General features: G+C 42.5%; 2 protein-coding genes across 6 annotated transcripts in view; both read left to right on the forward strand.

Annotated features, from left to right (window-relative positions):
- Nucleotides 1-23680: 23680 nt before the first annotated feature.
- LOC120940692 (desmoplakin) lies at nt 23681-118529 on the forward strand. Of its 5 annotated transcripts, none has more exons than XM_040353681.1 (24): nt 23681-23709; nt 69062-69158; nt 73205-73353; nt 73434-73605; nt 76680-76808; nt 78086-78136; nt 79858-80019; nt 80221-80325; nt 81693-81788; nt 87922-88047; nt 90073-90225; nt 91411-91565; nt 92899-93025; nt 93164-93401; nt 94813-95051; nt 96779-96945; nt 103631-103769; nt 104131-104324; nt 104756-104918; nt 106459-106542; nt 106980-107087; nt 109599-109697; nt 111313-113607; nt 114810-118529. In XM_040353681.1, exons 1-24 carry the CDS (start codon nt 23696-23698, stop codon nt 118017-118019), a joined length of 8472 nt encoding a protein of 2823 aa, XP_040209615.1. In that variant the 5' UTR covers nt 23681-23695; the 3' UTR covers nt 118020-118529. The 5 variants fall into 5 exon arrangements, with proteins under 5 accessions (XP_040209615.1, XP_040209614.1, XP_040209617.1 ...); XM_040353680.1 differs by lacking the exon at nt 23681-23709 and adding an exon at nt 39175-39671; XM_040353683.1 differs by lacking the exon at nt 23681-23709 and adding an exon at nt 39176-39671 and having other exon boundaries at nt 111313-112278; nt 114810-118524.
- Nucleotides 118530-132628: 14099 nt separating this feature from the next.
- The window catches only part of SNRNP48 (small nuclear ribonucleoprotein U11/U12 subunit 48), a 29241-nt gene continuing 21795 nt past the window's right edge, over nt 132629-140074 (forward strand). The window contains exons 1-4 of the mRNA XM_040353685.1: nt 132629-132802; nt 136305-136412; nt 137388-137448; nt 139726-139806. Coding sequence (XP_040209619.1) covers nt 132659-132802; nt 136305-136412; nt 137388-137448; nt 139726-139806 — 394 coding nt within the window. The 5' untranslated portion in view covers nt 132629-132658. The remainder of the gene's footprint in view (nt 132803-136304; nt 136413-137387; nt 137449-139725; nt 139807-140074) is intronic.

Consider the following 140074-nt stretch of genomic DNA (forward strand, 5'->3'; position numbering starts at 1 on the left):
CAATGTGATCAAGTCTGCGATACGTATTTTAGTTTTAGTTATTGGAGCAACAGCCAGAAATTATGTCTCATAGACTCTCATGTTAAATTATCTAAAAAATGTTGCTGCAGAACTCACAAAGACGCTCTTTTCTAAATCGCAGACATGGCCACATTTTTAAGTTTATCTACATAAATTTCATATCGATGCGTTTACAAGGGCCGTGTATTTCAAACGGTGTAGTCGTTGTATCAATTGCATGTACGTTTGAGGATTTATTAAGCTTTGTTTGGAGGCTTAAATCATGTATTAGATCTGTGAATTAAAAGCGTTTGTAATGTTATTTCTTTCTATAAATCACTTTCCTGACCTCAGTGCAATATTCCTCCTCACTGACCTGGGGGGGAGGGGAAACCTATTGAGGGGGGAGGGGCGACCAGGAAGTCAGCATACGCTATACTTTGCAGATAGAGAAAGAAGCTGTGTGTCCTAAAGATAGTGTAGTGGTTATGGTGAATGTCTTTGGCAAGGGGCTCACCAATTAAGCTATTCAGCATTCCCACTCGCATTTTCCTCAGGAAATGCATTGTCTAGTTATATTATATTTTAATACTCCTGCTGCTGCCTCCATGCTGAGTAAAGCTTCATGACCTCTCTGGCACAGCGGATCCACCAACAGCCTGCGCTACAAGCTACCAGACCGGATCTAAACAGCAAGTGTAACTATAACAATGAACCTTATGTTAAACACTGTTTTGCGGCATTTATACTGCAACCATTGGGCTGTCTGCAAGAGCTCATCTGCATTCTCTCTCTTTCTTGCTCTCCCTCTCTCTCTCTTTGTATATATATATATATTGTTGCTTTTGTTATGTTCATTTTTCAACTGTTTATTTTGTGTTCGTCGTGTCTGTGTCGTGTGCTTTAGTTTGTCCTAGGTTACTGTTAAATAAAATAATAGTATAAAATGTTTTTGCTTATTATGAAGTTAAATGTGTTGATGTTGATTTGTTTGATGTTAAGTTAGATGTGTTGAAAAACCTACAAATCTATCTCAAAAAGAAATGAAACATTTCCAAAAAATAATATTTATTAATAAAAACATAATTTCAGATATAACTCTGATTGAGCTTCTGAAGGCGCTCCAGCTTCTCAATATTTTTTAATTGCTGCTGCTCCAGCAGCACATTTTGCTGAATAAGGTAGCGGATCTGGCGCTGATTTGCCTGGATCCTCTGGTGGGTTGTCTTTATCAGCGCGGTCTGCCTCCTCATCTTTCCTGATACTGTTAGGATATAATAAAAAAAAAAATTGGATTTAAAATAACGTTACCAAATAAATAAAATTTTTTTTTTGCTTATTAATCAATCATTATCATGTGTATACACTTGTTATGTGTCTAACACATCCCGGGAGTGCAGAATTATTAGGCAAATGAGTATTTGGACCACATCATCCTCTTTATGCATGTTGTCTTACTCCAAGTTGTATAGGCTCGAAAGCCTACTACAGATTAGGCATATTAGGTAATGTACAACTCTGTAATGAGAAGGTGTGTGGTCTAATGACATCAACACTCTATATCAGGTGTGCATAATTATTAGTCAATTTCCTTTTCTTTGTCAAAATGGGCCAAAAGAAGGATTTGACAGACTCTGAAAAGTCCAAAATAGAGAGATATCTAGCAGAGGGATGCAGCACTCTTAAAGTTGCAAAGCTTCTGAAGCGTGATCATCAAACAAAAGAAGCGTGTGGAAAAACAAAGGTGCAAAATAACTGCCCATGAACTGAGAAAAGTTAAGCGTGCAGCTGCCAAGATGCCACTTGCCACAAGATTGGCCATATTTCAGAGCTGCAACATCACTGGGGTGCCCAAAAGCACAAGGTGTGCAATACCCAGAGACATGGCCAAGGTAAGAAAGGCTGAAAGACGATGACCACTGAACAAGACACACAAGCTGCAACGTCAAGACTGTGCCAATAAATATCTCAAGAAAGATTTTTCTAAGGTTTTATGGACTGCTGAAATGAGAGTGAGTCTTGATGGGCCAGATGGAAGAGCCCGTGGCTGGATTGGTAAAGTGCAGGGAGCTCCAGTCCGACTCAGACGCCAGCAAGGTGGTGGTGGAGTACTGGTTTGGGGTGGTATCATCAAAGATGAGCTTGTGGGGCCTTTTCGGATTGAGGATGGAGTCAAGCTGAACTCCCAGTCCTACTGCCAGATTATGGAAGAGACCTTCTTCAAGCAGTGGTACAGGAAAAAGTCACCATCCTTCAAGAAAAACATGATTTTCATGCAGGACAATGCTCCATCACACGTGTCAAAGTACTCCACAGCGTGGCTGGCAAGAAAGGGTATTAAATAAAAAAAAGTAATGACATGGCCTCCTTGTTCACCTGATCTGAACCCCATTGAGAACCTGTGGTCCATCATCAAATGTGGGATTTACAAGGAGGGAAAACAGTACACCTCTCTGAACAGTGTCTGGGAGGCTGTGGTTGCTGCTGCACGCAATGTTGATGGTGAACAGATCAAAACACTGACAGAATCCATGGATGTCAGGCTTTCGAGTGTCCTTGCAAATAAAGGTGGCTATATTGGTCACTGATTTGTTTTTGTTTTGTTTTTAAATGTCAGAAATGTGTATTTGTGAATGTTGAGATGTTATATTGGTTTCACTGTTAAAAATAAATCATTGAAAAGGGTATCTATTTATTTTTTGGTTAAGTTGCCTAATAATTCTGCACAGTAATAGTAGTCACCTGCACACACAGATATCCCCCGAAAATAACTAACACTAAAAACAAACTAAAAACTACTTCCAAAAAAATTCAGCTTTGATATTAATGAGTTTTTGGGGTTCATTGAGAACATGGTTGTTGTTCAATAATAAAATGAATCCTCAAAAAATACAACTTGCCTAATAATTATGCACTACCTGTATACTTCTAGCATCAATACCATATTATGGTTCTACAATCTGACAGGTGCGCTTTATATGTTGTCCATTTTTATATCTACATTTTGTTGTTGAAATGTTATTAATCATTGTGCACATATTTACCTTCCTGAGCGAGGCTCACAGGACCGCTCTCTTCCTCCTGCTCTTCCGCTTGAGAAGTTGGGGTGGTGGGGGGGGGAATCTCCTCAGCTTGCTCCTCAGCAGGAGCTGGGGTTGGGGAGTGGGAGGGCCCTGGCTGCTCCTCTTCATCCATCTCCTCCTCTGCCGCATCCTCCTCTGCCGCATCCTCCTCCTCCTCCTCATCGGCCTGGCGCCTTCTGCGCTTGGCGCGGATAACTGGCATTGGAGCTCCTATAATAACACAATGTTCATATATTATAAAAATGTTTTCTAATGACGTATGCAAATTCTGTGTACTCTGCTGTATTGTATATGAATACAAATTGATTTATATAGACAGTTAACCAATGGGACAATGTTATATTAAAGGGTCTTGTGGGCACTACAGGGGACTGAGCGTGAGCTGGGATGCAACCATGTTAAAATGAGCTGTTTTTGTCTACTTTGTTTTGTTCAGACCATCTCATGTTAAAAAAAGGGCCTGATGGAGCACACGGGATTACTATAACAACCCCACTCCTAACACAGGAATTTAGTGGTAATCTATATATATAAAACTCAACGTGTGTGTGTGCATAAATGTATGTATGTATGTATGTATGTATGTATGTATGTTCCAGCATCACGTACAAACGGCTAAAGATATTTATATGAAACTTGGCACACAGGTTACTTATATGTCAGCCACAAACATAGGATAGGTGGTTTAAACCTTACCCACCCCCACTTGCCATGGTCGGGGTTTTTCTTTAAAGTCCCATGCAAAGCAATGGGAAAATTATGTTCCCACATAACTTCTGTGTTCCTGTCTGCTGCCCCATGTCTTTTTTCAACAGTACTATGAATACCTTGGCCGGTGGTGATATATGTTAGCACAACATGGCATCTTGGTTAACAACATCTGACCTTACATGAATTACATATGACCTTACATAACTGTCACCAAAGGAGCTGCGGTGGCTCCACGCGATTGCCACTGCACTGACAACTGATTCACCTCTGCAGCTAGGGGTTCGGATCCCGCTCTCGGCTACCTGTGAATTGAGTTTGGTGGTCTCAGCCCCGCCCCTGGTGGGTGTGCTATGCGAGGTTGGGTTGGGAGGACCCCCTCACACCCGCCATTGCCAACCGGGGCATGGAGAAAGGTGGCAGATTGCCTCTGGGGGAGGCCTCCCAACTCCTGCAGGCCGGCTCCTCTCTCTTTCGAGTTCACGCACAAAATACACTTTTTTTAAAAAAAACATAACTGTCAACAATAACTTACCTGGATGATATTTAGCCCGAAGACGTCTGACATGAACCATTTGGCGCCTCTTCAGGTCAGACCACTTCTTAACAATGGCCTTGTGGTCATGTTGGCCGCCAAAGTCAGCGATTAGGGCGCTGACCACAGCCCTTTTCTCTGGCTGCCTCCGCAGCTCATCGTATCCTGTTTCCAGGAACTTCTGCAAGATGAAGAACAAAGTATATTGTAATACTTCTGTTGACAGCCTTATGGATATATGACGTAAATGTATGCTATTCAACAATTGGAAGCATTCTCGCCTTATTAATCAATGACAGGGGTAACATGAAAGATTTTATATCCTGCCATTTCGGTCGCCACCTTTTTTGCATAAATATAGCAGCCATTATCATTTGCATAATTATGAATATATTATTAACAACACAGGATACACGTATAGGGGAGATATGCGTTGCTAACTCTTTTCCCTGTCAGGAGCCTAACGCCCCGGGGGGTCAGAGACGGGACCTTTTTCGGAGGACCACTGACGTATGTACCCGTCGCAGTTTTTTGTGATGTCACTCTTTAGGTGTGTGCACATTTTTCACTGCATCCGGGTGGAGTTTTTGGGTTGTGTTTTGCACGCCACAGGCTTTTCAACAGGAAAAAAACAGCTGGAGGCAGAATGGTTGCAAAACACTACGTGTTTGTTACTTAACTCTGGGTTTCAAGACCAGTCCACCTCCAGCTGTTGCAAAACTACTACTCCCATCAGCCACGGTCTGTCAGTGCATGCTAAGAATTTTACTTTTGCTGCATCTAGGGTGCCACAGTTTAGAGACCCGTGCATAAAGGCCTGAAAAATGGGGGCCTGCAGAACTTACAATACTAGAAGTGCCAGCATTCCCAGGCATGCTGGAAGTTGTAGTTCTGCAACATCTAAAGGGCAATATGTATTCGAATGTCCTTGGGCCTTGAGGACACTGAAGTCAGGACGTTCGCATACGTCCTATGTCCAAAAAATTTTTAAATTCATTATGCTAAATAACAAGGAAAAGTGCCTAAATACACATTTGCCAACCAGGGTGTCTGCAGCTGTCCAGGCATGCTGGGACTTGTAGTTTTGTAAAAGCAGGAGACACATTTTTTGTGAAATACTAATATATGATCATATATACTAACTTTTAAACTAGACTAAAATGCTGGGCTGGGCTGGGACTTGTAGTTTTGTAAAAGCAGGAGACACATTTTTGGTTAAATACTAATATCTGATCATATATACTAACTTTTAAACTAGACTTAAATGCAGTTGAAGATGATGAAATAACAGTGGTCAAAATACTTACACAAATCAGCAACTTTTCCTCAGACTTAGTGAAATTGCTTCCAACCATGTTGCTGTGTGATTGCGCTGCGATCATAAGTTGGAAACTGGCAAGGCTCCAGGAAATGGTCGCGTGTTGTTCGCGTGTTGATTGCGCTGCTTGGACCGAGATGGGTCCATATGGCTTCGGCTGTATGGACCACAGTAACTCTTTTCCCTGTCAGGAGCCTAGGAGCCTAACGCCCCGGGGGGTCAGAGACGGGACCTTTTCGGAGGACCACTGACGTATGCAACCGTCGCAGTTTTTTGTGATGTCACTCTTTAGGTGTGTGCAAATTTTTCCTTGCACCGGGTGGAGTTTTTGGGTTGTGTTTTGCACGCCACAGGCTTTTCAACAGGAAAAAAACAGCTGGAGGCAGAATGGTTGCAAAACACTACGTGTTTGTTACTTAACTCTGGGTTTCAAGACCAGTCCACCTCCAGCTGTTGCAAAACTACTACTCCCATCAGCCACGGTCTGTCAGTGCATGCTAAGAATTTTACTTTTGCTGCATCTAGGGTGCCACAGTTTAGAGACCCGTGCATAAAGGCCTGAAAAATGTGGGCCTGCAGAACTTACAATACTAGAAGTGCCAGCATTCCCAGGCATGCTGGAAGTTGTAGTTCTGCAACATCTAAAGGGCAATATGTATTCGAACGTCCTTGGGCCTTGAGGACACTGAAGTCAGGACGTTCGCATACGTCCTATGTCCAATAAAATGTTAAATTCATTATGCTAAATAACAAGGAAAAGTGCCTAAATACACATTTGCCAACCAGGGTGTCTGCAGCTGTCCAGGCATGCTGGGACTTGTAGTTTTGTAAAAGCAGGAGACACATTTTTTGTGAAATACTAATATCTGATCATATATACTAACTTTTAAACTAGACTAAAATGCAGTTGAAGATGATGAAATAACAGTGGTCAAAATACTTACACAAATCAGCAACTTTTCCTCAGACTTAGTGAAATTGCTTCCAACCATGTTGCTGTGTGATTGCGCTGCGATCATAAGTTGGAAACTGGCAAGGCTCCAGGAAATGGTCGCGTGTTGTTCGCGCAATTGCGCATGCGCGATCGAAAAATCGCAATCGCAATATGTATTTTGGTTAAAATATCATACATATTCGATTTCAGAGTGCTGCTACAGCAGTTTTCGAAATATCTGCAATAAATTTCGCATTCGCATGTTGCGATATTTCGATAAAATATCAGGAATATTCTGAGCCAATCAGAGCGCTCCTCCAGCATATCTCGAAATTGCGCAATAAATATCGCATTCGCATGTTGCGATATTTCGATAAAATATCAGGAATATTCTGAGCCAATCAGAGCGCTCCTCCAGCATATCTCGAAATTGCGCAATAAATATCGCATTCGCATGTTGCGATATTTCGATAAAATATCACGAATATTCTGAGCCAATCAGAGCGCTCCTCCAGCATATCTCGAAATTGCGCAATAAATATCGCATTCGCATGTTGCGATATTTCGATAAAATATCACGAATATTCTGAGCCAATCAGAGCGCTCCTCCAGCATATCTCGAAATTGCGCAATAAATATCGCAATAAATATCGCATTCGCATGTTGCGATATTTCGATAAAATATCACGAATATTCTAAGCCAATCAGAGCGCTCCTACCGCAGTTATTAAAAAAATCGCAATTATTTTCGCATTCGCAATAGCGAAAAATCGCATTCAATTAATTTCGATAAAATATCACGAATATTCGAATTTAGCGAATATATCTCGAATATTCGAATATATATTCGAGATATATCGCGAAATCGAATATGGCATATTCTGCTCAACACTAATGAGGAACACCTATTAGCAAAAGTATGTAGGCTTAGGTCGCATACCCTGCCACGCCCCCTTTAAAGGATGATTGTACAAAAAAATGATTAATTTAACCCACAAGTGCTTTTTTGTCACTACTATTCCTTTATACTGATTGTTGAAATTTACAAATGCAGCAATTTTTTAGAAATTGGATGAAAGGTTTAGCACTGGGAAAAACTTTTTGATAAAAAGTGCATTTTATATACAACTATATAGATCAGACCAAAATGAGGGACAAATGATGTGGAATGAGGGACTTTGGGACAGTCCCTCGAAATCGGGGATAGTTGGGAGTGTGTGTGTGTGTGTGAGAGAGAGAGAGAGACTTGTAAAGCGCAACACATGCAAACTGAATCGCCTCTGGGCGCTGTATCCATTTCATGGGTAAGGAACCCCTTTACCTCAGAAGAGATGGGTTTTAATCTTTATCCTGAAGGCCAAGTGGTCCGACTCCAGTCGGATGGTGGTTGGTAGTGCATTCCACAGGCGAGGTCCCTGGACTGCAAATCTTCGATCTCCTTTGGACTTGTATCTGGCCTTGGGTATCTGGAGGAGGTTTTGATTGGTGGATCGCAGAATGCGATTGGGGTAATGGGCTTTTATTTTTTCGCATAGATATTGAGGGGCGTTGCCTTGAATACACTTATGTATTAGGCAGAGTGCCTTGGAAGTGATTCTGTCTTGTACCGGCAACCAATGAAGGGATCTCAGTGAAGGTGAGATTGATTCCCATGGTTTTTTCCCAGTCACTAGTCGAGCGGCCGTATTTTGAACGACTTGCAGACGAGTGATTTGGTATTTGGGGAGTCCTAGATAGAGGGCATTTGCGTAGTTGAGTCTGGAATTGATGATTGTTCCCACCACGACTGCAATGTCCTCTTTCGGGATAAAGGGCGTGAGTCTGCGTAGTAGGCGCAGCAGATGGTGGGATCCGCTGACTACTGACCCTATTTGTGCATCCATTGTCATGTAGGTATCGAAAATGACTCCGAGACTTTTGACTTTGGTGCTAGGGGTGATAGTTTTACCCAGAATGGGTGGGGGAGTCCATGTTGACGCGGGGTGATTTTTCCGGTTAGCGTGAAACAGGAGAAGTTCTGTTTTCGAACCATTGAGTTTAAGATAACTGTTTGTCATCCAGTTATCTATTAGAGTGAGGCATTTCTCTAGTCCAAGAGAATGATCCTTTTTGTTGCAGATGCGGAAATACAGTTGTGTGTCGTCTGCCTAGGAGTGGTAAAGTAACTTCTGGTTACTGATGATTTCAAAGAGAGGGCGAAGATAGATATTAAACAATACGGGCGATAAGGGAGATCCCTGAGGGACTCCACATGACACCGTACGTTTTTCAGAAGTGAAAGACCCCAGTTTCACTATTTGTGATCGGTTTTCCAAGAAGGAGGAGAACCAGGGTAAAACACATTCAGCGACTCTGGCTACTTCAGCTAGCCTAGCCAGTAGTAGTCCGTGGTCTACAGTGTCAAAAGCCGCGCTTAGGTCCAGCAGTATCAGGAGACGAGATTCTCCTTCGTCTGCGGCCTCTAGAGCGTCATCCCATATTTTAAGCAGCGCCGTTTCTGTTCCGTGACCCGGACGGAAGCCTGATTAAAACGGATCGAGTAATTTATGGGTGTCTAAATGCAGTTGCAGCTGTTGTACAACTACTTTCTCCATTACCTTGGAGAAGACATTTAGAGCTGTTATGGGCCTCCGGTTGTTTGGGTCTTTGGGGTCGAGGGTATTTTTTTTTAGAATTGGTTTTATTGTACCTTGTTTTAGCAAGGTGGGCACCATGCCCTCCTTGAATGATTGGTTAATGAGCTGCGTGATAGCTGGTGCCAGTATATCGGCACTTTCTTTCAGCAGTTCAGTGGGGATGATATCATTGGGTGCTGTGCTATTACGCAGAGTCCCGATGATGTTTTTAGTGGCATCGATGGAAATGGGTTTTAGAGTGAATTTTGGTGGTTGCGACGGATTTATGTGGGTATTAGGTTTGTGATTTGGGGGGGGGAGTTGGTGACGGTTCCATTTTGCTGAATACTTTCACGGATTTTTTCAATTTTATTAATGAAATAATCCGATAATTCATTGCAAAATTCTTGTGAATCAGAATTGGGGGCCTCTAAACAAGCTGGATTCATAGTCTGAGTGACCAGCTTGAAGAGTTCTCGGGGGCGGTTAAGGGCATTTGCGATGATGTTGGAGAAATGATTTTTTTTGGCCGTGAAGATTTCTTTGTGATATTTCTTTGTTATTATCTTGTAAATGGTGTGGTTTTTATCTGAAGAGCACCTTTTCCACGCAGCTTCTGCTCTTCTACGCTCTTGCTTTAGCAACGTCAGCTGGTCATTAAACCAGCTGGAGTTGTTTTTCCGGATGCAAGTTTTGCGTTTTGGTGCTACTAAGTCAGCTGACTGTAGTAGCGCCTTGTTGATGGCGTCAAGTGTTTCTGTGTTTGTTTTTGTTGGGTTGTTTTTATTTTGTTCCCTAGTGTTGTTTTGAAGAGTTCCGAGTGGAGCTTCTTCTGAGATCTAGTCCAGTGAGTTGTCACCGGTTTTGTCGTTTGTTTGGGCTGGCATTTTTGGTGATTGTGAATTTGATGGCATGGTGATCGGTCCATGGTTGCGGCTCATTTCCCAGGACGTCAATTTCCAAATCTTGTTTGAAAATGAGATCGAGCGTATGGCCTGAGGCATGAGTGGGGCCTTGTATTAGTTGCTGCAGACCTAATCCTTCCAGATGGTCGATGCAGGCGTCGGCTACGGGGTCCAGCGAGGAGTTGGCCCAGAGGTTGAAATCCCCAAGCACCAAAAGGTGTTTGATGTTTAGGGTATATGTGGAGATTAATTCAGTCAATGACGTGAGAAGGTGCGTTTTTGGGCCTGGTGGTCTATAGCAAAGTAGCATATGGACCGTATCTTGGGGATTTGTTTGCAGCTGCAGAGTGAGGGTTTCCATGAATGGAAGCGAGTTTTGAAGGACTGGTTTGGTGATCGAGAGGTGAGTCTTGTGGATCACCGCCAGGCCCCCCCCTCTTTGCCCCACTCTGTTTTGCATTTGAATGCGATCATTTGCTGGCACCAATTCTGCTAGAATGGTGTTGCAGTCGGCTGTCAGCCAGCTTTCTGTGATGAAGAGGCAGTCTAGATCGTGTTGAAGGATGAAATCATAGATTTCTTGTCGGTGTTTTACTGCCGATCTTGTGTTGACCAAAGCGCATATTATGCGCTTGGGCTGGGGTACCTGCGCGTAGTTTTTGACGGTTGATCGTCGATTGATTCTCAACAGTCGCTCATTCCTTAGAGCTTTTTTGGTGACAACTGGGAGTATAGAGGCAAATGGTTTTAGTTCCCGGATAGTTTCTGCAGAGTATTTTATGTAACCCATGGTCGCAGAAAAAAACGCAGGGAAGTAATGTTGATTGGGGGGGTCTTATATGGTGATGGGTGGAAGACTGTCAAAGGGAGCCGTCACTCGTTGAGACTTCTCTCCCCGATTGGTCCAAAGGAAGGCGAAAAACCCCAGGCGTGCTGTGCCAATCTGCAGTGATCGGGGGAAAAAATTCCTTCCTGACCCCTTAACGGCGATCGGTGCAACCCTGGATCAATTGCCTAGGGGGGTGTGGGGGGGGGGGTGGGAGTCCTGTTTTTTTTGTGCTGTGTCTGCAACAGCCGAGAGCTGGGAGGACCCTGCCTGGCTGCACTATCCCTGGGGAGAGCCGACTCGTTTGGGAGCGTCCTGCTCTCACTATCCCTGGGGTGAGCAGACTAAGATGAGAGCGTCTGCTGCACCGCTGGATCTATATATCAAGAGTTCCAACTTTATTAGCTACAAGCTTGTTCTGGATCAGTGATTGAAAAAAAATAATGAAGACTCCTGTCTTACCTCCTGTTTCAAACTCCTGGTTTTTAACTCAGGCACTTTTGATCAAAGAATGCACTTCTGGTCAGAGAGTCCACATGTGAAGCCACCATCAACTGGGAGCTAGTGCTTAATCATGGCCATGATTAAGCACTAGCTCAGTGCGAAACACATCGGCTATCTACCTGTTCCTTTCTTGCACCTTGTGAAGTGATGTACTTGCTGTGTTTTTTTGAATAAAAGACAACCGTTTGGTCATTGGAGTACGGCTATCCATCCTCTTTCTTCGTATCTTATACAGGGTGTGAGGAGGGATAGAGAATTAAACATTGTATGTTCATACGACTTAGTCAGGTGGTGTTGAGATGTTTGAGAGTGTGACAGACTCAGATTCTCCTATGTCTAGGGTCAACTTATGTCCAATAGGGCCATAGGGTGACTAAGAAATGATATCATAAATTCTATGAGATGGGACATTACTGATACTGATAGTTCATATTCCAGGATGTCTTGAGACATAGTACAGGTGATTTCATGTGGACCAGAGTGACTCATTCCTCTGTGTAACAGACTGTTGGAATGTTAATGTCCCACCACCAGCCATCTCTCTATTCTTTGTGCTAATTGCCTCTATTGTGTGTGTGTGTGAAGATGTCCTGTGTTTAAGCTTAAGAGATTGTATATTGTACAGCAGATGAATGAAGAGTCGGGGTGTCTAGTCACCTCGTCTGGCTAAACGATTAGATAAATTAGCTCATGTTAATTATTGTTCTGGCCACCTCCTCTTTACTGTATAAAAGATTGTGTTTTTGGTTCTATTAAAGACTCCATACTTAGCACACATACAAGTCTCGTCTCGTTGTGTGTTTCAAGGCAGCTAAAATCGAGTATCTATGTCCAGACTGATGACGGAAGCATTCGGTCTGGATGCGGGGACCTTCCGTGACAGTGGTGGCTAGCAGCGGGACGCTTTCTGTAGTCGGGGACATCCATCCTCCACCTGGATCCAAGGTCCGGATAGCAGGAGAGGAGAGGTACAGATACCAGCCGCCATGGAAGAGGAATTCGGAAGGAGGTTGCGAGAGAAGCAGATACAGCACAGAGGACCAGCATCAGAGCAGGTCCTACTTGGATGGTCTGATTCGATCCGCTGCAAACTCTGGAAGGAAGCGCTAGCTCTCGAGCAGCAACACCAGAGAAAAGTTCTCCCCTCCATCCATGTAAGGTACTGGTCGCAGTATGACGTACGAATGCTGTTATTGGGGGGGAACAACCAAAACAGGAGTGGACAGCAGAGTTAAGCAGGCTGATCCGGGCAGAGATGCGTTTGGACGAAAGCTACAGAGCCCTTCGGTGGTATGTAGCCCAAGAGTGCCCGTGGTCAGCGGATGACAGCCCCACGGAAGGCTTTGACTATGATAGCCTGGGATTGTTGTATTGGAGGATGCATGAGGACCCCGACTTTGGGAGCGATCGGAAGTGGCGTTTGGAGGACATAATGGAGCACAGAGAGCGAAGCCTGAATCTCTCGGAAGTGCACTGGGCACTGGAAGATTTGGAGTTTCTGGCCGTTCAGGAATGGGAGCTGGAAATCGCCTACAGACAGCTGCTAGACTCTGCTCAGTGCCAGGGCTGGGCTCCCTTTGCCTGGGACTATCAGGAAATACCAGTGGACAATGCTGAAATCCTGGCTGAAGAATCGGCAATGTGGCAGGGTAACAGTGTGCTTTGCCAACCTGCCCCTGCAGCTATGGACCCGAAAGGTCTTATGGCAGATACAGCAAGTGCTGACTGGCCTTGATGATCCTGCTTCTGCATGGGATGATCTTGAATGGAGGAATGTGCCTGTCCAGCAGTATGCCAGTGAATCGGCAGTGGAAAATCTGGAGATTGCCATTCCCAAAGCTGAAGTACTGACCGCAGGGCCGAGCTCTGCTAACCTCTGCTCAGTACCGATAGCATCTTCTGGGTTCTATGGACAGGAGATGGTGGACCTCTATCCCCAGACACCAGTTGCAGAGACAGGGGATTTGATAGACTTTTCTGCTGAGGAAGAACAACCTGAGGAGCCTCCAGCAGAAGAGCGGGTATCGGGGCCAAACTTCACTGTGCTCTGCTCAGCACCAAGGCCAGTATCGGTGGAGTTGCAAGAAATTCCCCCAGCTGAAGCGCTGGTCACCGGACAGAGGGTTCAAGCTCTCTGCCCCACCCCTGTGGCAGTTCCGGAGGCTCAGGGTGAGAAGGTGGCGATCACTTCCCAGCAGCAGATACAGGGGGAGAAGGGAGAGGAGGTGTTCATCGTCCCTCCCCAACAGTTGGCCAGGGTGGAGAACATGGTCTTTCCTTCCCAGCAAAGATCCGTGCATCTGGGAGACAGTACCACAGACATGTTGTCCCGGCAACCAGATGAGGGAATGGAAAGGGAAGCGGCCAGCTCACCTCCCCAATGGCAGCTACACAGTTTGGGTGTGGAGGAATCCAGCCTCCTTCCCCAGCGGTTAGCCGGAGCGGATGATATGATGTACCCAGCGGAAGAGCTGGCAACAGAGCAGAGTGCAATACGCCTCTGCTCTCAACTAACGGAAGAGGGGGTTCCTGTGGTAGTGGATGGGACTTCGATCTTCACTGACACAACCCCAGAAAATGGTGCGGCACTGAGACAGGAGGATGTCGGCTTTGCTTTGCAAGCACCGAGGGATTTTCACCTACCACCAGTGGATGGGACTTTAGTCTCCACTGGTATACCCCAGGAATGGTGGGCAGTTGGCCCAGATCCCCAACAGCATGATGGACTGAGCCCAGCCAGCCTGTCTTCTCTCCAGCGGCTGAAAGGACTCCAGGGAGAAGGGCCAGTCCAAGCCTCTCCCCAGCGGCAGACATGTTCTCTGAGAGAGGCAGAGGTTGTCAGGGTGAGTAATGCTCTGTTTGGAGCAATTTATTTGGGGTACAGTATGGATACCAGCATTGGAGGACCGGAACTACTGACTAACTTCGGAGTCAACCCGTTTTGGGGTTCCCTCTACTGGTGTCAACTACTCCTTGCAGCCAAGATTGGAGGTCATGCGGACAGTCTAACGCATGTCCAAATCAGGTGGAGATCTGGGACCTTGTTAGTCGTCTTCTGATGGGGAAGAAATGTGACAGACTCAGATTCTCCTATGTCTAGGGTCACCTTATGTCCAATAGGGCCATAGGGTGACTAAGAAATGATATCATAAATTCTATGAGATGGGACATTACTGATGCTGATGCTGATGCTGATAGTTCATATTCCAGGATGTCTTGAGACATAGTACAGGTGATTTCATGTGGACCAGAGTGACTCATTCCTCTGTGTAACAGACTGTTGAAATGTTAATGTCCCACCACCAGCCATCTCTCTATTATTTGTGCTAATTGCCTCTATTGTGTGTGTGAAGATGTCCTGTGTTTACGCTTAAGAGATTGTATATTGTACAGCAGATGAATGAAGAGTCGGGGTGTCTAGTCACCTCGTCTGGCTAAGCGATTAGATAAATTATGTTAATTATTGTTCTGGCCACCTCCTCTTTACTGTATAAAAGATTGTGTTTTTGGTTCTATTAAAGACTCCATACTTGGCACACATACAAGTCTCGTGTGTTTCAAGGCAGCTAAAATCGAGTATCTATGTCCAGACTGATGAAAGCGGTACATGACGGAAGCATTCGGTCTGGATGCGGGGACCTTCCGTGACCGAGTGCATGCGGATTTGAAGTGAGCTCTATAGCAGATGGCACAGATTTGTAATAAGTGACATCGGCTGTAAGTGCAGGTGGAGTAACTGAAATGTTCGCATTTCTATGCCTTCCTGAGCAACTGAATAGGCCGACCTAACTTATCCACCTAAAGGGGGCTGTGCTGGAGCATGGAAAATCGCCTTGTGAACCCCCAGAATCTGAGCTGGGACACCAATTAACCGTGTTAATAGAAAGATTGGCAGGCGGAGCACAGTGGAGAATGTAAGCCAGCGAAATGGCGGCAAAAAAAAGCTTCAGATCTGTTGCTTCAGGTGGTTGATTATCACATGTAACGGAGTGTGCTGTGGATATAGACTGTAGACAAACTAGTTCCGAGCTAGGACCAGCTACTAATGGGGGAGGGGAAACCACAATCTAAACCGCTCTGCTTCCCCTCGACATGATCCAGCTACAAAAAATGTATGTGTTAGAAAAAATTGAGAATAGGTGTAATCGGAAAAGGAAAAAAGATATAACAGAAACAGAGTAATGCGTATGAGTAGACAAATGACGATATGGAAAAATTTGGAAGAATCACTAGGGTGAGGGGCAACTGAGATTTCCCAGGGGAGACTGGCAATGTAAACGGCATAAACCAGAGGCCCGTGGCGTTCTGGGCAGGGAATACCCAATGTCTGATAACAACCTATCGGCATGTAAAAATTTTAGCAAACTGGATGAACGTAAGATCGATGGATGCAACAGCTTGTACTGCCCCTAAGATAACTGATCGCAACCTTCCAGCTCGTAAAAGAAGGCAACCCCACATAAAAGAACAGGACAGTACCTAAACGCCAATGATCAAAACATCAATTAGTGTTTAAGTAAAGAGGTGTAAATGATGATGTGAAAGAGATGATGATGCAAAAAATAGAGAGAGAGGAAACAAAAAGCGCAAACTGTGAGAAAATGAATACTACACACCTGTAATACTTCCAGATCCTAGCTATGATTGCTCAGACAGCCACCCAAGGTCTGATCCTACCAAAAAATAAAGCAATGTGCAATCTCTGAGCCGACCACCCCCCGGTGGAACATAGACTAAAACAAAGGTGACATGATGGCCCAAGGTCAAGCTTAAAATGGAAGTATAACCCCTCAACTCGCGCCCCCCCCCCCCCTTTATAAATTGCTCCTTATTTTTTTTTGTTTAAAAGGGTGTGTGAAAAGAAAAACGGAAAAGGAAGACAGAAATTCGAACGACTGTCTGTGAAATATGTGTGAGAGTGATCGATGCAAGTTGCGAATTTTGACCATAGAGCCTCATAAAGGGAAGGCTGTCAGAACTTGAAGAATAAAAAAGGGGGGGGAGGCTGTCAGAACTTGAAGAATAAAAAAGGGGGGGGTGTGGACTGTTACACCAACCATGCAGGATGTGACGATAATGCAGGATTTGGAAACTCGGACCAAGGACAAGTGAGAGTAAGAATGTGTGTAGAAGTAAAACCGGGGCAGGGGCGGATCCAGGGGGCAATGTGGCAATTGCCCCCCTGAAAATGTGGGTGAGTGGGCGTGCGGCTCTGCGGGTGTGAGAGCGGGCGGCTCCGCGGGTGGGCCGGGCTGTTGGGCGGCTCGGTTGGTGTGTGGCCAGGTGAGAGCAGGTGAGCAGGCAGCTGGCAAATCAGGGAGCCGGCGGGCAGGGGGGCAGAGAGATGACCTCATCTCTCACCGCCCTGTATCCCTGCAGTGAAGTTCTGCCCTCACTGTGCAGGCAGCCATGGGAAGCAGAGAGATGACATCTCTCTGCTGCCTGACTCTGGGACACCATGAGAGACCACCTTAGCAGGAAAATGAAACAGTACATGACAATCCGCAACGTGTGGCAAGTGACAATCCATAACGTGTGGCAGGCAGTGGCGGCTGGTGCTCAAAATTTTTGGGGGGGCGCAAAGGAAAAAAAAATTGCAGTCTCACTGTGCCCAAACGCAGCCACTGTTACATGCCATCAAATGCAGCCACTGTGCCATCAATTCGCACCACTGTGCCATGCCATTAAACGCAGTCACTGTGCCATGCCATCAAATGCAGTCACTGTGCCATCAATTCGCACTACTGTGCCATGCCATTAAACGCAGTCACTGTGCCATCCATTGTCACCACTGTGCCATGCCATTAAACGCAGCCACTGTGCCATACATTGTCACCACTGTGCCATGCCATTAAACGCAGCCACTGTGCCATACATTGTCACCACTGTGCCATGCCATTAAACGCAGTCACTGTGCCATCCATTGTCACCACTGTGCCATGCCATTAAACGCAGCCACTGTGCCATACATTGTCACCACTGTGCCATGCTATTAAACGCAGCCCCTGTGCCATACATTGTCACCACTGTGCCATGCCATTAAACGCAGTCACTGTGCCATCCATTGTCACCACTGTGCCATGCCATTAAACGCAGCCACTGTGCCCATACATTGTCACCACTGTGCCATGCCATTAAACGCAGCCCCTGTGCCATACATTGTCACCACTGTGCCATGCCATTAAACGCAGCCACTTTGCCATCCATTGTCACCACTGTGCCATCCATTGTCACCACTGTGCCATGCCATTAAATGCAGCCACTGTGCCATCCATTGTCACCACTGTGCCATGCCATTAAACGCAGCCACTGTGCCCTTTAATGGTCGCCGCTGTGCCAATTGTCCCCACTGTGCCGTGTGCCCTGTAAATTGCGTTCTTCCTCCCCCCCCCGCCCGGCACTTACCTTTACTGGAGTCAGGCATCCACGTCCCACGATGTCTTCTCCCGCCCTCGATGACTGACAGGCGTCTCAGCCAATCAGGTTACAGGTAGCCAGAACCGGCCAACCTGATTGGCTGAGGCGCCTGTCATCTTATTCAAGGGGCGTACAGTCTGTGCGCTCCGAGAATAAGATTCCGGGACCCGGGGGCTGTATTGGGAAAGCCTATCAGAGCCGTTGGCTTTGATAGACATTTGCCTACAGCCAACCAGCTGGCGTTATTCAGATGGCTGGACATTGAGCGCCGACCATCTGAATAACAGCGGCAGCGGCGAAAATACCATAGATTCGTGCAATGCATGAATCTATGTTATTTCACTCAGTGGCGGTGAGAGCCAGAGGGGGCGGCGCTCCAGCGCCCTCTATGGACGAAACGCCACTGGTGGCAGGTGATGTGGCAAGTGACAATCTGCGTCTGGTGACAGGCGACTTGGCAAGTGACAATCCGCAATGTGTGGCAGGTGACAATCCACATCTGGTGGCAGGCGACGTGGCAAGTGACAATCCGCATCTGGTGACAGGCAAAGTGGCAAGTGACAATTTCCATCTGGTGACAAGCGACATGGCAAGTGACGATCCGCAACCTGTGGCAGGTGATAAGCTGCATCTGGTGGCAGGCAGGAACTCCCCCCTTCTGAGTCACTTCTTGTCTTTGCCCCATCCCACCTTCTAAGCACTTTTCCTTGGTTTCACTCACTACTCACTCACAACCCTGCGGGTTTAAAGTGTGCTCAAGGTAGGGTTTTGTGTGTGTTGCAGGGCTGGTTTGGTGTTGAACGGCGGGTTTTGCCTGTGTCTAAGGACAGGTTGCAACACAGCCACAACCCACCCTGCAACAGTAAGACACAATCTGACAACTACAGTCTCCCTCCGCTGTTTGCATAGTTTTACATTCTGCCCGTAAAAAAATGGTATCTCCCGTTAAAAAATGCCTCCTACGTTGTGTGCATGCGTTATGGTTACGTCACTCCAGCAGATCGGGAAATTGACTGGACTGGCCTTGTGTACTGCGCGGGCACTATTCGATAGAACACCGGCAGTGTGAATGGGCCCTGAAAGCTTTTACTGCTAGGAAAATATGTAACTACTTTACCGCTTCACACCTGTGGGTAAAACCAATGTTGATGCCCAATTTTGCAACTTTGACATGTGTTGGTAAAACCGTACATATCATCACAGCTACTTTGTGCATCCAGGTGAATCATACCTTTTTTTTTTTTTTTTTTTTTTTTTATTATCTAAGGAAAACTGGCCAAAAATAGTAAAAAAATACTTTTTTTAATATTAAAGCCGAAAAAAAAAATATTAAAAGCCAGCAGCTACAAATATTGCAGCTGCTGACTTTTAATATCAGCACACTTACCTGTCCTGGAGTCCAGCGCGATCGCTCGTCACTCTGCTGCCCCCACCGCCATCCTCTGTGAGGGAACCAGGAAGTGAAGCGCTCCGGCTTCACTGCCCGGTTCCCTATGGCACGTGAGTCGCGCTGCGCCGTGCTGACTGGTTCCAGCTGTGTTCTGGGAGCTGTGTTTCCCAGAACACAACGGGGGGGGATCTGACGTCCTGCCCGCAGTCTACCTGCAGACTGTGTGGCCGGAAGTGGGTATCTGCACCCCCTTCCCCCTGAAAGGTGTCAAATGTGACACCGGAGGGGGGAGGGTTCTGATGAGCAGAAGTTCCACTTTAGGGTGGAGCTCTGCTTTAACTGAAAATTTATGCGACTACCATAATCTAACAACACAAAATAAAATAAATTCTTTTGATGATCGCAGCAATACCACATATGTGTATGTTGGTTGTTGTTTGTACCCGTCCCGTAGTACAGCCCAGAAGCAATATTGCGCATTTTGATAAAAAAAAATTTTATCCTATCTAAAAGACACTAACTGACACTAATACCAAATGACAAAAAAAATAAAAAATCCTGTCAAAAAATATACTGACCTTGACCTTTGACCCTGACCTTGACCCAAACGCTAACCCTGGGGCTTACCTGACTCAAATCTTGATGATATAGGTATGGTGGAACCTTGGATTACAAGCATAATCCTTTCCAGGAGAATGCTTTTAATCCAAAGCACTCACATATCAAAGAAAGTTTCCACATAGAAGTCAATGGAAACTAAAATAATTTGTTCCACATTGACTTCTATTGTATGCAGTACCATATGTATATGGAGGCGCCAGAGAGACTCTGGAATACTCGGAGACCATTCGGAAACCCTTGGAAAGGCTCAGGAACTGAGTATTTCCGAGTGCATCCGAGCAGCTCCGAACGTCTCTGATTTGTCACCAGCGCCCCCGCACCTCTGGCCAAATGCGATATTGTACACCACAGAGGCTTGAATACTGCTCATTTTGCGAAACAACACTCGCAAACAAAGTCAGGATATAAAAAGAATAATCGCGAAATCGCGTTGCTTGCAATCCAAGGTATTGCTGTATTTTAGTTTTTAGTGAGGCTATCACAGCGATCAGGTCACCCAGGATCGGACATTCCGGGTCCCAATCGTTGAAGCGGGGCCCGGGGCTCTCGGTGAGACGTCGGTCTCTGTGCTGAGAGCACTCCAAGCACAAAGGGAGATGCGCAAATATGCGGCTCCAAGGCATTCTAGTGAGGACGCATATCTGCACAGGCCTGTGTGAAGGGGTTAACTGCTTGCCGACCAGCGCACGGAAATATATGTCGGCAGCATGGCACAGACAGACATGGGTGTATATATATATATATATATGTGTGTGTGTGTGTGTGTGTATATGTGTGTGTGTGTGTGTGTGTATATATATAATATATATATACATATACAATTAGTGTCCCCTTTAAAATGGCCCCGCGGATTCGAACAGCGCGGGGATACCCACAGTCGTCTCACGGTGAGGAATAACAGAGAGATGCTGATGTAAACGATCACAGCTTCCTGTAATTGGAAACGGTGATCACGGTCTTGTCACACGTAGCCCATCCCCCCCTACATTAATAATCACTCATTAGGGCACACCTTACCCCTACAGCGTCTCCTAGTGGTTAACCCCTTCACTGCCAGTGTAATTTTCACAGTTATCAGTGCATTTTTATACCACTGCTCGCTGTGAAAATGACAATAGTCCCAAAAATGTGTCTGAAGTGTCCGCCATAATGTCGCAGTCATGATAAAAATTGCCGCCATTACTAGTAAAAAAAATATAAAAATATTTAATAAAAATGTCATAAAACTATCCCCTATTTTTTTTAGACGCTATAACTTTTGCGCAAACCGATCAATAAACGCTTATTGCGATTTTTTTTTTTTGACCAAAAATATGTAGAAGAATACGCATCGGCCTAAACTGAGGAAACATATTTTTTTTTTTTATATATATTTTTTGGGGATAGTTATTATAGCATAAAGTACAAAATATTGCATTTTTTTTTTCAAAATTGTCGCTCTTTTTTTGTTTATAGCACAAAAAATAAAAACCGCAGAGGTGATCAAGTACCACCAAAGGAAAGCTCTGTTTGTGGGAAAAAACATAAATGTTGCTTGGGAGCTACGTCGTACGACCGCGCAATTGTCAGTTAAATCAACGCAGTGCCGAATCGCAAAAAGTGGCCAGGTCTTTGACCAGCAAAATGGTCCGGGGCTGAGGTGGTTAATGTCCATTGTCTGGGAACAGGGGCACTTAGTTTTTGGGAGGACTGACCCATTTGGCAGTTAGGTTTGAAAAGTAAACACAATGTAAATGGTACAATGTAAAGTAAATGTAATTTTTGTTATGCTTGCAAACATATATGATGATTTATTTTATGTTTTATATTTTTCAGATACGTAAAATGGAAGTCCCCTGAAACCGGGTAACTTTTATTCCACTTCTAAAAGAAGGGGGTCAGATTGTTTCCAGAAACGGGTGATGGCATCTCACAATTCCAAGTGACAATGAAAATAAAGGGAATGAGAGAGACACATCTCTCCCATGGTTTGGGGATTTTAATGGGAGATGCCAATACCGTTTTGAAGGTGAATACACTGAAACATATGTTTGAAAATGTATCAACATTTATTTAACGAACATAAAAACAGATATACATTTTAATATAGACCACAATAGTTGCAGAACATTGCGAGGTACAGATGGCCAACAAGTTTCGCACAATTGTGCTTCATCAGGGCCTTGCACCCATCTTTAGTGTCGTATGGTCTGTATAGGACAAAGAAAATTTCATTAATGTACAATATATCCATTATATTACATAATAACAGCAAACTTTGGCAGAAGAAAATGCTACGTGCTCACCTAATCTGTTAAAAACTGGATACATCAAGTGCAGCCCAAACATATGTTTCAGTGTGTTCACCTTCAAAACAGTATTGGCATCTCCCAATTAAAATCCCCTACCATGGGAGAGATGTGTCTCTCTCATTCTTTCTTTTTATTTTATTCCAGGGTATAGAGACATAATAGTTAACCGATTCCTTTTAAAAATGATTAAAAATAGATAAAAATCAATCATATAATGTACCTACAGTTTCATTTTTGCATGTTGTTTGCTGCTCTGTGATGTACAGAGACAAGGAGCCAATACAGGGCAGTGATGGTTTGGGAAAACGAAACTGATTGGTGTTGAGGGGTTTTAGACACACATCCATACCTCCCAACCAGCACGGATTCTGCGGGAACGTCCCGCACAGACTGCATCTTCCCGCGAAGGGGTTAATTTTCCCGCACAGGAAGCACTGAAGCAGAAGAAAAACGTGGGGAGGGGAGACATGCTGACCGGAGCGATTGTGTGGACTGCGGCAGCTGAACAACACGCGGTGCACAAGTGAGAGGCTCCCCCCCCTCAACAACTTAGATTCGACTTCCTTCAACCCCCCCCCCCTGCTCAACAACTGCAATTCGCAGATCCCCCGCTCAACAACTGTGATCCACGGGAACCCCCCGCTCAACAACTCCGACTTCCTTTGACCCCCCCTCAACAACTGGAGGGGAGACATGCTGACCGGAGCGATTGTGTGGACTGCGGCAGCTGAAGGGAAGAAGAACAACACGCTGTGCACAGGTGAGAGGCTCCCCCCGCACATCAACTTTTATACGCGACAAATCATTCCCCCCCCCGCTCAACAACTTCTATCCGCGCCCCCCCCCCCGCTCAACACGAATGTCCCGCAGAGGATTTTCTAAATGTTGGGAGGTATGGTAATCACACCTCCTTGATTAGTGACCACAGGGAGAAAGCTCCCATGACTTTTTTCATCAGGAAACAGACAACCAGGAAGTGTTCAGAACAGAGAAGGATTAGAGCAAAAACTAACAATGAGGACATGAAACCAGGACTGCAGTAAGGTAAAGGAAGCTATTTAGCTAAAAAAAAAAAAAAAAAAATCCTTTAGTGACCCTTTAATGGTTAACGTAGATTTTAGGATAATAAAAAGCCATTGTATCTGTACAACACTTCATAACAAGCCTTTTTGGCTGCACCTGTACTGAAATGCAGCAGAGCAGACCTGTGAGGTATTTGTTTAGATTTACATGGATGAGCATTTGACGTTTTTGCTAAGTTAAGCATATATGCATCAAGCACTTTAAATTTGTAACTTTTTGTGTAACTACTATACGTGCCATTTGTAGTTTGCATGTGATATTGGTGACTCAGTCATATTTTCTGTTACAAGCCGCACTGCCTACTGAATTTGAATCGTAAATTGTTAAAATACCAGATAAATAGAAGATATGTACATTGCTAAGCAGTCAGGTATTTAGAGACTTACAATGCGGAAGCTGTGTGACATTTTATGAGTGGCTGCAAGAAGGAGCGACACTGCAGGACTTTCTCCTCAGACACTGCTAATGAATAAGATAAGGTAGGTTTGACAGCCGAGCAATGCGGCCTACATTATGCAAATGTCTTTCATAATACAGAACACTAATAAGGGAGAGAAGGGAATTAGATCAGTGTGATTTGGTGTTTTTGATCACTGTCTAGCAACTTTTTTGTTTTACTTGTATTATATCCCAGACACAACATAACTACCGGTACTTAGTGACTAGCCACTGGCCTCCGCCAAGGGAGGGGCGCCACTCCTAGTCGGGAATGGAATTTGCACGGTTCATTGAAAGCTCTCTTCTTTGTTCGTGTATGGGCTATACAAATACGTCACCACGGGTATTCAAAAAATTAAATGCAAAATCTGGATGCTCAGCGATACAGTTGTGTAGTAATGTTTTTAATTTTGTGTTGCTTCTATTTTTTTTTTTTTATGACACTAGCTATTATTATTTCTGACACTGCCAATTAGCCTATCAAGTCTGCAAGGAAAAATTAACTGTTGATAAACGTTGTGCTACACAAGGGATGTGCAAGCACAAACTAAGTGGCTGCAAAAACTATGGGCTGGAATCATTTAATTGTCAAATAAACTAATCTGTATAATTTTTATTTTTTTTACATTTTTTTTAAATTAATTTCACATTATTGGATGGTGGACATCACTTCTTTGCATTTTAAAAAAATCGGGCCCATATCATCCCCTCCCCCACCCTCAATCCATAGGAAGAGCAAGGTTTACTGGTCTGGCTGAAAAAATAAAATCTACACCCTTTAACTCACACCCTTAGTTGTAAAGCTCTGAGTCAGTCCCAGGGCTGGGCTCACAGGTAGTTTTATTGTCAGCGTAAAAAATATGAAATGGCAGTCACCATGAAATAATCATGGTGTTTTTTTTCCATGCCAAATATTCCAGTTTCGCCGGGTATGACAATCACTTGCTGCTCTCTGTTAAGCCTTAATAGTAATTTTATTGAAATCGCCAGTTTAATTTTCATGCCTATTTGAAACATTTCCATGACCAATCCTAAAATCATTTGTCTGCTCACTTTATTAAACACGGAGAAAACAAAAAAAAAAAAGAAAAAAGAAAAAAAAGTCGTTCTAGGCATTACCCTAGTTTAGAAAATACGTGTCTGAAAGGTTAGGCGCTGATAAAACCATTCATGTCTCATTCAATTTTGAGTGTTTTTTTCGAGTATTTGTACGGGAGCTATTGGAACATTTTTGTGGGTGTCTTGGACTTGATTATATGAAAAAAAAAAGTGTGTGTGTATGTGTGTGTATAACGTATTTTCCGGCGTATAAGACGACCCCCTAATTTTCTAGGAAAAATTTTGGTTTTGGGATATACTCGCCATATAAGACTACCCCCTTCTTACTAGTCTTTCTGGAAGCTGAGGGGTAGCCGGGAACCACTGACAGAAACAGGCTTTTTCAAATACATTACATGCCTCACTGTGCCATTACATTACATGCCCCCACTGTGCCATCACTTGCCCTCACTGTGCCTGAACTTGCCCCTCACTGTGCCATCACTTGCCCTCACTTGCCCCCACTGTGCCATCACTTGCCCCTCACTGTGCCATCACTTGCTCTCACTGTGCCATCACTTGCCCCCCCACTGTGCCTGAACTTGCCCCCCACTGTGCCTGAACTTGCCCCTCACTGTGCGAACAGTGCAATCACTCACGTTTTTTTTTAATCGACTACCAGGCCGTGACAGTCTCCGTGCTGCGAGCGTCAATGATTTGAAAGCCGCGCCTTCTCCTCAGACTGTCCTGTAATAGGCGGAACACAAATTTTCCCAGCAGCGCCTCTGTTCTGTGTTCCGCCTATCACGGACGTCTTCTCATCTCGTCCGAGGATGAGAAGGCATCTGTGATAGGAGGAACACAGAACAGAGGCACTGCTGGGAAGATTTGTGTTCCGCCCAGGCCTTTTTTTCAGGGGGAACTTGGGGGAACTCAGTTCCACCACCTTTGGCTCAGATCCTTTGGTGCCTGCTCACCACAATCACTTGTAAACACAGAAGTCTGGTTTCTGTGTTTACAAGTGACAGTTCTGCACTCTGTGTGTACAGGGCCGGATTAACAATGGGGCTGATGGAGCTGCAGCTCCAGGCCCCTTTCTCAAGATAGGCCCATTTGCCCAAAATTTTTTTTTTTTTTTTTTTTTTTAAGATCGAATTTGGGGTGTTGTAGCTCGATGACCAGAGGTCACAGAAACCCCACATTTGGGGGTAGGCATGGGAAGAGCTACCCCACAACTGGTTAAAATATGGGATGGCTATCATTTATGGTTCCGGAGATACGGGCCTGCTTGCACAGCCTGTCAGAAGCTACATTCAGAGCGGCCAATATAAATACAAGCTGACACTCTGCAGCAGACTGATAGGATCACAGTGCTTATTATAATTATTTGTATATTACTCATGGTAATTAACCCCTTGCCACCCAGGCCAATTCTGACACTTCTCTACTACATGTAAAAATCTTCATTTGTTTTTTGCTAGAAAATGACTCTATGGTGGTCTTTGCACTTTTTATGTTGCAGGGTACAGAGCTGCACGATTCTGGCTAAAATGAGAATTGCAATTTTTTTGCTTAGAAGATAGATCACGATTCTCTCACGATTGTTGCGGCGTAACATCATCTTTCACATTAAAACAAACAAAAAAAAAAAAATGGGCTAACTTCACTGCTTTGTTTTTATGGTTTTTATTATTCATTGAAGTGGGAAAATGCAGTGTGACATAAAATATTGCAGCAATAGCCATTGTAATCCCTAGAGTCTCTGCTAAAATATATATAATGTTTGGCAGTTCCAAGTAATTTTCTAGCAAATAATATTGCTTTCTAACTTAAGAAACAAGTGTTGGACTTTAAGTGGTTAAATTTAGTTACAATGTTAGTTAGTTACAATGTTTCATTTTGTTTACAAACTTCGCAGACTGCCCAGATTTGTTCTTTACACATAGAAGTTTATCCCTTTGATCTAAGAAGGAAGCGTTAGTTACACTGTTTCCTGTTAAAAACTTGGCAGACTGCCCAGATATTTTCTTTTGACAGCTGAAAGTCTCTCCACTTGTTATATGAAAGAATCAGCAAACTCTGCATTGAAGATCGTCAGGAGGGTTGAATCGAGATCACGATTTTTTTAACGATTAATTGTGCAGCTCTAGCATGGTATTTGCGCAGCAATTTTTCAAACATGTTTTTTTGGAAGAAAATGTTTCATTCATTAAAAAAACAGTTAGTTAGTTAAGTTAGCACAATTTTTTTTGGTATCCTAAGCGATGCTTTACATTTTTTTAGGTTACATGCTTAGAGTTACAGAGAAGGTCTAGTACTAGAATTATTGTTCTCGCTCTAACGATCGTGGCGTATGTAACCTGTGTGTATCTGGCTCTACTACCAGTGCCTACCCAACCACTGACTAGTATCTCTCCCCAGCCTGTCCCCACACACCCTCTCACCTGCTGACCTGTGGATGGGGGAATCACTCCTGCAGTGTTATTGTGTTCTGCCAGTGCGTACAATGATCAGTGTTGCTAACTTTAGCTGGCAGCACTGATTGTTTTAAGAAAAAAAAACAGGCTGGTTGTACTCAAGTTGATTAATAGATTGACTTGTGTAAAACCAGCTAGCCCATACATAGATTGACTATGGCTGGTCTCTGCATAATTGGCGTAATTTCAATCCATGTATGACCCGCTTAACCACTACTCAAGTCCCTAAATATCGTTCCACTCCTGTACATAGTGCTCACTGTCATACTCTCCACACTCCTCTCCTGTACATAGTGCCCACTGTCATACTCTCCACACTCCTCTCCTGTACATAGTGCCCACTGTCATACCCTCCACACTCCTCTCCTATACATAGCGCCCACTGTCATACCCTTCACACTCCTCTCCTGTACATAGTGCCTGCTGTCATAAACTTCTCTCCTGTTCTTAGTGCCCGCTGTCGCACCCTCCACACTCCTCTCCTGTACATACTGCTCACTGTCATACCCTCCACACTCCTCTCCTATACATAGTGCCCACTGTCATACCCTCCACACTCCTCTCCTATACATAGTGTTCACTGTCATACCCTCCACACTCCTCTCCTATACATAGAGCCCACTATCATACCGTCTACATTCCTCTCCTGTACATACTGCCCACTGTCATACCCTCCACACTCCTCTCCTGTACATACTGCCCCATCATACCCTCCACACTTCTCTCTGGTACGTACTACCCTCTGTCATACCCCCTCACTCTTCCTGTACATACTGCCCATTGTCATACCCTTCACACTCCTCTCCTGTACATAGTGCTTTTTTCCGTACCCTTTGTACTCCTCTCCTGTACATAGTGCCCACTGTTAGACCCTCCACATTCCTCTCCCTCACCTGCACATACTTCCCACTTATATACCGTCCATACTCCTCCCCTATGTCGCTTACCCACAAAAACAGTTCTTTAAAATTATACTGAATATCCTCAATGTTACCAGCTCTAGAATGGACACACTTTTGTTAGTTCAACTAAAGGAAATATCAGTTCTCATATTTGTTCTGCCCCATTATTAGTACTCATTTAATTTTGTGATTACTACTATGATGTATAGAGGAACATCTGGGATCTCAGCTACTCTAAATATAGCACTTATATAAAAAAGTGGCCCTGAAAATATTTTTTAAATGTTGGCAACTGTGCACTTAGGCACTGCCCAAGGGCCACTGTCCACCAGGTCAGTAGGGGGCCCCATGAGAGGCTCCTGGGATCCTGTGATAATAAAGCGGTAGTAAACTTTCCTGACATTACTACTTTTTAGAGGCCTTGGGGTAGGTTATGCCACAACGTACAAGTATGCACAGCATATTAGCACATTAGTGTACACTTCAATTTTCAGACTGAGCCCTCCAGTGCTGCGATGAATCAGGCGGGGCCTGGACACTTCCATCTTCACCCGGTCTTCCTTCTGGGTTCTGTGCCTTTGGTCACTTGCCTTGGCTGGGCTGCGTTCATGTCATTCCCACGCATTTATTTATTATTTATTACACCCCATTCACACCTCTGCGACAAAACGCCTGACGCCGGCCGCTCGTGCCGCTGGAGGGGAGAATTCCCATTGCTGTCTATGAGATGGTTCACATCTCATAGACGCCGTACACCTGCGGCATGAAAAAAAGTCCCGGACCCTTTTTTTCAGGCGGCATTGGCGTTCTGCCATACAAAGCAATAGGAAGGATTTGTAAAAAAAACGTTACACTATTCGCGGCAAAATACGCCGCGTACGCGGCGTTGCTTGTCGCGGAGGTGTGAATGCAGCCTAAAAGGCCCCACCAAAATCCTCAGCACCAGGCCCATGATGTTCTTAATCTGGCCCTGTGTGTGTAACACCCCTAAACTCTGCACTCTGTATGTAATGCAATCCTTTAAGACCCTTCTACTGTTTGTGAAATCTGAACGGGGTCGTGGTTGAGTTCCTGCACCTATTTTCTGAGAAAAAAAGCTCTGGTTCCGCCTATCACAGGACACTCTGAGGAGAAGGAGCGTCTTTTAAATCATTGACGCTCGCAGCACGGAGACCATCCACGGCGTTTAAGACGACCCCTGACTTTGGATGCATTTTTTTGCATCCAAAAAGTCATCTTATACGCCGGAAAATACGGTATATATATATAAAAATTATTATTATTATTTAAAAGCTACTTATTAGGCCTAAAATGCTTGTAGCTCACAAGAGGCTCATGTACTTTACCTTTTCGAGCCACAAGCTTCTATTATTATTATTATAATAAAGGATTTATATAGCGCCAACAGATTACCCAGCACTTTACAATACAAGAGGGTTAGGAGGACCCTGCTCCTGAGAGCTTACAATCTAACAGCCAGGGTCAAGTGGAACAAAAGGTAATAACTGTGAGGGATGAGCTGATGGGAGAAATAATAAGATTCAGTTGTTACAGTGCCTTGAAAAAGTATTTATACCCCTTGTCATTTTCCACATTTTGTGACGTTACAACCAAAAATGTAAATGTAATTTATTGGGATTTTATGTGATAGACCAACACACAAAGTGGCACATCATTTTGAAGTGGAGGGAAAATGATAAATGGTTTTCTTAATTCTTTTACAAATAAACATTTGAAAAGTATTTGCGTGCATTTGTATTCAGCCCCCTTAACGCTGATACCCCTAACTAAAATCTAGTACAACTAATTGCCTTCAGAAGTCACCTAGTTAGTAAATGGAGCCCACCTGTGTGTAATTTAATCTCAGTATAAATGCAGCTGTTCTGTGAAGCCCTCAGAGGTTTGCATCATGAAGGCCAAGGATCACACCAGACAAGTCAGGGATAAAGTTGTGGAGACGTTTAAAGCAGGGTTAGGTTACAAACAATTATCCCAAGCTTTGAACATCTCACGGAGCACTGTTTAATCCATCATCCAAAAATGAAAAGAGTATGGCACAACTGCAAACCTACCAAGACATGGCCGTCCAGCTAAACTAAACAGTTTTTACCGTGATTTTCGGTCGCTAGCGGTGCGGTTTTAACTCCCGCTAGCGGCCGAAAAAGGGTTAATACCGCCCGCAATGCGCCTCTGTAGAGGTAGGCGGTATTCCCGCGGTTTCCCATTGATTTCAATGGGTAGGAGCGGTAAACACCCCGCTCCTATACCGCTCCAAAGATGCGGCTAGCAGGACTTTTCGAGCGGTCCTGCTAGCGCACAGCTTCAGTGTGAAAGCCTTCGATTTTTTCAGGCGGTATAGCAGCGCTATTTTTAGCGCTGAACCGCCTGAAAAACGTGTCAGTGTGAAAGGGGTCTAAGAGAAGCAGCCAAGAGGTCCATGGTAACTCCGGAGGAGATGCAGAGATCCACAGCTCAGTAGGAAGTATCTGTTCACAGGACAACTAATAGTCATGCACTCCACAAATCTGGCCTTTATGGAAAAGTGGCAAGAAGAAAGCCATTGTTGAAAGAAAGTCATAAGAAGTCCCGTTTGCAGTTTGCGAGAAGCCATGTGGGGGACACAGCAAACATGTGGAAGAAGGTGCTCCTGGTCATACGAGACCAAAATGTAACTTTTTGGTCTAAAAGCAAAATGTTGTGTGATGGAAAACTAGCACTGCACATCACCCTGAACACACCAGCCCAACCGTGAAACATGTTGGTGGTAGCATCATATTGTGGGGATGCTTTTCTTCAGCAGGGACAGGGAAGCTGGTCAGAGTTGATGGGAAGATGGAAGGAGCCAAATATAGGGCAAGAAGAAAACATTTTTAGAGTCTGCAAAAAACTTGAGACTGGGCCAGAGGCTCACCCTCCAGCAGAACAAAAATCCTAAACCTACAGCCAGAGCTACAGTGGAATTGTTTAGATCAAAGCATATTTATATGTGTTAGAATGGCCCAGTCAAAGTCTTGACCTGAATCCAATTGAGAATCTGTGGCAAGACTTCATAATTGTTGTTCCTAGATGCTCTCCATCCAATCTGACAGAGCTTGAGCTGTTTTTAAAGAAGAATGGGTTAAAATTTCACTCTAAAAGTGCAAAGCTGGTAGAGACATACCCAAAAAGACTTGCAGCTGTAATTGCAATGAAAGGTGGTTCTACAAAGTACTGACTCGGGGGGCTGAATACAAATGCTCGCCACACTTTTCAGATATTTATTTGTAAATTTAAAACTATTTATCATTTTCTTTCCACTTCACAATTATGTGTCACTTTGTGTTGGTCTATCACATAAAACCCCAATAAAGTACATTTACGTTTTTGGTTGTAACATGACAAAATGTGGAAAATGTCAAAGGGTATGAATAATTTTTCAAGGCACTGTAACTAAAGGCATGATGGGCTTCCCTGAAGAAATGCGTTTTCAGGGATCGCCTAAAAGTGGGCACAGTAGAAGCCAGACAGATTGGGGTAGAGTGTTCGAAAGGATGAAAGAGGCTCTAGAGAAGTCCTGGAGACGAACATGGGAGGAAGAGACAAGGAAGCTAGAGCGCAGGAGGTATTGGGAAGAGCAGTGGCGTCACTAGGGTTGGTGTCACCCGGTGCGGTAAAACATGGTGTCACCCCCCCTCAGTCTAGGCTGCCCAGCACCAAGCAGGCAGCGCACGGGCACGGAGCGCACCCCAAACCAGCCCCTGTAAATGATAGTATAGGGCAGTATAGTGGCAGGTTAGGGTAGTATAGAGCGGTATAGTGGCAGGTTGGTGTAGTGGGGTGGTGTAGGACAGGTTAAGGTGGTATAGGGCATGCTGGGGTGATATAGGGTAGTTTGGGGTGGTATAGGGCAAGTTAGGGCAAGTTAGGGCTGCAGAGAGCAGGTTGGGGTGGTATAGGGCAAGTTAGGGTGGCATAGGGCAAGTTGGGATGGCATGGGAAAGGTTGGGGTGGTACAGGGCAAGTTAGGGTGGCTTTGGGCAGGTTGGGGTGGTATAGGGCAAGTTATGGTGGCATAGGGCAGATTGGGGTGGTACAGGGCAAGTTTGGGTGGCATGGGAAAGTTTGGGGTGGTACAGGGCAGGCTGTGGTGGCACAGGGCAGGCTGGGTGGTACAGGGCAGGCTGGGGTGGTACAGGGCTGTTTGGGGGGTACAGGGCAGGCTGGGGTGGTATAGGGCTGTTTGGGGTGGTACAGGGCAGGCTGGGGTGGCACAGAGCAGGCTGGACATGTCAGCTAAAAAAAAGTTAGGGTGGCATAGGGCAAGTTGGGATGGCATGGGAAAGGTTGGGGTGGTATAGGGCAAGTTGGGGTGGCTTTGGGCTGTTTGGGGTGGTACAGGGCAGGCTGGGATTGCACAGGGAAGGCTGGGCATGTCGGCTAAAATATATATATATATATATATATATATATATATATATATATATATATATATATATATATATATATATATATATACGGGATGGTGTCACCCCTCTAGCGGGTGTCCCCCGGACCGCACCCCCCTAGCAACGCCTCTGGGGAAGAGTGGAGAGGATGGTTCGGGTGATTATGCTGAGAAAAGATTGGTAATGTAGCTTGGGCCAGAGTGTGATTGGGACCTAAAGCCGGCCATAGACAGCAAGAAAATTGTTCCCTCCTGAGGAGTCATTGCGTTCTCCTGGTGGGGGGGGGGGGGGGGCTTGTGTCCCTTTTTAAATGGGACCCTACTTATTCAAACTACTTTTCTTCTCTTCCACCACAAGAGATGTCTGGTCCCTTTTTTTTTTTTAAAGGCAATCCTCTTTCTGCACCAGCTGTCCTTACACCTCCAGGATATTAGGGGTTCAACACAAAGAAAAAAACTACATGATGCCTTTTACCTTTTTTTTTTTTTAACAATTTTTTCATGTCCACTTTTACATACTATTCACTCCATTCCAATGTGCATAAGCACACTACTTGTTACAGCCTTATGTTATTGCTGGGATTCAGCCGATGATGGCTACCGCACTTCGGGATTTCCTGAATGGCGCAATGATTTCATCCAAAAGCTCTACCCAACGCGTTTCATCACCAACACCCGTGATCTTACTAGTTGATGACCGTTCTCTCCTTACATCCCCAAACACTTACATAATTTTGTTGGTGACCATTTGTTCCTCTACCTGCATCAATTTATTAAAGCTCCCAACTTCTCTTTATTCACAACTTCCAGTGCCATTTTCTAGTAGATTTTTTTCATTATGGTCTCTAGCCTCATACTTAAAGGGGTTGTAAAGGTACAATTTTTTTTCTCCAAAATGGCTTCCTTTACCTTAGTGCAGTCCTACTTCACTTATCTCATCCTTAGATTTTGCTTTTAAATGTCCTTATTTCTTCTGAGAAATCCTCACTTCCTGTTCTCTGTCTGTACTCCATAAAATATAGATTGATTGAGTGATTGAGATATATATACTGTGTGTGTGTATGTATATGTATATGTGTGTGTGTGTGTGTATATATATATATATATATATATATATATATATAATACAGTGTGTGTATATGTATGTATGTATGTGTATGTGTGTATATATATATATATATATATATATATATATATATATATATATATATATATAAAATCTTGTAATTAAAACATAGCCACAACAGATATAAATCCACTTTCTGTGCACCAAATGCCTTTGCAAACCCAGATATTACCTTGTAAATGTAGCAGTGACAATATCAGGCTGTGCAGAAAGCACAGGTATGGGAGAGACCCAGCAAGTCCACCCACTATAGCAGGGGCGTTGCTAGGTGGCAAGAAGACCAGGGGCTTCAGCCCGAGGCCGGCACTGGGGGGGCGTCAGCGCGGTTTTGGATCCGGGATGGTCATGGCGCGTTTTTTTTTGGCTGGGCGGTGGGGGGTAAGCTCACTTGCTGGTTGCTTCCTGGCTTACCATTGCACATCAATTTTGAACACTAAACTCACCTACTTGACACACTGACCATTACACAGACTACCTGACATACATACACCACCTACCTGACATACATACACCTACCTGCCATACATGCACCTACCTGACCTACACTGACCTCACCTACTACCTGACCTACATACACTCACCGACCCTACCTGACATACATACACCTACCTGACTTTGCATTTTGCATTTACATTTACTTTACTGCCTGTTGGACCTAGTGGCTTTTTTACCTGTCTATCACCCGATCGGTCCTCCGCTGGCCTGATCTCTCCCGATCGATGCGTGAGCCGCCCGTCCGAGCTCCGAGTGGGGATCATCTCAGTGATGTGGCTCAGTGTGGATCATCTCAGTGATATTGTAATTCCCGCCTTCTGGAGCTTCGGGCGCCTATGATGGACGTCACACGTCCTGCGGTCCTGGCATTGGATCAGTGGGACGTCCATCATAGGCGTTGGGCTCCAGAAGGCGGGACCAGCCTGCTATCAGACTCGGCAGGACTCGGCCACAATCGGTGAGCCGCGGCACTCGGGATCAGAACGGTCCTGGTGCTCGGGGCTAACAACGGCTAGCTAAATGCCCGGTACTCGGGGCTTTACAGGGACCCATTCGGGGCTCCAGCCCCCTAAGCCCGGGCCCAACGACGCCCCTGCACTATAGGCTGCCTGCGGAAAACTAAAGAAGGGGGCAGATACAAGACAAGTCACCCTGCAAAAAAAGCAGCAAGGACCAGTTTTTATTACAGGAATCTCCTGCACATAGGTAAAGTTTCACACTAATGCCGCGTACACACGGTCGTTTTTTGGCATGAAATAAAATTACATTTTTAAAAACATAATTTAAAATGATAGTATGTGGGCTTCACATCGTTTTCCGTCTTCTGAAAAACGACAAAAAAAAAAATTCGAACATGCTTCAATTTTTTATGTCGTTTTTGAAAATTTCGTTTTTTTGTGTTGTAAAAAATGATCGTGTGTGGGCTAAAATGGCGTTTTAAACCCGCACATGCTCAGAAGCAAGTTCTGAGACGAGAACGCTCGTTCTGGTAAAACTACCGTTCAGAATGGAGTAAGCACATTCATCACGCTGTAACAGACAAAAAAGCGCGAATCCTCTTTTGCTAACAAGGAATCAGCTAAAAGCAGCCCAAAGGCGAATAGAACTTCCCCTTTCGAGTTCCGTCGTACGTGTTGTACGTCACCGCGCTTTGTTCATCATTTTTCCAAAACGATGGTGTGTGGGCAACATCGTTTTTTATGATGAAGTTGGAAAAACTTCGTTTTTTTTCATGATGAAAAACATCATTTTCTTTCATGAGAAAAAGTGATCGTGTGTATGGGGCATTAGTTATTGGACATTGTAGTAAAGGAGAAGTGTTGCCAAAACTGATTTGGCTATAGTTCTCCTGGGGATCACAGGAGTGCAGTTTATTCTGCACTCCTCAGACCCATTTTCAGCTGACATCGGGCTAGCCTGCTGTCTGCTAACGTCACAGAGCCAGTCCAGGCTCTGAAAAGATCCCGACCATATGGTTGGGATCAGTGGCGGTGCGTCTATAGTGGGCACAGGAGCGCCGCCCCCTCTCTCCTGCACCCCCACTGAAACAATACATAGATTCATGCATTGCATGAATCTGTATTGTCGACGGCGCCGCTGCCGCCCACTATTCAGATGGCCGGCCCCCTGGTGAGTGCCGGGCCATCTGAATAACAGCAGTTGATTGGCTTTGGAAGTGTCTATCGGAGCCAGTGGCTCTGATAGGCTTCCCGATTACAGCCTGAGGGCTGTAATCAGCTTCCAAATAGTTAACCAGGGGACGCAGGGGGTGTGCGTTCCCTGGTTAACACTGACATGCGTCTCAGCCAATCAGGTTCACCGGGTCTGGTTACCGGTAACCTGATTGGCTGAAGCGTCATCAAGGGCGGGAGAAGACATCAGGGGACAGTGGAGTGAGGATGGCTGACCCGAGAAAGTTAAGTGCCGAGAGGGGGCAATCTGGTAGCATTTTACAGGGCAAACTGGCGGCAATTGATGGCATGGCACAGTGGCGACAATTGATGGGCACAGTGGCGACAATTGATGGGCACATTGGCGACAATTGATGGGCACAGTGGCTGTGTTTGGCATGGCACAGTGGCAACAATTGATGGGCACAGTGGCTGCGTTTGATGGCATGGCACAGTGGTGACAATTAATGGCACAGTGGCTGCGTTTGATGGCATGGCACAGTGTCTGCGTTTGATGGCATGGCACAGTGGCTGCGTTTGATGGCATGGCACAGTGGCTGCGTTTGATGGCATGGCACAGTAACGGCACTGTCCAAATTGGTGCGACACCGACTTTGCGGCACCACATCGATTTCCAAAGGTAGTTGTCAGGTATGTACTCGCCGAGGCCGAGAGCGGCTCACCTTTGCGACTTGGCGCACTCCGCCCCCTGGAGGTGAGACAGAGGGAAGATGGCGTGAAGAGGCACTGGTTACCAGCAGGGAAGCTGAAGCTTGCAAGCAGATCAGGTGATGCTTTATAGAGGACCAAGTTGGTGGGAGGTACCAGAGACAGTTCAGTAAATCAGAGAGCAGGTTCGGGGGCTAAAACTGGAGACGGATCTGGCATACAAGCAGAAGGTTAAGGACTGGAGAAGGTAGCAGGTCCTAGGTGCAAGCCAGAGGTCAGGGACTGGAGACAGCAGCAAATCCAAAGAAGCGAGACAAGGGTCAGGTTCAGGAGAGAGAGCAGAGTCGTCAAGTCAGGTCAAAATGAGTTCAGGCACAGGTACAGGAAGTCTGGTAGGTAATAAACCAGCAACCCGTCATGGGACTTGGGCTGGTTTAAATAGGCTGGTCAAGTTTCTGATTGGTGCGCGTGTGTGCGGCCGTGCACGCGTCACGCCGCCGGACCACGCGTGTGCCGTTCGCGCACGGGCATGCAACAAAGCGCGGTTCCACCACGCATGTGCGCCATTTGGCGGCCGGTCTTGTTGATTCTCTGACAGTAGTCCCTGCACTACTTTTGGCGACTTTGGGGCGATTTTTAATAGACATCTGTGCTTATCCCGGAGTTGCACTCTAAACTAAAGGAAAACCTCTTTTGGAAAGTGTTTAGGGATTTGTATTGCTGTCTGTGCCCCAAGCAAGGGAGATTTACCTTCTTTGTCTTACTTTCACTCTCGGTTGTACTGGAAAGCAAGTGTCACAGCCATGTGGGTGCCAGTCCCTAAAAGCACACTGGGGTTGATTTACTTAACCATATATATTTTTTCAAATTAAATTCGGAGACATATATATATATATATTTTTTTGTACTAGAAATGGCGGCAATCAGCAACTCTCTACCCGTTGTCGCCACCGCCGCCTGCCTCACAGCCTGTCAAGTCTTATGCCGCATACACACCATCACTTTATGTGATGAAAAAAAACGACGTTAAAAACGTCACTTTAAATGATCGTGTGTGGGGGAAAACAATGTTTTATGTCTTCTGAAAAACAACGGAAAAAAAAAATTGAAGCATGCTTCAATCTTATGTGTCGTTTTTCAAAACGTCGTTTTTTACTTCACAGAAATTGACCGTGTGTAGCAAAAAACGTCATTTAAAACGAGCTTTTTACACCCGCGCATGCCCAGAAGCTAGTTATGAAGCGAGCTTCAATGGAAAAACGTGGTGAACGTAACCTCGCTTTGCTAGAACATTGTGATAAAAATGATGGTGTGTAGGCAACTTCGTCTTTGAAAATTGAAGTTTCAAAAACGTCGTTTTTACTTCACAGAAAATTTCGTTTTTTTTCATCACATAAAGTGATGGTGTGTATGCGCCATGACTCTCCAGGCCCCGGCTCCTACTGGGTGGGAAGCAGAGGAAGATCAGTCAGCCAGGGAAGGCAAGGAGATAGGCAGGCAGCTGGCCGGGACTTAAGCCAAGGCAGAAGAACATGCGAGCGGGAGCGTAAAGGGCATGCGCCCGAAACTGAAGAAATATTCCCTCTGCTCCGACCAGCACATGATCATCAGAAAGGGGCACAAATAATGAAAAAAAAAAATTCCCCCCCCCCAGCTAGTAGGAGCGGCAGAGCAGGGGGTGGTGGTCAGATTATTATTTTTTTTATTCTGCACTGACTGTCTTTGAAATTGCCCCTGTTCAAATCCAATCCGGGGACAAAACCAGGGACACACTTGGTCTGGGGACAGTGTCCTCAATTCAGGGACTGTCCCTGGAAACTGGGGATGTCTGCTCACCCTATACTAAAGGCAAATCCACTTTGCACTACAAGTGCACTTGAATGTGCACTTGCTGTATATCTAATGGGACGATCTGAAATGAGGGGAAGCTCTGCTGATTTTATCATCCAATCATGCGCAAACTAAAATGTTGTTTATTATTTTCCTTGCATGTCCCCCTCAGATCTACAGCGACTACACTTATAAGTGCACTTGCAGTGCAAAGTGGATTTGCCTTTAGTAAATGACCCCCACTGTGTCTACGTTCAGGGGCAAGCATCCACATGGATGCCAGATTGGGAGCAGTGACTGTGTCAATGCAGCCACTCGGACCCACTTGACATGAATGAGATTGCCTGCATGGAACACCTGTGCATCACTGTGCGGGCAAACTTGACCCTCGCATGGGCATATGCATGGAAATGTTGGTGTGCCGTCACCTATCTGAATTTTTTTGCACTAGTTGTCGGTGACGAGCTGGACAAGCACACCTTTAAAGCGGACTGACAGCGACACTTTTTATGCACAACTCTGCAATGTTCCCCTTCTTTAGCTTATTAAATAATTCTAATAATGTAAAGGGAAATCTCGTTGTTATATTATAAATAGATTATTTTAAATTAATGACTGCAGTTTGTCATATGCCAATATCTTGCTCACAATCGCAGGGAACCCTTTTGAATTTAAAAACAAGTCTGAGTGTGTGCTTGAGGGGACTGTGCCTGCATTGTGCAGAACTTGCTGTGCTCAGGTGAATAAAGCTGTCATACCAGAGGCAGGGCGAATACAACAGATATTTAGGGCGTAACCAGCAACCACAATACTTCTGGGAAAAAAAAGAGAGAGAGAGAGAGAAAGGTGTGTCTGGCATTTCACAGGAGAGTGCTGGATAAGACCTGCCACCTCCTACTCCTCCCCCAGTCTCTGGCTTCAGGCTCTCCCTGATCAGAGGCAAAGAGCTGCACAGCAAAACAGGACGAAGCTCTCTGCTTGCTTTCTATCCACCCTACACCTACAATAGATTTTTATTTTGGCTTCATGCGCTTCTGGTTTCCAATTTCTCGCCATACCTGGGAATTCTGGCCTTTTGGGTTGGGCAAGCCTACCTGTCTTAACTACGGACGCATACGCAACTTCTTCTTTTCTTAGGGCAAATGCTTTGCTAGTCGCTGTTCTCACAACAAAATGAGTATGAACGGGTCCCACACTCGGATCAACACCCTAGGCCGGCTGACCAGAGCAGAATCTGGCCAGGATATTTCCGGCAGGTATGATATGATGAACAACCACAAGATGACTGTTGGAGGAGGAGGAGGCGGAGGGGTGCAGCAGAAGATGTACTATACCCAACAAAGTTACAGCGAACAAACCGGCGATAGCTACGGGTGAGAATTTTTTTTACAAAATTTTTCTTTGCGCAATTTGTGTATGAAATTGCAATTGTTTAAAAGGAATGTATAATTCAGTTTTCTTTAAAAGTATATGCTATATACATTTAACACGATTAGTCTACTACTACTACTACTACTACTACTACTACGACTAACTACTATTAAAAATAAAAATTCTATAGCGCCGTGCTCCCAGGGTTCTCACGGGACTTGTCAGGTTGATGCTGCGATTTTTGAGAAGGATTGGCCAGGCGTTGTAAGAAGTGTAGGTGAAAAGATGGGTCTTGAGTCTTATAAAAACTTCTGTAGAGGGTGCTTCCTGAACAATGGATGACAGTGAGTTCCGTATTGAGGGTGCTGAATGCATAAGATCCAAAAGATTTTAGGGCGATGAAAGTTTCCCTTTCTCCGAGGAGTGCGCTTAATCTATAGTATTGAAAAGTGCTCATGCTTTCAATATCCTATATCTAAGCAAAGCTGTCATTGCAAAGCACATTGGAGCAGCCATGTTTGGTTGTTGCATACGCAGGCTCAGCTTACAGATATGTAGTGCAACACATTGTGGGTTGTTTACTAAAACTGCACGGTGCAAAATCAGGTGCAAGCTCTGCATATAAACCAATCGGCTTCCAGGATTTATTCTCAAAGTTTAATTGTACAAGCTGAAGTTAGAAGCTGATTGGCTACCATGCACAGCTGCACCAGATTCTGAGGGTACCGGTTTTAGTAAATCTTACCCCATTCGTCGTGTTTTGGCACTTTGATCAGGAGTAGTAAATCTATGGGTCAGACAGTCCACTGAAAACAGTGCACCTATGGGACTGATATCTTAGGTAGGGAGGCTACTGTAAGTGACTGCAGTGAAATACAGAGCTCCCTCTAGTTGCTAAATCTCCATATTTACCCCAACAGTAAGTAGCATGGTTCATGGCGCATGTAAAAAGTAAATGACGCATTAAAAAAATGACCGAAAGGAAAACTCTGCGATGATACAGTAATCCAAATATGTGCTTACTGCAAATACGCTATACATTTCCTTTTTATTGCTGATGAAAATGTAATTATTTGCATGCACTTATTGTGTGCTGTGGAATATGTGAAGGCAGCAACACAGTACCAGGGAATGCCATCTCCACAGGGGGTAAGGCATTATCATTTTAGAAGTTTCGATTTGCAACAAGGAAATGTCTTGCCACCTGTAAACCTCACAATTAACATGCCTAGAAAGATAGTGTTGTGTCTGTTTGTTTGTCTATTGTTATGCATATACTATACACATACATTTTGAAAAGAAACCCGTAGGAAGAATGAAGGCTGGCATTGTTAAATGAATCAGTTACCCGGCTGTCATGTTGATCCTCTGGCTTCAATACTTTCTAAGCAACTGACCCAGAACAAATATGCTGCTCGGTAGTTCTTAAGCTGGCCATACATTATCAAATGTTCTTGTACAATTTCTGTGCAATTTCCTTTAGGTTTACCATCAACTATGTAGTGCAAGAGCCTACCTGATTGGATACAAATTGAAAGTGTTGTTTAGGTTTGACCTCATATTTATTTGGTATTGGTAAATCTAAAGGAAAATTGTACTAGAAAATTGTATAATATATGATCAGTCTTAGGTCGGCTATACACGGTTCAAATCTCAGCCAGTTCAGCCTGAACTGGCTGAGATTCGAACAGTTAATGTGCAGGCTGAATATACCAAGTTGATCGATGGATCAACTTTGGTACAACCAGCCTGCCGGATTCTCTACTATAGCCGCTAGCAATCATCACTTTCTTGGCTTGGACGGCTTCCCCTGCCAGGAGAAGACAATTGCTGATTCCCCCGTCAGCACTGTATGTGTTGATAGGTGAACTGTGCAAATTTATTTCCTGCAACCTGTGGTTGCAGGAAAGGTTTCACACTGTGTATGGCCTGCTTTAGGTCTCATTCACACGGGATGTACAATACCGTGTAGGCAAATCCATTCATGTCTATTGGGACATAGCGGCTACATGGATGCAGCCACTGTGTTCCAATATGACATCTGTGTGGGTGCAGATGTGTATCCCAGAATGCAGATAGCGTGAGTTCTGGCACACGCTCCCGCATCCACACAGATGTCAATATTGGTCAGCCTGCACGGGGATGCACAAAACACCCGTGTATTTCCATTTGGGTAAATATGGCTCTGCACGGGCATATGGTATAATACGCCCCATGTGAAAGAGGCGTTTATTTCTGCATGCTTGTTCTGTATCGGTGACTTTGAAATTATTTAAAGCCAGGGAAAAAGCATTTCCAGAAGGATTTTAGCATCGGCAGTCTCTTTACTCTTAGTACAGGTTTACTTTAAACAAAGTGGTCCAGTGCAGTCATACCCATTTTAGGTTGTATCTTGTTACTTTTGAGCCTTATAAATGTAAATTCTGAAGGGCTTTACAATCTACTGATATTTTAAAGTGGGAGTAAACTTCCATAGATTAATTTTACCTATAGGTAAGCCTATACTAGGCTTACCTATAGGTACTGTAAATATCTCCTACACAGGCACCGTTTAGGAGATATTTACTGTACATGCAGTCGGTGACATCACCAGCGCAAATGCACTCTGAAGGAAGGCCACCCGGACCATTCCTTCAGAGTCCTGTGCCGTAAACAGTAACTCCCACTTACATGTGCATGAGTGACATCATTGCGGCTCCGGCCGCTCATACAGCCTGAGTCCGCAAACCCTGGAAGGAAGAAGCGTAAAGATGGAAGACGGGTTATCGGTGACAGCTCGCCCCTGTCGGCATCAACCAGCTTGACAAAACTGCCAATAGTAGCAGAACCTGCAGTGCTTCTCTCTGGCTTTTCACCTCACACAAAAGGCAAACCATTTGTGTGCATTGACTGTTCATCCCCTTCCTTCCTGTACACCGGTATATAAACAGGTTCTGCCAATTCAGCTAATTATTTTAGATGAGTATTTGCATGTGTATACATCAATGATCAGGAATTTACATGTATATGTTACACAAGCTGCAGTATAAATGGATTATACACTCAGTAGCTGCATACTGTACCTACCCATGTACAGGAACAGCAGGTGTACAAAAAATAAACTTGTAGTTCAGCCTTCTTTTAGACCCCTTTCACACTGAGGCGGTTCTCAGGTGTTTTAGCGCTAGAAATAGCGCCTGCAAAGCGTCTGAAAACTACCCCCTATTCATCGCAGTGTGACTTTTCACATGGGGGTGGTACCCTTTCGGGACGTTGGGAAAAGTCCTGCAAGCAGCATCTTTGAGGAGGCTTGGGAGCGCTGTATACAGTGCTCCCAAAACGCCCTGCCCATTGAAATTAATGGGCAGCGCCTCCAAAGACCCTAAAAAGTTCTCCAAAAGCACTGCAACATGGGCGCTTTTAACCCCTTCGACCGCTAACAGAGGTTAAAAGTGCCCTGCTAGTGGCCAAAAAGCACTGCTTAAACAGCGGTAAAGCCCCGCTAAAACAAACAGCGCTTTACTGCTGCCGCATGGCGGCCCCAGTGGGAAAGGGCTCTTAAAATAATTCTTCTATGTCACTTTGGAAATTGTATGTGAACTCTTAAAGCGGGGGTTCACCCTTAGAGGGCACTTTTCCCCCTTAGATTCCTGCTCGTTTTTACTAGGGGAATCGGCTATTTATTTTAAAATATGTGCAGTACTTACCCGTTTACGAGATGCATCCTCTCCGTCGCTTCCGGGTATGGGCTTCGGGAATGGGCGTTCCTTCTTGATTGACAGGCTTCCGAGAGGCTTCCGACGGTCGCATCCATCGCGTCACGATTTTCCGAAAGAAGCCGAACGTCGGTGCGCAGGCGCAGTATAGAGCCGCACCGACGTTCGGCTTCTTTCGGCTACGAGTGACGCGATGGATGCGACCGTCGGAAGCCTCTCGGAAGACTGTCAATCAAGAAGGAACGCCCGCTCCCGAAGACCCATACCCGGAAGCGACGGAAGAAGATGCAGCTCGAAAACGGGTAAGTACTGCTCATATTTTAATACAAATAGCCGATTCCCCTAGACCGAACGAGCAGGAAGCTAAGGGGAGAACATTTTTTTTTTTACAAATGGGTGAACTCCCGCTTTAAGAATATGCTTCTCTTATTTGTTTCCTTTTGGGCTTGTTAATATACCATTGGAAGTGTTCTGTTTTATTTGTTCGACCAAAAATAGCTTTTTATCCAGCCAGAAATCTTGTGAATGATACCTTTTTGTACTCGCTGCCTGTAGACTGTTGTTGTGAGCATTTTTCCTGTCATCTTCGTGGACTACAAAACACCTCTTTCTGTTATGGTGCAGAGAGGGAGGTGTTATGTAATCTTAACTCTCTATCCAAAGGTGACCAGCCATGTGTCAGCCATTGGTGCTGCAGGGGAGAGGGAGCGTCGACAACAGATAGGCCATTGAAGCCTATGGGTGACATCACTACACCCAAGCATTACTAGCCATTGTTGAGCAGTAGATCTCTCCCCTCCCCTGCAGCTGCCACTGGCTGACATAGGAGAGATCATGTGACTGGACCAGCCTGAAAATGGGTAAGTATACAGATCTTTCTTACACAGGTTATTCAGAATATGTGTTAGGAAGAGGAGGGGACTGTTTTAACATAAGTTAGGCGGTGACTGGAATTTCCACTTTAAGCGATTGTTTACATATCAGTCTTTCTATGTTCTAGCTAGAAAAACTGCCAGGACCACTTAAATTTTCAGCAGACCTGCTCATTTCATTTTACATGTATGGTTTATCACTGATACACTGAAGGTGGTGATTCTTTTGTTCCCAAGAGCCAACTTGCCCTCCCCTCCCTGTCTAGGTAAAACCTGCTGGTCAGGTGACCACTGTTTTGAGATCACAAGGCCTTTCTGAGGAGCTGCTAAGCAGACAGAGGAATTTTTTATCTTGCTCTAGGCTTCCTCACAGGGCAGATAGTGTGTTGGAGGTTTGGCAGGTTTCCTGTATCTCTCCTTTTCCCACAAGATATGAAGCACTCCCACAACTATGAGACAAATGTGCAGACTTTGTTGCATATGATTCACAGTAGACATTAGACAATGTGAAGGACAGGTCTACTTTTATTTAGAGAAACTCATGAGTCATGTTGCATTTTGTTGTTCTTTCTAAAACCTGATGCCGCGTACACACAATCATTTTTCGGCATGAAAAAAACGACGTTTTTAAAAATGTCATTTAAAATGATGGTGTGTGGGCTTCAATGTTTTTTGAACATGCTGCATTTTTTAACAACGTTTTAAATAATGTCGTTTTTCGGGTTGTAAAAAATGATCGTGCGTGGGCTAAAACGACGTTAAAAACCCGCGCATGCTCAGAAGCAAGTTATGAGACGGGAGCGCTCGTTCTGGTAAAACTACTATTCGTATTGGAGTAAGCACATTCATCACGCTGTAACAGACAGAAAAGCGCGAATCGTCTTTTACTAACAGGAAATTAGCTAAAGCAGCCCCAATGGTGGCATCATCCGAATGGAACTTCCCCTTTATAGTGCCGTTGTACGTCACCGCGCTTTGCTAGAGCATTTTTTAAAAATGATGGTGTGTGGGCAACGTCGTTTTAATGATGAAGTTGGAAAAAACGTTTTTTCTACATGCCGAAAAAAACGTTGTTTTTTTCATGCCGAAAAATGATCGTGTGTACGCGGCATGAGTCCTTGGTTTAATGCTCTACACATAGTTTAGCAGTGGCATCTTTGGTTGGTAGTTGCGCTTTTTTCAATGGAAAGCTAGGTACTAGGAGGAGCCGATTTATTAGGTACTTGTATTGAGACCAAAAAACGCACACAACTGACAGAACATGCTTGGATGTGAACATCTAAAATAAAATAACATGGAAATCTGAAGTACTTCTGCAAATGTGCTCCAAATGGCTCAGGTGTGAATGGAAGCTTTTGGTGGATTGGCCATTAAAGCTACTAAATTGCCCTCTGCTGATACCCGACCCTAGGAGGGCCTGTTTACTAAAATAAAGGAGAAGCCGATTTATTTTCTTCCAACGTGTCAAAATGATTATTCTGCACAATAAATACTGTATTTTATATGGAAAAAAAAAATATTCCTGTTTTGGGGTCCTATATCATCTGGTTAGATTCTTCTGGATATTTAGTTCTAATTGTGCCGGTGTAGGCTTGCATGGCAAGCCATGCATTTGTAGTAGGTATAGATTTTAAGTTGATCATACCCACGAGAATATAAAAATTCTGAACATGCATATCCATTGTGTTTTTTGGACAATATATTTTTTTTTTATGAGCAGAGACTTGGACAAAACTAACAATAATGCTAATAAATAAATAGCTTAATCGCTTAAACGGGTTGTAAAGGTTTGTTTTTTATTTTCTAAATAGGTTCCTTTTCAGCTAGCACATTGCACTTACCTTTTCCTTCGATTTCCCTTCTTCTAAATGTTTTTTTTTTCTTTGTTTTCTTTGTCTGAATTTCTCACTTCCTGTTCCTCCTCAGTAAGCTGTTCTGGCTGACTAACCCCCATGGATGACGGGGGCAAGCTTACTTTAGGCCCCTTTCAGACTGGGGCAGGAGCCGCGGTGGCGGTATAACGATGCTAAAAATAGCGGCGCTATACCGCCGGGATTGCCGCGGGAATCATCCGCTAGCGGTGCGGTATTAACCCCCGCTAGCGGCCGATAAAGGGTTAATACCGCCTGCAATGCACCTCTATAGGTGAGGTGCATTGCGGGCGGTATTGCTGCGGTTTCCCATTGTTTTCAATGGGAAGGAGCGGTATACATGCTGCTCCTCTCACCGCTCCAAAGATGCTGCTGACAGTTGATTTTTTTGTCTCCCGCCAGCGCATTGCCTCAGTGTGAAAGCCCTCGGGCTTTCACTTTGAGTCTGCAGTGAAGGAGTTTTTCAGACGGGATAGCAGCGCTATTTTTAGTGCTGTACCGCCTGAAAAACTCCTCAATGTGAAAGGGGTCTAAAGGAACTTATTTAGAAAATAAAAAATGAACCTTTACAACCCCTTTAAGTCACAGACCTTATCGCCCCAATAAAAAGTTTTCATGCCATTCCCAAAGAAATTGTTAGATGATAGGTTGTCTTGTGCCGCATCGTGTGTGGGTGTGTTTGTGTGGTACAATCGATAACCATATATTCAAGAATAAAAAAAACAAAACAAATATTCAAGAATAAAAAAACAAAACAAATATTCAAGAATAAAAAAACAAAACAAATATTCAAGAATAAAAAAGTGAAACAAAAACCAGCCCGCTCAGAAACGTTACTTTATTACCTACCAATAATAATTATAAAACGAGTAAACTACATGCATTTACATGTCTGCTGCAAATGTATAACCAAGCTCAGGAAAACCTTTTCTATTCCAAAACATGAACAGAGATTCTTAATTTCTTTGCAAAAGCTGCTGAAAAAATTCTTCAGCATAAAGGATTTTAGAAGTTCCTTGATGTCAGGTAGGGCAGTTTATTTCACTTGTCTTACTTACCCAACCCCCACGTGTTTGGAAGTAATTTAATCTCTGGATGTTTTGAATGATCTTTCCTTCTGAATGTGTTGCTGCTGGTAGGGCGACCTTACATTCCAGGACAGTACTCGCCCTCCCCGCCTCTAACAAAAGAATGTGTCCAAGGCAAAATGGACTGCACTAAATCTCAAGCCACTTTTCTTTGTTTTGAAAACGTTGTGACTATGGGATGCAAAGTTAAAAGATGTGCAGTTTTTTGAGTTGCGGTAACTGAATAAAGCAATGTTTCCAAGGCTTTTACCACTGCTATAGCAACCACTTTCAGTTTTACGCACAACAATCCTCTAATGTGCTTAGTTCAGCACATTGAACTTTTTAATGTATCACTAACTAGCTCTATCGTAATGAAACTGGAATGTGATCTTTGTTCACTGGCTTTTACAGATTCTGTGATGCTTGAGAAATTCCCAGCATGGACAAAACCAAAATGTTATAATCTTGAATCTCAGGTAGCTTTTAAATAAAAATGGCATCAATATAAACCCGAGTAAACAATATAAATAAAATGTCTAAGCTAGTGGTGGTTGGTGGTTACAACCATTTCAGGAAATGAGATTGTGACTACGATTTATTGATGTGGTCAGCAAAGAAATGCCATGGAAAGGGTAATGCCGCGTACACACCATCGGTCAAACCGATGAGAACGGTCTGATGGACCGTTTTCATCGGACCAAACCGATCGTGTGTGGGCCCCATCGGTTAATTATCTATAGGTTAAAAAAAAGCAATCTTGTTTTAAATTTAATCGTTGGATACCTAACCGATAGAAAAAAAACGATCGTTTGTAGGCACGTCCATCGGTTAAAAATCCACGCATGCTCAGAATCAAGTCTACGCATGCTTGGAAGCATTGAACTTCGTTTTTTTCAGCACGTCGTTGTGTTTTACGTCACCGCGTTCTGACACGATCGTTTTTTTTAACCGATGGTGTGTAGGCGCGACGGACCATCAGTCCATTTCATCGGTTAACCGATGAAAACGGTCCATCAGACCGTTTTCATCGGATGGACAGATCGTGTGTACAGGGCATTACTACAATCAAGACAAGTCACCAAATATCAGAATGAGCTGTAAAACCTGCAAGGAACCTTGAAAAATGCTATTGTGAGCAACATATGAAGATGATCATGGAGATTGAAAACTTTTGCTGATCAAGGTTTGAAGGCTACCTTTTTGGAGACCCTGCCCTTTTGAAAATGTTTTTTTTTTGTTCAACTGTCATGCTGCTGTAGCGTCAATATTTTTAGACACTGACCTAGAAAGAGCATTGTGGTTTCAAATCAGGGAGTCAGAAATTTGCAGTGGTCAAAAGATTACTTCGACTAGCCATTTTTGACCAGGTTGTGTAAAAGACAATGGTGCCTGTAACTCCACTCTACAGCCATTGTCTGTGCAAAAGGTTAATCGGCTAGGTTAGAAAAGCTGTCCTGATAACTATTCTTGCCATTAGATAAGTGGTCTTGTAGGCATCAATCATCTCCTCCCTCCCTTTCTTGTCCATTAGAAGTGTTCTGCCAGGCAGACAGCATTTGTTTATGGTTCCACCAGTCAATCTTGTTGCCTAATGGCCCGTACACACGACTTTTTTCGCTTAATAGTCGCAAGTAAAAATTGAATAGGTTACTAAAGTCACAAATTCCCGTACGACAGAAAGAAAAAAAATCGGAAGTGATGTTGTGTTGTAAAGTATTTGTATTGCATTTTCGAACGACAACTATACTGACTAAACGAAAATCGTACGATCTGGTATCGTACGAGGAAAGTTTTCACGCTGGTCAGATCGAATGATATCGGATGAACTCTCGTGATCGGCTCTCGAAAGTAGTGTACTAGTGTACACACGATCTGAAGATCGTACGGTTCTTTTTCGGACAACCATTTTCGTATGATTTTCGGATCGCGTGTACGGGCCACAAGGGTGGACAGGTCATCACACACTTTTGCAGGAAGGACATTTTTTTTTCTTTTGTCTTGAAACAGGTGAATTAGGGAAGAAAGAACCCAAGAAAGGTCAATTATCTAAGATGGAATTTCCCCTCAATTTTGTGTGGGACTAGAACTATGGGGTTGATTTACTAAAGGCAAATAGTCTGTGCACTTGCTCTAGATCTGAGGGGAACATGCAAGGGAAAATTGATTGGATTATAAAAATCAGCAGAGCTTCCCCTTATTTTAGAGCTTCCCTCAGATCTTGAGCAACTGCACTTGTGAGTGCAATTGCAGTGAACAGTATATTTGCCTTTGGTAAATCAACCCCTATGAACGTTTAAAGTGTCCCAATGGCTCCACCTCCATTTGAAAGATCTCTATTTCAGTAATCTAGAAGTCTAATGAATTTCAAAGCAATCTTACACAGGTTCCCAAACATCATGTAGATACATTTTGTCAAATTGCTACTGCAACCGGTTTACTTCACTGTGCAGCAGGACAGCCTACATCCCCCTGTGCCACAGGCCTTGTAGCAACTGCATTGCCTGTTATGTCTAATGCCTTGTACACACAATGGGAATTTCCGATGAAAAAATTCCGTCTGACTTTTTCCATCGGATATTCGGACCGTGTGTGTGCTCCATCGGAGTAATCCCATGGGAAATTCTGACGGACTTAGAGAACACATTCTCTTTTTTTCAGATGGAAAAAAATTCTATCAAAAATTACGTTCGTCTGTATGAAAAACACGCATGCTCAGAATCAAGTCGACGCATGCTCTGAAGCATTGAACTTCATTTTTCTCGGCTCGTCGTAGTGTTTGTACGTCGCCACGTTTTGGACGGTCGGAATTTGGTATGCAAGACGGAATCCCGACGGAAATTCCGATCGAGTGTACGGGGCATTAAAACAAAGTTCAGGAGTATGTACAACCCCAATTCCAAAAAAGTTTGGAGGCTGTGTAAATAAAAACAGAATGCAATGATTTGCAATCTCCTAAACCAGTGGTCTCCAAACTGCGGCCCGAGGGCCAGATGTGGCCCTTTGCTTGCCTTTATCCAGCCATTGGGGCAGTATCCCTCCCACTGATGCGAGACACTATTCTGACATCTGACACCGACAGTGGAGCACCATTTCTCCCACTGACACCTTAATGGGGCACCATTCCTCTCTATGATACCAACGATGGGGCACTATTTCTCCCCCTAATACCATATGTTTAGTTCCACTGATGCCAGGAAAATTTCCACTCCCCGCTGGCCAAAGTCTGGCCCTTCAAGAGTCTGAAGGACAATAAACCAGCCCTTTGTTTAGAATGTTTGGAGACCCCTGTCCTAAACCCATATTTTATTCACAATAGAAAACATTTTCAAATATGGGTTTAAGAGATTGCAAAACATTTTGCATTTTTGTTTTAGGTGTTCCCACTGTGTCCCAACTTTTATGGAACTGGGGTTGTAATTAGGGTTATCCAGATACCGATACCAGTATCGGTATCGGTACAGATACCGAGTATTTGCGCTAGTACTCGTACTCGCGCAAATACTCCCGATACCAAAATAGAATACTTTTTTTTTTTTTTTTTTTTGTGACATCGAACACAAATTGGATGGCACCATTGGATGGCACTGATAGGTGGCACTGGCATTGATTGAATGGCACTCATAAATGGATGGCACTGATAGGTGGCACTGGCATTGATTGGGTGGCACTGATGAGATGCACTAATAAGCTGCCTCCCTGCACTGATGCACTAATGGGCACTGATCTGCACTGATAGGTGGCACTGGCTAGCTGCACTTTTGGGCACTGGCACCGATGAGCTGCACTGACAGTGATCACTCCTTCAATGATATGTAGTTTTCCAGTACCGTATGCTAAAAAACAGCCCCACACCATGATGTACCAGTTCTTCATAATTCTAAAGAAAATATCTTTGGTCTGTATTGTGGTTTGAAAACGGTCACATGACATTAAAAAAAAGTATCGGTATTCGGTATCGGCGACTACTTGAAAAAAAGTATCGGTACTTGTACTCGGTCCTAAAAAAGTGGTATCGGGACAACCCTAGTTGTAATATAGGGCTACTCTTTCTATGCTTTTGAGAAATCTTCTTTAATTTCCTGTTGTGTATCAGGGAAAGGTATTCAAAGGGAAATATCTTTTTTTTTTTTTTTTCTTTATTGTATAAGCCGGCACTCTTTTGGCCGGTTGCTGTCCACGTTGGGTGGCTTGTTGTAATCTGTATTGTATGAAACGAAATAATAAAAAATAATTTACAAAGAAAATATAAATAAATATCTACAGGAGTTTTAACCACTCCCTGATATAAGTTTTGACATAATGCTTCAATGGTAACTAAACCATAAAGTATGCCTTTTTTTTTATAATTACAAGCTGTTTAAAACACAAAACTGTGCTCTGCATAATATATGATCAAGGTCTTAAACCAAAATCAACATGCACTGTAACCTTTTGTAGGAAAGGCTTCCATAACTCCCACATCCTGCTTATTTCCTACACCTGTCTAATACTGGCAGACGAATACACTTTACATCATTTTCACTAGAATGTTTGATAATAAAGCCCCAGAAACTTCACAGTGAACTGATATAACCTAGTGTAGCTATGCTCAAAATGTAAGATCCTATCTTAATTTTCACATTGAATTTAGGTTATTTCTAGCGTGTTTCTAATAAAAGAGAAGTGCGTAATTGCAAAAAACAATCTTCTACTCGCCTATGTGGATATAGCATTGATTCCCCCACCACCTCTAAGACCGAGAACTGAGCAATCAGGCACAGCTGATTGCTCCGTTCTCAGTTTTTAGTGAGCGTAGAGCAGTGACTCTGTAACCGACTCTCTGCTCTGCCTCTTCAGCTCTCACTGGAGTTTCGGACTGTGGAGGGGGCTGGAGCGGCTGGCTCAGGCCTTCAGTGCCACGCTGAGAGGCTGAGCCAACTGCCAGTTGGGCATCTGGGTAGATCCCACCATTGAAGTTAGGATCCCTCCAGAGTCTGGAGCAGCTGGGTGACGTTGGCTGATAGTGGACTTTAGCCCGCTCTGGGTTACAGGACTGCAGAACTAAGTGTACTCCTGTGACCCAGAGGAGAAGAGGGACCAAAAAGAGATTTGGCCTAAGGGTTTTGCACAGAGAGGCCCTAATCCTCCTTTTCAGGGGTCCCTCGGTGGCACCCATGGCTCCTCCTTTTTGAGTGCCCCCACAGAGAGCTGCATTCCATGGGGAAACTCGTGCTGGCGCGCTCCCCAGTCCTGCTGTCTGCGTCTATTGACACAGACAGCAGGACTCGGCCCCTGCTGCTATCATTCTATCCAATGAGGATCAGAGACAGTGGCTGGAGCTGCTGGGCTTGTTATTGTCGCTGGAAAGATCGGGTTCAGAGACTTTACAACTCCTTTTAAGGAGAAAATGGCTCCTCTCACATCAACACACGTGAAAATAAAACAATTCACCTAATAAAATGGCATATTTCAAAGTCTGTCAGTGACCAGATGAAAGAAGATCTCCAAAGGAGGAAGCAATGTATGTAAGTTAATTGACTCTTTAACAACATTCCACTGCAGGTACTTAAGTTAAGGCCTTATGTATGAACATGTTAAGAATTGCAGTTATTTCCCCAGCACCAGTCAGATTCAGACTTTTAGGCTAGCATTACACTTTCCCGCACCCTCTATAAAAAAATGCACTGCTGTTTAGCAGATGTGTGGGGTTGCCACGCACTGCAAATTGCAATGCGGTTTCCCGTGCTGGGCGCTGTGCGGTTCCCTACGTCTGTGTTTTTGGGAAAGGCGAAAGGACCTTTTCCCTGCATTTTCTGTAAGTACAGAAGCCGGAAAACCATCATAATGTGAACTTGCTACCCTAAACCTACGATTTTTCATCTGGTACCTTTTTAAATTGTATAGTATGTGATGTTTAGCGGATTGTTGTGTAAATACAAATGATATAGTAACCAGGACCAAATTTACACATCGAGAGCCTATAGGCAGAGAATTCTATCCCTCCAAGAAAAAGAAAAAAAAGACCGTAAAAGAAAAGACCTTTTCTATTTCTTGAGAAAATATTTTTAATCAAAAATAAAGTAAGTATTACAAGTTTCAAATGAGTTATGAAACCATTAAAAGTTAACTTTTGCAAAATCCTCATCCTTCTCCACAATGTAACTCCATCATCATCATCCCTGGATTTGTATTTCACATCTATCCTCATCCTTCTCGCCAACTTCCCTCTCCATAATCATCCCTATCCCTTTTTAGAAACACCCTCATCCCTCTCTGCTTTGTAACCCAACCATTATTGATATACGCAGCGCTTTACAATATAAAAAGGATCATCCTCATCCTTTGTATTTTCTATGTGCTCATTCATCTATTATCACCACATGATCCAACTTCATCTCTCTTTCCATCACCATCCTCATTCCTCCAGCAACCTCTATCCATAATCACTTATCCTCATCCCCAACATCCTCATCTTCATCCCTGACCCTGTACCTCCCCTCATTCTTAATGACAAAAGAGACTCTCTGGATGTTGGGGTATATGACCTGTAGTGTAATGTGGTATGATGTCTGGGAATAACAGATTAGTACAATCAGTCAGAGTCCACAGGCTACATGGCACACTCGCCTCTCTCTCTGCGTGTCTTCACTTGTAAGGCCAAACCACACCTCCTCCCTGAGTGTTGGCCAATCAAAATGTGTGCCTAGCAGTAGGCTCTGCCTCTTGGATGGAGGTGGAGGGGGAAAATCGCTATCCATAGCTTGTGTTCCTCTCTCACTGTGGCCAGCCGCCGCAGTCTGTTCTTTTTGTGTGGATGGCCCACCCGGGTGCCCTAACAGCTGCCAAAGCTACCTTATGTTACTGGCGCTGACGCTCTGCAATGTTAAAAAAAAAAAACGTACAGATTGGCACTCCTCTAGGGCGGTTGCCAGTAGACACATGCCTACAGTGCCTATTGGGAATTCCGGCTCTGATGGTAACTAATATCTGGTCTTCTGCTTTCAGCATAGCTCCATTCCAAACTTGATGACTTTCTGGGACAAAGGAGGGTGATAATGCAAACATGTGAAGCATAAAGACCGAGAGTGGGTCAATCTTAGTTCACTACTTCGATCTTCGGTTAATCTAATGGTGAATAAAGTATTGCCATGCCAAAAGCAGTGGTCCATGCTAACAATTGTTAGCATGGACTTACTTACTTGAACCAAGTAACACTCAAGTTGTCTAAGACACTGTAGTAGAAGATCTTTGTACCTTTTATGATGGTACACTTTTTATAAAGCATTACATCATCCCTCCCATACAGATAGCTTTTGTATTTATTGCTGTGAGTAATATACCTGCCTCCACCCCTGTAAACGAATCCTGTATTAGTCCACAGCGTGCATTGCTGTGAATCACCATTTCTCGGGGTAGCAACTCCCTCAGAATGCGTTTCACAGGCTCTGTTTCACATGTGTTAAATGTAGAATATCTGGCTTATTGTTAATAAAGTGTGAAGACTCTCCTGTTCACAGGACGCTATCAGTGGATCTGTTACAAAGGTAGTACTGGACAAACTGGCTTTGTGTATTTGGTCCCACCATAAGAATTTAGGCTTTACTTTTCTAGGTGTAACTATATTAACTATATACGTTTTTTTACATACATATTCCAATGTGTATTTGTTATTGTATTGACCAAGTCTCCGACTAGATTTCTTCTTCGTAGGTCAATACATGAAATGACTACAATGTAGGCTTTCTAGACTTGGATGTATCTCCTTCAAACTTGGGTTCTCTTGAGCATTATACAGTGATTGGAAAATCATAGTAATCATTTCCCTAAAGTGTCTGACTAATTTTCTTTGACAGGAGAGTCAAAGTGCTTCTGGTAAATGTTTTTCCACAGAAAACCTTTTAAACCTACTCCATGCAACTTTTTTCTTTTCCAGTTTCAGATGCTGGGGGGAAAGGTTCAAAATGCTGTCTAAGTATACTTTAACATTTGTGACCCCATTGATAATTCCTTTTACTGTCCAAGTATACTTTAGCATTGGTCTCCCCATTGAGGAGATTTCCTTTTACTGTCCAAGTATACTTTTAGCATTGGTCTCCCCATTGAGGAGATTTCCTTTTACTGTCCAAGTATACTTTAGCATTGGTCTCCCCATTGATGGATATGCTTTTACTGTCCAAGTATACTTTAGAATTGGTTTCTCCATTGAGGAGATTTCCTTTTACTATCCAAGTAATACTTTAGCATTGGTCTCCCCATTGAGATTTCCTTTTACTATCCAAGTATACCTTAGCATTGGTCTCCCCATTGATGGATCTCCTTTTACTATCCAAGTAATACTTTAGCATTGGTTTCTCCGTTGAGGAGATCTCCTTTTACTGTCCAAGTAATACTTTAGCATTGGTTTCTCCGTTGAGGAGATCTCCTTTTACTGTCCAAGTAATACTTTAGCATTTGTCTGTTCATTGAGGGCTTTCCCTGTACTATCCAAGACAGGACAATCACTAAGACAACCCCTGTTGTGGTCCACACAGAAATAAAATAGGATAAAGGTCCTGCTTTCACTTAGCTTAAAAAGGTGTTTAATGTTTATTCTTGTTGGGAAAATTTCAAATGTCAAAAAACGGACTTGACTAAAAGAAAAGTTAGTGTTGGGTTTTAATGAAAAATGCTCCTTTCAGTATAAAACGTTTATACATAAATGCTAATTTTTGCATTTTAGTGAATTTTTTAAATCTGTATTTCAACTGACAACCAGCTCTGATTTTCTATATTATTATTATTATTATTATTATTATTATTAATATATATGTGTGTGTGTATGTATGTGTATATATATATATATATATATATATATATATATATATATATATATATATATATATATATATATATATATATATTATATACAGAGCTTTTTTTCTCAGAAAATAGGTGCAGGAACTCAACCATGACCCCGTTCAGATTTCACAAACAGTAGAAGGGTATTAAAGGGGCATTAAATACCAGGATTGCATTACATACAGAGTGCAGAGTTCAGGGGGGTTACACACAGAGTGCAGAGCTATCACTTGTAAACACAGAAATCAGACTTCTGTGTTTACAAGTGATTGTGGTGAGCAGGCACCAAAGGGTCTGAGCCAGAGGTGGTGGAACTGAGTTCCTCCAAGTTCCCCCTGAAAAAAAGCTATATATATATATATATATATATATATATATATATATATATATATATATATATATATATATATATATATATATGTCAGTTATCACAGCAATGGCAACCTGGGTATTCCCTGTTGTATAATATGCATACAGAATACCCCTAGCAATGTCATTTGATTGTATCAATATATTTTGCAAGTATTTTTCCTTTTTCTTATTTTGATTATGTGATTTTAGAAGATAGTCTAATTAGTACTCAGCATAGAGATAATAGAATGTTGTGCCCATATCTATAGGCTAGAAACCATTTTCCAAAATATTTTAATGTATATCATTTTCCTACAGAAGAGTTTCCCTTTTTAAGTGATTGTCCCACCCTTTTTAAGGTACTCCTCTATGTAATCATTTACCCAGAAGTCCTATCTGCATCTTTAGATATTTGTTTGCATTTTTGCCAGAGATTACTGCCTTAAATATTTTATCTTGTACTTTGTAGCAGTAACTATAACTATCTATAACTCTATCTATAACTCTACCTACATTGCACATTTATATTATGAAGGCAATGGTGTTTACATAGTGAATGTATGATCTGAGAGATTTTATCATCCACTTTGATCTATAAGCTGCATGCAAATGTGTCAAGTCTCAGTGAAAGTTTGCTTTAGGAAAGTTTTTGATTTCACTGCAAGTGGCATCCCTGTCCTAAAATTAGTATGTGACCAATTTTTGTGGAAATTAATTACATTTGCGCACTGAGCAGGTACGTGGGATCTGATTCCCTTATGAAAAGCACTATGTATAAGTTATTCTTCTTTTCCAAAACAAACATGTTGTAAGGGATTTTTTTTTTTTACATTTTTATTTGTATGGTATCAGAATGAGCAGTGATGGCATGTGAAATGCAGTATCCCACAGCAACCAAGCTTTATATTATTGTTGTAAGATCAGACATTATCTCTGATTGGGTGCTATGGGATAATACATTTTGCAAGTAATGGTCTTTGTATTCCTTTTACTAAATAGGCCAGCTTGTGTACTTTTTACATTACATTTACAACAAGTTTTTTTTATTTTTTATTTTTTTTTAAACGGATGTTTTAACATAATTTAAATATTTTCTGTAAAAAACATCATTTTACAGATAAGCATTTAAATGAAAAACTTGTTTTCCATTTTTGTATAGCGTAAGGGAGGGTTATAACCTTTGTAAATCTAGAAAATCCTTTGGATCCTTTCCCAAGTCACTAAAACAAGTCTCCCCATTGGAAGATTTACCCTCTCCAATAATGCTTTGGAGGGGGGGACAACCCAAAATGAGAGAATCTAGGGGTGTCGCCACCAGGACTAGTGTCCCCATTAGAAGATCTTTCCTCAACAGTGGAACCTTGGATTACGAGCATAATCCGTTGCAGGAGAATGCTTGTAATCCAAAGCACTTGCATATCAAAGCGAGTTTCCCCATAGAAGTCAATGGAAATGAAAATAATTTGTTCCACGTTGACTTCTATGGCATTAAATACCGCATATGGGCAGAGGTGGGGGGGTACCGAAGAGACTATAAAATACTCGGAGACCGCTCGGCTGCTTTCGGAATCGTTTGGGAACTGAGTATTTCCAAGGATTTCCAAACTGCCCCGATTGGCTTTGGCGCCCCCGCACCTCTGGCCAAATGCGGTACTGCACACCGCAGAGGCTTGAATCCTCCTTGTATTGCGAGACAACACTCGCAAACCGAGTCCGGATTAAAAAAAAAAAAAAATTGCTCATATTGCGAAACACTCGTTAAATGCGTTACTTGCAATCCGAGGTTCCACTGTATTTCTGTTCTGGTGTCAACTGTGGGATTTACTTTCACATTAAGTGATAACGGTAACCATGGCAGAGAGGGTAAATCTCCCTAACGGGCACAGATAAATAAAAACGGACAGCTAATCATCTAATCCCTTTCCACTCTATCCAGAGAATAAAAAAAAATGTTGTCTTTAGTTACACTTTAATACAGAGTGCACTCATGACCCTGGTTTGGCAGAGCATTATGTCCTACAGCATGCAAAGCAGCAGCTTCTCCCTTGTGTAGATGGCTCCAATTGACATACAGAGCTAGGAGTATCAGGAAGGTGGGCAGGATTTCATTTTGGCCCCTTTTAGACGGACGGCAGTTTTGCCGCAATTAAAAGCATGTACATTTTCAGTGAAATTCAAGGCTCTGGGCACTGCGATTAGCTGCATTTGTACATTTCGATTATGTGCGGTTACATGCGGCCGCGTTTTAGCTGCGGTAGTCATTTCCATAGCAACCCTTTTTAATTTTTTTGATTATGATGTGCTTCCTGTTGTTTTTTTTTTTTTTCTCACGCTGCTATCCGCAGTTGACACAAAAGTGTGTTTGAACTTCATCTGTTTTCTTGTCGGGCTGGAAGATAATTTTCTCTGAAGTTTAGGAATCTTGCATTTCTATGTCATATTAAGAGACCATGCCCTCCTCCCTGTGAGAAAAGAGTTGCATCATCCTTACTAGGTGTGTCCTAAAGCATATATAGCATGGGAAACAAAGCTGTATATACCAGCCATGAGTCTCACGCACTATACAGCGATTGTCACAATTCTTAGTTTAGTAATGCTGTACATTCCATCAGTGATTCTGTACTTTATTGTTAATTTTTCATTAAAGAAAAAAAAAGTGGCATTCCAGACATGACTAAACACGCATGAAATGCACATATGAGAGCTCTTTTACCTGTCATAAGATATGTATTTCTGTCTATCCAGTTCTGAGAATTATACAGCAATGCCACACAGCCCAGCCCTGTCTGGAAGAGCAGGAGACCCCATTTATTCTTCTGCAGTAGCGAGCAAATGACCCTCTGGGATTGGGACTATGTAGGCACTATCCAAAAATTGTCAAGTAATAATTAAAGTAAACATTTATTGATGCACAAAAGATAGAAACACATCTTAAAAAGCACACATATTGAGGCAATAGGGATACAGATAAAGTGGTACTGGTACATAGAATGTTTTATATTTCTTTGTACTAGTACCACTTTATCTGTATCCCTAGTGCCGCAATATGTGTGACTTCAGACGTGTGTATCTTTTTTTTGTATCAGTAAATGTTACATTTTTAATACAGTGGAACCTTGGATTACGAGCATAATCCGTTCCAGGAACAGCGAGTTTCCCCATAGAAGTCAATGGAAACAAAGATAATTTTGTTCCGCATTGACTTCTATGGCATGCAATATCACATGTGTCCAGAGGTGAGGGAGGTGTGACAGCTCGGCTGATCTCGGAAACCCTCAGGAACTGTGTATTTCCAAGTGTTTCCGTATGGCTCCAAACCGTTCTGAGTGTCATCGGCGCACATCTGGCCAAATACGGTACTGCACACCCCATTAGCTTGAATTCTGCTTGTTTTGTGAGCTAATACTCGCAAACCGAGTCAGGATTTAAAAAAAAAAGTCGCTCGTTAACCGCGTTACTCGTAAACCAGGGTTCCACTGTACTTGATAATATTTGGATAGTGCCTACATAGTCCCAATCCCAGAGGTTCATTTGCTCGCAATTGTTTTTCAGGGAAGACGGCTCAATACAATTCAAGGCCAGATTCCTGTGTATTTTTTCTAATGCAGTACTACTACTTTCAGGTTGTGCGCCTTGCCCTTAGCCTATGACAACACCATAAAAGGAGAAGTAGTGAACTGATCTCACTTTTATTTCACTCCAGACTCTCCCCCTACCAGTCTGTCCCCTCTTGGCACATTAGAGCTGCAGCATAACTCATAAGCTCACTTGCTGCTTCTCCCTCCTCCAGTCTAAGCACTGCTGTAAGGGGATTGCAAGAGGCTCATACAAAGGCAGATTAAGAGGCTTACACTACTTGCATTATAAGAAATAGATTTTAATAATACAATGAATGAATATAAAAATGCTATGATTTGTGACTGTGTGGCATCTATCCAAATTCTAAAGCGGAACTCCAGACAGAGTGGGAAAATTACAGCAACAATCAGGAAATTTCTCCTATAAGGATAAAAATAACAAGAGGCTCTAACCTTTTCCTACTTTTACCCAACACCAGATTTAGAGGCATATGGATTAGACTCTCCTGGTGTCTGTATCTGGAAGCTGTGCAATCTTGGCATAGGGGATACCTGTGGAGGAGATGGCAATGCACAGCTTCATTGCTAATGCAGCCTCAGATTAAGATATCATTCTAAAGGGCCCCTTGTGCCAGAAGCCTGTAAGGGAGACTTGCGATTGGGAAGTTGTTGGCACCAAGTTGTATAGTCCCCGCCCCACTTCTTTTTGAATAGTGCACCCATTTGCCTGCCTTTTGTAGCCACCATATTGGACACACAACTCCTGGTCATAGGCCCACTTACAACATCCCCGTCCAGAGGCCTTAATGTTCAGAGTAACGGAATGTGAATGCACAAATGCATTTTCAGCACATTACTGCAACTTCACATCTTCATGTAACTTACATGGTAGGTGAGGTTGAAAAAAAGTCTATCAAGTCCAACCTAAAACCATCAAGTCCAACCTACTTAGCGTAACCCTTCACATTTGATATACTATTAGAATCTTTGGCTCAGATCATCATGTGCAAGGTTAAACACTCTGAAGCAGTCACTTCAGTGCAGAGCACAAGTAAACATCTCTTATGTCGTGTACACACGATCGGAAATTCCGACAGCAAAAGTCCGATGTGAGCTTTTGAACGGAAATTCCAACCGTGTGTATGCTCCATCGGACTTTTGCTGTCGGAATTTCCGGCAACAAAAGAATGAGAGCTGGTTCTCAAATTTCCCGACAGAAAAAATTCCTATTGGAAAATCTGGTCCTCTGTAGCAATTCCGACGCGCAAAATTCCGATGCATGCTCGCAAATGCTTTCATGCATGCTCGGAAGCATTGAACTTCAGTTTCTCTGCTCGTCGTAGTGTTGTACATCACCGCGTTCTTGGCGGACGAAAGTTCAGAGAACCGTTGTGTGACCGTTTGTATGCAAGCCAAGCTTGAGCAGAATTCCGTCGGAAAAACCATCCAAGATTTTTCCGACAGAAAATCCGGTGGTGTGTACGCGGCATAAGTTAAGCCAATTCTCTTTTCCACTTCAGGAACACCATAGTAGCAGGACCACCTCCCTGTGTATACTAAGTTTACAGCCTTCAGCTTCCATCACAAAGCCACAGGACCCACAGCTGAGGCTCTCAGGGGGACCAAGGTGCCATTGCTACTATAGCCATCTCTCCCTAGTGTCGTTTCTATAGCCTGTCCAGCCAGGCATGCTCCCAGATGACAATCCCATTTCCAGGCGTCCACCTTTACTCGCATATGAAAACTCTGTTCCAGGCCCCTATGGCCTTGCACACCCCATTGCAGGACTTGCAGAAGGAGGTCAGGGAGACGGGACAACTTCTTTAGCTATTCCTCCCATGATCTGTACCACCTTGGGACAGCGCCTGTCTCCAGTTACCAGCACTTGCCAAAGGAAGGTGGAACGCGTCGGCCTACTGTGTCTCTGCATCCCTCTTGCTGATGCTTGCCTCTGGCAAGTACTTGGAGCTGAAGAAAGGCACCACAAAGCAGCTATCTCCTTGCTGACATCACACCCAGTGTTACAGGGCACCTAGGGAGATAAGACCTGGCACTACATGTACTTTGTAGCAACAGGAACTCTGTTTTCTCCTACTATCAGCATGTTTCTTGGCTGCACATTTGCATGCATGACACTTGATTGGCTCCCAGTCCTGCACCTCCCTTTCCCAGTCTAAGTGCCGCTGTGTATGTAGATGATTGCAAGAAGCTAACACCAAGTTTAATTCCCGTACTTGGATGCTGCTAGCATTAAAAAATACTTTTTATTACGTGCTAATAAATCTGCCTGGAGTACAGATATAAATTAAAAACAGGGGTATGTGGGAGATAAAGTTGAGATGTTTGTTTTCCTTATTATGGTGAAGCCTGCTGTGAAGAAACCAAGTCTTGAAAATAGTAGGTTTCCATTTATTTGTTGTACAGACACTTGGCACATAGACCCGAGTAAGCAGCACACAGTTGACATTCTCAGCACAGCCTTCGGCCCCATTTTAGATTTATTCTCCATAGACACGCCTTTAATATATTCGTCAGCAAAAACAGAGTACAGCATATAAAATGTATATGACTGGAGTCAGGATATCATTGGCTTTCTAATGACTAGCTTTTACAATACTCACACAAGTGTTTAATGTGATTTTATATTCTTGATAATAAGTGGTTATGCAGCTCTGTAATTGCAGAACTAAACGCCAAACAATATGAAAATGTTATGGGACAGCAGACGGGAAATAACCCTTAGTACTTTAAATAAATAAATAAAAGACAGCAGACCACTGTTGGATGTTAAAGGCCGCGGTTGTTTAATATTGGTTTCAAAATATTGTGATAAATACTATCAACAAAATACAAGAATAAATAAGCATTAAACTAAGCATTAAAGCTAGCCTAGTCACTACGGCTCAGGCTGCCAACACAACTACCCAGCTAGAACACTTGTACCAAACTATTAAATAATCATATTTTCTCCATAAATATATAAATTAAATACATATGAGACACAAAGCTAGTCCCCCTTTGCTGTTAAATTTTTTATTTTTTTTTATAAAAAAGCAAAGGTGACACTACCACATAAGAAAACAACCGCAACAAAGATATGTAATAGAAAAGGGGGGGAAGAGCACCACAGCTCCTTAGTCTTCTGAGGCGAATGAGCCTGGGCTGACGGAACCTGCTTTAAATAGCCCAAAACAGGCTGAAAACCTGCTGGTTCTGACCAGTTTGAACTGACCTTTCCCGGGCTTTCTATCCAGACCCCAGGAAAGGTCACCCAAAGGCCAAGAAGCCCGCCAAAAAATCCCCCAGGAAAGGTCACCTGAAGGCCAAGTGAGCCAGTTTGAACTGACCCTTCCCGGGCTTTCTATCCAAACCCCAGGAAAGGTCACCAAAAGGCCAAGTGCTCCAATACCCTGAGAGGAGACCCAAGAAACCAGGGGAGACCTGAAACTGTCCCCCGTCGCTCTCCCATGAGGAAAAGGGGGGCTAGAAACTGCCCCCTCTTCCTGTCATTTTAAAACGCTGTGTAAGCAATTACAAAATGGCTATATGGATTTTACGGCTTTATCTAGCAAGGGAGATTATCCTAAATAAATGCTATGTGCTTCATCGTAAAGAGCAATTCATCTTCATCAAGGAATGCTGTATACTAAATATTTACCTTGCTGCAAAAATGCAGGAAAAATGTTTCCCTTTAAATCCTATGGGACTCTTCACACCATTGTGCTGCGGGTGCAGTGCGTTTTGAAAAATCCTACTTTCAGCATCTTTGGTGTGCTCCAAAAATGCAGGGCGATGTTAAAATGGGGCTTTAGTGTAGAGAAGGCACAGTAAGCAAAGGAAAAAGTGTGTATTTTTTTTTTTTAAGTGATTCTTTAAAATGCTGTGTTAAGGTAGCCCATGCATTTGAATGGGCTGTGAATGCACCATAGTGAAAAAAAAACGCACCTTCATTTTTTTTTTTTCCTGAAGTATGTCGATGCTGGTTTCAGAATGCATGGCACAAACCGATGCATGTAAATGGCATTACAGCAACACAGTGGAATGTAGGTGCCCTGAAAGTAGTATAATTCTCCCCCCCCCCCCCCCCCCCCCGCTGTAACTGTCTGATCGGCAGAGGAAGCAGCAGCCAGTCATGTGAGCAGAGCTAGGAAATACAGTGTAGAACAGCATTTTTTTTTATTAAAACAGATACACTGGGCAAATAACATTAAAGCGGAGGTTCGCCTATTGATTTTCTATTTTTTAAAGTCAGCAGCTACAAATACTGCAGCTGCTGACTTTTAAAATAAGGACACTTACCTGTCCAGCGTGCCTGCGATGTCGACCCGTACCTCGATCCTCGGATGCTGTCACCACCATCTTTGTTAAGGGAATCAAGAAGTGAAGCCTTGAGGCTTCACTTTCTGGTTCCCTACTGCGCATTCGCGAGTCATGCTGCACAATCCGAATGGTCCCTACTGTTGTCTGGGACCCATGTGTCTCCCAGAAGACAGCGGGGGGGGCATCGGACGTGGCCGTACACTCCCGCAGATAATGCGAGGGTCTATGCCCGGAAGTGGATGCAAATACCTGTCTTAGACAGGTATTTGCAACCCCCTCCCCCCTAAAAGGTGCCAAATGTGACACCAGAGGTGGGGCGGAAAGTGAAGGTTCCATTTTTGTGTGGACCTCCGCTTTAAGGAAGACAGGTTAGTGTCTGAAAAAGATCATGTGGGGTTACAACCACTTTAGGCTGTGAGTTGCAGCTACATGTGGCCTTTGCATTATCAAGAAGGTATATGTACCAAACTAGCCACTGTGGGGTTGATTAACCAAAGGCAAATAGGCTGTTTACTTTGCAAGGGAAGTTTCACTTTGCAGGAGAATTTTCCCCAGAGCTTAGTGAATGTGGTAATATTTCACTTTTGTAAAGGATATCCAATAAATTGAAATGAAAAAAAAAAAACGCATTTTTGCTTGGATATGATTAATGGATATCGGCAGAGCTTTACATGATTCAGTAAGCTCTGGGGGACATTCTTTTGCAAAGTGAATAGTCTATTTGCCTTTATTAAATGAACCCATGTGTGTGTTTATGGGACATGATTCGTTTTTTATTTATTGTCCACTGTCAAACTGGATAGCATAACCTATGGCTTTCAAAATTCTATCTAAGCAACTAAGATTCGATTGATGTGACTATGCAGGGAGCATGCGCTGCATGCAAATGAACACTAATCTAGAATATGGTTTATTTACATATATAAGTTTACATAGCAGAGGTCATTAGCAAAACAAGCCAGGAGTTTTCCTTTTTTTTTGCCCATTTTATTTTCAGATTTGAAGAACAAATCTTTCTTCATTGGTTTCAGCACCAGTTACTTAAATGTGGGCGTAATTAAAGCAGACTTTGCTGAATATTATAAAGCTCCTCTAATTTGCACATCTTTTAAATGAGTCAGCATACTAAATCAGGCTTTTGTTGCTTGCAAGTTGAGACATTGTTCAAATGAAACTCTGCCCACCCACTGCAAACCAGCAAAGGCTTGTTTTGGCATATGTGTTCGGCTTCTATGCAAGGTGTTTTACGTCGATGAATATTTGACAAAGTGGAAAAACTGCATAATGTTCATGTTATTGTGTGACATCATCCAAATGCAGACGGTGCAGCAAGCTCTTCTGTATTGGCATTATCCGATTTGTGTGTTTTGTATATTAGTATAGTGCAAATAACCTTGTTTTCACGTTAGAAAGTTTGATAGCAGTTTACCAATATTTAACCTCACTTGAGACAGTTGTAGCCAAAAAAATATATACTTTGTATCATTGTATCAAACAATAAAATCAAGCAACTGGAGAAATACTTTGTAACCGGTTTAAAGGCCTTATGAATGCTGCCGCTCAAAAACTCCTGTGTGTGTGTTTTTTTTGTCTTCCTCTAAGGCTGCATTCACACCTGAGCGTCGGTCGTTTTTTTGGGCGTTTTTTTCTGGCGTTTTGTCGCGCGTATTTGCATACAGCGTCGTGCGACGTTTTTGTACTTCGGCGTTTTTTATTTTAGCCAATAGGAAAAATGATCATCTTTTCATCACTTGTTGCTATGTTGGTAGATTTTTTTAATCTTCTGCATGGGCGACAAGTTCTATTTATTAAAGCGACGAAACGCCCGTTGTCGCGCGATACGCTCAATTCGCGCGTTTCCCATTACTTTCTATGGTAAAAAAAACGCTCAAATACGCTCAAATACGCCCAAACCGCACGATACGCGCGACAAAAAAAGGTCCGGGACTTGTTTGAGCTTCGCGCGACAGGCGTTTGGGCGTTTGGGCGTTTGGGCGTTCAGGCGTTCAGGTGTGAACAGTCACCATAGGGAATAATGTTAATTCTCCCCTCTGGCGTTTGTGAGCAGTGTGCTTCAGGCGTAAAAACGCCTAGGTGTGAATGGGGCCTAAGAATGCTTTCACATTTTTTCGTTGCAAGAACTCGCTTTCCTACTTTTTTTTTTTTTGCTAGTTTGTTACACGTTTCTGCTTTAAATGGGCTGTCCTACAAACGCATCAAAGAAGCTCCAGGATCTTTTCGCGAATGGCCCTTCTTTTTAGTGTGCATTTTGTAGTGCTGCAAAACAAGCATCCTCTAATTGGACGTGGGGTGCCATTAACAATTAGCAGTGCATTTCCGAAACGCAGACAAACCATGCATTTTCTCTGTGCTTTGTCACATGTTCCAGAAACACCACATGTGAATGGAGCCTAAACGTCCCTCCATGCTTGCCTATGTGTCCATGCACACACAGACATTTACAGGCGTTTAGACGCAGGGATCCTCAAACTACGGCCCTCCAACTGTTGTAGAACTACACATCCAATGAGGCATTGTAACACACTGACATTCACAGACATGACTAGGCATGATGGGAATTGTAGTTCCTGAACAACTGGAGGGCCGTAGTTTGAAGACCCATGTATAATAATTGTGCGTTCAGAGATGAGTGTTTGGGCAGAAAAAATGCACGTGTTAATGCGTTCTAATGGCCAGAGTAAATTTAATATTCTGGCCAGTATATGTATTGACATTCGCTTGTGAAATATTCATACCTCCTTTTTTGTTTTTTTACAGATGCTGTTGTAGCTATTAAAAGTTTTCAGCATGTAGTCACTTGGTCGGGATTCCCGACCAAAGCTCTCATCGGAGTTTTCCCAACGGGAAAACTTCTCGTGTGTACGAGGGAAAAGTTACCGAGCAGGTTCTCCGTTTCCCCCCGGGATTTCCGAGGGATCTTTTCCCGTCTGGAATTTCGGTTGTGTGTACGAGGCATAACGACATATGTACTATAGATGCTGAGTCAATTTGACACCAACATTTTGTCGCTGTATAGCCTATGTAAAAAACATTGTAAATAGTGTAGTTTTGAAATGCTGGTCACTTGAAAGGGTAAATAACTCTGGGTTATGTTGGAAAACCCTTTCTGGATGTACTCCTCCTAATTTATACAAGTGTAGGCATGGGTGTTGTTTTTTGGTTAAATTTTAATTTTGCACAAATTCTCTATAAAAGACTAGCTAGCTAACAAGCTTTGACTAGGTTTTTGAAGGTGCAAATACTGGGGAGGTCGTTCTGTTTTCATGCATTACTTATAAATCACAGACCTCGAAAGAGTATGTGCAGTCAAGTGGGTGACTTTCATGAAGCTAGGACCAGGTTTACAGTCCTGGAGCTTGAAGCGTCCATATTTCTACCCTGGCAAGTTTACTTTTAAGTAGACTTCCTTTTTAGATGACTTAATTTACTGATGTCTAATGACAAAGCTCTTTAGCGTTCTAAAATATAACCAACAAATTATTATTTTTCAGTTTCTGATGCTGGAATGGCTGCTAATTGGCAAATTTTAATTGGCTGAACTGGTCAACAAGAATTACTTTGTTGCCTATGCCCATTATGACTTCAACTATTCCTTTCAAGAAGCTACTATTGTTGACTTGCTTGGGAATAGGTCAATTACCTGTGTTTTGACGTATTACTTTGAATATGGAGCAAACATGCAGAAAGTAAAAGTCAGAAATCATCAATTCTGTGTTTGTTCTAGGTTATATGGCTATCGAGTGGTTTCCTTTTGCTTATTTGGAGCTAACAGGAAACATATATTCTGGATGTGAATGTTGCCGTTACTTAAAACCTAACCCATCCCTTCTTGTTCTGACCGAAACTGAGGGGCATTCCCCTCAACAGCTATGTATGTGGATAGCAATATAACGGCTTAGAGCAGGGGTGCCCAACCTTTTGAAGGCCGAGGGCCACTTAAGCAATTTGGTAACCAGTCGTGGGCCACAATGAGTGGAGTGGGCAGATGACAGGTCTGTGTCCAGTCTGCATATGCCAAGCAGAAACAGATGCAGCCCAATCTACTCTATGGGCCCTCCGATCCAATCAGATGGAAGGGGGCAGATCCACTTCAATTATTTTTTAGCAGATCGGATTGGAGGTAGGCAGGTGTAAACAGACAAAAGTCTGTTTACATCTGCTGCTCCATAGAGGTGAATGGAGGGTCCGATTGGGTTGGACCGATCATCTGAAAGGGGCCTAAGGCTGCTATTGCGGCGCAGTGTACCTGTCGTTTTCCCGCTGGTTAGCTGCACTTTGCCACATCCCAGAGCAGGAGGTCACAGGCCACATCAGAGGGCTCCGGGGGCCACTGCTTGGGCACCCCTGGCTTAAAGTCACACTACCTCCTGATGGCCCACCTTCAAGCACATGTTGCCTTCCTGCTTTGTGGCTATAATGGATCTGAGATTCTGGGTATGGAGGGGGGAGAGTATTCCACCTTTGTTATATGATAGTACTCGAGCCTGAGCAGCATTTTTCTAGGCCCAAACACTGTCCTGTGGGGGACAGGGGCAATGAAATCCATATAATATTCAATACTGGAGCTTACTCGAGATGGAATCCTACTGCATAGAGGTGGTAAGGGTGTTGAAATCGCTGAATATAGTTTGCTGGGGGAGTAAGCTATCGGGAGCCACTCTCCATCTGTCCTTATTGGGCAGACGAAAACAGTCCTTTAAAAATCTTTTGCTTAGTATATATGGTATATTTAATATAGAACTTAGTATTTAATTTTAAATCCTCTTGTGTTAATTGTGCATTTTTTTTTCTTAACAGACAAAGTGGTACAATGACCCGTCGGCCCAATACTGTTCAGGATATGATGCAGAACATATCTGCCAGCTTAGCAAGAGCAGAGATGATTGTGCAGCATGTAAGTCAATCTGATTTAAAAATACATTTTTGTTTCATTGTGTTCCATTGGAGTTTTCCTTTAAGCAATACTTATCTTTTCTATTAGAACGGTAGTACATTTTGTAAAAAGTGTAATTTTTGACAAACCAGGCATCCATTTTCTACGTATGTAAAAGAGTTGTCTTTTCAGCGATCTTAAAAAATGAAGTAAATAAAGGATGTAACTATGGAAACGTGAATATTGTGAGTGAAATTTAGCATGCTCCTGTGATAGTTTGGAAGATCAGACTATGATGACTTGCTTTAAATTAGACTTTTAGACGTTTAGTACAGTGGCATTTTTTTTTTTAATTCACATGCTGTGTGCAACACAAATGGCCACTGGTTGCTTGCAGTATGACTGCTACTCCTACTTATAATCAAATGACATCAGTTATAACTCTTGACAGCAGCTTTTAGAAATCTGTCCTAGTGTAATTAATTTCCCCATGCTAGTTGCACATAACAAATGGAGTGCAACGCTTTTCACAAAATTTGATCTAACAATATCCGATTTAACTGTAATATATAATCATCCTGACCTTTTCCCTCACAAAGGACAAATTAAATAGAAGTGCTTTTGAATTGTGTTGTGAATTATAATTCTAATATTTCAACAGCAACTGATTCGAGGGCTGCATAGTGTATCGCCTATGTGTCACATTCCTCTTACTCCCTTGGATTTTACAATATACTTCTTTCCAAGTCTAAAGCTGATTTGCAGAATTTCACAAGAAAAAGGCCAGATGAAAGAAATAATGTTGTCATTAGTTGTAATTTAGTGTGCATGAATACATTTAAGTGCAGTGCGCTAATTAAACTAATAATAAAAATAGAATCTAAAGTGGGTATCCAAATAAACATCCTATGTGAGTAACTAATAAAGTGCAAAACTCTCTAGATAATTTGCCTAAATAAATATATATAAATATCAATAATCCAAAGTGCTCAAACGTGCTTCACAGTCCCATATAATTTGTATAAGCTCCCGTGCACAAAAAATGCTGCTAATAGTTAACAATACACAGTTTTGTGCCACAAATAAACAGGGGCTAAAAAAAGCACAGGAGATTATGATGGATATCTCAGCTGTAACATATGCTTGTGCACTTTATTGATTCACCAGATTCTATTCTGTGTCTTGAAAAAGCATTCATACCCCTTGATATTTTCCGCATTTTGTCATGTTACAAACAAAAACGTAAATGTATTTTATATGATAGACCAACACAAGGTGGCACATAATTGTGAAGTTGAAGGAAAATGATAAATAGTTTTCAGGATTTTTTACAAATATCTGAAAAGTGTGGCATGCATTTGTATTTAGCCCCCTTTGTTCTGATACCCCTTACTAAAATCTAGTGGAACCAATTGCCTTGAGAAGTCACCTAATTAGTAAATAGAGTCTACCTTTGTGTAATTTAATCTTACTATAAATACAGCTTTCTGCAAAGCCCTCAGAGGTTTGTTGGAGAACCTTAATGAACAAACCGCATCATGAAGGCCAAGGAACACACCAGACAGGTCAGGGATAAAGTTGTGGAGAAGTTTAAAGCAGGATTAGGTTATAAAAAATATCCCAAGCTTTGAACATCTCTCAGAGCACTGTTCAATCCATCATCCGAAAATGGAAAGTATGATATAACTGCAAACCTACCAAGATGTGGCTGTCCACCTAAACTCACAGGCCGGCCAAGGAGAGCTTTAATCATAGAAGCAGTCATGGTAACTGTGGAGGAGCTGCAGAGATCCACAGCTCAGGTGAGAGAATCTGTCCACAGGACAACTATGCAATTTATGGAAGAGTGTCAAGAAGAAAGCCATTGTTGAAAGAAAGTCATAAGTAGTCCCGTTTGCAGTTTGCGAGAAGCCATGTGGGCAACACAGCAAACATGTGAAAGAAGGTGCTCTGGTCACATGAGACAAAAATGTAACTTTTTGGCCTAAAAGCAAAGTGCTATGTGTGACTGAAAACGAACACAGCACATTGCTCTGAACTCGCCATCCCTACGGTGAAACATGGTGGTGGCAGCATCATTTTCTAGGGATGTTTTTCTTCAGCAGGGACAGGGTAGCTGGTCAGAGTTGATAGGAAGATGAATGGAGCCAAATACAGGGCAATCTTAAAAGAAAGCCTGTTAGAGGAGGTTCACCTTCCAGCAGGACAACGACCCTAAACATACAGCCAGAGCTACAATGGAATGGTTTAGATCAAAGTATATTCATGTGTTAGAATGGCCCAGTCAAAGTCCAGACCCACTGTAAATCCAATTGAGAATCTTTTCTGACTGTTTTTCAATAGGTTTGCATTTGGCTAGGGTCCGTGTCACTACTGGTAGCATGAAGCGATACCTGGACCCTATATAGGTTGCACAGGCAGTCCAACTGCCCTGCAAAATGACCTAAATAATTGGGAAAAGACTTCATGAAGGTATGAATGAAAAAAGGACACAAGGGGATAGGGAAAGTGCTGCTCACCCCTAAAAAGATAATGAAGAAGGAAGGGCTCCCCAATGGGGTTTTTAGGCAGCTGCTGCCTAAAAACCCCATTGGGGAGCCCTTCCTTCTTCAAGACTTCATGAAGGTGGCCTGAGGGCCCAACGTCCTCTAGTGGGCCATGGGCTCACTGCCTGACACCGTGAAGCCCGATTTGGCATTTGGCATTGAACACCAGAGTTGGCAGGTCCACCACTGTCATCCTGTGCTTTTCACAGATGAGAGTTCACCCTGACCACATGTGAGAGACGTGGAAGGGTCTGGAGAAGACCTGGAGAATGTTATGCTGCCTCTTGCATCATTCAGCATTTTTTTTGAGCAGTGTAATTATTTAGACAATCAATTTATCTATAATGTTGCACTTTATTAGTTACTCACATTGGGCGTTTATTTGGACACCCACTTTGATTTTTATTATTTAGTTAGAGCACTGCACTTTAATTTATTCAGTCATATTGGATATACTAGATGTACAAATGAGAGCGGCAGCTGGGTAGTTGTAGGTTTTTGGGAAAGTTTGGATGAGCGCAGGTGTCTTCATTGTATATTAATTTTGAGCGCATGTCAAGGCAAAAAAAGTATGCACTACATATCTGAAATATATTATTTTCCAATATTGTATCTCTTTTTTAAAGACCCTACAGGTACAGAAAAATACCTGTTAATTTGCCAGATATGCACTTGACTATTAAACTCTGCTGTGGACTGAGTAGTATCACGCCTGCCCATTTTCAACCACTCCCACTCTCAGTTCTCTACAGCATAAAGGTTAACCATTCTGTAGCTCAAGATAAGAACTAGGAGAGCTCTTTGAAATAACAGAGGACAGCGCTGACTTTCTGACAAAATCTAATTTTTTTTTTGCAGTTCTTAAGCAGATCAAACAAAATGCTTCCAATGGAAATTAGTAGACCAAAAGGAAACAATTCTTCACCAAAATGAGATTTGTGTAGTTTAAATGAGACCATTTTTTTTTTTTTTTTACTCAATCTCCTTCTCTATTTAACTTAACAGTTAAAGGGAAGTTCCAGCTTTGGAATATACTATATGTGGTCCTCCTCCGAGTAGGTCGTACATAGTTCTGAGCCTTTGTAAACTCCACTGACCAACAGATATGCATGATTTTCTGGTCTCTGCAGGGTCAACTTGAATAGAACAAATTAAATTCTCCATTTCAGAAATCTGAATTATATCCAATCATTTATGCATTCCGAAAAAAAAAAAAAATCTAAACGCAACATTTACATACTGTGTACCTGCCAGTGGATATACATTTCCTTCCATTCAGTCTTGGGATTTACACAGCACAGCCAGGTGGATGACATGACTTTCTATGTTACATTTAAGGAATACAGTGGTTTGTTCTCACCCACAGCCTGGTAATTAAACAATGAAAGAACACCAGAAGACTGTTCTGTAACATCTAATGGTTAATAAATGAATACAGAGCTGGATTCGTGTATCTGCCTAAAGTTCAGCTTTTAAAAATCTTTGCTTGGGTGTGATTCCTTTCTTTTCCTTATTTTGCAGGAACTGCAGTATGGGGATGGAGGATCCTTGATTCGAAATAGGGATCTGGAAGATTGTCTTGGGGGTAGCCAGGAGCAAATGGAAATGGTGGAGGGATTGATCAAGGAAATGCGTTTGATGGGACAGCCATGCGATACATATCATAAAAGGTATCCTCAAAGTTTATGCAGCAAACTTGGAGTGATGTGAACATTTTATGGACACGCAGTAATGTATTGTGTTTTTCTAGGTTGCTTCAGCTTCACGATCAGATGCGTGCCATTGATAAAGCCATCCAGGCTCCACGCATACGCAAGGTATCAAAGGGGGGTGGTGGATATTCCTCTCAGAGTGGCTCAGGATGGGATGATTACACCAAGCGTACAACTACGGAAACCTTGAACCAAATCCGACAGCAAAGGGTAGGTACTAAAATGATTACAAAGTCAAAATATTTATGCTAATTGTTTACTAAATGAGTGCTTCACTTTGCTTTTGCATGCTGTATTCATTATAACGATTCTATATAGCACACCACAACGTTCCTGTAGTAAATCGCTCTCAAAATCTTGTAGTAAATTTGTTTCAAAATCTGCCTCACTGCTCCTGTTTAGCGTTGCCTTGCGACAGAACTGATAGATGCCCTCCTCTGTGCCGTGTTGGAAAAAAAATGCCACAGGTGCAATATTCTATTGTGTTGTGAGGTGTTGAAAGTCCATTCAAAATTGGGCTGCCTTAACAATGTGCAGATTAAAGAGGAAGTAAACCCTGATGGGTTTTACTTTTTTTTCCCCTGGAAACTAAAAGCCTAATGGTCTAGTACGCATCGCATACTAGCACATTATGTTGCACTTACCTGCAAACAAAGCCTGCGATGTCCCCACTGGTGGCTGCATCCATGTTTACCCCTCTTCCTTTCGGGGCCGTGGACTCCAGCTCTGTAACTGGCTGGAGTCGCGTGATGTCACGGCACGGGCCCTTTAGAAATGGCACGATCGTGCCCTTTCTTTAGTGCACATGCGTCAATGACGTTGGCGCAAGCGTATACGGTAAATATCTCCTAAACCATGCATGTTTAGGAGATATTTCCAGTACCTACAGGTAAGCCTTGATATAGGCCATGGATATGCAATTAGCGGACCTCCTGCTGTTTCAAGACTACAAGTCCCATGAGGCATAGCAAGACTCTGGCAGCCACAAGCATGACTCCCAGAGGCAGAGGCATGATGGGACTTAGTTTTGCAACAGCTGGAGGTCCGCTAATTGCATATCCCTGTTATAGGCTTACCTGTAGGTAAAGGTGGTGTAACTAGGTGGTGTAACTAGGTGGTGTAACTAGGTTTACAACCACTTTAAAGCGGGGGTTCCGCGGATTATCTCTATTTATTGTCTCTGGCTACCAGTTTGATTCAGCAGAAGTCAAAACTTAGGGTGAACCACCGCTTTAAGGATCGAGACAACACACGTCGGTGCATTGCGACACTGTAAATAGGACTTCAGGCATTGCTATAACAGCAACAACCTAATAATGATGTATTCCATTATCCTACTGTTTTTCACAAATCCAGTACATTGAAAAGGGACCCTTGAAGATCATACAGGACCAGTAAAATGCTTTAAGCTTTAATTATTTTTATATAGGCCATCTGTTTTTATTTCTACCGTCACGGTTCAAGTTCTCATTTAGGTTGTATAAATGCTTACTGCTTTGTGGTGGCAGCTTCCAGAGCTGTAGTCCTACAACAATGACCAGTAGTTTTAAGTGTTAATCGTGAGTGATCTCACCAATGAGTCAGAACATTGACTCCAGTCTAGTCTATCTGCATTCATGACGCTCAAAGTCCTATGTGTTTCTGTATGTACAGAATGGTTTCTCTTGTTGGAAAGGTGCCAAAACCCCTGCAGGTATGGGTGTGCCTCTGTGCAACGTGTTGCTTCAATGCAGCAATTACTGCTTTAAATTATACATTGATCACATCCCCACCCATCCTTTTAATTTCAGTGCTTCTAGAATTTATTTATTTATTGCTACAATATGTACCAGTAGAGTATTTATTTTACAAAACTCCCAGATCTTTATAATGTATCAAATGCTATGCTAGTTAAATAAAAATAAAAAAATCATATATAACTTTGTTACTTAAATGTTTTGCAGCACCGATTTGCACCTAAGGCCCATTTCACACTTTTTATGTTCCGATCAGGTCTGCCTGTCAGTTGTTCAGGGGAACTTTCCCCATTCATCCCTATGGACTTGTCTGTTTACACCTGCCTACCTCCAGGTCCAATCTTGTCTGCTAAAAAAATAAGAAAACCAAGGGGATCCAGTCTCTTCCATTTAGGCAGATCGGAGGGTAGTTTGGTGAAAACACAGTGGGGTTAGTTTACTCTTGGATGCCCATAGAGCAGAGCAGGCTCTGTCAGTGTCTGCTCTGCAGAAACTAAAGAGACACAGATGTGTAATCCGCTGACTCTGCTCCAGTCAGCAGGAGATCTGTGAGCTGATTCCCTGCTGATCTTTATGGAACCTGGCTGTGTGAAAGGGGCCTAAGAGTTGTAGGAATTTAACTTTAAGCCTCACACTATGGAATGCGGTGTGGGAAATGCACACAGATCACAACATTTCCCACACCATATTGGTGTGAAAATAGGCTAAAAGATGAAAGGCACAACTTTATTTTAATTTTTTTTCTTGTTTTTGTTTTCAATTTTTTTAAATATACAATGTATGGCATATTTGTATATAGATACAGAGTGTATTTTGTACCAATAATATTGGCAAATGGCCATTTGCAAATATGCGTCTTCTGTGTTACTTATATGCTAAATATGTTAAAGTTGTGTGTATTTTTTCACCGTAACTATCCTTTAAGCACAGATTTTGTCAGAAGGAATTATTTGAAAGATTTGCTTTGCATCTTGAGAAATGACAAGTCTTCAAATTATGCATTCATGTCTTAGTATATCCGTGCTTCCATAGAAAAAGGAATTGTCAATGCCATATAATGCGGGTGGACAGCTTAGACTATTGGAGAAACTAGGAATATGTAAGAGTCTGTTGATATTCTTGGTGACCCACACTGCATTATTTTAATGTATTGTGTGTTGAGAAGAGTTTGGCCTATGTTGGCAAGTAAATCAGTGAGTACACTTGTATCTGAAATCTATTAACCTTCTTGTATGTCCATTATATGAGGATCATATTGCCATTATCTAAAATGTCTAGAAAATGTAGCAATTCATGCACGTGTGACGTACTACCTGAACATGGTATTGTAATTGGCCTCTACTAAAGAGGTATTTTTAGAGATTTTTGAGAGATTGGCAGCCATCTCATACCACACTTGTAGCACAAAGTCTGTATTTTTTTGGGAGGAAAGCTATAGCTAGTGGGCCATGGTTATCTGGCACTTTATATCAACAATACAGCATTGGTAATCAATAATAAGTAAACAATATGATTAACATTCATTGAACTCTTGTTTTATATTTGTAGCGTCAGATGGAGACTGTTGATTGGGGGTTTGATGCCGCATCTGTGGAACAGCAAATCGGTAATCACAGGAAGCTCCACAATGCAATTGCTGAGTATCGCTGGGAACTGGACAAAATTAAAGCAGATCTGGTAAACATATATTTTTATTCTATACTTAAGCAGCTACTAAAGTCTTTTTTATTTTTTAAAGTGTCTAGGGCTACCATAAAGTGTTTAAGTTTATAGTATGTTTTTGTAATGATGATGTTGATCCTTGTATAAAACTATTCATGTGTTTAACTGTCAGTTTCATTCCTCTGTATCCCCCAAAATGAGTACCCATTGTGACCCTTCAACCTTTTCCTCTTGGCCCTGACATTATATTCCTGCCTATCTAGTCCTAAGATCTAAACAGTGCATCCCTCTGTTGTCATTTCATCAATGACCACTCATGTCTCTCCTGCAGTGATGCTAGAGCATGCAGTGAAATTAAGTAGTTAAGAACAGCGCTGTGTGTCCTTACGTGAGCACTTAGAATCAATGTTCAAGACTAATTTTACATAAACAATGACCAGGGAAATGTGCAAGGATGATAGGGGAAGGAGGCTATGGTTTGTTTTAAGAGTCATGGAGCAGGGTTTTAATGTACCACCTTTACCATAATGATAATAAACAAGGTGTTGGACCCATTTTAGGCCATAAGCCCATGGCAGCACTGACTTAGGATACGGTACTGCTTTGCACTTGTTTTTAGGGTTGTTTTTACAGTGGCTTCAGCAGCTTAATGGATTATCATCAGTAGTCCAATGAACAGGCAGAATGATACAGCTGTAAAGCTGCAATAGGAACGAGTACTTCCACATTGGAAGCTTTTGCAGGGGTGTGTGACTCTCAGGCCCCATTCACACCTGAGCGTTTTGTAGCTTGAAGCCTGAAGCTACAAAACGCTGGAGGGGAAAAAATCTATTATTCTCTATGGAGATGGTTCACATCTCCACTCCAAAATGCCTGAAGCCAGAAGCTCCAAAACGCCTGAAGCTCAAACAAGTTCTGGGACTTTTTTTTAGGCAGATTTGGGCGTTTTTCTGCTTTTTACATTGGTGACATTTGACCTGTACAAAATCGCGGCAAAAACAAGGTAAAAAACACTGCAAAATCGTGGTAAATTTGCACGGCTTTCTGCCTGAAAACGCTATGCTCGGGTGTGAATGGGGCCTTAAGAGTAGCAACACAGATTTACGAATATATCAAGACATGTATAACTTTATACTTCTATGTATTTTAAATGCGTGTACTGTGTATATTGTATATAACAGTTTTTTATTTCGGATACTTGTAGTCAAGTTTATTTAACATGCAATTCTTGATATTGCAATATATTTAACATTGCCAACTTACTAATTTTTATTTTATTTTTCCCACAACAGAGAGAAAAAGGGGCAATTTACCAGCTAGAGGAAGAGTATGATGGATTGCTGGTGAGGCTTTTAATAACACTGCCCTGATCCTGTTCTTTGTTATGGTTTAGAAATATTAGATATGACAAAATTTGATAAAACTGATTCAAATTACATCTATATTGCTTGCCTTTCTCTTATGACTCCCTTTCTTTATATAAACTAGAAAGTAGTACAGTTTTATATATACTACTGTGCAAAGTTTTTAGGCAGGTGTGAAAATATGCTGTATATTAAGAATGCTTTCAGAAATAGAAGCGTTGAATATATTTTTTTTTATCAATTAAGAAAATTGAAAGTAAATGAACAGAAGAGAAATCTAAATCAAACCAATAGTTGGTGTTCACACCCTTTTGCCTTAAAAATGCCACCAATTCTAGACAAGGTACACCTGCACACAGTTTTAGAAGGAACTTGGCAGGTAGGTTGTTCCAAACATCTTGGAGACCTAACCACAGATCTTCTGTGGATGTAGGCTGCCTCAAATCTTTCTGTCTCTTAACCCCAGACAGACTCAATGTTTATCAGTACTCTGTGGGGGCCAAACCATCACTTGTTCTTTATGCTGAAGATAATTCTTAATGACATTGGCAGCATGTTTGTCTTGTTGCAGAATACATTTGGGGCAAATCACACACCTCCCTGATGGTATGGCATGATGAAGTATCTGCCTGGATTTCTGATCCTGACCAAATCTCCAACTCTATTTGCGCAAATGCAGCCCCAAACTTGCATTTCACTATAGCTTGCAGACACTCATAATTGTACCACTGTCCAGCCCTTTGGCATACAATCTGCCTCCTGCTACAACCAAATATTTAAAATTTTTACTTCTCAGTCCACAGCACCGGCTGCCATTTTTCTGCACCCCATTTCCGATGTTTTTGTGCGCTATTGAGTTGCTTAGGCTTGTTTATACATCTGATGTATAGCTTTTTGGCTGCAATTCTTCCATAAAGACCATTATGTGGACAAACGTCTCTGGCCATTAGATGGTTGTACTTGTCCAACTGGTTTCCAATAGTTCTGTGATGATGGCACTGCTTTACATCTTCCAATGTTGAAAGAAAGTAAGCATGACTCGAATCCTACACAACCCCTGACTTTGTGCAAGTGTTCATGTGTAAGAACTGATGCCACAGGGTAGTCACACTAAATATTGATTTGGTTTAGATTTTTCTTCTGTTGGCTCAATTTGTATTTTGAAAAGTGATAAAAATAAACAATTAAAATATATTGTTTTGAAAGAATTCTTGTTTTACAGCATTGCTTCACACCTGCCTATAACTTTTGCACAGTGCTGTATGTTTCTGTAATGTGAATTATATAGACCTATTTGTTGTGGCCCTGGTCCTATGTCATTGCCAGAAACCTTCTCATAATCATCTGTGTCCAAATGCTAATCTCTTACCACCAGTAATAAGCCTTCACACATGTCTGTTTTCCCACAGTAAAATGTAAGTCCTTTACTGCCTTTTAAAAGGAAATGCCATTCAGTACTATATCTAGTTCACATCTATATACTGCAGTTTAAAATGTTTTTTTTAATGTATTTTTGATATCCTGATGTGTATGTCCTACATGACTTATTAACAAAAACTGCAAAAATATGATCAGTGTGTCCTTTTTAGGCCCATGTTAAAGATTTAAAACTGACCACCATTATCAGTGAAGATATAATTCCTTCCCAAGTATAGGTAGCTTAAAATTTTATGTATTTTTTTTTTTTTTTCATCATATAGAAAGCTTCTTTTGAAAGAATGGACCAATTGCGGCAGCTGCAGGGCATCATTCAAGCCACATCCAAAGAGATCATGTGGATCAATGACCGAGAGGAAGAAGAACTGGTCTATGATTGGAGTGACAAGAATAGAGACATCTCAAAGAAACAAGAAGCCTTTTCTGTAAGTTACCTGTGTTGCAATGCTTAGGAAACATGGTGTCCATAACATTTTATGGACCACCTTTTGTGTTATGTTACCAAATTTACCATAGTCAACAAGAATAGGATTTAAATTTGCAAACAAAAATTTAGAAGCATGTCATTTAAAAACATTTTAAAAGCATGTCATATAAGAAATTAAATTGTTATTATTGCTTTCCAGAAACTGATGAGCCAGTTGGAAGTAAAAGAAAAAGACCTTAATAAGGTGAAGCTAGACAGTGACCAACTGATTCTCAACCAGCACCCAGCAGCAGACAAGATTGAGGTAATTCTAAATGTTTTCATACACAAGATTGTGTATGGCTTGCTAAATATTTTTCCTGGGACAATGTTTAATGATTAGGATCAGCTATATTAGACTTGCAATGGCAGACCAGTTTCTAATCAAGAAAATGATGAACATCAATTGCCCAATACATTTTGGTATCTGCCATGCATAATTATAACCCATGTAACTAAAAATCAGGGTGGGAATAGAACAGACTAATTTCACCATGCTCCCAACACACTGTATACCTTCTGTTGATACCAGTGTATGATACCCTTTGATTGGACCTGGATCCCACTTTGTTCTGAGTTAAATCATACATGACATTTACATAAACAAACTGTATACATGACAAAATAGTTTGCAACCTATCATTGTGCACATGAATAAATATTTTCCACATTTTTAGTTTATTCACGTCAAATCAAATAATAAACAAATGTGTTTTCTTAGTTGGCAAAGAACTTGATCTCTAAATTTAGAACATAAAGGTCCCCAGTACTATGGTGTACTTGAAAACGTGATGCAATTGGTAAACACCAAAAGGAAAACAGAAGCTAAGCAAATATTTAACAGAAAGGGGTTGGTGAAAGTAATCCGTAAAGAAGATGTAGTAGAAAGGAGTCCAAGGAAAAGACTTCCTAAAGACATTTGTACTACCTGAACTGGCTCCATCATTAGGGGCCTTTCCAGACTTGTCTTAAAGTTTTGTTTTTTTGTGAGGGCAAACTCTGTCAAACTGGTATCCAGTGTGACCTGGAAAATGTATGTGTGCCGCTCAGGCTTGATAGAGAGGGGGTGTACAGGTAGTGCATCCACAGCTGCTGCTAGAGTTGAAGGAAAGAGGAGAAACTCCTGGAAGTCGCACATCTATGTTGTCCTATAGAGATGGATATAGTGACAACCTCAGCCTGGACTCCAACCAGGCCACGCCCAAACGCTTTCCACTCCGCCCCTGGAGCTTAGTCATAGGGATTAAATGACTAAGCTCTGGGGGGTGGAGTAAATGTGGTGGGCGTGGCCTGGTTGGAGTCCAGGCTGAAGTTGCCACTTTATCCATCTTTGTAGGACAACATAGATGTGCAACTTCCAGGGGTTTCTCCTCTTTCTTTCAACTGGTATCCAGAGTGGAAAGTCAAACTTGCAGACATAAAATGATCTGAAATTGTGGGCTTCAGCACCATTTTAGTATAGTCTGTGACCTGCTTTATTGAACAAGATCTACTCCGGCGAGGAGAAACACTTGCACTTCCTACCCATTTCCATCAGAGGTCAGTCCCTAGAGGTCTGTTCTCCTTTGTCCCATTTCTCTTTAATGTTGATTTACTGCAGAACAGTCCTTGACAAAGGTTTTTCTCTTTAAGGCTTACATGGATACACTGCAGACTCAGTGGAGCTGGATTCTTCAAATTACCAAATGCATAGATGTCCATTTGAAAGAAAATGCAGCATACTTTGCAGTAAGTTAACAATTACAAGCACTACACTTTTCAGTTTCGGAGTCGTTCAACTCCATATACAGCATATGTGTTCAGTTTTGTTACTGCTCTGATGTTACTCCTGCCTTTTTAATTGTCTGCACCAGTCAGACAATTAAATTTTTTACCTTATTAGCCCTTTTTCTGTTCTAAAATCTGAATTAAACATAAGACTATGGCCCCATACACACGAGAGAATTTATCCGCGGATACGGTCCAGCGGACCGTTTCCACGGATAAATCCTCTCAAAGATTTCCGCAGATTTCGATGCGATGGAGTGTACACACCATCGCATTGAAATCCGCGCGGAAATCCTCTGGCGATGACGTGTCGCGCCGTCGCCGCGATTATGACGCGGCGACGGGCGCGACGCTGTCATATAAGGAATTCCACGCATGCGTCAAATCATTACGACGCGTGCGGGGAATCCCTTTGGACGGATGGATCCGGTGAGTCTGTACAGACGAGCGGATCCATCCGTTGGAATGGATTCCAGCAGATGGATTTGTTGTGCATGTCAGCAAATATCCGATCTGCTGGAATCCATCCCAGAGGAGATTTCTCCGCGGAAACAGATCCGCTGGCGTGTACACACCATAGGATCTATCCGCAGAAACCCATTTGCTGGGATTTATCTGCGGATGGATTCTATCGTGTGTATGGGGCCTATGAGCTAGCATGATGAAGAAACAAATTCAGGGTTTCAATCATGCCACACTTGTATTTATATTAAGGTTAGTGGATTATACATACTGTATACTAAATGTGGCTTGCGCTTTCTCGCATAACAAAGGCCTTGGGGGTTAACAGCATATAAGATTCAGAATACTGTATTAATCCAAACAGGGAAATTATTAAATTACAGTTACACTCAAGAAGGCAAAATAAGAAAAATCAATAAAAAATATAAAGTCACAATAACAAACAAATATAAACCACAATAAATACTAGTGTAAAAAAAACTATACAGTGAATGAACTGTGCAATCCCATTAAAGCACTTCACAGAATAAACAGCAATTGAAGTAACAGAAAATGTCAGACTACAAAAATACAAATATTGCACCTTCTAACTGTAAGTATTGCACTAAGAATTATTACACATAAATTAAGCTAGTAATGACATAAACATGACACACACATCTGGATCATGAGTCCAGATTAATATCCTTGCATCGGGCACTCGGAGAGGAATTTATATAGCTTAATGGCCATAGGCAGAAATTATTTCCTGTGGCGGCCAATGGTGCACTGTGGTTGTAACAATCTATCGCTGAAAGTACTCCTCAGACTGGCCAGCGTATTGAGGAGTGGGAGGGAGGAGTTGCCCAAAAAAGAACATACTTTGGACAGCATCTCTTCTCTGAAGTCTCCTATCCAACAACATCACTGGTTTTGCAGATCAGTTTGATTATGTTGCTGTCGGACACCCTAAACCTGCTTCACCAGCATGTCACTGCATACAGGGGTGCACTGGCCACCACAGACTCAAAAAAAATTCAGCATCATCTGGCAGTTGTTGAAAGACCTTCAGTGTTCTTACTCCAGTCTAGTTTATTATTTTTGTGCGCCCCCAGATACTTGTAATTCTGTACTACATCCATCTACACCAACTCCTCGTAAACAGGAAACCGGTCACTGGTGACTTACTCCTTCTCACATACACAACCAGCTCCTTTGTCCTAGTCACATTAAAGCGGGGGTTCACCCGAAAAAAATGTTTTAACATTAGATTGAGGCTAATTGTGGGAAGCACAATCGGGTGTTTTTTTTTAAAATCAATGCAGTACATACCGTTTTAGAGATAGATGTTCTCCGCGGCTTCCGGGAGTGATCTTCGGGACTGGGCGTTCCTATTTGATTGACAGGCTTCCGACCGTCGCATACATCGCGTCACGTGTTGCCGAAAGAAGCCGAACGTCGGTGCGGTTCTATATGGCGCCTGCGCACCGACGTTCGGCTACTTTTGGAAACTCGTGACGCGCTGTATGCAACAGTCGGAGGCCTGTCAATCAAATAGGAACGCCTAGTCCCGCAGTCCATACCCGGAAGCCGCGGAGAACATCTATCTCTAAAACGGTATGTATGTACTGCAATGATTTACGAAAAAAAAAAACACCCGATTGTGCTTCCCACAATTGGCCTCAATCTAATGTTAAAAATGTGTTTTTTGGGTGAACCCCCGCTTTAAGGCCTCATGTACACTGCTGTTGGTAAATGGACGTTTAGGAGCAGTTGGGCATTTTTTTCAATTGCTCCTGAACTCTCCTCTGGTATCTTATCATTACATGTACACAGGGTCATCTAGTCATTTCTAGGCAGTTGAGTTTAGAGGCTTTTTTTGGAACCCAAAAAAATGCATTCAGAAGCTGTGTTTAGAGGCATTTCAAGCGCCAAACGTGGCTAAACGCGGTAACTTGCGTTTAGCATCGTTTAGACATTTTTTATTTTAACAAAAATGCCGGTTTCTAGCTGTCAAGTTAAATTGTTCAGGAGAGGTTGAACAACGTCCTGTGTACTTGAAGCCTTAGATGCAGATGATTATCCTCACACCATGTGCAAAAGTTCTCCACCACAGTCCTATGCTCTGTTTCTTCACCATTGATGATACCTCCCACTGTCACAGAGTCCTCAGAAAAACTTCTGAAGTTGGCAAGATTCTGTCTGGTAGTTGAACTCGGTTCTATAGACAGTAAAGAGAAAGGGAGAGAGAACTTTCCCCTGTGGGGCACCAATATTGCTGACCACACTATCTTAAACACAGTCTTGCAATTACAAATACTGTGGCCTTCCAGTCAGGTAGTCAACAATCCAGAACACAGAAGAGACACCAACCTGCATCGCTGTTGGCTTCTCACCCTGGAGAGTCAGCCTGATGATCTCAAAAGCACTGAAGAAGTAAAAAAATGGCCCTTAGTGCTTGCTGGTTTATCCAGGTGTGCATACATGTGGTTTAGCAGGAAGATAACCTCTTCAACTCTCAATCTAGGCAGACAGGCAAACTAAGTATGTACTAACCATGGGCTATAACTGATGTAAAACTAGTTTGTCCAAGGTGTTCATGATTTGTAAAGTCCCGGGCATGTAATCCTTGGAGCCACAAGGATGCAGTATTTTTGGCACGGGATCAAACATTTTCCACAACACATGGACCCTTCACGGACTTGGGCTCAGGTTAAAAATCCATTGCAGGACACCCCCCAGCTGGTCTGCTCATGCCCTGAAGCACCCTGAGGCCAATGCCATCAGGACCGGCTAATTTTCCTCCCTCAAATCCCCACAGCTGTTTACTCTCCTGATCACCTTTAAAATAGTTGTATTTTCCCATGGAGGAGGAATGGAATTGTTCAGACAGCTGATGAGGGTATCCAATTTTGGGGGGGGGGGGGGGGAGTAGGATGGTTATTATGGGGAGTAGAGAGTACTTGCCTCAACACTGGTCATTTACAGCTTGGTGCCAAGTCCAAGGGAGGCCAGGCGAGGGCCAGTAAATTGAACCTTTAAAAAACTGGTTCAGTTCATTTGACATCTCCACACATCTCCCAGTCCCTCATCCAGCTTGCCTGAAACCTGCAAGACCCCTTTCACACTGGGGCCACCCATGCATTAGCGCTGCTTGGTTTAGCGGAACTTTAGCGCTGTTTAAGCAGCGCTTTTCAGCCACTTGTGGGGTGCTTTTAACCCTAAAGAAGGGGTTAAAACCGCCTGTGTGGCGGCACTTCCGAATCGCTTTTCAGGCGCTTTGGAAGCGCTGCCCGTTCATTTCAATGTTTTGGGAGTGCTGTATACAGCTTTTCTAAACCGACCCAAAGATGCTGCTTGCAGGACTTTTTGTAACGTCCCGCAAGCGCACCGCACCCGTGTGAATGCACTCGGGCTTTCACACTTTGGCAGCATGGGAGGCAGTTTTTAGGCGCTTTACAGGTGCCATTTCTAGCGCTAAAACTCCTGAAAACTGCCTCCGTGTGAAAAGGGGTCTAATGGTTCTCATGGCACTCCAGACCTCTCACACATTGTTTTGCTGGAGTTTCCACTCCACCTTCCTCCTATATTTCTGCCTAGCTGCTTTAATCTTCAATTTTAGGTGCCTCTGGATTGTTTTAACGCTTCCTATCAGGCAGGGAAGAGGAGGATATAAAACCTTCCCATTAAAATCGGTGCCAGAATTCAGTTATGGCCGCTTATAGTGCCTTTAATATATGTATATCATAGTACCAAATGCAAAATAAGTGCATAATAGGCATGTTGAAAGGGAAAAAAATGGTCTGTTGTCACCTAGCATTAACCTCGTGTACAAGCTCCAGGTTTACTGACTCGGGAACTTACATCTGGAGTGGTATGGAGGCACTGGTCCATGTAAAGAGTCCTGTTAATATTAGTCTGTCAGGGCATAATGCAGATGCGTTCTCTAGAGTGGGAGTGGGTACAGCAGGGATCTTAAGAGCTATAGTAGGCAGCTGCATCCAGAAAAATAGTAAATACAAGGAGCATTGCCACCCAGTAAATAATTTCAACAGAAGCATGCAGTACCACCATTATTAAAGGTACAGCAATGTATATTTTTCTGAGCACTTTAGTCTTGCGACAGAAAGCTGTTAAAGTGAGCTCAAGCCACAGTAGGTGTTGCATGCAAGTTATCTAAAGCAGATGCAAGCCCTCCAGCTGTATGACTACACAGCCTATGATTTATGATGCAGAGATCAGGCATCCCGTGCAGAGATTAAGACATCCAGATTGGTCACATCTTGAGATCTCTAAACCATTTCTTATTAGATGGTCTCAGAGACTGAAGTCCTGCGTTCCTTAGGCCGGGTACTCACGAGCAAACATGTACGGTGAAACCGGTCCGTTGGACCGTTTTCACCGTACATGCCTGCCAGAGGGCTTCTGTACGATGGTTGTACTAACCATCGTACAGAAGTCCGCGCGTAAACACTACGCGGGGCGTGTCCGCGTCGTCGACGCGGCGACGTGGGCGGGCCTGCCATTTAAAGGCTTCCACGCATGCGTCGAAGTCATTCGACGCATGCGAAGGACGGCGGGCGCTCGGACATGTACGGTAGGTCTGTACTGACGACCGTACATGTCCGAGCGGGCAGGATTCCAGCGGACGGTTTTAAAACACGTCCAGGAATATTTGCCCGCTGGGAAAAGGCCCGGCGGGCAAATGTTTGCTGGAATTCGGCCCGCTCGCGCCTACACACAACCGAACATGTATGCTGAAACTGGCCCGCGGACCAGTTTCGGCATACATGTTTGGTCGTGTGTACAGGGCCTTAGAGTAATGTTTGTCAGTTCCAGTCTTTTCTCTTTACTAGGCAGAGGAAAAAAAAACATACTACAAATGTGGGCAAACAACGCCCCCTTAGGCTGGCCATAGATGGAGCAAATTTCTCAATTTCCCTCATCTACACAGACAGTGATTATTGGCAGCAACTATAACGGTCGCTTGCAATAATCGCATGTTAAACCCGGCAAGCTGGTTGTACCTAATTTAGCAGATCAACTTTGGTACATTCAACATGCCACACATGGTTCGAATCTTGGCTGGTTCCTGCTGAACCGGCTGAGATGAGTGATCATTATCTGAGGATTTATGCGCTTTGCTGTATTTTAAACAATTATGTTTATACTATAGTCAAACATTAATCGAAAGCGGTATGGAGAGCCATAAAGTCAATAAAAAAACAATAAAACTCCAATAAAAATCCAAAAAAGGAATAGAATGAATTGACGAGCAGTAAAATCCTTGTGTAGGATATTTTACTATTACTGGTAAAGGGTATATTGCTAAAAGAGAAATGTAAAACATTACTGTGGTATACACTCTCATCTTAGGATCCTAGTAATTTAAATGCTTCCAGCTTTTGAGAAAGCAGAAAACTGTATGTAATCCTCATAAAGTATATGTAGAGTTGATAAACGTGTATGCTAGGACATGCCTCCCTGATGACGTGAAAATGATCAGCTAGCAATCAAAAAGCAAAGTAGTAGTAAAAGCATCATCTGGCTTATATGATATATTGCCTTGTGGCTTGCTATAGAATTTATGCAGACATATTACTAGATAAAAATTAAGTTTCTTGTTCTTGCGTCTAAATTCATTTCAATACAGTTTTTCGATGAGGCACAGAGCACAGAAAGCTACTTGACAAATCTACAAGATACCATCAGGAAGAAGTACCCATGTGACAAAAGTATGCCATTGCAGCGTGTCTTGGAGATGATTAAAGATCTTGAGGTATTTGAAAATTACCATACATTGACTGCAAGATAAAGAAAGTGGTTGTTTACAAAGAGCTGAGGAAAAAAAATTACTTTTGATACACTAGCATTGATCTTAATATTTATTGCCTTTGGTACACCAACATCTATCCTAATGTTTATGACCCATTCCATGATCCAGTTTGTTACCCTGCATATACTAGGGACAGAAACACCCTATCAGAGAAAACCAATATGAAACTGGGTATTTTGTCATTTTAAGGATTTGGGTAAGGTATTAACCACTTCAGCCCCGGAAGGCTTTACCCCTTAATGACAGGCCATTTTTTGCAATATGGCACTGCGTCGATTTAACTGTCAATTGCGTGGTCGTGCAATGTTCACAAACAAAATTGTCCTTTTTCCCACAAATAGAGCGTTCTTTTGGTGGTATCTGATCACCTCTGCGGTTTTTATTTTTTGCGCTATAAACAAAGACCGACAATTTTGAAAACAAAAACTATTTTTTGTTTTCTGCTATAATACATATCCAAAAAAATAAATAAAACCAGTGACATTATTACAGTGATCAGTGCTAAAATAATTTTCTGATCAAAGTAAAAATGACACTGGCAGGGAAGGGGTTAAAACTAGGGGCTAACTGTGTTCCCTAGATGCGTTCTCTCTGTTGTCCCAGTGAACCTATTCCCCCACACAGTTAGATCACTTTTCCTGATCACTAGGAACAGCAGATCTCCACGTTGTCTCCTGTCAGAACAGGGATCCGCCTTGTTTACATCACTCTGTGCAGCGATCGCAGGTGGACAGCGGACATTGTGTATCACAGTATCTATTGCATGAAACAACATACAGGTACATTGTTTCGTGCAATAGAGCCACCCTGCCGCAGTATATGTGCGGTGGACGGTCTTAAAGTGGTTAAACAATCCCCTTAGTCCGGTAGACTTTTTTTTTTTTGGGTGATGAATAAAGTATATCTTGTGAAATGTTCAATGGCTAATTTGTAAGTTAAGATTTTTATTTAACTTTATCTGGTTAGGAACTTAAGTCTGAAAATGAAGTCCTGCTAGATCACTTAGGCTTGCCCCTTTTGCAGGTATAGCTGTAAAATAATGTAAAATATTAGCAATAAGTGCCTGAATGGTTTAAGATCCAATAATACACTGTTTTACCCTGCTTTGCATATGGTAAGACACACTTTTTCTGTACTGTGCTGAAAATAGAGCCACTAGAGGTCAATCTGCTGACGGCCTAAAGATTTATTGCTCTTCAGGGGCTCTGGGCTTCAGCAAAATGGCAGCCTACTGCAAGAAAAAACGGGAACATAATTATTAATGTAAAATGTATGTTCCTTTTTAAATAACATTATTTTTTATCAAGTTGTTCTGGGTAAAGTTCCACTTTAATATTTGGTCAATAAGTGCATAAATTTTTTTTTTTTTTTTTTATGTATGCAAAAGGGAAAGCTCTAAAAGTAGAATATCTAATAAACTTCGTAAATAAATGATTGTAGCAATAACTGTGAGACTATAACGTATCTCCTTATAATTTCTATAGTACCTCTTGGGCTCACAATCTATTATGTGACCTGGCCCTGGAAACTAGGTATTTCTTATTGCCAGGTGTCAATGGGAAAATATAGTTTCTTAGGCACACTAATCAGTGTATTAAAAATTCCTGCAATGGAGAGGTAGCATGTAAAATGCCCCATACTAGTATTTTAAGATCAATATAGATGGCATACAATAGCTTAATTATAATATATCTATGTAACTGAGCCTATAAACATTAGTAGTAGCACCTTTTGGCAAACTGAAACCGGTGAGATCAGTGGTTAGAAAACAAATAGGAAAAGCATGTTGTATGCTCCTCTAGTACCACAGTCGGTCAAAGAAATGGGTATAGCAGAATCTATATAGTAGAGGGAGAAACTCGCCATACCTACCAGCTGGGGAGCCCTCATAGTATAATTGCAGTTTGAATAGGATGTAATCAAACTTTTAAATATTTATTACTTTTTTTGTTTCTCTTCAATTTCCAGAAAGAACGAGAAAAAATAAATGAGTACAAGAGGCAAGTTCAAAACCTAGTCAATAAGTCAAAGAAAATAATACAACTAAAACCACGCAATCCAGACTACAGGAGGGACAAGCCAATTGTTCTAAAGGCACTCTGTGACTACAAGCAGGACCAGGTAATATAGCTTTATACTTATTTGAATATTTTTTTGTGATTGAGGTCTTTGTTTTTTTTTCTGGTTTACATATATATTTATATGGTTTATTTTTAATCTTGGCAGGAGAGGTATAATGCACATTTTTTTTTATATTGGTGGACTTTAAAAAAAAAAAAGTGCAAGGACCAAAGAGCTGGAATTATTTCAGCCAGTGAGTATCTGTTGTATTCTGATATTCTGGATTCTTTGGATCTAGAAGTTGGTGTATTTTGCACTTAATATCTATACTTTTTTTTCTCTGGTAAGTGAAAACCTTGCATGAACCCACTGAAAAAGCGGATGGGCTGGCAAACCTGGGGAGGTATTATTCGTACACACATAATTTAGTAAAATAAATGTAGATTGGATCCAGATTCTATTTTTTTGATCTTCCATTAAAAGTTTTGTTTTGGGTGCAATATTAAAGGGGTTGTAAAGGAAAACATTTTTTTTCATAATAAGCATCCTTTACCTGCAGACATTCCTCTTTTCACTTCCTCATTGTTCGTTTTTGCTCAGAAGTTGCTCTATTTCTTCTCTGTTCACTTCCTGCTTGTCTGATTTTACTGACCACCGTGAAGGAAGGCTTTACTGCGGTGGTCAGTAACGTGCTCACCCCCTCCTGGGAACTACATCTGTGTGGCAGGACGCTCTCTACATGTTAGACTTCAAGGAGGTGTGAATTACTGGGCGTGCCGCAGTTCATACTAGGAAATGTAGTTCTTACATGAACGAGCGATGCAAACCAGGAAGTGAATGAGAGAACAGAAACTAGAACGCCGGAGATGATATAGATGAAGGAATTTAATAGGTATTTACTCGTTTTTTAACAGAATCATTACACTATTCTGTCTGTCTACCTTGCAGACATTAATTTTAGGCCAAAAATGTTTTTCCTTTACAACTCCTTTAAGCCTTTTCTTTATTTGCTTGAACTATTAAATCTGAATAAGGAAAGGGACATTTAGCTTTTTTTTTTATTAGGTTACTCACTTATGGAATTTAAAAACTATACAGCAGAACGGGCATGTCAATAATATAAAACTAAGTGTAATTTATAAAGTATATCTTTTGTGTTACAATTGTATGCAGCAATTTATACATAAGTGTTTCACAAATTTCGTGTTTTGCAAAAATAACCAGAGCCTTACACTTTCCACACAGAAAGTAATACATAAGGGAGATGAATGCATTCTGAAGAACAACTCTCAACGCAGCAAATGGAATGTAACAGGTCCTGGTGGGTTGGATATGGTTGTTCCTTCTGTCAGTTTGATTATCCCACCACCAAACCCAGAGGCTGTGGATTTGTCTTCTAAGTAAGTTTTCAGTGAAGGTTACAGTGGCTCTGTGTTCAATTGTGTTCCTTTTAAAGCTACCCTGTCAGGGAATAAAAAAAAAAAAAAGAGGAATATCCTGTGAAAGAAGCAGTTTTTTTACCTACCTGTCCAATGGCCATTTTCTGAAAAGGAGCTCTGCACTCAATACTTTTGAACGCCTCTTGTCTGTCAAATAGCATAATCCAGCCACCCCCCCCCCCCACTTTCCACTGTGGTTCTCCTTCTGACATTAGTCCCTGCAGGACACTGTAGTGATTTAGGAGTTAAGAGGAACCTCAGTCAATGCACAGCACGCTGCAAGAGAGCAAATTAGGCCACTGGACAGATAGGTACAAACCCTTTTTAACGCGGTGTTAATAACCTCACTTTTTATAACTTTAATGTGATTACTTTAAAGTATAACTCTTGTGGATGACTGGATGGTTTAACTTTAATATTCTGTTAAGTGTATGTAAAACCCAAATTTAGTTTTGGATATGTTGGGGTATGGCTAAAGTAGAACTAAAGGCTCCTGTATAAAGAAGTAGCAAATCGAATTACTATGCAAAGCACAAGCCTTATAAAGTAAACAAAAAATGCCCCCCTACCTTAATTGACTGAGCCAAAGCCTATTTCATTTCTGTCTTACATGCTTCCCCTCCCAACCACTGCAGCACACAGTGGTAGGGTTTCAGCAACACAGGCAGTGCTGTCATTCGAGAAAGCAGCGGGCAAGACTACATGTGGCCAGGTGCCAATTGACACACTACATGCATGTAAATCAGCAGTGACAATGCTGAAAGCCACTCGGCCAACAATTGTTTTTTATTTCACTGTAGTGCAAAAAGGCTCAGCTTTCAAAAGATAAACTTTTTTCTCTGAATGCAAAAGCAGTGCAGCATTGTTGTCACCCCATCACAGGAAGCTGCATTAGGTTGACTTCACTGGCAGGTTCAACTAGTATTAGGATGAATAAGCGAAAACTGCAGATGTACTCATATCTTAAGTGACACAGCATATTTTTAAGCAGATTTCCAATAGATATAAATGTAGGTAGGAGGAAATCTCCCAAAAGAAAGGGGAAATGTAGGCAGTTGCTAAATGTACAGGTACTGTATTGCCAACTGACAAACAGTTAAATGTGGCTTCTTTGAGCCATGGGAGCAGTGGAAAAATTCTGCAAGTCTTGATTATGTGATTATTAATTTACTGCATTTCTAGTAGGTCTTTTTTCCCTAATGTATAGATTTAGATTTGTATAAATCGCATACACCATTTAATTTTCCTATACACCATTTATTATCTGTATTTTTATAAACTTTATTTATTTTAGAATTGAGCAATTTTATGAAGCAATTCTAACCGTGTGGAGCCAGCTATATATCAACATGAAGAGTTTGGTATCTTGGCACTACTGTATGATTGACATCGAGAAAATTAGAGCCATGACTCTTGCTAAGGTATTGCATTTGTCCAAATATTGTGAATTCTGGTGTCTGCAAATATATCTCTTACTATAATCCTGGCATTTTAGTAGCCCCTAAGTGATTATAGGATATACATCTCATGGTTACTAAATGCATGATTTCATGTTACAGCTGAAAACTATGCGCCAAGAAGACTACCAAAAGGTGGTTACAGATCTGGAGTTGCATTACCAGGATTTCATGAGGAATAGCCAAGGCTCAAACATGTTTGGCGATGATGAGAAGAGGAAAATGCAAAGTCACTTCTCTGAAGCACAGAACCATTATCAGAAATTGGTGGTACAGCTCCCTGGGCAAACTCGAGAAACTACTACAGTTATAACGAAAAAGCCACCCCCAAATACCACTAGTATGTACCGTAGTTATGGATAATATGTACTGCAACCTTTATTTTTTTTTCTTCAATAGTTTTATTGAGTTTGCATAAGGAATACAAAGTACAATTAAGTATTGTACGTCGTGCAACGATGTTGTATAAAGTGATACATCTCAACAGTTTGTGTCCACTAACAAATAACAAGCATAATGAACATAAGGTAGATAACAACATGGATAGTTTCAACATGTTTAATCCTCTCCCCTGATGTGACACCCCGGCTGGGCACATTACTGTCACAGGAGTGGAGAGGAGGTGTAAATCATAGTGCTTTATAGCGATGGAAGTTTCCCAATTGGGACTCGGCAAATAAAGTAAACCAAAAAAAAAAAAAGAAGAATAAGAGTCAGTGTGAAGATTGAAGGTATTGCTCGGTCAAGAAAGATAGAAAGAGAAGATTTCTGGGTCTGTGACATTAGGTTTCAGTCACAGCATTTGTCCAGTCGGTCCAATACTGCAACCTTTTTAAAGACCACTTAAGGACTGTTGCATATGTGTAATATGTGTAGATGAATGCATTTTTAAAGATGTATTGTAATGCTGACTGCCGTTCAGCACTGTAGATGCATGTATGTATGTGTGTGTGTGTGTGTGTGTGTGTGTATGTATGTGTGTGTGTGTGTGTGTGTGTGTGTGTGTGTGTATATATATATATATATATATATATATATATATATATATATATATATATACTAAAATGGGCTCTGTAATGTAAACTGCACACACTGAGATGTGCTGGGAACTGAAAAACGTCAGATGTAAATAACGCTATGCAAGTCCATGGATGTAAATGCACAGTGTACAGTATGTACTAATGGATGTTGATCATCTGTAGAAACATACTTATGTTTTTTCAGTTGTATTAAACAACTACTCCTGTTTATACAGGGGTGGTGGAGAGTTTTATTTATTTATTTTAGCAGTATGCATGTATCCATATCAGTTCTGTTAGTCATTCCGAACTTCAAGCCATCTGTGGTGGTGGCTGGACAGCTGTGAATGAATGACGCGGTTGTGTGGGCGGGGCCCCGCACAGCTGCACTGTTTTTGAATTGGGACTGTTGCGCTGAGGAAGGGGGGGGGGGGGAGAGGCGGTAGGAGCTGGATCATGTTGCATATTACTCCCTAAATACAGGTGGAACATGTAACCTGTTCCAAAAGGTGAACTTATCCTTTCAACTGGGTAACTATTACATTTAATAATAAAAGAGAGTAACATTGAAATACATTTCAGAAATATGATGAATATCTACATATTCTTTTTATTTTATTTTTTTACTTGTGTCGGGCAGGAAAAAAATTGTTACATAAATGTTTTTTTTTACTCAAAATATTCTGCTTATAATTAAGATATTTGTATTATATTTTTTTTTGTTTCTCTAAGCTGAAAGAGTAGAATACGTCACACAGACACAAAGTCAAAATGTGAAAAGCGGTACTGGTAGTATTGGTAGTATTGGAATCGACCAGGAGAGGCTGAAGCAGGAAAACCAACTTTTATTGGAACTGCAAAGGATTCGTCAGCAACTAGAGATTTATGAGACTCGAACACTACAGAGAAATGTCTATAACGTTGACCAAGATACACTCCGAGAGCTCTCCGGCAAAATAGATGATCTAGAGGTACCTTTGTACCAATCTTTGTTTGTTTTTTCTTTTTCTTCCTTTTTTTATAATTTTTACCATTTAGTATTTCCCAAAATACTTTGCGTGGAACGGTTTTAATCTTAGTGTTGTCATATAGGATTAATGAAACAAGGTGGTCATTTCCTGATATGTACAGTTTCATCCAGATAAGGGACTTATCTTGAGTCTATAGTAGCTTTAGACACACCTAGCCATTCATTCTTTGAGAACCAAGTAATCGGCCTACAAAAAGTAGCATGGGGAACATAAGTATGTTTTCTAATGAAAAGCTCAATTAAGGAAGAATCTTAGTCGGATCGTATGCGCCAACCACAATTTATAGTTATAAGCTGAAGAGAGGCTTTGGGCCTGTGACAATTGATAGCGGGCTTATAAGATCATTTAGAGCACACTGATGGGTACTTGGCCTGCAGTTGATTTCTTGCAGAGCTGTTTTTGAATTTATCAACTTGTACAGGGAGATGAGTAGCTATGATGCATACAAAAGCCTGCAGAGACAGGTCCTAACACAGGTCAGCTCAAAATCTTCAATTACCTACAGCAGCATAATAAATAATATAAATGGCCCATCTGACCTGGGCTATTTTGAAAATATCTGAAACACTGTTATATTTGAAGCTTGTTTGCCTTCTGCACATTCATATAGGCTAGTGACACAACCCACTATTGTGGACTAGGACATGTCGGACCTATACCAATTAGAACATCTTTGTAATCAGTCATAATGGCAAGATCTTGAAAAAGGACATCTTGCCATCAATCAAACAAAAAATAAACTTCTGCTCTACCGAGCCTTACTGTGTCCCGTAGTCTGACCAGTCCTTGGTTTTGTAGTAAGTGTCCTTACAAACGCAAATACTTTTATCCAAAGTCAGGGATAAACAGCCACGCTCCAAGCTGCCTCCTCACATGGAGACACACACTCTCTCACCGAGAGCTTGGACCAGCTGTCTTAATCAAGACCTGAAAATAAAACATTAAACTGTGGCCCACGGACTTGGGAGTCTGTCCCACCCAGAGCTCATTCAGACTCGCAATAAAACCAGCCCTGTAACTGACTTTACCAACACAGGGTAAAGAACTATCCTTCTTTACCCTGAAGTCTTTGCTGGTATTATCTTCGATTGTAAATCTAAGAATACGTGGAAGAACATATTTCCCATCAATTACTTTTCCTGTCATTTTGCCCTGGTTTCACGTTGATGCTACTTTGAAATCGCGCTACTTCACTTGAAGTAGCGCGATTTCAAAGTAGCAAGGTCAGCGCGATTTCCAGGTGCTACTTGATAGACATTTGTGTGCCTTCATACACGGATGTCTATTGAAGTTGCACCTGAAATCGTCAAAATGTAGTGCAGGAACCATTTTTGCAAATTGGTGCGGTGCCGCAAAATCGCATCGCACCGATTGGAACAGTGCCTTTGCCACCAATAGGCTACGATTTGATCTCTCAAATCGCATGACAAATCGCTCCAATGGGAACCTAGGCTTAAACTTGTTTCACAGGCACCCCACTACAATATATTATTATATTTACTAGAACAGTGATTGGGCATAATCGCAAAAGTTTTGTCAGCTATAGTTCACATGGTTTTGCTTGAACATACTATACAGATATCACCATTCTGGAAGTGATTTGCTCCTAGAATAAGTGTTCTTTGCCTTTGTTTAATAGAAAGTGTTTTGTGTTTTTTGTTTAACAGGCCTTGAGAGGAGAGGGACAAGGATTAACAACACAAATGAGCAGAATTAAAGAAATGATTTTGAATTTAAAGGACTCAGATAAGTCTTCATATATGCAGTCTGAGCTGACTGTGCTCCTAAAGAAAATGGAAAATATTCAAGGCTTTTCAAGAGATCACTCTGAGAGGTATGATAAATATACACAGATCAGCCATAACCTTATGGTCATCCATTCAGACATGGACTCCACTAGATCTCTGAAGGTATCCTGTGGTATCTGGCACCAAGCTGTCAGTAGCAGATCCTTTACATTTTGTAAGTTGCGAGGTGGGGCCTCCATGGATCAGACTTGTCTTGTTCCTCAAGCCATTCTTGAATTCATCAGACAGGCCACCTACTTTCATTGCTCCATGTTCCAGTTCTGATGCTCACTTAACCATTGTAGGTGCCTTTGGCTGTAGACACGGGTCAATATGGGCACCCTAACCAGTCTGCGGCTATGCAGCCCCATATGCAACAAACTACTATAAACTGTGTGTTCTGACACCTTTCCATCAGAACCAGCATTAACTTTTTCAGCAATCTGAGCTACAGTAGCCTTCACATCCCACGGTCATGAATGAGTCTTGACAACCCATGACTGTCCCCAGTTTTCATTCCTGGGGCCACTTTCGGTAGGTCCTGACAACTGCACACGGGGAACATCCCACAAGAGCTGCAGTTTTAGAGACGTTCTGACCCAGTTGTCTTGCCATTACAATTTGACCCTTGTCAAAGTCACTCAAGTCCTTACGTTGCCCATTATTTCTGCTTTCAACACATCAGCTTCAGGGACAGCATGTTCGCTTGCTGATTTTAAAAAAAGTGTGTATTTGCGCTGATTAAAACAGATGAACCCTCCTCTGGTATTAAGTGAATATATGCATAGGTGCTTAAACAAATTATAGAAAATCTCTCATATAAAAATCATATTCATATGACATCAACCCCTTAATGACATAAAAAAATTCAAAAACATGAAAAACAGCAATAAATTTAAAGTAGCACTCCCTCATAAACTGTGCTACAGTTCAAACAAGTGTCAGTGTTTAGGGCCTTTCACCCTTAAAAACGATGTTCTTCACTGAAAAAAAACTTCCAAATCGTCCACCGTTTATATCCAAAAGCATAAAAAAAAAGGTTTAAGCGTTAAGAGCTCTTCACCCTTATAAACTATGTGCTCCACCACCAGCTAAAATGCTTGCTCACCTTGCAAGTGGTTCTGTAAATTAATGCAGATCAAACAGGCTTTTAGGAAAAAGCCTTCTACAGGTATGACGATCATCTGGTCTCATCCAGAAACTATAGCTCCCAGATATGTGCTGACCTCAGCTGGCTGTATCTCCATACACTCTGCTGTACATATATAAGGCTACTTTCACACTGAGGCGCTTTACAGGCAGTTTAGTGCTAAATATATCGCCAGTAAAATGCCTCTCCTGTCACTCCAGTGTGAAAGCCCGAGTGCTTTCACACTGGAGTGGTGAGCTTGCTGCAAGCAGCATCTTTGGGGCGCTTTAGGAGCGGTGTATATGATTTCAATGGGCAGCGCTACCAAATTGCCTGCAAAGCGCTTTGGCAGCATTGCTACACAGGCACTTTTAACCCCTTAATCAGCCGCTATCGGGGGTTAAAAGCACACCGCTAGCGTCTGAAAAGCGCCACTAAACCAACGCTAAAATTAGCGCTGCTTTACCGCTGGCACCTCCACCGTCTTAGTGTGAAAGTGCCCTTAAGAAAACATGTGCATATAGTGTAGTATGTTCTAACAATCTCACATATTACACGTGAGGTAAAATACTCAAATTTATTTTAATGTATAAAAAGCATTTAAAAAGTGCAGACGCAGCGCTCACAAGTAAGGTTCTACAGTAATAACACTGGGTCTGGCACTGAAGTCCCCTGACTTCTAACTAACCCACACGCACTGTTGCTTGCTGCCCAATATAACCCACCCACATTCAGATGCCAGCAAGATATTCAATGTTATTCACGTTACCTTTCGGTGGTCATAATAATGTTATGACTGGCCGGTGTATGTTGCTACAATATACGTATACACATAAAAATATGCAGTTGCAAAAAAATATATATAAAACGGTTTGTGAATTCTGCTTAAATGGCTAATCAAGTATTTGATTTTTCTATTCATAATAATGATCTTATACACAGAGCTTTTTTTCTCAGAAAATAGGTGCAGGAACTCAACCACGACCCCGTTCAGATTTCACAAACAGTAGGAGGGTCTTAAAGGGGCATTAAATACCAGGATTGCAGTACATACAGAATGCAGAGTTCATGGGGGTTACACACAGAGTGCAGAGCTGTCACTTGTAAACACAGAAACCAGACTTCTGTGTTTACAAGTGATTGTGGTGAGCAGGCACCAAAGGGTCTGAGCCAAAGGTGGTGGAACTGAGTTCCCCCAAGTTCCCCCTGAAAAAAAGCCCTGCTTATACATGTTACTTAACCACTTCCCGACCTCCTCATGTACATTTACGTCGGCAGAATGGCACGGACAGGCACAATCACATACCTGTACGTGCCTGCCTAGACGTGGGTGGGGGGTCCGATCGGGACCCCCCCGGTACATGCGGAGGTCGGGTCCGCTCGGGGAGCGATCCGGGACAACGGCGCGGCTATTTGTTTATAGCCGCTCCATCGCGATCGCTCCCCGGAGCTGAAGAACGGGGAGAGCCGTGTGTAAACACGGCTTCCCCGTGCTTCACTGTGGCGGCGCATCGATCGAGTGATCCCTTTTATTAGGGAGACTCGATCGATGATGTCAGTCCTACAGCCACACCCCCCTACACTAGTAAACACATACACAGTGATCCCTAAATGTTACAGCGCCCCCTGTGTTTAACTCCCAAACTGCAACTGTCATTTTCACAATAAACAATGCAATTTAAATGCATTTTTTGCTGTGAAAATGGTCCCAAAAATGTGTCAAAATTGTCCGAAGTGTCCGCCATAATGTCGCAGTCACGAAAAAAATCGCTGATCGCCGCCATTACTAGTAAAAAAAAAAAAACTATCCCCTATTTTGTAAACGCTATAAATTTTGCGCAAACCAACCGATAAACGATTATTGCGATTTTTTTTTTTTTACCAAAAATAGGTAGAAGAATACGTATCGGCCTAAACTGAGGGAAAAAAATGTTTTTATATATGTTTTTGGGGGATATTTATTACAGCAAAAAGTAAAAAATATTGCATTTTTTTTCAAAATTGTCGCTCTATTTTTGTTTATAGCGCAAAAAATAAAAACCGCAGAGGTGATCAAATGCCACCAAAAGAAAGCTCTATTTGTGGGGGAAAAAGGTCGCCAATTTTGTTTGGGAGCCACGTCGCACAACCGCGCAATTGTCTGTTAAAGCGACGCAGTCCCGAACTGTAAAAACCCCTTGGGTCTTTAGCCAGCATATTGGTCCGGGGCTTAAGTGGTTAAAGAGGAAAGTAAGCAGCTACAGATACTGCTATCTTGGCTTTGCAAGCCATTTGTCACTTTATGATGACTCACAGCTGGCCCCACTGGGATCAAATTGAGGGGACCTGTAGCCTCTTGGAATATGTGACCTTATCAAGGAGGCTACATGGTGGGGGATATTCTGAGGGGACGTCTGCCTCATGAGGATTGGGGAAGTGAGAGCCATTACCATCACAAAGAGAAGCTTGTTTTCCTGAAAAAAATAAAAACAAAAAATGGGATTTAGTTAAAAGCGGGAGGGAGGAAGAGAATAAAGGTAATTTTATTTTTTGAATGAAGGTCCACTTTTAACAAATGCACACAATATTTTAAACTGCCATATTTTTACAAAATAAATGGCTTAAGCCAGGGGTCTCCAAACTTTTCAAACAAAAGGCCAGTTTATTGTCCTTGAGACTTTAGGAGGGCCGGATTGTGGCCAATGGGGGCAGAAAATGTCCCGGGCCCAGCACCAGTGAGAATAAATAATGGCCTCAGGGTTGGTGGTCAGAAGGAGGAGTAGGGCCCCTATCGGTAGGAGGAATAGTATCCCATCATTGATAACGGTAAAAGAAATAGTGCCCCCTTGTTATGACTGGAAAATCAGGTGAATGTGCTTGGAAATTCTAGTCTACATTTTACAATTTAGTTTTTTCGCTCTTCACAACGTAATTCTGTTAACGTGTAATGTGGCCTGATCAAAAGCGATTTTAGAAGGTCTTCGAAGAACAGTGTTATAAAAAAGGTACTAATAGGGTTGGTTTTAGGGGAACAGTGTTATAAAAAAAGGTGAATGGCTTACAATTGGAATATATTTAGCACCCTGGCTTCTATCACTAGGAGCTCAAGGGCACTCCCTGTATGATCTTGTACATTTTAGCATTCAAATCGAGATTTATTTATTTATATATATATATATATATATATATATATTTTTTTTTTCCCATTTCTTTTTTTTAGACTTAACTGCATTTTTTAAATTCTGCAAATTCGAGCTATGTTATTGCCACAGGGTTCGAAACTGCCTGAGTCACTGACCTGAAATAATTATGCAGATCTGGAAAGTTAGAGAAAAGTTACAAGTCTTTGCATGTTTGTTGTTGGTCAGTGACCTGAAATGCAAGAGGGTCAGCATAATAGCTAAGGAGCTAAGATGAAGTCAGCAATGGCAGCCTTCTTTCTATCTCGTGACAGATTGGTTTCCCTAAAATAAGTTGTCAGAGCAAGATCAGATCTCTTGAGCTGCATATTGATTTTGAGTTAATAACTCAAAGTATTGAAGCTGCTGTTCATTAGCATGACAGCCAGACAGCTAGTATTAGAAGTCTGCAATGGTTACTATTGGTTTCTATTTGAAGATGATCTCTAGTGTGGAAGCTGTGCCCAGAAAATGCAAGTAGAAGACCAAGGGTCTAGCCATCAGTATATTTCTTTTCTACTTGCAGACCCATTCACACGGGAGGTAGCCCTTGCCACCCCACTGAAAAGCTATCTGAGGTGGAACAGGAGTTGCTGTAAGGCGTTCAGGAAGAGCGATTTGCGTCTCCTGAATGTGTTATTTATTTTTGACAGCTAAATTGAGATTTTAAATGAGCATACAATCCTGCAACTGCAGGCCAAGCATTTGGCTCATGGTTGCAGCACAGCTCTATTCACATTCAGCAAATGTGACATGGGGTAAAAAAAAAATCTGCATACGTGTACAGCCCTGTATGGTTACCATCACAGCTTTAAAGTAGAAGTCCATCCTAAAACTAAAATCCCTGCATCTACAGATATCTACGATCGAACACTAATCTATTTAACCCTGTTAAGAAGAAATCGGTATACATACCTTTTCTGCAGCCGCTCCGACCCAATCCCAAGCTGAGCAGTCAGCTTTGCTGTGGAGGTGGTTGCAGAGGACACATCGGACAATGGAAGCCCCATAGTAAGTCTATGGTTGACATCACTTCCTATTCATTTCACAGCAGTTTTCGGCTGTGTCCTCTGCAGAGCTTCCACCGCTGGAGATCGGGTCGGATCGGCTTCATAAAAGGTCTATGTATACTGATTTCTTCTTAACAGGGCTAGATAGGTTAGTCTTGGAATGTGGATATCTGTAGGGATTTTAGTTTTATGGTGGACTTGCACTTTTAGAGCAGCGGTCTGTGGCGGTATAAATGTGGCTTAATCTATTTTCACTGCCCCTCAGTCATCTGTGTGAATGAGCGCTGCATCTGACCTTTTTCTTACTCCTGGCTTGGGGCCCTTTGACACGGGGATGTCCACGTGCAGGTCCCGCTTTAGCTCAGAGGGGAGCGCTCTGTTGATCCCCGCTGAGCTGACAGATGACAGGTCTGTCTCTGCACACTGTGCAGGGACCGACCTGTCAGAGTGCCGCTCTCCTCTATGGGGGATCGGATGACGACGGACCGTAAAGTCCATGGTCGCCCGATCCTATCCGCCAGACGGAAGGAAAAGTAGGGTTTTCCTCCGTCACACTTTGGCAGATCGGAGCGGGTCGGATGTCAGCAGGCATGTCACCGCTAACATCCGTGGCTCCATAGAGGAGCACGGAGCGCCCGTTCAGGTCCACCTAAAAAACTGGCAGGCGGACCTGAACGGTACGCCTGTGTGAAAGGGCCCTTAGTGTAAATTGTTCCACACTGTGTCTGTGTAGAGGCACATCATCCTGGTAGAGGCAGCACTTTTCCTTCTAATGTCAGCGTTGCCCTCTGATGGCTGGTTGGGGAATACTCCCAAAGCAGCAGTAGAGGTGTAGGAAGCAAAAATACACAAATCGGATGAAGCCAGAAGCAGAGGGATGTGTGCAGTGCAGTTCCTCTCCAACAAGAAGTAAGGAGAATCGCCAAATCTCATTTCTTCAAGTCTCCTGAGGCTAACAGTTTCAGGTAGCGGTGCCTCACACTGTAGGTTTACAGCTATGTAGGCATAGGCAGTGCAGGCATAATGTAATTCAATGCCCAGGGTGAAGAAGCCAAATTGGGCACCTCTTCCTTCGTGGACTGTAAAGTTGCATAGTGCAAACTCTGGTGCAGCTCTGCATAGTAACCAATAGGCTTTCAAAGCTTAGTTGAACAAGCTGAAGTTAGAAGCTGGCTATCATGCACAGCTGCATTCTGAGTGCACCAGTTTTAGTAAATCTTCCCCATTGTGTTAATGCTTTATATATTTGTTTGTTTTTTGCAGAATCCAGTAATTGGTGGTGTAATTTATTTATGACAGTCTACTATTAAAAGAATGTTATGAAATACAATTACTATTCTCATCTTAAATTTGCATCCAAAAATGTAGTTTGAATTACTTTTCTTAAATGATGTATTGCTTTTCAATGATTTCATGTGTTCATTTGCCTTTCAAGACTCCAGGCCCTGACAAATTTGCTTCAGAGTATTCTTCAGTTAGAAGATCTCATCAAGGTTTATGAAGCCAGATTGACTGAGGAAGAAACTATTTCGCTCGACCAAGCAAAACTTGAAGCATACAGAAATACCTTAAAAGTAAGGATGGAATGGAATCTTTTTAAACAGCGAAAGTAACTTGAACTGGTCATCTATATTGCCGTTATGATGGTCATGGAGGTGTATGATATTTCTGAAGTATAACTCAATAATGATGATAATACTTATAAGTCAGTATTAAAACTGTCTCTGTATTGCAGCAGTGCAAAAAAAGACAACATAAAATCAGCTTTACATTTATTGTATGTCTAATGGTATACAATAACGAATTACTCTTCTAGTGTCAATGTTTTTTATTTTCTGAAGTTGTTTTGCCTGTTCTAAATTCATTTTTTTTTTTGCTTTAATTACAAGAATTTTTTATTGACAAATGACATTGTCATTAATATTTATTGTTTAGAAAATGAAGGCTGAGCTTGAACAGAAAAAGTCACAATTGAAGGGGTTGGATTCAGACCTGAATACGGCTCAACAAATCAATGCTCGTGCTTACCAGGCCTATCCTTATTGCGAAGTAGACATCTCCAAATTCTCCAATAAGGCCAAGCAACTTACAGACCGCTGGCAAAGGATAGAGAAAGAAATCGACGACAGGTAACTTAGAATGGTTTATATTTTATGTTTGGGTATTCAACAAGGCAAAGGATGATGTGCAAAATACATTAACTCTGCGGTCAAATGGCATTCATCAATAAGTGTCCTGACTGATGAATAGTAAAATTTGGGCTGTTCTCCCTTTACACATTGTTTTCTGCTTTTAGGGCTCATTCACAAACATAGCAATAGCACACGCATAATCGCCATGTGTTTTGTAACTTGCATTGCAATGTGTTTTTTTGTTTTGTTTTTTTACTATCCTTTTGCTTTTAAATGCAATGCTGTTACAGTGCACTGTGCAAAAAATCATGCTACACCAATTACACCAATGCACCAAAAATGTGGATTATAATATTAAACAGGTACACCAAATGGCTTTTAACTTCTTTACATTGGTGTGTGGTTAAAACTGATTTGTTTTCTTTCAGGTCATGGGAACTAGAAAAACAGGGAAAACGACTAAAATCGTATGGAATTATGTACCAGGCCTTGATGAGGTGGATTGGTGATACCAAACATAAGCAAGATACCCTTGAGTCTAGCAAGCTCACAGATGCCAGCTCTGTTGCAAGATACGTAAACGAGCAAAAGGTATTTATCACAGCTGTACAACCAGGGGTCAAGTCCTGGAGAAAAAAGTGTGGGAACTCCCACCCAAGATCCACTCCCCCACCAAAAATAAATAAATTATACGCTCATATGCATAATTACTAAACCGCATGTTTTTTTCGATCCACTGTACCTTAGTAATCCTTTTTGTTACTAGCCGCTTCCTGTATATGGATTCATCGGGTAGTGTGCGGGTATTCTGTCACTTCCTCAATGCCTCCTAGGAGCTTTTGTCATTATTCCCAGGAAACATTGCGGAGGTCTGCCGCGAGTTATCGCGGGATTTAGAAAGAACTTTAAGCAAGTACCCGATGAATCCATATACAGAAAGGGGCCAGTAAAGGATTGGCTCGGGCGGCTTGGCTCCTCTCGGCTGCTCTAGTCCTGCAAAGGGAACTGCGCTCCTGCTGTGAAAAAAGTGCAGGGACTCCGTTCCCACGCGTTCCTGCAAGACTTGAGCCCTGAGTACAACCAAAGTACAGGGTCATCCCAGAACTCCTTGGATGTACCCAGTGGCGTAGCGTGGGTCGTCAGCACTCGGGGGAAGGCAAGTCATTTGTTCTCCCCCTAACCTGAACACTGACTACTATACTATTTGTACACTACACTAACCACTATACTGACCACTACACTACACTGAAAACTATACTGACCACTATACTATACTGTCCACTACACTGACCACTCTACTATACTGTCCACTACACTGACCACTCTACTACACTGTCCACTATACTATACTATACTGTCCTGCCTTCAGTAACTCTCTCTTTGCCACTGTCTCTCTCTTTGCCTCTGTGTCTCTCTCTCTTTGCCTCGGTCTCTCTCTCTTTGCCTCGGTCTCTCTCTCTTTGCCTCTGTCTCTCTCTCTTTGCCTCTGTCTCTCTCTCTTTGCCTCTGTCTCTCTCTCTTTGCCTCTGTCTCTCTCTCTTTGCCTCTGTCTCTCTCTCTTTGCCTCTGTCTCTCTCTCTTTGCCTCTGTCTCTCTCTCTCTCTTTGCCTCTGTATCTGTCTCCATTTCTCTCTCTCTGCCTCTGTTTCTCTCTCTGCCTCTCTCCCCAGTCTGTGTTCCTTCTCACCTGCTTGTCCTGCATCATTACATCTGTCTGTAGGATAGGAGGTGGCCGCCATGTTTGTTCAGTGTCCGGCGCACTGTGATTGGGCGTATGGAGGTCATGTGCAGAGGCGGGAGTTCAGGATCATGGAGAGGCCAGCCCCACACCACACATGACCCCCATGGCCCAATCACAGGGCGTCGGACATTGAAAGATGGCCGGAGCTTCGGGCGGCCGGGGACACAGGAAATTAAATTTAGAAGGACGCAGCCAGGAGTGACACACACTGGCTTGAAATTGCGCCCCCCTAAATATCGCGCCCGGGCCCATGGCACCCCCTGCACCCCCCCAAGCTATGCCACTGGATGTACCATAATGAAATTGCATCCTTTTCCTATATAATGTAGTAGTTTACTTTTAATTGAAAACATGTCTTATGTACATTACTGTTTTTTTTTTTTATAACAGAATTTGAATATAGAAATACAAGGCAAGAGAGATAATCTCGAAGAAGTTGTAAAGACGGCAGATCAGTGTGCATCATGCGTCAAGGTAAGATGAGGCCAAAGCATGTGTATTTTGTAGTACTTGGCAAATACATTTGTTAATGTTTACACTAGAAAACAGGAAACCAAGTACAACCATGTAATTATAATCCAAAGTTGTTAGCCATATGGGCATTAAACTAAGATACTTTATTTTACCTGGTTAGACTGTAAGGTAATTAGCCTGTCCTATTGAGCGTTTTTTGCTTTTGCTCATGTGACTATATTTAACGTGCAGTACTACACATAAGACTATATATTTAATTTTAGATTGTATATTGGTTAACCAGCATAATAACGGTATTGAGTTGGGCTAATATTCAAGGCTTTGCTTGAATTAGGTTTTCACTTGGCTTTCCAACCTACTCTTTAAGAGGCAGATTGCATTACAATATGAAAGTAAATTCCCTCTTTTGATGTATTTCCTTAATTTTGTTTTCTCAGGATTATGAGCTACAACTGGCATCTTACAGCTCTGGACTGGAAACCCTGCTTAACATTCCAATAAAGAGGACCATGGTTCAATCACCATCTACAATTTTAATGCAAGAAGTGCGTGCACCAATTCATTTAGTATATTTTAAACCTTTTTAAGTCATTTCTAGGACTGGTAAAAGCAGTATCTGTGAATATATTTGTTAAAATGAATGCACTTAATGTAAAATATTGCTATTTGCCAGTTCTAAAGGCAGCTAAACACATATAAACTGGCTTTAGAGCAGGAACCTCAGGAAAAAGTGATTTTAGAGGTATAAAAGTTGTCTAGAGTTTCCAGATTACTTCTCCTGCATTTCGAACAAATCCAGGAGTGCCAGTGTTGGAGGCACTGCAAGGGTTAATTTCTCTTTGGTTTAGGATAGTGATGGTTATAACCTTGGCACCCAAGGTGTTTTGGAACTACATTTCCCATGCTTATGCACTTGCAGTGGGGTGCTAAGGTTCACAATCACTGGTCTAGGAGATTTGGAAAAGCTATTTTTACTTGCCCGATCCTCCCTAGCAGGTCCTTCTGCTTTGCTACACTGGCCCTTACAGCCTTTTCTTTCCTTCACTTCAGCACTCTTAAAGGATAAATTCACCTTTGAGAACATGTTGCATGTTCCACACATTTTTAGGTGCATGTTCATGAATATTAACATGTTCCCACTGCTGCAGCGTCTCCCCGATTTGCCGCCTATAGTGACAGCGAGCCGGGGATCTTCTCCCCAGTCTTGCTGTCACAATTTTAAAAGCTCCACTTACCTGGCAGCGTCATTCACTCACAAAGCTCTGTGAATGGGAGAGCTAAAAGTTCAGACAGACTTTGTGGCTGTCGGCTTGCAGTTCTCAATGAACTACCAGGGCACTGATGAGCGGTCTATGTAGTTAATTGTTTCTTCCTATCAGTGTTTAATTGCCTGCTTGTACGAGCAGACAGCATACACAGTCTGTAAAACATAGAATTCTTACTTTGCATACCCCTATAGCCCTCGACCTAATGCAGTGTGTGTTTGAACCTAATTGTACTTTAAGCATTCCATATCCTACAATGTAATGTGGGAGTTTATAAAAAATATTACTAATGCACTCGCTTTGCATTGTGAGACATGGGTTGAAGGGGAGGGTACCCAAGTACAGACTTGCGCTAAAGGAGTTTGTGTGTGCGTGTATATATACTGTGTATATGTACAGTATCTCACAAAAGTGAGTACAGCCCTTACATGATTGTAAATATTTTATTATATTTTTTCATGTGACAACACTGAAGAAACGACACTTTGCTACAATGTAAAGTAGTGAGTGTAGCTTGTATAAGTGCGTCTAAGTTTGCTGTCCCCTCAAAATAACTCAACCCACAGCCATTAATGTCTAAATCGCTGTCAACAAAAGTTCAACATGGCACCTCATGGCAAAGAACTCTGAGGATCTGAAAAAAATTATTGTATCTCTACATAAAGATTGCCTAGGCTATAAGAAGATTGCCAAGACCCTGAAACTGAGCTGCAGCATGGTGGCCAAAGCCATACAGTGGTTTAACAGGACAGGTTTCACTCAGAACAGGCCTCGCCATAGTTGACTAAAGCGGTTGAGTGCACATGCTCGGCGTCATATCCAGAGGTTGTCTTTGGGAAATAGATGTATGAGTGCTACCAGCATTGCTGCAGAGGGTGAAGGGGTGGGGGTCAGCCTTTCAGTGCTTAGACCATATGCTGCACACTGCATTAAATTGGTCTGCATGGCTGTCATCCCAGAAGGAAGCCTCTTCTAATGATGATGCACAAGAGAGCCTGCAAACAGTTTGCTGAAAACAAGTAGACTAAGGACATGGATTACTGGAACCATGTCCTGTGGTCTGACGAGACCAAGACTTGACACATGGTGTCAAGCGTGTGTGGCGGCAACCAGGTGAAGAGTACAAAGACAAGTGTGTCTTGTCTACAGTTAAGCATGGTGGTGGGAGTGTCATGGTCTGGGGCTGCAGGAGTGCTTCCAGCTGAGGGTAAAGGTGATGGACTGGTCAAGCATGTCTCCAGACCTACATCCTATTGAGCGTCTGTGGGGCATCCTAAAATGGAATGTGGAGTGTGGAGGAGCGCAAGGTCTCTAACATCTACCAGCTCCGTGATGTTGTCATGGAGGAGTGGAAGAGGACTCCAGTGACAACCTGTGAAGCTCTGGTGAACTCCATGCCCAAGAGGGTTAAGGCAGTGCTATAAAAAAAATGGTCACACAAAATATTGACACTTAGAACATTTTCACTTAGGGGTGTACTCACTTTTGTTGCCAGTTGTTTAGATATTAATGGCTGTATGTTGTTATTTTGAGGGGACAGCAAATTTACACTGTTATACAAGCTGTACACTCACTACTTTACATTACAGCAAAGTGTATTTTCTTCAGTTTTGTCACATAAAAAGATATAAAAATGGGTGTACTGACTTTTGTGTGATACTGTATGAGAGAGAGAGAGAGATATCTTGGCAGCAGTTATTTATTCTTGTAGACATATGGCCTTGAAAATATACAAAAAAACTGCATAAAAGAACATAATCAATTAATATATATATATTTTTATTTCTTTAGTCTGCTGAATCCCAGGCTCGCTACATAGAGCTCCTCACCAGAGGAAATGATTACTACAGACTTCTACATGAAATATCAAAGAGCATGGAAGACCTGAAGGTAATTAACTTAAATAAAACCATGATCTCTAAACTCCAGGGACTAATGGCAACATAGATCAGCAAGTATAATCCATTTTCACAAGCACAAAAATTGTATTTTAGGCCATTAATTTAAGTTGCTTGGCAGTGCGCCAGAAGAAACCGTTTTTTTTTTTTTTTCAATGCAGCGCACCACAACGTAGGTGTGTTGGGGGATCATGGAGATGCACAAATGCACATAATGTGTTGCTGTAATGCACTTGTTACCACAACACATTAGTGTAAATGGGCCGTTGAAACTGCATAGAAAAGGGAAGTTTGCTATAGAATCCATTACCCTCATTCTTGTATGAACTTTGTCCTAGTGCAAACCTTCTATATATAATATTTCCATGAACATATTACAGTGCTGATCACACATGCCTTTCTGGACATTCTGATACTGTGATAGCCAACTTAACCAGTGCTTTCTGGATAATCGCCAATTTGAACAGATCATCTGCTTCAACACAATCAAACTGTCCCCATACTTTGTTGTTTTTTATCAATGGATACCACAGATTGTTAAAGCACTACTTGTGATTTTGAAACCCATGTTTGTTGACCTCCTAAACACATGCCTTTAAAAACACATGGAATTATTGCATATGTTTAGTTTTCTACATAGAAATAAAACTACTTAAGCTGGCCATGCACAGCTTAAATTTTGGCCGATTCCTGCTGAAAGATTGAAGGAGTCAGGTGGAACATTGTGAGCCATACAGTGACTGCATTCTATCAGATTCAGTCACTCTTTGGGTATTTAAGCAGCCAAGCGTTTTTTGAGACTGCTTGCACACAATAGCTGGCAGCAGAGTTTCCTCCATTCACACTGTTTAATGTGGATGAGAAAACTATTAAATTTCTCTCATTCACCCTGTGTACGGCTAGCCATAAAGGAGAAATATAGCCAAAGCTATCTTCACTATACTTCTCCTGTATGTCACAGGAGTGCAGTTCGTTCTGCACTCCTGTGACCCATTTTCAGCCGACAGCAGGCTAAAGTCCGCTGTTGGCTGATGTCACTCAGCCGGTCCAAGATCTAAAAAAAATCCCAGTCGGGATCCACCCAGAACCCTGGATCAGCACCTGGCTCAGCCTTTCGGTGATCCGCCGAGAGCCTGAGCCAGAGACCGGCAGTCTCAACTCTCAGCTTGGAGTAGAGGGGGAGAACTGAGAGATCAGTGGTATTTGATCACTCAGTTCTCACTGCAGAGCCGGCAAGGAACAGATGTAGCATCAGATTGATGCTGCATCCACCTAGGCGAGTATGACGTTTTTTTTTTTCTCAATACTTTTTTTTTAAGCTGGCAGAGAATGAAATTTGTCCAATTGACTTCGGTATAGGAAACATGCCGGATTTTTTTCTGAAGATCAGGAGCTGCCGAGTATTAATACTAAATAGTCTGCAGCCACTGATAAGTGTATTCTGACAGCAGTGGGTGCCTCTGTCAGAATACAATGTCTCGGCAGGGGTAAGTGGGATATGGCAAGCCTTACAAATACTCATTCTAAATTAATTGTATATTTTTTAGATTCCTTTCCTTTGAAACCATGAAATGATTGTCGGACTTATCACCTTCTTTTTTTTACAGATGAAAAACACTAGGATTGAGCTACTTGAGGAAGAACTTCGACTTGCCAGAGATTCAAACTGTGACAATTCACAGAAGAACAAATTTCTTGATCAGAACCTACAAAAGTACCAAATAGAATGCTCAGAATATAAATCAAGACTTCTCCTTTTAGAGGACATGAAGAGGAAAGCTGAAATGGAGGGGTCTTCTGCTAAACAGAATGTTGATAAATGTTATAGTCAGATAACAGAATTAAATGAGAAGATAACCAGGCTTACCTATGAGATTGATGATGAGAAACGTAGGAGAAAGGCCCTGGAGGACAGATGTGAGCTTCAAAAGAATGAATTTGATCAAATACAACAAAGAAGGCATGGTGAATTAGAAGGTGCCAACCGTCATAAAATAGAAACTGACAAGACAATCAAAGAGAAGGAATATGAGATAGAAAAACTAAAACTTCTGCTTCAAGATGAAGGCCAAAGAAAGAGGGAATATGAGAGTGAGCTGTCAAAGGTAAGGAAGCAATATAGTGACGAAGTTAGTAGTTTGAGGAACAAGTATGAATCTGAGATAAACATTACGAAGACTACCATACAACAAATTACTGTTCAGAAAGAAGAAGACACTTATGATCTCAGATCTCAGCTCGAGAAACTATCCAGAGAAAATCGTGACCTCACACAAGAAATTACCAGACTTAATGAGACCATTGTCCAAACAAATGAGCAGCGTAGAAAGGCAGAAGAAGATGTTTTCCAACAAAAGGCTTCAGGGTCTGAGCTCTCACAGAGAAAGCAGCAATTGGAAATAGAGTTACAAAAAATAATCCGTGTTAATTCGGAGGAGATAACCGGGTACAAGAGGTCATTAGAAGAGGCCAGTAAGACAATTCAGGACAGAAACAACGCGCTTGACAAGCTAAAGTATCAACTTCAAGAGGAAGCTGCACGTCAGAGACAATATGAAAACGAGCTTATAAAGGTAAGAAACAATTATGATGAACAGATTATAAATTTAAGGAACAAGTACGAGACAGAAATTAATATTACAAAAACCACCATCCACGAGATAACTGTTCAAAAAGAAGATAACATCAGCAGCTTGGGTGACCAAATTGATAATTTAACAAGAGACAAACGGGATTTGTTGACCGAAGTCAACAGACTAAAGACTTCTCTCACACAAATAACAAACAATCTTAAAAAAACTGAAGATGATGCTCACCAGCATAAATCCTTTGTATCAGAACTCACTCAGAAAAGGCAACAGCTTGAAACTGAAATGAGACAACTTAGCCTTTTAAAGACTGAAGAACAGCAAAAACACAAGAAATCTCTTGATGATGCTGCCAAAACAATTCAGGAGCGCAACAAGGAAATTGAACGTCTAAAAAAGCTGCTTGAGGTTGAAACGGACCAAAGGAAAAAACTTGGGGAGGAGCATATTAAATTACAGAGATCCCAGTTTGACTTGCAGAAAGTCAACAGCACTGCCACAGAGACCATAAGCAAACTTAAGATACAGGAACAAGAGCTAATAAGACTTAAAACAGACTTTGAAAAACTGTCAACAGAAAAACAAGGAAAAGAAAATGAGGTCAACAGACTTCAAGTCAATCTGAAAGACCTACAGACACAAAAGCATAAACTAGAGGAGGAAATAAATCGGCAAAAAAGAATTGCTTCAGATGAGCATACAAAAAATAAAAAGCTAGAAGAAGAGCTGGAGGCACTTCGAAGAACTAACAGCGAACAACTGAAAAAGATTACTACTCTGACCCAGCAAATAGAGCAAATTACTATTATTAAAAAGCAAACAGAAGATGATTTGCACCAGCAAAGGGACTCTTTAGATGGTCAACTGAGAGACCAACAAAGAAATATTGATGAGCTGAGTAAACTCGTAGCTGAGGTGGAAAGTCTACGCCGTCAGCTACATGTAGAACAAGAAAACTTGCGCCAAGCTCATATCAGAAATGAGCACTTGCAAAAAACCATTGAAGAGAGAAACAAAAGTTTGAATGAAAGCAAAATAGAAATAGAAAGACTGCAGTCAATCACAGAAAATCTTACTAAAGAGCACCTAAGGCTGGAAGAAGAGCTGCGCTATGTTAGACTGGAAAATGAAGAAGTCAAAAAGTGTAAAGATGAAGTGGATGGTGAAAAAAGTGCAACTATTACTGAATTAAAGAATCAGCTACAAATCAGCAACAAGCGATCCCTCGAGCTTCAGGGCCTTATTAATGAGTTGCAGAAAGAAAGGCAAAATTTGAGACAGGAAATTGAAAAATTCCAAAAGCAAGCACTAGAGGTATTCAGATAAATTTCCTTAATTTGTCTTCAGATTAATTGGTAAATTCCCTGACCTATATAATCTGTTACTAACAGAGCCAGATTTATATCTGAGGTATTACACATGTATTTACAGGTGCTTTTGAGGGCACCTGAGTTAAGTTCAATGTAGTACATTATTGGCACATACCTGTTTGCCATCCTGATATAATATCAGGTACTAATCATCTTAAACAAATCTATCCCAATATCAGGTCAAATATGTTTATTAAATGACTAGCAATTGTTTTGTTATCAGTCGCAAAAGTGAAACAAGACCAATGGGAATATGAAGTTTAAATCTGGCTCCGATTTACTAACATGTCATGATAAATATATAATTCAGTGGGTACCTTAGAAAGTAACTCATGCAGACTTACTGTATATCTGAAAATATTACATTATTCTTTTACTGGTGTTAACAGTTCACTTTATTTAATAGGGGCATTATGTCTTATGCACTTTGAACAGGATTACATTGTAATATCAAATAAAGGCAGCTATAACCTTTATATATGTATGTATACATTATATAGACGAATCTTACAAATATAATGCAGATAAGATTTAAAAAAAAAAAAAAATTAAAAAAAATTACACTTTTACATTATTTATACTACCAATATTCTGCACAATATAAAAAGATCAAACTATTATTTTGCTTTCACTATAAAATATACGAACATTGTAATCCTTTTTATCATCTATCCTTGTATGTGTTGTTATTTGATTAGTTTTTTACTCCTTTGTTTTAATCATATGCATGGTCTGTCAATTGTTGGTAACGTCCAATGTCTGTTTTCATTAAATGTTGTCCTTCAGAGTTTGTAATTTTTATTCTTTTTTTATTACTTTCAGTTACTTTGCTAATGATTCACTAATCCTACTACTAGAATAAAAGCATTTTAAAGACACTGGGAATAGCTGAAAATAATTTTTCTGTTTATGAAAAAGGACAAAATATGAACCACAGAATAATAATTTATTATACAGAAATAAAGAATATAGCCCTAGAAGTTGTTTGTGTATTCTGAAAAAAAAGTGATAGTGTTATTGGGGGAATGCATTTTTGTGTTTGGAAGCAGTGTTAAAAATGTAACTAGCTGAACCATTAAATGTTTACAAATAAAGTTGTAGGTTGGATTAATAAACATTTTTATATTTTTTTTGTCTTTCATCTAGGCAACTAGTAAGATACAGGACTCAAGTAGTAAATACTCAGAAGTCTTCCAAGAAAAAGAAAGCCTTCTTATGAAACTAAAACTTCTTGAACAAGACAAGATGAGGCTTCAGCGTCTGGAAGAGGAACTTAGTCGTGCAAAGGCAGCACTAGATGCTGAATCACGGAACAAGCAACGTATAGAAGATGAGAAACAACAGATTCGAAATGACTTTAATCAGTGGAAGAGTCAGTATACCCGTAAGGAGGAGGATGTAAAGAGGTTTGAAAGTGAGTGGGAGAGAAGTGAAAGAGACAAGGCATCATTTAAAATTGAAATTGAAAGATTGCAGGCAGAGATCAGGTCAATTGAAGAGAGGTACAAGCGTAAGATAGAGGAGACTCATCGAACTAGCCACGCTGATTTCGAAGCACAGAGACTGGCATTGCAAAGGGAATTGGAAAATCTTAAGAAGCGTCCTTCTGGTTCCAGCAGACAGACACAGACTGATCAAGACATGTCAATCGATCCATCTAAATTTGTTTTTGATGGACTGAGGAAAAAGATTACAGCTCATCAGCTTCTTGAATGCCAAATAATAACAAAGGCAACATTTGAAAAATTAATTAAAGGACAAAAGTCGCTTGAAGAGGTAGCTACTGAGATTGAGCCCTACCTGAAAGGTGCCGGTGCAATTGCAGGTGTCTCTGTTACACCTAAAGAGAAGTATACATTTGTGGAAGCTAAGCGGAAAAAGCTTGTTTCACCTGAAAGTGCAATAATGCTCTTAGAAGCTCAAGCTGCAACAGGAGGTATAATAGATCTGCAGAGAAATGAAAAGCTGACGGTAGATAATGCTGTTGCTAGGGATCTCATTGATTTTCCAGACAGAGAGGCCATTTATACAGCAGAAAAAGCTGTCACTGGTTTTAAAGATCCTTTTTCTGGAAAGACAGTGTGTGTTTCAGAAGCAATTAAGAATAAGTTGATCAACCGAGATGTTGGATTGCGGCTCTTAGAAGCCCAGTTGGCAGCAGGTGGAATTGTTGACCCAGTGAACAGTGTCTTTCTACCTGTTGAAGTTGCATTATCGCGAGGCTTGATTGACAGAGATTTGAATCGATCATTAAATGAAACCAGTGATGAAGCAAAGAAATTCATTGAACCTGTCACCAAGAAAAATGTCAGTTATGCACAACTAAGACAAAAGTGCAGAGTAGAACCTCATACAGGATTGCTTTTGCTGCCTGTAATGAAGAAAAGTCTCTCATTCCAAGGTATTAGACATCAAGTGCCCCTGAATGAATTAGTAGAGTCTGGCATTATTCGCTCTACCACAGTAGATGAATTGGAATCTGGTCAGATATCTGTCGAAGAAGTCAGTGAAAGAATTAAAGATTTCCTGCAGGGATCAAGTTGCATAGCTGGAATCTATAATGAAGCTACAAAGGAAAAATTTGGAATATATGATGCAATGAAAAAGGGTTTGTTGAGGCCTGGAACAACACTTGAACTACTGGAAGCTCAAGCAGCTACTGGATTCATAGTGGATCCAGTAAATAATCTAAGGCTGCCAGTTGAAGAAGCCTACAGAAGAGGTCTTGTTGGAATTGAATTCAAGGAAAAGCTTCTGTCTGCAGAAAGAGCCGTAACTGGCTACAAGGACCCAGAAACTGGGAATATAATATCACTCTTTCAAGCTATGAACAAGGAGCTAATTGAGAAAGGACATGGAATCCGCTTGCTGGAAGCCCAAATTGCCACAGGTGGAATCATTGATCCTAAAGCAAGTCATCGTTTACCAGTTGATGTTGCTTACAAACGTGGGTTTTTTAATGAAGAAATGAATGCAATTCTTTCTGATCCAGATGATGATACCAAAGGCTTTTTTGACCCCAACACAGAAGAAAATTTGACATACCTACAACTAAAAGAAAGGTGCATTGTTGATTCAAAAACCAACCTTTGCCTACTGCCTCTAAAAGAAAAGAAAAAATTGGTACAAGCATCACAAAAGAAGACTTCCAGGAAGCGCAGAGTAGTCATAGTTGACCCAGACACAAACCGAGAAATGACAGTACAAGAAGCATATAACAAAGGGCTTATTGATTATGAAACCTTTATTGAGCTTTCAGAACAGGAATGTGAATGGGAAGAAATAACTACTACAGGTTCAGATGGTTCAACAAGAGTTGTCCTGGTTGACCGAAAAACAGGAAACCAGTATGATATCCAAGAGGCTATTGATTTAGGTACAATCAGCAAGAGCAATTTTGAACAATATCGTGCTGGTACACTAAGCCTTACTCAGTTTGCAGATATGATCTCCAATAGAAACCTAAGTGATGATGTGTTAATTACTTCTAGACAAGATTCTGTTTCATCTCTTTCATCCCTGTCCTCGCCCACATTTCGAACCGGTTCATGGTCTAGAAGTGGTTCATTTTCAGACACTTTAGAAGAAACCACACCTATTGCAGCAATATTTGATACTGAAAACTATGAAAAAATATCAATATCAGAAGGTATCAAACGTGGCATTGTAGATACAATTACTGGACAACGCTTACTGGAAGCACAAGTTTGCACTGGAGGAATTATTAACCCAAATTCTGGGCAGAGAATTTCCCTGCAAGATGCAGTTTCTCAAGGCATAGTAGATCATGATATGTCAGCCAGGCTAAAGCAAGCCCAGAAGGCCTACACAGGCTTTGATGGAGTAAGAGGACAAAAAAAATTGTCTGCCGCGGAAGCCATGAAGGTGAACTGGTTGCCCTATGAAGCTGGACAGCGTTTTCTTGAATTTCAGTACTTAACAGGAGGCCTTTTTGATCCAGAAACACAATCAAGGGTAACCACAGAGGAGGCTATTCGTAAAGGCATGATTGATGGTCGAGCCGCTCAGAAACTGCGAGACATAAACAACTACCCAAAAATTCTGACATGCCCGAAAACGAAACTGAAAATCTCTTACAAAGAAGCTGTAGATCGATGCATGGTTGAAGACATAACAGGTTTGCGAATGCTTGAAGCTGCTTCAGTGTCTTCTAAAGGTATAAGCAGTCCTTACAATGTTTCCTCAGCCCCAGGATCACGATCAGGATCCCGCTCTGGATCACGCAGTGGATCTCGAAGAGGAAGCTTTGATGCTACAGGTTCATCTGCCTCTTCTTACAGCTATTCCTTCCAGTCTGTTAGCAGTAGCTCTCTTGGGAACCAGGTGGCAATTTGATTTGTCTTTTTAAAAAAAAAAAAAATTATGGTGAAATTACATGTTTTACTATGTTCCCATTTTGAAAAATTGTAAAATGTGCACTGACTATGGGAAAGATTTTTTGTTTAAATATGGAGGAGAGCTTTGTATTTTTTTCTAAATTCTCCATTAGCAAAATGGTTTAAATATTTGTATTTGTTTAGCAAATCTGTAGGGGGCAAAACAATATTTGTATTGTAGGCAAGAATTGCTGTGCCTTTTTCTATGAACTCTAGTCTTGTAAAAGAATTGGTACTGAATAGTTCCCTTCTATTGCTGTAGTCTTCAAAATGCTGACATTAGGAAAAAGGTATTGCATTCTAAATGGTAAAGGCTTCATTATTATATTTTAACACAGACCTGTTTATTAATAAAAAGTAGCTCTTCATATGCAATATTTCACTTTGTGGTGCTTTTGGATTTGCATCTTTTTATACTTTTTCTTTGCTTGTTAAATGTGCTGTCAATAAAGTTTAAAGCTTTACATTTTGTTTGATCTTTTGCTTATATTTTTGGTCCTAACTCTAGGCACAAAAACTTTCATATTTCTTAGTAGCCACAAATGATCTACATCCACCTTGCTTGCACCAAATTTACACTTGCTTTTTACATTATCACTGTACTGTATCTAACCTATACAGAGAGCAGAGCTGTGGGAGAGACCCAGCAGGTACACCCACTACAGGCTGTCTGGAGTAAACTATGAGATACAAGACCATTCACCTTGCACAAGGATAGAGAGCAGCAGTGACTGGTCTTTATTTCTGGAAGCTGCACAAAGCAAAGTTTCACACTGGATTAATGCACAGATCTAAAGAAAAAAATACACAAAGTCCACCAAGATTTAAGTAAGAATACACATGCCTCATGTATTTAAAGCTGAAGCCCCAAAAAGCAAATGTTGTTTAATGTGTTTTAGCAAGCATACCATTGTTGCTAACATAATATTTATGAAAATGCATTCTAATACAATTGATCTATATCGCTGTACGGCAGAGAAACATTCTGCAGAACAAAAAGATCGACTCACAGTCCCTAAAGAATGTTGTATTGTAAAATTGATATCACACACATATTAAAGGATACGTTTAACTTTTGGACATGTTAAACCTGTATACCACCAGCCTTCTCCCAACCTCAGCCCCCACCCAGTAAGTGGGGGTGATTTTCCCCCACAGTCATGGTCATTTTTTAAAATTGGCAGGGCTCCTACACACCTGCATCATACATTCACAGGGACCTGTGAATGAATGAACTACAAGCCTCATCTGCCACTGTGGCAGACAGATTTTAGTTTCAATGCTGCTCAATGCACTCAGTCCATTCAACTCCCCCCCAGCTTTCAAAGTCAAACCCTGTACAGAGGTACTACCATAAAGCTAGAGTGAGTGTGTGCAGGAGCCTGACATTGCACCGCTGGTCCACTGATTGCGGGTGCTATACTTTGCAGGCTCCTGTAGGAAAAAATTATGAATTCTTAACCAGCAAAAATATGTGCATTTTTTTTTTTTTAAGATGCTAAGGTGAACTTGGCCTTTAAATCCTATTGGGCCTCTTTCTAGATTATTTGGAGCCTAGGGTAAGCAATTTAACCTTGCACTAGAACATGACAATTGGAGTGCAACAGTTTGAATATGATTAATTTAAAGGTTCACCTTTTACCAAAAAGCTTCCTAGGCAGAGAAGGGGTGTCTGTGGATAAAAAAAAATCTATGTAGCTTTGAAAGTTGAATAATGCTCTTCTTGCTGGTGTAGGCTATTTACTTGCCTCATGGAGTCTGACCTAAAAAAAATCATATGACAACATTGAAGGCCAAGCTATTACTATTCATCTTCACCATCCGGAACCACTGGGAGTGCGACAGTGGCTGTGGGAGCACAGTGAGGTATGAGTGCCTGAATAAGTCCAGTAGTTCTGTGTAGTAACAGTGGATATAAAAAGTCTACACACCCCTGTTAAAATGTCAGGTTTCTGTGATATAAAAAAATGAGACAAGGATAAATAATTTCAGAACTTTTTCCACCTTTAATGCGACCTAGAAACTGTACAACTCAATTGAAAAACAAACTGAAATCTTTTAGAAGGGGGTAAAAATGAAAAACTCAAATAATGTGGTTGCATTAGTGTGCGCACCCTCTTATAACTGGGGATGTAGCTGTGCACACTTCTACAACTAACTAACTAAGGTGGCAAGAACCAGGTGGGAACGTACTAATCAGGAGGCAAAGTAGCAGACTTTATGAGCAGGATGCAGGGTCCAGTTGGTAGCAGACAGTCAGATATGGCATACAGAAGAATTTTCAGGACACAGGCTGAGGTCATCAACTGTGCGGTGGATCAGGCAAAGACAGATGAGCAGGGTCCAGGTACAAGCTGAGGTCAGGATGAGTAGCGCACAATAGTGGTCAGAGGCAGGCTGGGGTCAGGAAACAGATGTCAAGCACAGTAACAGGCAACAGAGAAAACTGAAAGCATTAGTGACACGCACACAGACCGGGCATGTGCATGCCTATGTGAATGCCGGCACATATCTGCTCTGACATTTGCTGGCCTGGGCATGCGTGCACATGCGCTTGTGAATGTTATCTGCCCTATTTACAAGCCTTCCCTGACATTGCCTTTACATCAAGCTCTTCATCCCCATTGATAACTGGTTTGGGTGGCCCCGATTTCCTAGACCAGGAAAGGGCTCTTGCACTGCAAGCTTCAGAAAGGATACATGAAGCACAGGGTGGATTTTAAAAGATACTGGCAATGTCCGTTCATAAGATACATCATCAATTTTTCTTCTTACCAGAAATGGTATCCCTAATTTAGGTGCCAACTTCTTTGAAGAAAAGGCCACCTTCAAATTTGTCCTAGCCAAACTTGATCTCCCGCCTCTTCTTATAAAATGCCCTCTTATTATCTACTTGTGCCTTAATCCCTGCTTCCTGACACAACTTTTTGTTGTGAGTAAACAAAAAACGGAGTGTTTTAGACAGCTGGAACCGAGGACTCAGGAACAAGATTAGGTAAGAAGGATGCAGGCCATAATTGTCAAAAAAAGGTTCCAAAACCTTGATGTAAATTGGACACCTCAGTTTGAGAAAATATTTGCAGGAATCCCATGGAGTCGTGACAATTTCTCTGATAAAAACCCAGACTGTCTTCATGGCAAAAGGTGTGCCTTTCAGGTGCAATAAGTGGCCCATTTTGGAATATCGATCCACCACAACAACCTCAGGATGGGATACTTGTGAACTGGAAGGCTTTAAGTAGGCAGAGCTGACAAGCAGGATCATCAACAGGTGGATCACCGTGGATAGATAAGAGCTGGTAATTAGCTGACAGCTGAGCTGCCAGCACAGAGAAGGAAGGGCTAAGCCGAGCCCAGCCCTAACACCGGCACCCCCCCGCCTCTGGCCACATGCGGTATTGCATGCCATTGAAGTCAATGCAGAACAAATTATTTTTCTTTCCATTGACTTCAATGGGGAAACTCGTTTTGATATGCGAGTACTTTGGATTACGAGCATTCTCCTGGAACGGATTATGCTCGTAATCCAAGGTTCCACTGTACTTGAATAGGCAGCAGAGACACTGGAAGTGCTGAAAAACACTTACTCCTCCGGTGTCATTCTGACCTTCAACATCCTCATTTTTACACAGACATATTTTAAATACAATGAGAAAAAATATATATGAGGAATTAATTAATTCCTCTTATTCTTACAAAATTATAAAAACTTTTTCTTAAACATTTTTAAATACATTTTCTCCAAAACTCTTTCTATTTTCAATGCATAAAATCATCTAAACATAATTATATTACTAATCATTTACATGTACTGTATGAATTCATATATTCAATGAAATTATGAATATAACTGACATGAAATTATGAAATAAGCTTAATGAAAATAATCTGAGGTTTATTATATCAATCAAGCCTATCCCAATCTGTTCACTACCATATAATTGCTAAATTACACAAATATGCAAATTTTGCAAAGAATGCATGAAATGTGTAAAGACTATTTCTATAAAAATAGTCCTCACAAAAATCATTATTACGATAGAAATTGCAATAGTATAAAAATTACGTAAGAAAGGAATGTAGGACTTTAAATGAGGCAATGACTTGTGGGTGTAGAGTGGTTAGTAAACATTATTTGTAACAATAATGTAAAACAGGTGAAAAAGTATTTTTATATATATATATATATATATATATATATATATATATATATATATATATATATATATATATATATATATATATATATATATATATATATATATATATATATATATACACATATGGCATAAACATAATGGATACATGGGAAATGTATAAATGAATCCGCGCAGTGGAAGTAAAGAAGTGCCAATGCACAATGTATGTGGGGTTTTGACACCCCCCTACAGGTATTATAAAGCAGCTGCCTCTATGTAATTTATTCCACCTGGGTGGAATAATAGATTAGATAGGGTGTGGAAGTAGGGGTGGCACTACCTTTATAAATAAATACCTTTATAAATACCTAAATGATAAAAATGTTAAAAAATGTGTTTAGTGCGTTCATAAAATAGTTCCCTTATATCTAAAAACAGTGTGCCGTCCTGCACCTAGTGCAATAAACAAATGATGAAAAAGATATAAATATGAATATAAATAAATAAATAAATAGTACAAAGTGCTTAAGTGTTAGTTCATGTGCTGAATGTCCATAAACAGTAGCAGTGGCTGTCATTCCATAGAGGGCGCCGGAGTGCTGCCCCCTCTCGCTCTCGCACCGCCACTGATGCAATACAGAGATTCATGCATTGCATGAATCTATGTATTGCCGCTGCCGCCGACTATTCAGATGGCCGGCCCCCTAGCGAGCGCCGGCCATCTGAATAACGACAGCTGGTTGGCTGTGGAATTGCCTATTAGAGCCAGCTTTTCGATTACAGCCCTCCAGCTTCCAGATGCTTGTCCAAGGGACGCACGGGGGGTGCGTTCCTTGGATAAGACTGACAGGCGTTTCAGCCAATTGGGTTCACCGGTAACCTGACTGGCTGAAGCGTCATCAAGGGCGGGAGAAGACATCGAGGGATGGTAGAAACAGGATGGCTGACCCCAGAAAGGTAAGTGCCAGGCGGGGCCATTTTACAGGGAGCAGTGGCGACAATTGATGGACACAGTGGTGACAATTGCTGGGCACAGTGGCTACAATATTGCTGGGCACAATGGCTACAATTGCTGCGGCACAGTGGTGACAATTGCTGGGCACAGTGGCAAAAATTGCTGGGCACAGTGGCGAAAATTGATGGGCATAGTGGCTACAATTGCTGGGCACAGTGCAACAATTGATGGCACAGTGGCGACAATTGATGGCACAGTGGCTGCGTTTGGCATGGCATAGTGGTGACAATTGCTGGGCACAGTGGCGCCAATTGATGGGCACAGTGGCGACAATTGCTGGGCACAGTGGCGACAATTGATGGCACAGTGGCTGCGTTTGATGGCATGGCATAGTGGTGACAATTGCTGGGCACAGTGGTGACAATTGATGGCACAGTGGTAACAATTTATGGCACAGTGGAAACAATTGATGGCACAGTGGCTGCGTTTGATGGCATGGCAGAGTGGCTGCATTTGATGGCATAGCACAGTGGCTGCATTTGATTGCACAGTGGCGACAATTGATGGCACAGTGGTGACAATTGATGAAACAGTGGCTGCATTTATTGGGCACAGTGGCTGCCAATGATGGGCACAGTGGTTGCAATTGATGGTCACAGTAGCTGCGTTTGATGGGCACAATTGTTTTTTTTTTCCGTTTGTTTGCACCCCCCAAAAAATTTTGAGCACCAGCCGCCACTGAACAGTAGGTGATTTGCTGTGCTCTCTGTGCCACAAATTCAAAAGTGCTTTATGCCGGGTGAACTTCTGTTCCAATATTCCATAGTGACCATCTCAAACTGTGCTCTTATGTGGCCCGCACTCACCGGATCCTTCACCCCCTCCTGGGGTGTAAAGCGTTCACAGTGTGTGCCACTGTGCAGCACTCTGGCAGTTATCCGTCCTGCTGTGTTCCTGGAGGTGCTTCCAATGATTACCCCATATGTAAGAGAGAAAGGTCCCAGAATAGTGTGATACCGTATATAATTTTTTTTTATTTTTTTTATTGTTATTGAATAAATGGGTACTCACATTTGGGCAGTAAAACAAAGCATTTTATGCTACATGTATTGCAAACGGAAGTGTTGTGACGTTCTGTCAAAACGCTCGACCGGTTTCGTCTACCTGACGTCTTCTGGAGCGTCAGCAATTCACCTAATGTTTATGGACATTCAGCACATGAACTAACACTTGAGAACTTTGTACTATTTATTTATATTTATTTATATATATACATATTTATATATTTGTTTGTATTCAACCAATATTCTATATACATCTTTTTTATAATGGATACATATATGTCAGCTTGGTAGCACATAAGAGATATGATAGTATCTGTGGTATCAATAGTGAACATTGAGAAAATGTAATACAAGGTATTTCCTATTAGCAGGCATTGGTACACCATATGCAAAAGAGCTGCTGTAATATAGATACATGGGCCAGTGAATAGGTAATGAGCCAAACTTGACTGAGCACCCCATGGAAACTTACTCAACGCGTTTCATGGTTATATGCCATTCATCAGGAGTTGGGTACAGAAGTAAACTGTAAATACAAATGGATATGTAGTATTAATTAATATTTTCTACCCCTTTAAGGGGGGGGGGGAGACTAAAATAACAATAAAGTATATACCTCTAAAGTGAACCCCATGGACGAGGCACTTTCCCAATTCCTGGACCAATGCCTCATACCAAGGGCTTTAGAACAGGAAGTTGAAATGTTGAATGCTCCAAATGGAGGAACTCTTACTGGCTGTGTCACAAATGGTGAATAGTAAGGCCCTGGTACCGATAGAAACTTGCAAACAATATAGTGAAACCCTACTACCAGGCCTGTTAGAAGTGTTTAACGAGTCATTCAGGACAGGTTGTCTTTTGGACTCCATGGGGGAGGCTGTGGTGGTGCTTCCTAAACCAGGTAAGGACCCCCTACAGCCAGACTCATACAGACCCATTTCATTGCTTAACTCGGATGTCAAGTTATTGCCATGAGTACTGGCAACTAGACTAGCAAATGTTATCTCTGGCCTGGTCCATATAGGCTTCGCCTGGTAGGCCCAGTAGTCAGACTGGGGGCTGCTTTTTGTAGAGGTGATCCTGCGCTGTTGGTCCTGCAGGAGGAGGCCAATTGATGAAGGAAGCAAGGGGAGGACCTATCCTGGAGAGGGCCATGCAAGAGGCTGGTACCTTGGGAGTAGGCCTGGAAACTTCATCGAAGGATGCACCATACACTGAGAGGCTTGACAGTGTGGCCTGTCGGGACTAACATTTTACCAAAGTTAAGCTGGAGAAGTGTCTACTCATAAAGGAAGGTCTGTGGCAGAGACTGTACTTTATTCGGTGCGCCATCCTGGCTGCTAGGCCAGTGAGAGGGACCTATCCGGGTGAGCAATACCCACTCTGGCTAAAGTGGAGGAGAGAACTGTTTGCTGGAAGCAGGAGTGTTTCCTATTTGTGATTATGCACCTGAACCTACCTACCCTTCCACCCCTTTACTTATTTTCTACTAAAGTTCTGCAAATAAATCCTAGAAAAAAAAGTGCATTGTGTGGACATTGAAATTCTTTGGACTCTCTTTTCACCCTGGACAGCGAGAAGATAGAGGTAACCTGCCACCCAAAATTACTCAGCAGCTCCTCCGGGGGTAGTACTACACACCTATTGGAGCAGCTCTTCTGATTTTCTTGTTCAGTCACTGCCCTAAACAAGCTACAGATAAGGCCTCCTTGCTTTATTCTGACTTCCCTGACCTGTAAAGGTTTTCTTGGTCAGTGACAACATATATCAAAGCTAGGGTTTGAGGGTAATAACCAGGCATCTAGCATCATCATAAGGAGGCCAGTAATGGTAACAGGAATAAATATTTATCTATTCCTGCAGCCTAATTTTAACTAAAGGAGAGAGAAACGGAGGGACAACAGGCCCAGATCCTACACCACAATATGAATATCTGTATTCCAGAAAGTTTTACAAACTGCAGATAAAGATACTCCAAACACCTGGTGTTAGTGCTTCAATCATCCCGGCACTATGATTGTTATGGTGTCAGGATGATTGAAACGCATTATTTCCAGCAGAGCCCCTCCTTACATCTGTGTCACCATCAGCGGAGTCCCTCCTTACATGTGTGTCCCCATCAGCGGAGCCCCTCCTTACATCTGTGTCCCCATCAGATCAGCGGAGTCCCTCCTTACACCTGTGTCCCCATCAGATCAGAGGAGCCCCTCCTTACATCTGTGTCCCCATCAGTGGAGCCCCTACTTACATCTGTGTAGCATTACCCCCAGTGGAGCTGCTGGATTTTTGGGCGGCGTGTTACCTCCCGGCTCCTCCGAATTCTCTAGGGGTGAATGATGCGTATGTGCATAAACAGAAGTAAAGGAATGTCCACGACAGGTGCTCTTTTGCTGTGCTCTTTATTACCCAGCCGGGTAAAAAAAAAAAAAAACTTGTGGTGAGGAAAGTAAAGTTGAAAGGAGGAAGAATAGCGGATTCAGGCGTAATGATAGGAAACAGTCCTGCTCCCAAACGTAACACTTCTCTGCGCCACTCCCGCCGGAATGGGTTCAGTGTACCCGGACAGGCCTCTCTCACTGACCTGGCAGCCAGAGTATCACTCGGACAATTGTAGGAATAAGTCTCTGCCATAGACCCTCCTTGGTAAAATTTAACTTGGGAGAAAGTCTCTGCCACAGACCCCTCTCAAAGAGCCTCAGAAGTTACCTCTGCCACAGGTCGCCCAGGTACCGACTGACAGGTAATCAGTCCCGCAGTGTCCGGCTACCTTGATCCCCGGTGGTTTCATCCAAGCCCTATTGGACCGCCAGCCTCTCAATGGCGCTCCTCAGACTGACTTCCCACCGAACAGCACCCAGCTTGGGATCTTCAAAAGGGGGAACCCAGTCGCTCACTGGATCCCCATCGCTGGTTCAGATGCTCCGGGCCAACATGGTCCCAGAGCCAGGAACACCATGTGGCACGCAATAGCGCCATGATGTGGCCACCCTAAAGGTGGGTGCCACACTCGACGAAGTAGAACCCAGAATCAATGACGTCTGTCCCATAAATACCCATACCCAGCATGCACAGAAAGGACAAACCCTCGTGATTGGCTGCTGGGAAGAGCACCCAAACCTGCAGTACCAGGGCTGGAAGAACACCCCGATACAGCAGAATGACCCACAGCACAGCCAAGCTGAGACAGAGGCCCTATTCTCACACCTAACAATCAGGATCAGAGTCTAACTATACTCTTGTAGCGCTAACCCCGCAGGAGCCGCTGGTTGTTTGTGGGATCGGCGTATTGAGTTACCTTGCAGGGTGTCTAGGGGTAATGCTAGTGAGTTGAGGCAATGAGCGAAGGTCCAGTCATCAATTGGGTTTTCTTCAATGCTTTATTCCAAGGCCCAACATGGCCAACATCAACATAAGATAAGATAGGAAAGGTTGATGAAGCATGAGAACAACTTTAGTATCAGGCCTTGGATATGAAAAGAGCAGTCCTGCTCTTAGTAATAATGAGATCAGTTCGTCGCCACTCTAGCCAGAGTGGGTAAAGTGCCCCCGGACAGACTTCTGCCACAAGCCTGGCAGCCGAAGTTTCACTTGTAAATCGCTGGGAGGAACAGACCTCTGCCACAGGCCTGACTCTGGACCTCTGCCACAGGCCTAGCTATTTAAGGTGCAATAATTGGATTGAGAGAATCCTCCCAGTAAATTTTCAGTTAAGATCACCGGTTGACAGCTGCAATATACCTGTCAGTGTCGTGGTGACCAGATCCCCGATGGTTCGTTCAGGCCTCCTAGATAACCTCTCTCTGGGTTCTCCCCGAGCTAATTCCCCACCGCACGGCTCTCAGCTTAGGATCCTCTTAGCAAAGGTTGGGACCCAGCAAGTCGCTGAGGCCCCTCTCATCATCAGGATGAAGCTCTGCATGGTGCGCAACTCCGGCCAGGTAGTCCATGGATGCGCGCACCCTGAAGGTGGATGCCGCACCTGGAACTCGGACCCCACGAAAAAGGACCTAGAATCAATGGCGTCTGCCCCAGATATACCCTTCCCCAGCATGCCCAGCGAGGGAAAAACTCCTCTAATTGGCTGCTGGGCAAAAGTGACTCTGCCAGAACCCCTCTAGAGCCAACTGCCGCCCAGAGGTGGAAACGCACCCCTGAAACGCAGACTGACCTACAAGACAGTTCTATAAGGACAGCAGCCCTGCAATTTAAGAAATTGTGAATGGGAGCAAAATAACTCTCCCATTCCCCACTAACTTTAGCGTAGTGCCCATACTGAAAGTAAGGGGGCGCTACACTCTGATCTATACTTAAATTTGACTAGCACCAGTACTATAAAGTACATGGGCGCTACATCTGTATCCCCATCAGCGGAGCCCCTCCTAACATCTATGTCCCCATCAGCAGAGCACCTCCTTACATCTGTATGCCCATCAGCGGAGCCCCTCCTTACATCTGTATCCCCATCAGCGGAGCCCCTCCTTACATCTGTATCCCCATTAGCGGAGCCCCTCCTAACATCTATGTCCCCATCAGCAGAGCCCCTCCTTACATCTGTATCCCCATCAGATCAGAGGAGCCCCTCCTTACATCTGTGTCCCCATCAGTGGAGCCCCTACTTACATCTGTGTAGCATTACCCCCAGTGGAGCTGCTGGATTTTTGGGCGGCGTGTTACCTCCCGGCTCCTCCGAATTCTCTAGGGGTGAATGATGCGTATGTGCATAAACAGAAGTAAAGGAATGTCCACGACAGGTGCTCTTTTGCTGTGCTCTTTATTACCCAGCCGGGTAAAAAAAAAAAAAAAACTTGTGGTGAGGAAAGTAAAGTTGAAAGGAGGAAGAATAGCGGATTCAGGCGTAATGATAGGAAACAGTCCTGCTCCCAAACGTAACACTTCTCTGCGCCACTCCCGCCGGAATGGGTTCAGTGTACCCGGACAGGCCTCTCTCACTGACCTGGCAGCCAGAGTATCACTCGGACAATTGTAGGAATAAGTCTCTGCCATAGACCCTCCTTGGTAAAATTTAACTTGGGAGAAAGTCTCTGCCACAGACCCCTCTCAAAGAGCCTCAGAAGTTACCTCTGCCACAGGTCGCCCAGGTACCGACTGACAGGTGATCAGTCCCGCAGTGTCCGGCTACCTTGATCCCCGGTGGTTTCATCCAAGCCCTATTGGACCGCCAGCCTCTCAATGGCGCTCCTCAGACTGACTTCCCACCGAACAGCACCCAGCTTGGGATCTTCAAAAGGGGGAACCCAGTCGCTCACTGGATCCCCATCGCTGGTTCAGATGCTCCGGGCCAACATGGTCCCAGAGCCAGGAACACCATGTGGCACGCAATAGCGCCATGATGTGGCCACCCTAAAGGTGGGTGCCACACTCGACGAAGTAGAACCCAGAATCAATGACGTCTGTCCCATAAATACCCATACCCAGCATGCACAGAAAGGACAAACCCTCGTGATTGGCTGCTGGGAAGAGCACCCAAACCTGCAGTACCAGGGCTGGAAGAACACCCCGATACAGCAGAATGACCCACAGCACAGCCAAGCTGAGACAGAGGCCCTATTCTCACACCTAACAATCAGGATCAGAGTCTAACTATACTCTTGTAGCGCTAACCCCGCAGGAGCCGCTGGTTGTTTGTGGGATCGGCGTATTGAGTTACCTTGCAGGGTGTCTAGGGGTAATGCTAGTGAGTTGAGGCAATGAGCGAAGGTCCAGTCATCAATTGGGTTTTCTTCAATGCTTTATTCCAAGGCCCAACATGGCCAACATCAACATAAGATAAGATAGGAAAGGTTGATGAAGCATGAGAACAACTTTAGTATCAGGCCTTGGATATGAAAAGAGCAGTCCTGCTCTTAGTAATAATGAGATCAGTTCGTCGCCACTCTAGCCAGAGTGGGTAAAGTGCCCCCGGACAGACTTCTGCCACAAGCCTGGCAGCCGAAGTTTCACTTGTAAATCGCTGGGAGGAACAGACCTCTGCCACAGGCCTGACTCTGGACCTCTGCCACAGGCCTAGCTATTTAAGGTGCAATAATTGGATTGAGAGAATCCTCCCAGTAAATTTTCAGTTAAGATCACCGGTTGACAGCTGCAATATACCTGTCAGTGTCGTGGTGACCAGATCCCCGATGGTTCGTTCAGGCCTCCTAGATAACCTCTCTCTGGGTTCTCCCCGAGCTAATTCCCCACCGCACGGCTCTCAGCTTAGGATCCTCTTAGCAAAGGTTGGGACCCAGCAAGTCGCTGAGGCCCCTCTCATCATCAGGATGAAGCTCTGCATGGTGCGCAACTCCGGCCAGGTAGTCCATGGATGCGCGCACCCTGAAGGTGGATGCCGCACCTGGAACTCGGACCCCACGAAAAAGGACCTAGAATCAATGGCGTCTGCCCCAGATATACCCTTCCCCAGCATGCCCAGCGAGGGAAAAACTCCTCTAATTGGCTGCTGGGCAAAAGTGACTCTGCCAGAACCCCTCTAGAGCCAACTGCCGCCCAGAGGTGGAAACGCACCCCTGAAACGCAGACTGACCTACAAGACAGTTCTATAAGGACAGCAGCCCTGCAATTTAAGAAATTGTGAATGGGAGCAAAATAACTCTCCCATTCCCCACTAACTTTAGCGTAGTGCCCATACTGAAAGTAAGGGGGCGCTACACTCTGATCTATACTTAAATTTGACTAGCACCAGTACTATAAAGTACATGGGCGCTACATCTGTATCCCCATCAGCGGAGCCCCTCCTAACATCTATGTCCCCATCAGCAGAGCACCTCCTTACATCTGTATGCCCATCAGCGGAGCCCCTCCTTACATCTGTATCCCCATCAGCGGAGCCCCTCCTTACATCTGTATCCCCATTAGCGGAGCCCCTCCTAACATCTATGTCCCCATCAGCAGAGCCCCTCCTTACATCTGTATCCCCATCAGCGGAGCCCCTCCTTACATCTGTATCTCCATCAGCGGAGCCCCTCTTTACATCTGTATCCCCATCAGCGGAGCCCCTCCTTACATCTGTATCCCCATCAGCGGAGCCCCTCCTTACATCTGTATCTCCATCAGCGGAGCCCCTCTTTACATCTGTATCCCCATCAGCGGAGCCCCTCCTTACATCTGTATCCCCATCAGCGGAGCCCCTCCTTACATCTGTATCCCCATCAGCGGAGCCCCTCCTTACATCTGTGTCCCCAGCAGCGGAGCCCCTCCTTACATCTGTATCCCCATCAGCGGAGCCCCTCCTTACATCTGTATCCCCAGCAGCGGAGCCCCTCCTTACATCTGTATCCCCAGCAGCGGAGCCCCTCCTTACATCTGTATCCCCATCAGCGGAGCCCCTCCTTACATCTGTGTCCCCAGCAGCGGAGCCCCTGCTTACATCTGTGTCCCCATTAGCGGAGCCCCTCCTTACATCTGTGTCCCCATCAGCGGAGCCCCTCCTTACATCTGTGTCCCCATTAGCGGAGCCCCTCCTTACATCTGTATCCCCATCAGCGGAGCCCCTCCTTACATCTGTATCCCCATCAGCGGAGCACCTCCTTACATCTGTGTCCCCAGCAGCGGAGCCCCTCCTTACATCTGTGTCCCCATTAGCGGAGCCCCTGCTTATATCTGTGTCCCCATTAGCGGAGCCCCTCCTTACATCTGTATCCCCATCAGCGGAGACCCTCCTTACATCTGTATCCCCATCAGCGGAGCCCCTCCTTACATCTGTATCCCCATCAGCGGAGCCCCTCCTTACATCTGTATCCCCAGCAGCGGAGCCCCTGCTTACATCTGTGTCCCCATTAGCGGAGCCCCTCCTTACATCTGTGTCCCCAGCAGCAGAGTCCCTCCTTACATGCGGTGTTCCCATCAGCGGAGTCGCTCCTTACATGTGGTATTCCCATCAGCGGAGTCCTCCTCACATCAGCGTCCCCAGCAGCGAAGCCGGCCTCACATCAATGTCCCCATCAGCAGAGTTCCCAGCTTTCTCTGTGTGTTCAGTGCACCTAATTCAAAACCCGGACTGTCCGGGTGAATCCCGGACAGGTGGCAACCCTAATGTGATAGCTTCAGTATGCACCAGGACAAAGGGTTGCCTAGAGTTCCACTTTAAATTGATTTAAGCTAGTGCCATGTAACCATTCAATACAAACCATACCTTGAATTTACCCTAAATAGTGCATTTTATAGAGGTCTATGCAGCAGACCAAAATCAGGGACAACCTAGGAGGAGGGAGGGGCAGTTAAAAGTAAAATTTTGTTAAAAGAGTGACAGTTTCTGAAACTTTAGCTATGGAATATACAGCTAACCACACATAAGAGGACAGTGCCCGGAAGTAAGATGGCTGCTGCAAACTGTAAATCTACTTCCGGATACAGGGACGAGAAGGAGGCTTGGAACGCGGTATCCCCGCCTGTTCCTTTTCCGGTGCAGTCTATGTGCTTGTAGATGGGGGACATGGAGAGTCTGAGCACTGGTAGCCGTCTGTCTTTGGTTCAGGAACTGAAGGAATACACTGAGCGATGTCAGAGCCGGCTGTACGATCTGCTGCGGGAACTGGGTTGGGAGAAGAGCTGCCCGGTAGAGGAGCAGGTGATAAAAAAGGAGTACACACCTTATATAGAGAGTACACACATTGCCTGTACCGTATTGTCTTCTCATAGACACAGCTGTGCGATGCTTGTATACAAGAGCTGCACTAAAATTCAAACACACGTTTCCACTCTTTAACCTCCTTCATGACCAGGCCATTATTTTGCTATTCAGCACTGCGCTACTTAAAATTGTGCGGTCATGCAATGCTGTATACAAATTACATTTATTTATTTTTTCACTCAAAGCTTTCGTTTGGTATTTGATCGCCACTTTTTTTTTTTTTCTTAAACGCAAAGACTGACAATTTAGAAAAATAATTCTACTTTTTTGTTATAAAGCATATCCAATAAAATGTATTCTGCTACGTCTTTGGTTAAAAAAAAATCCCAATAGGTGTATATGAAGTGGTTTGTATGAAAGTCTGCAAACTATGGTGTAGACCAGGGATATGCAATTAGCCGACCTCCAGCTGTTGCAAAACTACAAGTCCCATCATGCCTCTGGGTGTCATGCTTGTGGCTGTCTTGCTATGCCTCATGGGACTTGTAGTTCTGCAACAGCTGGAGGTCTGCTAATTGCGTATCCCTGGTATATATACTGGAATTTAGGCAATCGTAGACAGTGTTCTGTAATGGCAGCGATTTTGTGGGGCTGTAATCTGCTCCATATACACGGGCCGAATGTCAGGGAGCCTCGGCCAGTTCAATAGAATCTGTTCAGTACATTCGGTCTGTGGGTACTGCGGCCCGTCCGACATGTTGGCTGAGAGCGCTGACCGGAGTGTTCTGTCTGGGGGAGGTCAGTAGAACAGCAGGGGAGATTGCTGTACCAACATGGGACTGTTGGTACAGCGACTACGACCTGAGCTGTCAGTTTTGATTTTCGTTCAGCCCACTGAGTTGAATAAGGGAAAAAAAACTAGTAGTGTGTACTAGGCTATAGGGTGGCAGGCAATCTGGTGCTTATAGACACTGGCCTAGATTCAAGAAGCACTTGCGCCCGCACAACCATAGGTTACGCAGCGCAAGTGCTTACTTGCTCCGGTGTAACGAGTGCTCCTGATTCAGGAACCTCGTTACACCGACTGCAGGCTAAAATCTGCGCGGCATAAGGCTCTTATGCCTCGCAGATTTTAGGCTGCATTCTTGCGGGGGCCGCTAGGGGGCGCTCCCATTGTGATCAGCGTGTAGTATGCAAATTGCATACTACCACTGATTCACAAGCTTGCGCGGGCCCCGCGCAAGCCAGGTACGGAGTTTCCGTACAGCTACTTTTAGCGCAAGGCTGCCCCTTCTAATAGTAGGGGCAGCCAATGCTAAAGTATAGCCGGCCTTCCCGCGCCGTGAAATTTGAATTTCACGGCGTTTGCGTAAGTGAAACGTGAATGGCGCTGGACACCATTCACGTTCACTTAGAAGCAAATGACGTCCTTGCGACGTCATTTGCCGCAATGCACGTCGGGAAAGTTTCCCGACGGAGCATGCGCTGTACGCTCGGCGCGGGAGCGCGCCTAATTTAAATGATTCCCGCCCCCGGCGGGATCATTTAACTTGCGCGCGCTTACGCCGGGCAAATTTGCCGGCGCGCCCTCGCAATTCACGGAGCTACTGCTCCATGAATCGAGGGCAGCGGAAAATATTTGCGGGGGCGCAGGGCAAAATTGTTGCCCTGCTCCCCCGCGAATATTGCGCAATTCTACTTGAATCTGGGCCACTATCTAGGAGGGTCACTAATTGACGCTACCCGTCGCTAGTGACACTGATACCATGGTAATACTGTACACGGACAGTGTACTAATGACACTGGCTGGGAAGGGGGTTAGATGTGTTCCTTAGGCCAGGGTTTGACAAACCCTGGGCGCCAGGTCGCATTTGCGACTAGAATTAGAGGCAATGCTTCTTGTGAAAAGCAAACCCAGAACTGGTGTGTTTTTTTTTTTTATAGGGCGGGGCAGCTGTAATCAACACCTCCAATCTCATCTCATTGATTGGACTCCAGTTGGCTGACACCTCACTCCAATTAGTTCTTGGAGATGTCATTAGTAGGGGTTCACATACTTTTTCCACCTGCACTGTGAATGTTTACATGGTGTGTTCAATAAAAACATGGTAACATTTAATTCTTTGTGTGTTATTAGTTTAAGCAGACAGTGATTGTCTATTGTTGTGACTTAGATGAAGATCAGATCACATTTTATGACAATTTGTGAAGAAATCCATATTATTCCAAAAGGGTTCACATACTTTTTATTGCAACTGTATATGAATGACCTACTTTGCATACAAATAGATTTGACAGGTGCTAAAAAAACACCTGTGCGGCACAAAGTTTAATGACAATTTCAACCAGCTTTGTTTCAAAATTGGTCTGGCCAAATATTTATAAAATGTTGATGTTTTGAGCTATTCAGTCATTTGTGTGATTACTCTGTTAGGTCAGTAGTAGGATCTCCCTATTTTTTGGGTTCAGGCTCTGTGTAGGATTCTTGCATGTGCTGTCAGTTGTGTTAAATATACGCTTTATGAGCCTACCTTCGCACCCCTACTGCTGAGTTATAATTTGGGTGCAGGGGTATCTCAGTCCCAGGAAAATCGTCTCTGACTTGAACTACTAAAAAAACCTATAGCTAGATTCACACAGAGTGTCGCAACTTTAAGGCGGCGTAGCGTATCGTATTTACGCTACGACGCCTTAAGTCAGAGAGGCAAGTACTGTATTCTCAAAGTACTTGCCTCCTAACTTACGGCGGCGTAGCGTAAATGCGGCGAGTGCAAGCGCGCCTAATTCAAATTCGGCTGAAGGGGCGTGTTTTATGTTAATATGCTTTGACCTTACATGATTGACGTTTTTTTGGAACGGCGCATGCGCCGTCCGCCTACATTTCCCAGTGTGCATTGCGGCTAAGTACGCGGCACGGGCCTATTGATTTCGTGGACGTAAACGACGTAAAATTTTCTAAATTCAAAGCGGGAGCGGTGGCCATACTTTAACATTACTATTCCAACTATTTGTTGGAATAACTTTAGGCCTGATAAAGCGTTACGTAAACGGCGTATCTGTACTGCGTCGGCCAGGCGTATGTTCGTGAATAGGCGATCTAGTGATTTACATTTTCTACGCCGACCGCAATGGAAGGGCCACCTAGCGGCCAGCCAAAATATTGCACCCTAAGATAGGACGGCACAAGCCGTCGTATCTTAGATAGGTTTAAGTGTATCTCTGTTTGAGAATACACTTAAACATAGGTCGGCGCAGATTCAGAGTTAGGTCGGCGTATCTACTGATACGCCGACCTAACTCTACCTGAATCTAGCTATTAGTAATCGGTCTTCATCATTGAAATCCAAACCTATATGTATCATCTACAGAAGAATGGCATGTCAGGATTTAGGTGAGTTGTATTTTACTGACTTTGAGCAACCTTTCAATAGTGTGTTTGTTTTTTGTTTTTTTATATTCGCACTATTGCTAACCTTGCACTCTATTCTCTTTCTTTTAGGAGACCGCAATCTGTCCCTATGACTCTAATCACAGGATGCCTGTATCCTCTCTAGAAAAGCATGTCGGTATATGCAGAGTACGAAAGCTGGGCTACACTAAAGAAGAGGTAACTCTAAAGAAATGTATGTTGTACATTTATACATTCACCTATAATCCGTATGCAGGAGGAGATAAGTACAGCATGTGACTATATATATATATATATATATATATATATATATATATATATATATATATATATATATATATATATATATATATATATAATTTCGCATATGCAACTGGCTGGGTACTGACCTCCGCTCGACTTCATGCCATTGGGTGACGGAAGCGACGTCAAGCGTCACCTCCGCCCAATGGTCTTAAAGGGGATTTGCGCAGCAGTGTTTTAGGAAAGGGTACACTTCAATATAATGAAAACTAAACCATAAAGTTGGCCCAATATTTTTTTTTGTATTATGTGAAAGATGATATTACGCTGAGAATCGTGATCTTTATTCCAAGCAATTGGAGCTTGCGAGGCCCTATAAAGAATAACGGGAGAAACTGCCCAAGAATTGGTGTGCCAATCTTGTAGCATCAAATTTAAAAAGACTTTAGGCTGTAATTGGTGCCAAAGGTGCTTCAACTAAGTGTTGAGCAAGAGCTGTGAATACTTATGTACATGGGATATTTTTTTTTTTTTTTTATACATTTGCAAAGATTTCAAACAAACTTATTTTGACGTTGTCATTATGGGGTATTGTTTGTAGAATTTTGAGGAAAATAATGAATTTAATCCATTTTGGAATAAGGCTGTAACGTAACAAAATGTGGAAAAAATTAAGCGCTGTGAATACTTTCCGGATGCACTGTATGACTCTAAAACGCAAGTACCGCTGAGTACAGCTTTCGGGCCGCAGCCTGCTATAGACTTTGAAAGACTGTAGACAGTGGGGTTGGATGCGGTACCTGTGCCTCCCAGTTGCACAGCAGATGGATGCACTGTGTGCAAAGGTTCTGTATGCTTTTGATTATTCTTGCTTGCCATGTTGCACAAAGGAACTTTTCTTCATCCTTTTTTTTTTTTTTATAATTGCAGATCGAGGCATATGACCCTAAGTTTTTCTATGAAGAAGAAAACAAACCTTGCATTGTTCTAGGTACGTGTAATGTAATTCTCAGGGTGTATGTTTATACAATTTTCTGTGTGGCAAGAGGAGACAGGGTGAATGAATGAAGGACCTAAGTTTGCTGCTGCTGTGTTGTCCACTAAAGTGTTAATAAACCCACAACAGTAAAATCAGTTTGTATATGCAGTAAAGCATGCTTGTTATACTCGCTGTGGAACCTAAAGGGGTTAGCCCTTCCCATTGTGTAAAAAGGCTGTTTGATCCTGTATGCACAGATCCTCCCCTCCTTCCACAGACTCCAGCACATGTCCAGATTTTTTGGGGAAGCGTGCATGTGGTCAGCACAGGGCCAACTAGCACTGTCCAGACAGAGGGTCAGGAGTCCTGCATTCTCAGAGGACAGACAGTGCAGTATGAGAACTCCTCCTCCTAAAAGCTTTAACCAGACACTGATATGTCACAAGACTGCTATATACTGCTGAGGAGAAAAAGTCTTTAGCCGTTTTAGTTACAAAAATAATTGCATTTCCGTGTACTGTGGGAGGCCAGATATAGTGAATGCAGGGTCCTGGATTTAGTAACGCTAACATTTATAAGGGGGAGGGGGGGGGGGTTTAAGGGGGTTTGTCCAGTGTTCTGCAGTGGAGGTCATTTTATTTGGATACTATGCAGTGACGTATCATTCATGGATGCAGGGTGTTAACTGCACACGAGCCCACAGTGGTCTGACCCACCCTGCACCTATGGATGATCCCTCCCTGACTGACAGAACGATTGGTGCGGGCAGTTACAGGCACTGGTCTGCATGTATACCTTTCAAATAAGCCGCTGACCGCTGCGGGACGTACGTCCCGACTGTCCCCCTGTGTCCTCCTTTGGCCTCTTCTCTTTCTCCGCAGCAAACTGTCTGTCCGTTCATAACTGAGACATTGTGAACTGTGTTTACGATGCATCAGTTTATGAATGAACAGGAGCCTCTGTCTCCTGTTCATTCTCCTGTTCATTCTCCTGTTCATTCTCCTGTTCATTCTCCTGTTCATTCTCCTGTTCATTCTCCTGTTCATTCTCCTGTTCATTCTCCTGTTCATTCTCCTGTTCATTCTCCTGTTCATTCTCCTGTTCATTCTCCTGTTCATTCTCCTGTTCATTCTCCTGTTCATTCTCCTGTTCATTCAAAGTTAAGATGTCAGGGGACAATAAAAAAAACTAAAGTGTGGGGGGAAATAAAACTGCTGACACTGTCCACCGCCCTACCGACACCGTCCAATGCCTCAACCCCCCCCCTCAACTTAAAAAAATACAAATTAAATAATGTTAAAACAATTGTTCTAAGTTTGTAAAATTTAAATGAATAAATAATAAAATAAAAAAAAAGACTGAAACCATCCACTGCCCTACTGACACTGTCCACTGACGTCCAATCGCAGCAGCCCTTTACCATGTGATCGGCTGTGTCCAATCACAGCTGGTCACATGTAAACAAACGTGTGTCATCTGCATTCCTTTCCCGACGCTGCCTCTGTGTGAGATAAGGAGAGCCCATAACCGGCAAGTCTGACGGGGCACAGTGAGTACATTGTTTACACTAATGATTATCAGTGCCCATCAGCGTACATTAGTGAAGAAGAAAAATGACTTATTTCCAAGATTTTATAGCAAAAGCTAAGAATTTTTTTTTTTCTCCATCTCCAAAAAATGATAAACATTTCATTTTTGGATGCAGTGTTGCATAACCGCACAGTTGTCATTCAAAGCGTGACAGTGCTGAAATCTGATAATTGGCTTATGCAGGAAGGGGGTGAAAGTGCCCTTTTTGAAGTGGTTAAAGAATAAATGTGCAATTCTTTTGGCCTCTTTATCCTGACATAAAAAATCCCATCTGCCGATGGCTGCAGATTTTATTTTTATTTACATCCAGTGGTGAAAGGCTCTCTCCTGGTCGTACCTGCACATTACAGCTCCATAGGTTTCTACCCAGAAGACAGAAGCAGATGACCCCCATAGACAGTTGTAGATACTACATAGATACTTGTAAATATGCAACTGTGGAAAGGGAGGGTAAGGATCTATTAAAATCATATTCCATTTAAATCCAGATAAAAGCAACTGGTTTGGCTTGCTGCCAGCCCCCCCCCCCTTACTCCCTCCCCCTAGTGGTCATCAGTTATGTGATTGCACCCTTGTAGGTGCTGGATATGGTTATTGATAGTATGTGCTATAAAAAAATAAAAAAAATAAAAAATCTATGCTGCTGTCCAAGAAATGTGTTAGTGTATTGACTTCATAATATGTGCTTCACTTCAACAGATAAAGCCAAACAGTTCGAGATAATAAATCAAGCTAAAGCTGCAGCACCTAATATGAGTGAAGGTGGCTTATGGGAGAAAAGTAAGTGAAACCGTAACCTAATACGTTCAATTAGAACTTCTCAAGTAATCTCCAGTAAACTGGAAATGTAAAAGTTTTAACACGGCTGCCTAAAAGTTGGCATTTTCAGAATTTATTATTGCTTCTAGATCGAAAGGCACTATAATGAAATAAGTGCGCAGTAAAAACACAAGTATTTTCTATCCTAAGCAGCTGTTCATAGAAACATTCAATAATAATCCAGTTAGAGAAAACACAATAAATAATGTGCAGCGCTAAGAGTGAGACT

The sequence above is a fragment of the Rana temporaria genome, chromosome 5 (genome assembly GCF_905171775.1).
Source record: "Rana temporaria chromosome 5, aRanTem1.1, whole genome shotgun sequence".
In the NCBI taxonomy this organism is placed as follows: Eukaryota; Metazoa; Chordata; class Amphibia; order Anura; family Ranidae; genus Rana; species Rana temporaria.

Bases quoted from the DNA above. Each gene is read 5' to 3' on its own strand.
- LOC120940692 (XM_040353680.1), top strand. From the start codon at position 39,472: ATGAGTATGAACGGGTCCCACACTCGGATCAACACCCTAGGCCGGCTG. The intron at 78,137-79,857 runs GTGAGGCTTTTA...TTCATCATATAG, and splicing joins AAGAGTATGATGGATTGCTG to AAAGCTTCTTTTGAAAGAAT. The intron at 104,325-104,755 runs GTAACTTAGAAT...GTTTTCTTTCAG, and splicing joins GAGAAAGAAATCGACGACAG to GTCATGGGAACTAGAAAAAC.